Source organism: Carya illinoinensis, chromosome 14 (assembly GCF_018687715.1).
Source record: "Carya illinoinensis cultivar Pawnee chromosome 14, C.illinoinensisPawnee_v1, whole genome shotgun sequence".
Lineage (NCBI taxonomy): Eukaryota > Viridiplantae > Streptophyta > Magnoliopsida > Fagales > Juglandaceae > Carya > Carya illinoinensis.
The window spans coordinates 4,914,765-5,047,710 of NC_056765.1; the positions used below are offsets into that span (position 1 = coordinate 4,914,765).

The 132,946-nt window shown below is 35.7% G+C and overlaps 15 protein-coding genes, 1 long non-coding RNA gene and 3 pseudogenes across 30 annotated transcripts in view; 11 read left to right on the forward strand and 8 right to left on the reverse strand.

The window, feature by feature from the left end:
- Positions 1 to 4,835, forward strand: part of LOC122293281 (cAMP-regulated phosphoprotein 21-like) — a 5,852-nt gene extending 1,017 nt beyond the window's left edge. The window contains exons 2-5 of one of the 5 annotated variants that reach the window (XR_006237230.1): positions 81 to 792; positions 952 to 1,321; positions 2,609 to 2,717; positions 3,854 to 4,835. Coding sequence is in view for 3 of the 5 variants with exons in the window: in XM_043101803.1 (XP_042957737.1) it covers positions 81 to 792; positions 952 to 1,321; positions 4,244 to 4,297 (1,136 nt within the window). In the remaining 2 variants the exon portion in view is untranslated. The remainder of the gene's footprint in view (positions 1 to 80; positions 793 to 951; positions 1,322 to 2,608; positions 2,718 to 3,853) is intronic. The other 4 variants (XR_006237229.1, XM_043101803.1, XM_043101802.1 and 1 more) reach the window with 4 other exon arrangements.
- A 188-nt stretch (positions 4,836 to 5,023) lies between these two features.
- On the reverse strand, positions 5,024 to 10,103 carry LOC122293283 (uncharacterized protein YnbD-like). Its single transcript, XM_043101805.1, has 2 exons — positions 9,130 to 10,103; positions 5,024 to 5,519 (listed from the first exon to the last, which is right to left on the reverse strand). Exons 1-2 carry the CDS (start codon positions 9,671 to 9,673, stop codon positions 5,257 to 5,259), a joined length of 807 nt encoding a protein of 268 aa, XP_042957739.1. The 5' UTR covers positions 9,674 to 10,103; the 3' UTR covers positions 5,024 to 5,256.
- Positions 10,104 to 17,818: 7,715 nt separating this feature from the next.
- Positions 17,819 to 20,994, forward strand: LOC122293345 (L-aminoadipate-semialdehyde dehydrogenase-phosphopantetheinyl transferase-like). The gene is made up of 5 exons (XM_043101901.1): positions 17,819 to 18,197; positions 18,619 to 18,751; positions 18,994 to 19,238; positions 20,118 to 20,289; positions 20,742 to 20,994. The coding sequence occupies exons 1-5, from the start codon at positions 18,082 to 18,084 to the stop codon at positions 20,913 to 20,915; spliced, it is 840 nt and encodes a 279-aa protein (XP_042957835.1). The 5' UTR covers positions 17,819 to 18,081; the 3' UTR covers positions 20,916 to 20,994.
- A 1,814-nt stretch (positions 20,995 to 22,808) lies between these two features.
- On the forward strand, positions 22,809 to 28,578 carry LOC122294984 (ACT domain-containing protein ACR12-like). 4 transcript variants are annotated; one of them, XM_043103978.1, is made up of 10 exons: positions 22,809 to 23,061; positions 24,221 to 24,275; positions 25,421 to 25,552; positions 26,152 to 26,246; positions 26,896 to 26,980; positions 27,129 to 27,188; positions 27,555 to 27,610; positions 27,804 to 27,909; positions 28,039 to 28,107; positions 28,272 to 28,578. In XM_043103978.1, the coding sequence occupies exons 1-10, from the start codon at positions 22,898 to 22,900 to the stop codon at positions 28,332 to 28,334; spliced, it is 885 nt and encodes a 294-aa protein (XP_042959912.1). In that variant the 5' UTR covers positions 22,809 to 22,897; the 3' UTR covers positions 28,335 to 28,578. The 4 variants fall into 4 exon arrangements, with proteins under 4 accessions (XP_042959912.1, XP_042959913.1, XP_042959914.1 ...); XM_043103979.1 differs by having other exon boundaries at positions 25,430 to 25,552; XM_043103980.1 differs by having other exon boundaries at positions 25,514 to 25,552.
- Positions 28,579 to 29,836: 1,258 nt separating this feature from the next.
- On the reverse strand, positions 29,837 to 32,141 carry LOC122294983 (protein trichome birefringence-like 36). The gene is made up of 5 exons (XM_043103977.1): positions 31,605 to 32,141; positions 31,122 to 31,293; positions 30,855 to 31,036; positions 30,562 to 30,720; positions 29,837 to 30,466 (listed from the first exon to the last, which is right to left on the reverse strand). The coding sequence occupies exons 1-5, from the start codon at positions 31,955 to 31,957 to the stop codon at positions 30,163 to 30,165; spliced, it is 1,170 nt and encodes a 389-aa protein (XP_042959911.1). The 5' UTR covers positions 31,958 to 32,141; the 3' UTR covers positions 29,837 to 30,162.
- A 1,007-nt stretch (positions 32,142 to 33,148) lies between these two features.
- Positions 33,149 to 39,318, reverse strand: LOC122294806 (diphosphomevalonate decarboxylase MVD2, peroxisomal-like). 3 transcript variants are annotated; one of them, XM_043103779.1, is made up of 10 exons: positions 38,772 to 39,316; positions 37,759 to 37,957; positions 37,064 to 37,127; positions 36,851 to 36,914; positions 36,672 to 36,752; positions 35,680 to 35,766; positions 34,931 to 35,088; positions 34,784 to 34,824; positions 33,870 to 34,002; positions 33,149 to 33,692 (listed from the first exon to the last, which is right to left on the reverse strand). In XM_043103779.1, exons 1-10 carry the CDS (start codon positions 38,985 to 38,987, stop codon positions 33,470 to 33,472), a joined length of 1,266 nt encoding a protein of 421 aa, XP_042959713.1. In that variant the 5' UTR covers positions 38,988 to 39,316; the 3' UTR covers positions 33,149 to 33,469. The 3 variants fall into 3 exon arrangements, 1 of the variants encoding a protein (XP_042959713.1); XR_006237741.1 differs by having other exon boundaries at positions 33,551 to 33,692; positions 33,870 to 33,994; positions 34,777 to 34,824; positions 36,585 to 36,752; positions 38,772 to 39,318; XR_006237742.1 differs by having other exon boundaries at positions 33,551 to 33,692; positions 33,870 to 33,994; positions 34,777 to 34,824; positions 38,772 to 39,315.
- A 4,836-nt stretch (positions 39,319 to 44,154) lies between these two features.
- On the forward strand, positions 44,155 to 46,352 carry LOC122293378. Its single transcript, XM_043101933.1, has 2 exons — positions 44,155 to 44,401; positions 45,783 to 46,352. The coding sequence occupies exons 1-2, from the start codon at positions 44,227 to 44,229 to the stop codon at positions 46,097 to 46,099; spliced, it is 492 nt and encodes a 163-aa protein (XP_042957867.1). The 5' UTR covers positions 44,155 to 44,226; the 3' UTR covers positions 46,100 to 46,352.
- Positions 46,283 to 50,914, reverse strand: LOC122293377 (annotated as a pseudogene).
- Positions 50,915 to 52,516: 1,602 nt separating this feature from the next.
- LOC122294145 (vesicle-associated membrane protein 727) lies at positions 52,517 to 57,389 on the reverse strand. 2 transcript variants are annotated; one of them, XM_043102638.1, is made up of 6 exons: positions 57,233 to 57,389; positions 56,572 to 56,833; positions 56,287 to 56,485; positions 56,085 to 56,205; positions 52,963 to 53,025; positions 52,517 to 52,867 (listed from the first exon to the last, which is right to left on the reverse strand). In XM_043102638.1, the coding sequence occupies exons 2-6, from the start codon at positions 56,759 to 56,761 to the stop codon at positions 52,724 to 52,726; spliced, it is 717 nt and encodes a 238-aa protein (XP_042958572.1). In that variant the 5' UTR covers positions 56,762 to 56,833; positions 57,233 to 57,389; the 3' UTR covers positions 52,517 to 52,723. The 2 variants fall into 2 exon arrangements, with proteins under 2 accessions (XP_042958572.1, XP_042958573.1); XM_043102639.1 differs by lacking the exon at positions 57,233 to 57,389 and adding an exon at positions 56,931 to 56,963.
- Positions 57,390 to 58,711: 1,322 nt separating this feature from the next.
- LOC122294146 (uncharacterized protein At2g38710-like) lies at positions 58,712 to 63,738 on the reverse strand. Of its 3 annotated transcripts, none has more exons than XM_043102640.1 (5): positions 63,383 to 63,738; positions 61,515 to 61,634; positions 60,699 to 60,813; positions 60,016 to 60,109; positions 58,712 to 59,286 (listed from the first exon to the last, which is right to left on the reverse strand). In XM_043102640.1, exons 1-5 carry the CDS (start codon positions 63,484 to 63,486, stop codon positions 59,024 to 59,026), a joined length of 696 nt encoding a protein of 231 aa, XP_042958574.1. In that variant the 5' UTR covers positions 63,487 to 63,738; the 3' UTR covers positions 58,712 to 59,023. The 3 variants fall into 3 exon arrangements, with proteins under 3 accessions (XP_042958574.1, XP_042958575.1, XP_042958576.1); XM_043102641.1 differs by having other exon boundaries at positions 58,712 to 59,229; positions 63,383 to 63,736; XM_043102642.1 differs by having other exon boundaries at positions 59,090 to 59,229; positions 59,979 to 60,109.
- Positions 63,739 to 64,799: 1,061 nt separating this feature from the next.
- LOC122293479 lies at positions 64,800 to 67,082 on the reverse strand (annotated as a pseudogene).
- A 38-nt stretch (positions 67,083 to 67,120) lies between these two features.
- Positions 67,121 to 69,686, forward strand: LOC122294148 (uncharacterized protein At2g27730, mitochondrial-like). Its single transcript, XM_043102643.1, has 3 exons — positions 67,121 to 67,326; positions 68,090 to 68,173; positions 69,440 to 69,686. The coding sequence occupies exons 1-3, from the start codon at positions 67,180 to 67,182 to the stop codon at positions 69,464 to 69,466; spliced, it is 258 nt and encodes an 85-aa protein (XP_042958577.1). The 5' UTR covers positions 67,121 to 67,179; the 3' UTR covers positions 69,467 to 69,686.
- Positions 69,687 to 70,658: 972 nt separating this feature from the next.
- LOC122294147 lies at positions 70,659 to 74,468 on the reverse strand (annotated as a pseudogene).
- Positions 74,469 to 77,005: 2,537 nt separating this feature from the next.
- Positions 77,006 to 81,034, forward strand: LOC122294149 (cationic amino acid transporter 6, chloroplastic-like). Its single transcript, XM_043102644.1, has 5 exons — positions 77,006 to 77,579; positions 77,687 to 77,906; positions 77,998 to 78,349; positions 78,497 to 78,731; positions 79,969 to 81,034. Exons 1-5 carry the CDS (start codon positions 77,201 to 77,203, stop codon positions 80,535 to 80,537), a joined length of 1,755 nt encoding a protein of 584 aa, XP_042958578.1. The 5' UTR covers positions 77,006 to 77,200; the 3' UTR covers positions 80,538 to 81,034.
- A 7,792-nt stretch (positions 81,035 to 88,826) lies between these two features.
- On the forward strand, positions 88,827 to 90,768 carry LOC122293471. Its single transcript, XR_006237291.1, has 2 exons — positions 88,827 to 89,116; positions 90,121 to 90,768. It is a non-coding gene; the product is annotated as an uncharacterized LOC122293471 (long non-coding RNA).
- A 1,144-nt stretch (positions 90,769 to 91,912) lies between these two features.
- LOC122293184 (pentatricopeptide repeat-containing protein At5g04780, mitochondrial) lies at positions 91,913 to 95,230 on the forward strand. 3 transcript variants are annotated; one of them, XM_043101676.1, is made up of 4 exons: positions 91,913 to 93,034; positions 93,149 to 94,455; positions 94,541 to 94,716; positions 94,890 to 95,230. In XM_043101676.1, the coding sequence occupies exons 1-2, from the start codon at positions 92,359 to 92,361 to the stop codon at positions 94,231 to 94,233; spliced, it is 1,761 nt and encodes a 586-aa protein (XP_042957610.1). In that variant the 5' UTR covers positions 91,913 to 92,358; the 3' UTR covers positions 94,234 to 94,455; positions 94,541 to 94,716; positions 94,890 to 95,230. The 3 variants fall into 3 exon arrangements, with proteins under 3 accessions (XP_042957610.1, XP_042957607.1, XP_042957609.1); XM_043101673.1 differs by having other exon boundaries at positions 91,913 to 94,455; XM_043101675.1 differs by having other exon boundaries at positions 91,913 to 94,455; positions 94,638 to 94,716.
- Positions 95,231 to 97,505: 2,275 nt separating this feature from the next.
- Positions 97,506 to 99,229, forward strand: LOC122295081 (40S ribosomal protein S17-like). Its single transcript, XM_043104114.1, has 2 exons — positions 97,506 to 97,672; positions 98,588 to 99,229. Exon 2 carries the CDS (start codon positions 98,607 to 98,609, stop codon positions 99,033 to 99,035), a length of 429 nt encoding a protein of 142 aa, XP_042960048.1. The 5' UTR covers positions 97,506 to 97,672; positions 98,588 to 98,606; the 3' UTR covers positions 99,036 to 99,229.
- A 12,848-nt stretch (positions 99,230 to 112,077) lies between these two features.
- On the forward strand, positions 112,078 to 114,547 carry LOC122293423 (transcription repressor OFP13-like). The gene is made up of 2 exons (XM_043101996.1): positions 112,078 to 112,952; positions 113,848 to 114,547. Exons 1-2 carry the CDS (start codon positions 112,257 to 112,259, stop codon positions 113,854 to 113,856), a joined length of 705 nt encoding a protein of 234 aa, XP_042957930.1. The 5' UTR covers positions 112,078 to 112,256; the 3' UTR covers positions 113,857 to 114,547.
- An 8,178-nt stretch (positions 114,548 to 122,725) lies between these two features.
- On the forward strand, positions 122,726 to 126,131 carry LOC122295196 (protein SMAX1-LIKE 3-like). The gene is made up of 3 exons (XM_043104306.1): positions 122,726 to 124,213; positions 124,350 to 124,602; positions 124,696 to 126,131. The coding sequence occupies exons 1-3, from the start codon at positions 123,006 to 123,008 to the stop codon at positions 125,848 to 125,850; spliced, it is 2,616 nt and encodes an 871-aa protein (XP_042960240.1). The 5' UTR covers positions 122,726 to 123,005; the 3' UTR covers positions 125,851 to 126,131.
- The last annotated feature ends 6,815 nt before the right edge of the window (positions 126,132 to 132,946 follow it).

Here is a 132,946-nt window from a genome sequence, read left to right on the forward strand (position 1 = left end):
CTTTTCTGTACCTTTTAGATTTGTTGATTTCCAATGACTTGTTCGTACATTGATGGAGAAGCGTAATTTCTTTTGTCCAGTTTTAAGGATGGAGCAAGATGTTGAGAAGTTTATCCGTGATCCTACCCAACACCAACTAGAATTTCAACAGCTGCCTACATCCTATTTACGATTGGCTGCACATCGGGTGGCACAGCATTACTCGCTGCAGTCAATGGTTTTATTGGACAATAGTTTGCCTGATGGTTCAGGTTCCAGAATTATTGTTCGAAAAACTTCAGAGTGTCAGCTTCCTCTGATTCGCCTTGCAGATATTCCTGCAAATATACCATCAGAAGATAATAGTGCCATTAAGGTTGCAATCAAGCAGAGGCCATCGAAACGGTCTCAGATTGTCGGCAATGCAATTTCAAATTCTTCGAAGGCAGGCAATTCCAAAAGCGTAGAGGAGAGAAAAGAGGAGTATAACAGGGCTCGTGCTAGAATATTCAACTCTACTAATAATATTGGTGGTGGAATGAGTGGGAAGCCAGAAAGTGAGGCTAGGCTACAGGATAATCCCCAGCATGGTTCCTTGGGTATTTCAAAGATGGAAGAGAAATCTGTTCCAGGCATTACAGCTGTGAATTCTGGTGGAGGTCTAATTGATTCTTCAACAAGTAGCAGTAGATCAGCTAGAATTAGGACAGAGAAGGAGCCAATTGGTCGGATCAAACCAAATAGTAAGGTGGCTATTTTCAGGGACCGTGAGGTTGATCGCAAGGATCCTGATTATGACAGGAGTTATGACAGGTATGGGACTCTATTATTTACTGTTATTTAGTCTCAAGATCCGCATCCTATGTGGGCTTGCATTATAATGTGCAAGGCTAAGTCGGTGCTTAGCTAAAATATATTGTACTTTTTCCCTGTAAGATAGCCCAAACATCTCTTAAAGTGATGTTTTTTCAGGTATACACAAAGATTCGATCCTGGTTTTGGGTTTAACGGAGGACCATATACCATGCAGCCTATGTACACCCCTGCAGTGAACTACAACACTGAATTTCCACAACTTGGTTCTACTCATAGGCCCCAGATTTCTCCTGAGCACCAACCTCACCCGCTTCCTCAACATCTGCCTGGGGCTTGGGGTGCACCATCAACCCCTACAGGAATTGGGTATGGCCATCCAGAGACCATGATGGCGCCATTCAATCCTAATCATGTTGGTGCTCGCTCCACATCGGCCATATACCTGCATTCCTCTCAGTACCCTTGTCAGCATCCGGGGATGCCTTTCATTCATACTCGTGAACAAGTTCACCAATCATTTTCGCAGGTATTTGGCCTTTAGTGGTTCAGCTTCCCTCCTTTCAGTAACATAGAAATATTGATTTTTTTCTCAAACTGTTGGATGAACGATCCTTTTTCCTTTCTGTCTGCTACCATTTTTAAGAAATGTCTTTCTTCTTGGGCACTGGACACTGCTCCCACATCTTATTAGTAGCTTTGTTTTCTAGTTTCGATCATTTTAGTTGGAATGCAATAGTAGTGGATTAGTGTGCATAACCAGTCCCCCCAACAGAAAAAAAAATCTCTCTGACACAAACACAGAGAAATAAAACAACAATAAAAATGACACCAGGCATGTCTAACCCTTTTTTATTGCCATCCCACAATTTATATTCTTTCTCACTAAACTCTAATGCATGTTGCATGACATTGCAAACTTTTAGTTGATACTAAAACAGAGAGCGTTGTATGATGATGTTTCTTAAAAGGGCGGGTATCCCTTTACCAAATCATCAAATAGCAAAAATATGTCTCTTTTGATACACTGGTGTTTGGGGATAAGCTTATGCTTTGGATTCTGGTGGGGTTCTCTATGTTGTGTCATCAGCCCTTCATTGTAGTCCTTTCTCCCTTCTCCTTTTACCCATTAGAGTTCAGCCTGTCAGCAACTGTCCTTATCTCTGCTGGCAAATTGTGTTTCTTTCTGCTGTGGTGCTGGGATTGGCAGACATTTGGTTTTTTGATGCTCCATTTAATCTTTTGCCACATGCTACATAAATTCATGGTTTGATTAAATATGTTTAATCTCGCTGAATGATGATGTTGAATTTCTTTCACCTACCACATACGAACTGTTACTTTCCTCTCTCTCTCTCTCTCTCTCTCTCTCTCTCTCTCTCTCTCTCTCTCTCTCTCTCTCTCTCTCTCTCAAGATCTATTTAGGAAGGGCAGCACAAAGGCTTTTGTAAAGTACATTTCTGGTCGTCCATAGTCCAGACATTTATACTACTTTTTGGTCCCCTGATGTTTTAATTACAATGGTCTTGCATACCAATTCTCAACATTGCTTCAATTTTACCCTTCTATCCAAATTGGCTAAAAATTAGAATAATGGAAATAGGCACTAGACGCAACCGTCTAAGAACTTACAAGACGACTAATATTGATAATTTTTTTATCAGTAAATAAAGATCTTATTGATGAGGAATAGGCACAGCCAAAACTAAAATTGATGATATGCTTTTCCATTATGTGTATTTGTATTTAATTAAATATCAATGCGAAAATTCATATTTTCATTGTTGTTTTTATTTGTTTTCCCTTAAACCCGAAGCCCAACCCATGAGATTTTGCATTTGTGGAAACCGAAACTTACATGTTCTTTGCCAACCACACCCAACCAAGGTCCACATCATTCCTCCATCCCATTGACTTCTTTGGAGGTATTTCTCTTTGGGGATTCTGGAGCTCTATTTCTTTTGCCTGCATATTACTTTGAGTCTGATTTAAAAAACTACTGATAATTGGTATGACTTTCTCCTCTCTTTTATATTTCCCCGGTTTGGGTCTTTGTGATTGTAGGAAGAGACGGCTTTACTTTGCTGTGGAGCACACTAGTATATGGCATAGTTCTGCAAATACACTTGCTTCTCTTGATCCTGAATGCTTCACAGCTTTCTTTTTTTTGTCTTTGAAACTTAACAGACTGAACTAAATTATGAGAAACAACTAAAAAATTAACCATTATGTGCATATATTTTTTATTGGTAACTATTATGTGTACATATTCCTCTGCTCAGTGTAGAAAGTGAACAGATTGAAGTGATTTAGAGTTACTGGAGTCAAAAGAGAGAAGGGGAAAACAGATTAGTTGAGGCCACATTAGAACCTGTGGGTTGTGCAGGACCTTTACGCTAAGATTTTTTAGCATGATGGTGGAAGCGCTGGTGATGGTGGAATTGGCTTCTTACATGACTAGGGGAAGGACGTTGAAGGGAGAAGAAAAAAATCTATTCACTATTATGTGTCATTAATAAAATTTTAAAATGTCTAGTGAAATGACATCTGGACTACGTGAGATTTCATGACTGAAATATATTAGTTTCATTGGATTTGGACGAATGGAGAAATTGAACTAGACTTAACATTGGAGGGTTACATTGATCAATACTTTCTTTCTCAACATTGTTTTCCTTGGGACTGCATCTATAGACTTTAATGGACTGAACATACATGAATTTTTAGCATCTTTTTCTCTTAGATTCGATTTTGCTTGTATTTTCTGTGTACTTGGGCTGCGCTTTTGTGCTTATCAATTAAAGATTTCTTACATACATAAAAGATTTCATGCATACAAGAAGAACAAGGATCAAATAGAAAGAGCCATGTTACTTATCAAAAAGTAGAAAGATTCATGTAGGTTGGAGGACCAGAACTGTACTTTACCCTTTTTCTTACAAGGTCTAAGGGCCTTATCTTCTTATCTCTGATTGATATCTCTTAGGTATTTTGGTGGTTTTTCCCTGTTCCTTTTTCTATTTGGTTTTAAATCACTATTAATTGTGCTTGCTTGGTGCAGTCTCACCAGCAGCAACCTGATGCAAGTTTTGGATTAGCCCGGCCCCGATGAGGGCATGGGCCATGCCTGCACACTGCCAGTTGGAAGTCAGTCTTGTAGCATGATGAGGGCCTATCACGTTTGTTCATATTATCTTTAGCTGGCAGAAGTGCAGGCATAGAGAACTGAGATGGGCTGGAGTGGATGCATTGTGCACCCCATTCTTTGATTCATTCCACCATCTTGGTCTTGATGGAAGCTTCTTACATCTTTGATGGATGATGAAGCTCACTCGGTTTACGAATTCCATTGATGGAAGCTTCTAGCATCTTTGATGAACGATGAAAAAACTTACTGGTTTTACTGTTACATCATTTAGTTGTGGTCTCTTGAAGCTATGATTTGCCGCAGATGATGATGAACATGGAGAATAGAAGAAGAATTTTATTAGAGCTGGGAAAGTAATGGAGCAGTTTGGATGAAGGTCAACTCTTCAAAACCATCAAGCTCTGTTTTATGTCTTCAATGTTTTATTGACAGAGAACAGACAGGTAAATAAATTTGATTTTTACAGCTTAACTACTCAATTAAGTTCGAGCATCACCAATGTATGGGGTTTCTTTTCGGCAACAACATCGTCAAGAATCGAAGTCAATGCTTTCAAGGAAGATTCAGCCAGTTGGTTGTTTGGCTCATAGGAGAGATTTGGCGTGCATCCCCTGGCTTTTATTTTTTTAAGATCCGATCATCACTTGCTATGCATTCCTGCGACAGTCGTTTTTAGAAAGAAGAAAGCAGATCACATTATGTACCATATCCGCCATTTTGGTCCCTGTAATTATATCTTTTGATCAATATTTTCAATTTCATTGGGCACATATTACTCATATCTGTATTTTTTGCTGATTCTGAAAATGCCGATAGTTGTGACTACCTAAATTTATGGACATAATTAACCTCTCAATGTACTCTAAAAACCGATAACTGGTTCCTTGTTTTTAAACTGCATTATTTGTAGGTCTGAATTGCAGCTTTATTTAGGATTTGCCTCTCAATCAAGTTGCAGTTCTGGTTTTTGCAAGATTTCCCGAGAAAACCCAATTTTGAAACATGAAAAGCATGATAGTTGTAGCTATGATGAGAGTTGAGATGAAAAATAAAAAGGTGTTGGGAAAATGCATGCCTAACGCATAGAAGCAACTGGAAAAATTCGCATAATCAAAATCCTGTTTACAATATCCCCTGATGCATATCCATTAATGTAGTTCAATGCCAACTGAAAAACAAACCTTCATTGAATTAGCATGCTCAGATGGATAATGGAGACGCTCATAATATTTAAACATTCTGAACATAAAAATTCTTCTTGAGATAGACATGAGGAATTAGAACTAATAGGTAACGCACCAAACGGAGCATATCTTTCATTCACTTTTCTTTGCAGTCCTTGTTGATCGTGAGCTTCCATGAGGGTCGGACATAATTACTGAACTTCTATCCATTTCTCTATTCTTCATGGGTGAAGATAACCGGTCTTTTGACCATTCTTCCAGTGCCTTGCGGTGGAGAGAATTCATACGAATATAAGGGCGTCTTTCTCGAATTAACCTCTCGGCATTTTTCCAATCTTCCACCACGCCTACAGCCACTAATAGAGCACACATGACAGCAACACTTCTTCCATGACCTAAAACAAACACGTAAAAAAGGAAGAGGAAAACATCAACCACAGGTCCAACTGGAATATAAATACGTGAAAGAATAGCAGCAGATCTTATCAGCAATATAAATCGCTTCTGACTTCTGATGGCAATGCTTTCATGATTTTAGTATCTACGCCTTTGTTCTCCATTAAACAAAATGCCTCCTTCACTCTCTACTTGGGATGGGGCATTCTTGGTACCCTTACCTATCAATTTCAAACCTCTGCATAAACAAATTGATTCAACTGTAACCTAATTCTCAGAGGAAATCCTACTAATGAAATAGTTTTTCTGATTGGTAAACAAAAATTTTATTGATAATATACACAGGCATAGCCCAAGAGCACGGACCATATACAAGAGCATCCCCTACACGAGTGACTATTGTACAAGAAAGTCAGATTTTGATTTTAACATGGGTCCAATTACTTATTTCCTCTAGCATCCCCTCACCCCTTTAAAATTTTAAAAATATCAGCAATGAAGGGGTTTGGTTTTCTGATAAAGTTCTGATATAGTTGATGGTGAATCACATATTTCATTTTTTTTTTCTTTTTGATAACTTTCATAAATTTTCTGCAATGTCTCCAATTTTCATAATATGCTAAGGGGATGCTTGGAAAATGAGAGTTTTATGAATAGTAGTAAGATGGTTTGTGAATAGTAGTGAGATTGTTAAAAGTATTTATTGGGTTTTGAGAAATGAGAGATAAAAAGTTAAATAAAAAATATTATAATGTTAAAATATTGTTAGAATATAATTTTTTAATATAATTTTTATTTTAGAATTTAAAAAAGTTGAATTATTTTTTGTTTTTGTTTGGAATATGGGAAAATTGTAATGATTAGTTTGAAAAAGTTGTAATGATTAGTTTGAAATTGTTTGTGTTTGAATAATGTTTGGGAAAGAAATAAAATGGGATGTGATGAGATGAAAACAATTTCCAAACATCCCGGAAATCAACCAATAAGTTTTTAAATGATATGTCAGTACTTATGACTACTACCAATATATCACAAGATATCGGCTATATTTTAGTAGCACACGTATCAACCACTTAAAAAAACAAAAGCAGTAGAAATTAGTCATGACCATTTCCTTTTGCTGTGCTCTAGACAGGGAGGTAGGTAACTTTGAGTTGGGTCTATGAAGGGATATATAAAGTCCAAAGGTTTTAAGCCAAGTAGGAGAAAGATGAGTGTATTGAGTCAAGTTTAGTAAAAACAGAATTACAGGTGAGGGGATGAGAACCATGTAGCCTTGATTTGTATGACCATGATATATTGTACAATAAGTCATTCAAAAAGTGGGAGCTTGAGACTTTCACAAAAGATAGCTTCATTTTTTAAATACACATGCTCAAATTTACCAACTTGAAAACTCATAAATGCATAGCCATGTCCCAATGTCTGCCTTCGTGGCATGCAGTCTTCTAAAGGTCATGTCTATGTTGAAACATGATACTTCTGTCTCTATTAAAAAAATATAAAGCAATACCCTTGTAAAGGTAATTGTGGTAAGCACATATATGCATAGATAGTTGTAAGCTTTCCCATCCTCATGGATCTAATACAAAAAAACCTAGGTGACAACAGAAATGCTTATGATGCAAGTGTGGCTAAACTTAATATGTCAAAATAAAACATGACAAAAAAGAGGGATTGATATAGAAATAGAATATTTGCTTATAAAAAAAATACAGAAATACAAGATGCAAAACAAAATTGGAGATAGCTAGGGTCGGATTACGCTTATAAAGAGTACTCTTTCTAACCTTCCAACATATTATCTATCCCTGTTCCCTATTCCAGCAAGGGTGGCACTCCGTATTGAGAAACTACAACGGGACTTCTTGTGGGGTGGAATGGGAGAGGAGTTCAAGTTTCATCTAGTTAGGTGGGAACAGGTTTGTAAGCCCATCTCCAATGGGGGGTTGGGCATTAGAAAGTTGAGAATATTTAATCAGGCGCTACTTGGCAAGTGGTTATGGAGATACCACAGAGAACCAGAAGCTCTCTAGAAGTTAGTGATTGAAAGTAAGTATGGGGAATTATGGGGTGGTTGGTGTTCTAAGGAAATACGAGGGGCACATGGTGTGGGATTGTGGAAACATATTAGACAGGGATGGGAGGTTTTCTCTCACTATACGAAGCTTCGTTTAGGAGAGGGAAACAGGATCAAATTCTGGTATGACACCTGGTGTGGTAATTGTGCGTTTAAGAATTTATTTCCGACATTATTCTTGGTTGCAAGCGACAAAGAGAAATCAATGGCGGAAGTCATGGTGGTTATGGGGGAGCAAATCCAATGGAATATCAGTTTTAGCAGGGCTACTCAAGATTGGGAAATTGACACTTTTGAAGCCTTTTTCAGCCTCTTGTATTCGACTAAACCAAGTAACCAGCTTCTGAATTTGTTGTGGTGGATACCATCGGGTAAAGGATTATTCTCGGTTCGTGCTTTCTACAAGGCCCTAACACAAGGGCAACCCTCTCAGTTTCCATGGAAGAAGCTCTGGAAACACAAGGCGCCTCTCAAAGCGGCTTTCTTTGTGTGGTCCGCTTCACTGGGCAAGATTCTCACAACGAATAATTTGAGAAAACGAAGGGTCATCATCGCAAATTGGTGTTGTATGTGCAGGAAGGGGGGAGAATCTGTTGACCATCTTTTATTACATTGTGAGGTAGCTAGAGGGTTATGGAATGAGGTTTTTTGTAGACTAGACTTGGGTTGGGTTATGCCGGAAACAGTTGTGGCGGTTCTTGCTAGCTGGACAGGTCTGAGGGGTAACAACCAGATTAAGGCAATTTGGAAGATGATCCCGATATGCATTATGTGGTGCGTGTGGCAAGAGCGCAATGAACGGACATTCGAGGATAAAGAGAGATCAATGGAGGAGCTGAAAGTTTTCTTTTTTAGAACTCTCTGTACTTGGGCCACTGCTGTTAGTTTTAATGGCCAAAATTTACATGAGTTTCTTAGTTCTTTTGACCCTACATAGTAAAGGACATTCTTTGTACTGAACGTGGCTTTTTGCCTATTCTTTTTAATATGCTTTATTACTTTTCTCAAAAAAATTGGAGATAGCTAGTTGAAGGCAAGATGTCAGATCAGAACCAAGATCGAGATACCTGGGTCATATGCAACAAAGAAAAATGATAACATCAATTACGAGTGATTGGATTCAAGCTACAATTTCCAAAAGGGAAAGGGAGATATACACAGGTTTTGATTATACAAATACAGAAGACGTGATGGCCTATGACTATTATGCACTGCCAGGATAGAACGTATTCGTTGCTGGCTGTGAGTAAACCACATTGATTTTAATAATTACATCACTGCAAAAAACATAGAAGTCAATTTACTAATATATAGAAACATGGAAACACCATATACAAGAAGCCTTAAATTTGAGAACACTGTTACTTCTCAGTACTCTCACTTAGACCCTAATGCACTCACCATATCGAATCATCAATGTTTTAAAGTAATCTCACTAACGCCAACAATAATCAGTAATATACGCTACAAAGCAAGAACGTTCCACTTCCAATGCATGAAATTTAATAAAATGGCTTAGAGTTCCATACCATATGCACAGTGGATGAACACGGGCCTATTCTGAGCTCTCTTTCGACAAGCCCACTGAACAGCTGATTCGATCTCAGCCGGCTTAGGAGCCCTCGTATCCCAAGTTGGAACGCACAAATAAGCATGCCCCGAGAATTCCAGTTTTCTTGGCAATTCACAAGTACAATCAATGATAGCAGGGTTACCAGGCGGCAATTTATCAGGGGAATAAGGCCATCCGCCAACATAGAAACCTTCGGAAACTTCACTATATGGAGCTTCCCCGCTTCTCAATCTCCGCAATGCCGAAAAAGCTCGAACAAAGTACAAGTACGGACTGAACATAATTATGGACCAAATGGGGAAGCTCCCATCTGAGTTCTTGCCCAAGAGCATCGGAAGATTGATAGATGTGTGTGAAGCGATAGAAACTAACAATGATATCAAAGAGGCATACAAGAAAGGTATCGACAACAACGTGAAACCAAAGCTTTTAAGCGATGCAAAGATCAGGAACATCACTGCAGCCTTCAATCCTATAAGAAATGAGATACCCACACCCATATTTTCTTTACCCAAAACTAAAGTTTTGACACAAAAACAAGAACTTTAAATGCCTGATTGAAATGGGTTACCGGAGATCATAAATTCTTCAGATATATTCTCAATCGACAGACTCAAAACCCAGCTTCTATCTAAAGCTACAATATTAGAACAAAATGAGAAATTCACCAACTCTCCAAATCAAAAGGGTTTCTTCGATACGCGAATGTTTAAAAATTTTTCATCTGGGTTTTTGAGAGCTGTTCTCCTGATCAAGCAGAGAAGCTGAACAAGACAGTGTAAGAGGCTGTGTAACCTAAAAGACTCCGACTTTAAAGACAGCGAGCAAGTTAACTTCGGACATCCTTGCGTGCAGGAGAGAAACGAACTTTCCGATCACTTTCCCGGCGATGGTATTGCAGCCTTTGCTATTTACCCTTTCACGTCGGTTGTCGAGTTTTTAAAGTTTTAATTTAATTTAATTTTTTTTATTTTTTTTTAAATTCACATCCAAATATATACAAAATCACCATAGCCAACTCCTTGGAAAAAAAAAACAAATTTTAGGAAAATTTAAATTTAAATTAACAAATAATGTATGTATTAAGTTAAAAAATGAAGAATTTTGATCTATAATTTTTTTTATAAAAATAAATCATAAATTAACGTGACTTTTTATCATAATAAATCAAATTATAAAGCTATTTTGCTACAAAAAAGATTAAACATATCAAATTTATCAACATCAATTTATAGATTGTACTTTTGTGAAATTTCTTTAACAATTTAACATTTCTCATTGAAAACTAAACACTAAACTAAAGAATGTCATGCCTTTTAATTTGTATTAATAAAGTCTTAAGAACATAAAAAGATTATATAAAAATAAACACATAAATTAATGTGATTTCATATAGAGTTAGATATATTTTATAATAAAAATAACTTTACAATATGATGTGTGATTCTTTAAATCTATTTTATAATCTCATATTACTTTATAATTTTAATTTTATATAATCTCTTTATAATTAAAGTATTTTTCTTTTATAGCCTATATTGTGAGGATGTCTAGAGAAATCAAGTCTTACATCCAATCCTCTTATTAAAAGAAAATCAATGTATTTAGTTTGCTTGATTTGATTGTGATAATGAACTAGATTATATATAGATTGAAAAATTATATTTATTATTTTTACATACCACATATCATATTTTTTTATATTTTTAAATTTTTTTTTAATTTTATTTTTTTAAACTAATTGAATTCTTTTCCTTTTACTTATTATTAATATATTATATATTTAATAAGAAAAAAAAAATAATAATAATAATAAAATGTAGTGCTACAAGATGAATAGCAAAGCTGATGTGGATTATGGCGTACACCCTCATCGGCATGGTCAAGGCTTATGACCTCTCAACTTGGCTTCTGTCCCACACTGTAGGGCGGTGCTACAGAACGGACAATTTGAACCGATGGCAGCCACATCAAGTAATTAAAAAAAAAAAGAGCTAGAAATCTCCCGATACTCATAGCCGAAGGCTGCTCTGCTTATCCCTCGCCCTCCATCCTGTCCCAACCCAGAAATCCTTCATCCCCTCATCCCTCACACCTACAACCCAGAATCATGGATTTATATTTAGTTCCTCTGTTGTGTTTTAAACCAAGTATACAATAATATCCAATAGATCCCAAATATAGAAATCCGAATACGTAATAACATTCAAGACTTCCAAATCTGAGATCCTCCAACAGTATAACAATATATATATATATATGTTTGTACACAGATTCAAAACAGAACATAAATCAGGAATCTCCAAGTGATAAGATACTGATCAACACCGAAACTTAGTTGAGATATACACAGGATATGATAATGATAACAGGATAACAAGAATAATGAGACAAGCTAATAAATCGATAAAAAAGAAACAAGAAATATGCACAGAAACATAAAGAAGAGAAAAGAAGAAGGTGCAAACAGAGATTACGTGGTTCGGCCCTAATGGCCTACATCCACGGCAGGAACAGCCTCAGAGATCACTTTATTGATGAATCTTCAAGGCCAAAATGCCATAGTACAAGATAGAACTACAATGGAGTCGAGAAAAGCCACAAGATCATGACTTTTCACTTTCCCTCTCAAACCCTAGCTCTTTCTCTCTCTCGGACTCACCCAAGCTCTCAGACGGCTACAGTACAAAAATGAATCACTCTAACCCTAACACGATAAGCAGGTATTTATATGAAGCATAGATTACATCAAGGATCAATCGGACGGCTCTTCTTCCCTTCCTCATTAACTTGATACGACACCGTATAGAGGCATGTGCTCTGCACGTGTCTGCATTACTTCATTTAATCATAAATGTTGCTGCTTCATAAGCCACCGAGAACATTTAATTTCTGCATAGATCAGTTAGCAACAGAGTGAAATATAAAAGATTGGCACAAATATCACAATTCTCCACCTTGACAATATTTTATTCACCATACCTATCCTATTCTCATCTTGACTGTTCCTGCAATGCCCCTCTACTAAGTGACCCCAACAGATTTCATATTAATTAAGTTCAAACAGTGTTTGAACTTTGCTAATGGCAAGGACTTGGTCATCATGTCTGAGGGATTTTCCTCTGTTGGAATTTTCTCCACTCCAACTTCCCTAGACTCAATTACATCCCTTACAAAGTGAAGCCTAACATCTATATGTTTAGACCTTTCATGAAATACTTGGTTTTTAGCCAAGTGTATAGAGCTTTGATTATCACAATGTACAGTTATATTTCCTTTGAAAATGCCCAATTCATGTGATATCCCATTCAACCATATAGCTTCCTTTATAGCTTCTGTCAAAGCTATATACTCAGCCTCTGTTGTAGACAAGGCTACAACAGATTGCAAATTAGACTTCCAACTAATAGCCCCCCCAAAAGCAGTAAAAATATATCCTGTTAGAGACTTCCTAGTATCCACACTACCAGCATAATCAGCATCTACAAACCCTTCCAATTCAAACCCCTTTTTAACATTATTCCCATAATTCAAGCCCAAAACAGTAGTTCCTGAAATGTATCTTAATAGCCACTTAATAGCCTGCCAGTGTGCCTTACCAGGGTTACTCATAAACCTACTAACAACACTGACAGCATAGGTAAGATCAGGTCTTGTACAGACCATTGCATACATTACACTTCCTACCATACTAGCATAAGGTATTTGATGCATAAACTCCATTTCAGATTCAGTTTGAGGGGCTTGAGTAGTGGACAACTTGAAATGTTGACCTAGAGGTGTGCTTACAGGTTTAAATTGGTCCATACCAAATCTTTTAAGAATTTTAGATAAGTAGTCTCTTTGAGATAGAAACAGACATCTCTCTGGTCTATTTCTTATAATATCCATACCTAAAATTCTACTAGCTGGTCCTAGTTCCTTCATATCAAACTCAGATTTTAACATGCACTTAGTCTGTTTAATTAAAACAGGATCTTTACATGCTACCAACATATCGTCTACATACAGCAACAAATATATTAGTATTCCATTAACATCCTTATAATAAACACAGCTGTCATAACAGCTTCTTTTAAACTCATTTTCAAGCATGTAAGTATCAAATCTCTTATACCATTGTCTAGGTGATTGTTTTAAACCATATAGAGATTTTTTAAGCAAACACACCTGATCAGAGTTAATGTCTTTTGTAAACCCCTCAGGGGGTTGCATGTAAATTACCTCTTCCAATTCTCCATGTAAAAAAGCAGTTTTTACATCCAATTGTTCTAAGTGCAAATCATTATATGCTATAAAGGATAAAAGCAATCTAATGGAACTATGTTTAACCACAGGAGAGAATATCTCATTAAAATCTATTCCCTCTCTCTGAGTGAAACCTTTAGCCACTAATCTTGCCTTAAACCTAGTCCCTTCTACCCCTGGTATGCCTTCTTTTCTTTTAAAGATCCACTTGGATCCAACCAACTTAACCCCAGCAGGCTTTGTAACTAAATCCCAAGTTTTATTTTTATTTAAAGACTCCATTTCTTCTTGCATAGCAAGTATCCACTTAGTGACATCCTTGCTTGCAATGGCCTCTTTATAAGTCCTTGGTTCTTGATAAATGACCTCATCAGCAACAGTCAAGGCAAAAGCAGTGAGCTCTGCATGACCATACCTAATGGGAGGTTTTATAGTCCTTTTCTTCCTGTCTCTTACTAACATGTAAGAGTCAGGACCTGGTTTATCTAAGTCCTCTGAAATATGATCCTCAGACTTACTGACTTCCCCAGTATTACTAACAGTAGAGGTGTTTCCTCTCTCCACCTCAACCTGTACATTTCCCTCTGTGTTTCCAGGTATTTGTTCTATTTCTGTATTCTGGACCCGAGCCATTTGAGATTCATTAAAGATCACATCCCTGCTAATTATGCATTTATTTCTACCAGGTTTGTCTATCCATAGCTTATACCCCTTCACACCTTCAGGGTATCCCACAAAAATGCATTTTAGTGCCCTAGGGTCTAACTTATCAGTTTTTGAATGTGCATAGGCTGTACATCCAAAAATTCTAAGGTAATCATACCTGGGAGGTTTCCCAGTCCACATTTCTTGTGGTGTTTTAAAGTCTATGGCAGAAGATGGACACCTATTAATTAAATGGACAGCTGTAGCAGCAGCTTCAGCCCAGAATGTTTTAGGTAACCCAGCATTTGACAACATGCATCTTACCCTCTCTAGAATGGTCCTATTCATCCTTTCAGCTAGACCATTCTGTTGAGGTGTTTCCCTAACAGTTTTGTGTCTTAGAATCCCTTCCTTTTGACAGAAATTATTAAACTCTGTTGACAGAAACTCTAACCCATTGTCAGTTCTTAATGTTTTTAATTTTCTGTCTACCTGTTTTTCAACTAAGGATTTCCATTCCTTAAACTTTTCAAAAGTGTCACTCTTATGTTTAAGTATGTAAATCCACACCTTTCTGGAGTAATCATCAATGATGGAGAGAAAATAATTCCCTCCACCATGAGAACTTACTCTAGAAGGTCCCCAAAGGTCAGCATGTACATAATCTAGAGTCTGAGTAGTCAGATGAGTTGCCCTTTTAAAACTAACCCTTTTAGCCTTTCCATAGACACAGTCTTCACAGAAAGGTAGATTGTCCAGGTCTGCCTCTTTCAGCAGACCCTATTTCTTAAGTTCTAAAAGCCCTCTTTGACTAACATGCCCTAGCCTCCTGTGCCATAGCACAGATTTTTTCTCAACTTCATTATGTACAGGGGATGCTTCCCCTATAGTTGTTTTCCCAACTAAGGTGTAAAGGCCATTCTTTATAACCCCTTTCATAATTGTAAGTGAACCTTTAGTAACTCTAAGAACCCCTGATTCAGACTTAAAAGAATAACCTGAGTTATCAAGCATACCAAGAGAAATTAAATTTCTCTTTAGGTCAGGTATAAATCTGACCTCCCTCAAAAGTCTCTCCATCCCAACATGTAGTTTTAGTCTTACACACCCAATACCCATGATTTTACAAGATTTATTATTCCCTAGAATTACATGCCCACCATCCAATTCAGAAAAGTTTTCAAACCAGTCCCTGTTAGGACACATGTGAAAAGAACAACCTGAATCTAATATCCACTCACCTTCATGGCCTATATCAGATATATTTAGTACTTCAGCACTATCATACCCATCTAATACTACTGCTGCATCCCCTTCATCTTTGTTCTTGTATCCTATCTTTGTTTTTCTCTCAGGACAATCTCTCTTGAAATGTCCTTCTTTGTGACACAGAAAACATTTTAACTGTTTTCCTTTAGACTTAGACCTATATTTCTTGTTTTCTGTTTTGCCTTTCTTGCCTCTCTTTTCTGGTCTTCCCCTAACAGACAAACCCTCACCATGTTCTTGTTTGGTATTTTCTTGATTTTGTAATTCTCTAGCATGAAGCACAGATTGCACTTCATCTAGAGATATTGCATCTCTACCATACATCATGGTCTCCTTAAGGTTCTGGTATGAGGAGTCCAAAGAACTCAATAAGAGGATTGCTTGATCCTCATCCTCCACCTTAATATCTATATTAGCTAGGTCTAATATAATCTTATTAAAAGTATCCAGATGTTCTCCTATTGAAGTTCCAGAAGACATCTTAAGAGTATATAACCTAGTCTTTTTATATAGTCTGTTTGCTAGGGATTTAGTCATATAAAGATGTTCAAGCTTTAACCAGATACCAGCAGCAGTTTCTTCACTAGCTACTTCCCTTAAGACCTTGTCTCCTAGGGATAGGATTAGAGCACTATGGGCCTTTTGGAGAATGTCCCTTTGGACCTTCTCATTCCCTTCCTCTTTCAAGGAGGAGCCCATTTTATCACTGGTGAGGGCATCCTGCAAGCCCTGTTGGACTAGCAGAGCCCTCATCTTAATCCTCCACAAACCAAAATCATTTTCACCCGTGAACTTTTCAACATCAAATTTCGTGGTCCCCATAGAACCTGAGCTCGTGATACCACTTGTTGTGTTTTAAACCAAGTATACAATAATATCCAATAGATCCCAAATATAGAAATCCGAATACGTAATAACATTCAAGACTTCCAAATCTGAGATCCTCCAACAGTATAACAATATATATATATGTTTGTACACAGATTCAAAACAGAACATAAATCAGGAATCTCCAAGTGATAAGATACTGATCAACACCGAAACTTAGTTGAGATATACACAGGATATGATAATGATAACAGGATAACAAGAATAATGAGACAAGCTAATAAATCGATAAAAAAGAAACAAGAAATATGCACAGAAACATAAAGAAGAGAAAAGAAGAAGGTGCAAACAGAGATTACGTGGTTCGGCCCTAATGGCCTACATCCACGGCAGGAACAGCCTCAGAGATCACTTTATTGATGAATCTTCAAGGCCAAAATGCCATAGTACAAGATAGAACTACAATGGAGTCGAGAAAAGCCACAAGATCATGACTTTTCACTTTCCCTCTCAAACCCTAGCTCTTTCTCTCTCTCGGACTCACCCAAGCTCTCAGACGGCTATAGTACAAAAATGAATCACTCTAACCCTAACACGATAAGCAGGTATTTATATGAAGCATAGATTACATCAAGGATCAATCGGACGGCTCTTCTTCCCTTCCTCATTAACTTGATACGACACCGTATAGAGGCATGTGCTCTGCACGTGTCTGCATTACTTCATTTAATCATAAATGTTGCTGCTTCATAAGCCACCGAGAACATTTAATTTCTGCATAGATCAGTTAGCAACAGAGTGAAATATAAAAGATTGGCACAAATATCACATCCTCGAATCCGGTACATTTTTTTTTTTTACAAAATCTATCTAATTTGAACCTTGTTGAATCTGTTCTTATGTAAAAAAAATTGTTTCAGAAATTTTTTTTGGCACAATTTCTTCACCTGGATGAATCTATTCTTGTTTTTTAAAAAAAAAATGTTTCAGAAAACAAATTTTTTTAAGGAAAATACTACTGAGACCGATCGAATGAAAACAAATTTTTGAACGTGGATGAAATCTGTTCTTATCTGAACCCTGCACATTTTGCTCCAAAATTTTGTTCTTGTTTAAAAAAATTTAGGACATGAAAAGATAGAAAATGAGTCTCCTGTCTTTATTTGATACTCAGCTACTGAAAAACACCACAACAATCATAATGATTGTCATTGTGACGAAACTCTATTTCGCGTACCTCCTTTTTCAAAGCTGGTTTTATTGACGTTTAGGATGTGAGCATCATTTGTGGAGTAAGCTGGAACTGGAAGGGATGCTCTGTAACCCGTGATTAGGGAGAGAGGCGAGCGGCGACGAGAGGGTTTGGGGTCTTTTTTTTTTTTTTTTTTTTTTTTTTTTTTTTTTTTTTTTTAAACCCCAAACAAAGAGAGGGGAAGAGGGAGGCCTTTAATTTTTATTTTCATTTTTATTCTTTTTTATTTAGAGAAATATTTTTTATAGTCGGCGTACGCTGTCAAAAAGTGAATTAATATGAGACTTATATAAAAAAAAAATTATTTTTATAACTTTTTTTTATTCATGTAGGTCTCATTGAATATAAAAAAAATTTTTATAATTTTTTTATTCATTCCGTACACCGACTGCATTTACCGACTGTACGTAGCAAAGCCCATTTATTTAAGCCTGACACGTCGTATCGGTCCATTTATCGGTTCATTCTATCGGTCTCAATAGCATTTTCCCTCGTAGTAATAGGCGACCGGACTATACAGCGCAGTCTGACGCCATTGCCAAAGTTGGCTCTCTACGTCGGACTCATCAAAGCACAACAGCAATCGACGATCGTTATGTTAGTCCGCAGTTCATCATATGTTTAAAGAGAGGTAGCTAAGCTTTGCTTTTCTGGGCAACAAATTTTATGGAGAGGGGCGTACAGAGATGGGTAGTAGACATATCGAAGTGGGAACCATCTCCCCACGACTTCTCCTCTGCCCTCTCTCTCCTTCCTCAACATGAACACTTCTCCATCACCAGGTTAGCTCTTCTCTCTTTTACTCTCTGTTTGGTTGCCGAGAAACTAGAACAAGAATATACATCAGGCCAAGTCAATTGCAGTTGTGAAATTGTTGAGTGTTCACTGCTTATAGGTGTTCTACGTTCTGCCTTTTCTTAGTGATCAGACGAGTTGTCTTCCAAACTCGTACTTGGCTCAATTTCCGTCCTTCAATCAGAATTTTTGTTCATAATTATGGACTAAAGCTCTGTTTGGTTACTGGGGAAATTTTATTCAAGAAATAATTTTGCATCTTTCCTATTTTTGTCCGCAATCAAACATGTGGGATATATAAATTGCGTGCTTCAATTATCTTCAAGTAAGATTTTCCTATCAGTACAATATAGGGGTCAGGTTTGTTCAGTTATTTCATGACCTTTAAATGTGCCTGCATATTTGTAGATTTATAAGAATGGAGGACAGAAAACGAGCACTTGTGAGCAGATTCCTTCAATATGCTCTTGTACATGAATTGCTGGGAATCCCATTTGATGAAATCACCATAAATCGCACTGCGGAGGGCAAGCCATACCTGGTATAACTAAAGTTAACAAATTTTATTTATTTTTCTTTTCCATTTAATTGGGTGTTTGTGTATGCAAACACGCTCATGCGTGTGTGGTTCTTATCATGTTACCATATTTTGTGATTGATTAGGCATCATTACTTTTCTCCAGGCACACTTCTGGTAGCTCTTTTTATTTGCTTGCACTCCAGCACCATAATTGTATTTACTATCCTATTTATGCTATTCTTCTCTCTTTTTTATTTTTACAGGAATACGATAAAGTTGGCTTGGAATTTCCCAATTTTAATTTCAATGTATCCCATCATGGCGACTTTGTGGCTATAGCATCTGAACCTTTGTGCCTTGTAGGTTTGGATATTGTCTCTTGTGTTATTCCCCTGAAGGAGACAGTTTTAGACTTCATTCAAAACTTCTCCTCATACTTTTCACATTTGGAATGGGATAATATAGTCAATGCTGGCTCATCTGATGATATTTTGGTTGAGTTTTACAGGTATGGTTAGGGTTCTGTTCTATTCTGCAAAGCAACTAGATCAATCATAATGCATGCAATTGAATATATTTTCTTAGCATTTGGTCACTCAAAATAGTTTCCATGAATTTGCCATCAAAACTACTACCTTACACATCTTGTACAACTCCAGTAAAGTGACTAGCCCCAAACTGTGATCAGCTACATCTGTTGTCCGTTCTACTGTAGAGAAAACATATGAAAAGGGAGAAAAAAAATAGCTTCCAATCCTATACAAAAGGACTGTTCCATGTATGTGCATAATTTCCATGTAAAGGCTTTTACCTTTCCTACTTTCTTGGTTACCATGGGAGTAGCCACCAAAATGCTGAAATGGCATACAGTTAGGACCCTACTTAGCCTGTGGCTACAAAACTGAGGTCCCGCTCTTTTCCAAAACAAAATTTGACCAAATTTAATCATTCTATTAATAGCATATCAGTTAGGCCTCTTTGTGTTGAGCTCGGTTCTATTTATGATGACCGAGTTGATGAACCAACCCAACAAGGATCCATTGCATTTTTTGGTGGATTTTCAATGAGCCTTTTTGACCTGGTTGGCTCTTGATCCAACCTGACCTGCTTTTTAGGGTTTACTATATATTGTAGAATACCCTTGTATGGTCCCCACATTGTAGCTTTGATTATCATCTAAAATAAAATCCTCTACAGCTATGTAGATGTAGACACATTGCCAAACTGCCTAAACCTTTGTGTTGTGTGTGATTGATTCCACTTTTGTTTTTCTTTTTCTCTCATCATTCCTAATGGCTCCCTGCCTGATAATATTTGTAACTGTTGAGCAGAAATGTAGGGTGATGCAAGATTTGAACCTCTGATCAGTTTATATTTTCATTTTCAGATATTGGTGTTTGAAAGAAGCATATGTCAAGGCCATAGGGAGCGGACTGGCATATGGGTTGGACAAAGTGGAGTTTCATAACACCATATGGATGAGCATATCCGTTAAAATTAATGGGAAGGATGTGAGGGACTGGAAATTTTGGCTTTTCGAGCTGAGAAAAAGACATTGGGTTAGTTTTCTTTCATGTTTTAGCGTACATCCTTCATTGAAATCTTGGCTCAGTATGCTGTAACAATGCAGTAGTGGGACAATATGACATGAAAAGCTGACATGCATGATAAATTTTCATCAGAGTGAGAGATGCATTCGAAGCTGTATTTATCGAACTTAGGATGGCTCATGTTATTGGCTTCACTTGGTCTGATTACCGCTGTATATATGTCAAAAGAGGCTGAAACTTTGATTTTTGAACTAAAATTCCACATTTGTCATTAAGGATTGAAATTCTGCACACTTGATTATTTCAAGTTCTTACTAGTATGCGTGTCCCACGAAAAGAATGTTGGCTAATGCAGACTAGGGAAGGATGGGATGACCATTTGGATTTTTTTTTTTTTTTTAATCCCCTTGAATAAAAGAGCATGTTTCCTCAGACGATAACAACCTTCAATGGATTCACAGGTATCAATTGCAAGAGGACACCCAAGATCAGCCACTGAGAGTTATAAGAGAACATTAAAGAGGAGTGAGTTTAACAACGAGGATTATCACAAGGGTCTTCATCTTCCAAATGTAGATTTTGTTTTCAGAACTGTAGAAGAACTGATTTTACTCATGAATAGTAAGAGATGCTAATGTTTTAATTCCTAATATTGCTGAGGCAGAAGACAATGGCCATTGGAAAGCCATTGACATCGTTGTTTTCGTGCTTAAAGAGGCTTTCCCACCATATCTCTCAATCATATATAAATCCTGTCTCTAGGATGCCTGTTGCTCCTCAGTCCTCATGTGGAAAATGATACACGTACATTCTTTTTCATAATTCTTTATATAATTCTGTTTTAAATGATGATTATTTTTATTAAATAAAAGAGTTATTTATATTTTTATATATAAAAATTTATTAATCCTCACAATTAGGCAAAGCTCAATTAGGCAAAGCTCAAGTACATAGTCAGTATACAAGAAAGAATTACCTAATTACAAATTACTAGCAAGAAACAGAACATAAAAATCATTCAAGTTGACCCGCCCCCCCCCTTCTAATACAATATTCTTAGCCCAAATTAACAAAGAATAAAAAATAGTCTTAAAGTTGCGTTTGGGTAGTAAAGTGAATTTAGATATTTTACGAATAGTAGTGAAAAAATAATAATAAAATATTAAATAATTATGAATAATAATAAAAAATAATGAAAAGTAAGTAAAAAGTATTGATCAAATAGATATAACTTTTTATGTGCTGTATATAGCATTACTCTTTAAAAATAAAGAATTCCCATTAGAGAATTAGAGACTTATATTTTTCTTTCTTTGTTACTTAGGGCTAAGGGCTAGTGAGGGTATTAAAGTATTATGAGAATATTCAACTAATATTTATTATTTTATCATTATTTTTCACTTATTTTTCGTTATTTTTTATTACTATTCACGATTGTTTAGTATTTTAATTTTGTACAACATATAGTCATTTTTAGATATTCTCTGATCGCTTCATTGATGTGATTGGTTGTATCAATTTTTTTAATATGCAATTAATCAAATTAATAGAATATATAAAATAAATACATAAAAATGACTATATATAAAATTTTTAATTTTGAATAAGCGTCCATCGCTCTCGTTCTATATGCACCATATAAGCACATCTCAATAAGAGATCTTCTTCCAAACGGCCACTACGTTCCGTATTCCATTGCAACAAGCCGAAAGATCCGCCCACTACCTGACGATTTCCGTATTCAATTCCAACAAGCCAAAGATCCGTAATCTTCTTGGACATCATCCAATCATTGTCCACACTCCAGCCTAACAAGTAACAAAGATATCATTCTATTCTTTTTTTTCTTTTTTTTCTTCCTCTTTTACATTGTGGCTATTGTTTTAAAATATTTGTTTGAAATATTTTGTTGAGAACTCCGCTCTCTCTAACATGTATTATTTTTTATTTTAATAAAATTTGGTTTAACCAATGTTGATTACTTTTATATTTTGAACTGTATTACATGATATAATTTAATTTATAAAATTTTAAATTTTAAAATTTATTTTTTAAAATTAAATTATATCACGTAAATGATATGTAAAGATTTATATAAAAATAATAATAATAAGTGTAAGTTTTATGCAATTATTTTTTAAAAAAATATAAAAATATAAAATCTATATGAAAAGAAATTAATTTGTTAATAATAGACCTTATTCTTTTTTAAAATAATTATATAGTATTTGTACACTTTACTATTATAAGTAATATTACATTTATATATTAAAAAAAATAATATTATATACAGTCACTTTTATTTATTTTTTATGTATTTTATTAATATGATTAAATAAATTAATTTTTTTAATATATAATTAATTATATCATTAAAGTGTATAAAAAATATGTAAAAATAATTATATATAAAATTTTTGTGAAAAAAATATAACTAAATAATATTAGTGAAGCATGTAAATAACAATAGAGGACGTAACTGTATATCAACTTTTTGATATATATATATATATATATATATATATAGAACGACACACATACACCGATACACGTACAAAAGCCTACACTGCTTTTGCCGCAATTTTCGCAGCGACGGCACTGCCAGTCCACCATTCGCATGGCTCTCGCTAACACCGCCTTCTTCGCTTCTTCCTCCGGCCTCCGTCGATGTAGGGTATCTGATCTCGATTTCGCTCCACAACTCTCTCCCTACGAGTCACTCACCTTTTTCCCACTTAGCTACAGGAGCACTCAACCTGGACTTGCTTTCTCGAGAAAGAAGTAAGACAAGGCTCCGAATTTTTCATTTGCAAGAAAATGTTCCCTTTATCGATATAAAAAAATCAAAATGAAAGAGAAAATGTTTGATGCACACGAAAAATTGAAATCGGGAACTTTGTCTTTTGGAATTATCGCCATATCTCCCCAGCAAGAGTGAACCTGCATTAAATTACTTCAGATGATAACTTCAGGATTCTGTTTTTAACTTTCTTCAAGTTCTTGGATATCTCTCTTTTCTCGGCAGCGAAACAGGATTATTGTACTCATTTCATGGATCTTCTCTTTTTTGTTGATAAGTTTTAAAAAAAAAAAAAAAAAAAACATGTATCTTGAAGTTTTTTGTTAATCGAGCAATATAAAAGGTCTCTTTATTGTGCTGGATGCTAATTGATTGTCCGTTTATCCACCGAGCAAAATATTTGGGAAAAGAAATTACACAAGGATTTCGAGGTTTGTGTTCTAGTCTTTTCGAGAAGATGGAAGTCTTGAGGCAACTGCCTGCTGGATATTTTGTTTAGTCTTAGGTGAAGTAATTTGTAGGCTACCTATTGGAAAAGAGAAAAAGATTATAGGGACCAGAAGCGTTAACTTTTAAATCTTTGATTTTTACCCCAAGGATGAATTCAAGACTAGCTCCACCGAGCTCATTACTATTACTTCAAACTCACTAGGAAAAATAAATTAATTAATTAATTAAAAAAAAAAATCGTAATGTTTTTGGCTTATGTGTAGACAGCCAATGTTTGTTGACAATTTCTTTTGTGCAGTATAAACTTTGTCTTCTTTTAATTTGTCTTGTTTTCACGCTACTGTTTATTTTCAAGATTAAAAGTGATCACGGAATATGGTACTTACTGGGGCTAATGAGGCAGTTGAAATATTTTTTTTCCCTTTTTTGTGTTTTCCTGCTGAACACTAGGTTATGGGCTACTCTCTTCTCCTCCTGTTACAATCATGTTAACATTCTGGATGGCTAAATATGAAGAAAACTTGTTCATGTCATTTGGTTTATCTTGTTCACTGATCTGTTTTTGTAGTCGTACTTGTGGTTTGTGACTCTGTCAATCATTGAACTAGTTTTTCAATCATTCATTTTAATATTGCTAAGAGGATAACCCTGAATTATTTGTTGTCTAATATTGCTCGTGTTGTTGTGCAGGAACATTTTGCATGCATCTATCAATGGTTTGAATGCTGTTAATTCAACCTCATTGGTCAGTGAAATGATTCTTTCAACCTAATATGATATTTGTTTCCCTTGTTTTTAATACAATTGAGGGTTAACAAAAAACCCATTATCATGAATGTTGTGGTTCTTAACAGCAGTTCCATTGAAGATAGTGAATGCAAATCATTTGGTTTCCATATGTCTACTATTAATGTTGTGGTTACTGTTTGGAAATAGTTGTATTTCCAAACATTAACCATATGTCTGCTATTAATGTCGTGGTTACTGTTTGGTAACCATATGTCTAAAGCACATTTAAAAAGTACTTTTTGAGGTGGAAATGACATAAAAGATCATTTGATTTTTTTAAAGATTTGATTTTTTAATGAAGAGAGGAACACCCGGGAAGTCAGAGTGCAAACCAATTTATGACTGAAGGATATTGTTTTTTAGCGAGGAGTTTTTTTTGGGGGGGGGGGGGGGGGGGGGGAGAAAGGGGGGGCGTTCAAAGAGCGCCAATTGGAGAATGTTGAAATCAAATCTGAGACGGGTTGGGTCTGGGGGGCAACAATTTTCATGTCTTGTGGGAAAAATCGGGTTGGGTCAGTCTGGAAACAGCACCATTTTAGAGACTCAAAGGGAAGAGAGAGGCAGAGAGAAACATGCCAGAGAGAGAGAGGAATAAGACCAAAGGGCAAAGTGGTTATTATCTGAAAATTGTATGGATAGTTTCGTCATTGACAGTTTCCTTTAAAATTGTAACTACATTCCTCATTGTCCAGAAAAGCATGTTTGAGGAAAAGCACAAAACATGTATTTAACATGTAACACCCAAACAACCTAATTTTATCATTAAAGAGCTTTTAAGACTATTTAAGCACTTTTTAAGCCTCCCAACGCAACTCCAAAGGGCTAAATGACAAGTACTTTGGTACGACATGTGCTTATTCCCAATCATTGTTAACATTTAAGCATTTGAAATTGGACTAAATGTTACTTGGAACTGGCTTGTCTGGACCGAAATATTTATAATCTATGATTTTGATTTCTGATCTTTATGCATTCTTTTTATTGCATGCAATTTGTGGGACTTGGATGTTGGTTTGATATTTAAATTGTGAGAAAGGCACGAAATTGGCTAAAGTTTTTCCTTACAAAAAATAAAGTGCCGTAAAATTAATGGGATTACAGCAAATGCAGAAGTCTGATCAAGATGCTGATTATATCCCTATGCCAATAGTTCTGATAGATCAAGTTTCAGATTCTGATGTAACAATTGTACAGCTCAGCTTTGGAGATCGCCTAGGAGCTCTCATTGACACGGTAAAGTGCTAATAGCAAGTTATGGCATTCACCCCTCTGAAGGAGACATTTGTATAGGATTAAATACATCGTGATTTTCTGTATTCTTGTACATTGAACCCTATTTGAGGTACTCCCTTCGAAAAGAAATTTTTCTTAAGCTAAAGTTTTTAGAAAATTTCTAAAAACGTTATGTGATTCTCAATTGATGCTTACAATAGTGTGATTCTCAAATTGGGCCATATATGATTCTAGAGTTCCACAGCTTTATGCGTCGCTAGAATAGGTATACTTCCTTGGAATTATTGGCGAAAACACATCTCTCTGACCACTGATTGCTATTTTTACTGAGTAATTCAGAATCACCAATGGATTCTTTGGATTTTTTTACACTTTAATTTGTAATCTTAGGGGACCCATATTTGTATACTTTTGTTGTCCTTTTCATTCTATTTAGTTATGAACAATTATTTACAGTGGTATTGATTATTAAGGTAAAAAGGCCTTGTGGAAGGTCAGATCTGAGCAATTGGTCTCTATTTTCTGATTATTTTCGTGCTAGTGTATTCTTCAAAAGGATTAAAGCTCGTGACCTGCCTTGGTTTATTATGCTAGGGCAGATGAATGCATTGAAAGATTTGGGACTGGATGTGTCGAAGGGAACTGTTTCCACTGAGGGATCAGTCAATCAAACAAATTTTTTCATCACACTATTGTAAGTAATTCCTTTGGCATCTCCTTAATGGTGCTTTCATAGGGTTCACCTTATACATTAAACTTTTAGTCAAAGTAGACCAGTGTTTTTAGTTTTATGGAAGGAAAATGCTTGAAGTTTAACTAAAAACCATTGAAAAATTGCTCATGTTATTCTTCTCTGAACAATTATTCCAACATGCTTGCTTTCCACTTGGCTTTATATGGCTAAATGACTCCATAATGTCTATGCAAAAATTTTAGGGCAGTGTACGAACCACTGGTTGTTGACAGCAAGATGAGAAACACTTTTTTCACAATAAATTCTTGCCGGACACCTCTCAAGTCTGGTTATAGCTGATTTAGAAGATATAAGCTTCTAAGAAACCCCTTGTATTGAAGCTGATGGTGTTGAAACTAGTTGCAGTCTTGTTGTTTATCTTATAAGACTTTAAGCGAGATGGTTTTTGTTGTGTTTGCATCAACCTAGAAGGAGAATAAAAACTGAAATTTAATAAGTTGCTTTAAATATATTTCTAACCCAATGATGCTTCCAACACTGGATATCAGAATTTTAGAAAATATAGCATCAGCCCAATGTTCTAATTACCAGCTGTCACTTGTTTTACTGCTAGTTTTGAGCATTTACAGATTGACTTTGGTTGTGCTAGAGACACAGGCCGCAAAGTCAAAGATCCTGATATGTTAGAGAGAATTCGACTGACCATCATTAATAATCTTTTGAAGTATCATCCAGTGAGTATGCTGAAGATACTCTATTTAAGTTTTGTTTCAGTTTTTAGGATGCATGTTGGAGAAAGTTTGATCCCATTTATCTTACATTTCTTACAAAGATGATTTTTGTCATCTGCAAATATCATCCTTCCTCCTTAATTTCTTGCAGGAATCTAGCATGCAACTTGCAATGGGCGAGGCTTTTGGAATAAAAGCTCCAGAGAAGAAGGTATGTGCTGAAGCTTCTTTTAGCTTTGTTGTTTCAACTTCATTTCCTTGTTCCACCTGCCTGTGGCCGTCTTGCTCTACATACATGAGTACATATATCTATTCTTAGGTTCTACCAGCCTTTCTCAATAAAGAACCATCTCTGAACAAGTTCATCTGGCATTTGAAATGTCTATAGCACATTACTGGCCTTGATTGAATGATCTCTTCATTTTCCATGTTGTGCCATGGGTAGGATGTAACCAATAATTGAATATTAGTAATAGATTGGGGAGATTTAATGGCTATGTTCTACTTAGTTCAATCCATTTCTTGTGCTATTTGTAAAATTACAGAGTTGAAATGGACTTTGTGATTTTGTACGCAGCTTGATGTTGATATTGCAACTCATATACAAGTGAAGGAAGATGGACCCAAGAGGAGGTTTGCTAGTTGTGATTGACTTGTCTTGTAGCTTAAAATTTATTGCTCATTTTTTATGTTTTTTCTTATGGCAACTACATTTGCACGACCCACCCTGCTGGGAGACTGCAATCTGAGGAGTTTGAAAATATTTGCAAAGAAAGGGTGCATTTATGTGTCATCTTAGTTGTGCATTTTGCTTCACAATTTACAGCTTGCTCTGTATAGAAACAGCAGATAGACCGGGATTACTGGTAGAAGTCATCAAAATTATTGCTGATATTAACATTGAGGTGGAGTCGGCAGAAATTGATACAGAAGTATGTGCTCTCTCTCTCTCTCTCTCTCTCTCTCTCTCTCTCTCTCTCTCACACACACACACACACACACACACACACAGACATGTACACACATTTGTTCTGATCAAGTTCTCGTCTCTCATCTGACAGGGACTGGTAGCCAAAGATAAGTTTCATGTCAGCTACAGAGGGGCAGCGTTAAACAGTTCCTTGTCTCAGGTGAGTTCCCCATCTGATTTAGAGCAAATGCTTGAATCATTGGTCATTTGACTTCCATATATTGTGAAAGACTCTTTGAGGCAGGCCATTTTTAAGGTAATTTTAGCATAACAATCTTTATCAGATAGCTTCGCCTATCTCGTTACATCTTTTTGAATGTGCAGGTGTTGGTGAATTGTCTACGTTATTATCTCCGAAGGCCAGAAACAGATATAGATAGCTATTAATACCTGGAAGTACCAGTGTATGGCCGCAAATGGTTCTTGTATCAAATCATGCATGAGCTATAAAAGTCCCTAAATGTCCCCTGCTTAAGAATCTGGGCTATGGTTCTTTAATCGCATTTTGGGAGGCTTTTTGTTTCAGATGCCAGTGACTCCTGTATACCTTGAATAGGATTCTAAACATTAAAACTAGATATTTCTACTTTCATTTCCATGCCCTGATTAATACATTGCACTTTCTGATAAATAACTAAAACTCTAAATTTGATTAGGATTCTTAATATCGCTAGCAAACATTGTAGGGTAAAGCCTTGTTTTTTTCAATTTTTTCCCAGTTTAAAATCAGAACCACGTCCCAAAAAAGCCTTCTGATTTTCAGTACTTTCTATTATGTTCCCGTTCTTTGTCTGATACTGTGTTGTTTTTACCTAAATTGATTCTCTGGTTTCAATAAAATCTACCAAAATTTCTTCCCTTCATGTTGTTATGTCATTTGCAATCTTTCTCTCTGTTTTGGGACGAATGGGAGTATTTTTTAATAAAATGTATAATAATTATCTCTAAAATAAAATTTTATCTCATGCAAGCACAGCAAGAAAATGTCATATGACTTATGAGTTCTGTTACTTGAGCGATGCTGCTGGAATGACCTATGGGTCCTGAGTCTTGCCGCAAATTCAATTTAATATATATGGATTATGGACCCCAAGTTGGCACAAGTGGTGAAGGCGTTGGTATTTTGGATTTCACTCTCTTCAAGGTCCAAAGTTTAACATCTATGAGTACACAAAATTTTTTGGGGCCACACTCTAATGAAAAGTCAGAAATTTAATCAATTTTGTGTATGGAAACTTTCGAGGGTGCAGTTAGGGGATCGAGATTTACTCTACATGATGGGGTTCCAAGGGCCCTATTTTAGAGAGGTTTCTTATATAAAATATATATATATATATATGGATTATGGTAATAATTGAAGTTTCCTCTGTAGTATTACCTGAAGATTATTTTCTTACACAGCGGGAAAATAAAGGAATGTAATACCAATCACCAGCAGACATCATTTCAGAGCAGGTCATGGCTCTGAAAAGCTCTGCTGATAATCAATTATCTTGAGGTAGTTTTCAAGGGCAAAACATGTGCACGTTCCAAGCCATAACAATCATTCTTGCATGCACTGAGTTAGGTACCTGGAATGTAGGTGATGTATGCAGCAAGCAATGTAAAAAGTGAACGCTGATGATTTTGATTCCAACATGACCCATTGTTAATGGTATATCTATCTCCTTTATTTTTTGTCGAAGTTAGGTAGCTGATATCCTATGCTCCAAACTACCCTCTTTCAATGCCATTCTTAAAGCAATAACCTTGACAAATTTTTATTTTTACCTTAATTTTTTTCTTCTTTTTGTTTCTTTCGGTATGAAACCTTTTCATACAATTATTTATACGACTTTTTAGTACTTTCAAAATAGAGTGTGCATTCATTGGAAAAGTCACTAGATGTATTCTGTTAAAATGTGAACGGATGAGTTCTACTCATTTATTCACCTCAATTGATCTTGTTTGTTCATTTGCATAACAAAACACATCCAGTCATTTTTTCACTGGATGTAAGCCAAACTCCATAAACACAAGATTCAATATCTTTTGGAAATTACACTCGCATCACAGACTAATATGGCATTGTTCCATCTCATAACACACAATGCCATATAAAACATCACAAGACACAGTACCATGATAAACCATGACAGGCTTCTAAGACTACAAAACAAACCCGAATAATGCAGAACAGTGATTCTAACAACTTTACCTAACTTTTCTTACAAGTTCACTGTTTGAGCAGGGCACTCAACATCTCATTCCAGATATCAGGCACCCCAGGGAGACACCAATGGCTGCAATCAGAGGAAAAGTCCCTTGGATGCTGCTTCTCTTCTTGGGCCATTGCCCTTGTGTACACAGAAGGATGTCCATCTCTTCGAAGAGCTGTCGAAGTTGTAATATCTTGCAGATAAACTGGAAATCTCATCCTTCTCAACACCCCTTGTAACACTAGCAACTGTTCAGGAACATGTTGGTGGCTAAAGAAAGCTAGAGGCCGCTTTTGGTTATAGCATTTCCATCCATTTTCTCTGCCAGAAAAAAAGCAGAAATGTCTAATTAAAATGATTTCCAAGAAAAAATGAAAAGAAAGCCAAGTACATTTGCACTCAAAGTTTCATTGTACCTGTTATGTCTAGGTGACATGCTCCGAAAAATGACTCGGGTTTTACGAGGGTCTAGATTTGAATCTACCCATTTAGACCATGTTGTGAGTCCTTTCTGGTATGCAACCATTGGATTCATACTTTTCAATAGATTATTTCCCTCCATGAAATAGTCCCACCTATTTATAACCCTCAGTTAGAATCATGAATTCTTATTTTCCCTAGCAGCCTCACCAACACACATCAATGCAACACATGCAGAAACAGTATTATATAGTGAGAACAGGAAAAAATACTGCAAAACTTGTCTTACGAGCTCCATTTATCAGAATGAGTCCACCAGTGAGCCGAATCAAAAACAAGAATATCAACACCTCTCCAATACTTTGCATTCTCTTGGATCAGATCCAAATGCAAGATTCTCTTGTTTTCTGGACCTTTCTTCAATTCCACTAGGAGTGGTGCCCAAGAAAATTCAATTGATGTCTCAAAATCCTGTATGGGAAGATTATAATTGATTCTAACATATGAGTTATAACTAACTAATTGCTGTCTCAAAAAGGTTGACCTATATAATTACCATAGCATGGAAGGCCATGGAAGGACCACTGTACATCACCCTTTTCCGACCATTTGGAATAACTCCTTGCACCAAGCAAACAAGGGATTCCCATTGATTCCTCATTATAGAATCTCCTACCAGCATTATTCTCTTCTTTCTCATCCTTCCAAGAAAATCCAACGCATCAAACCTGTACCATGGAGGCAAAGCATTAGTACATGTTGTTTAGCAACAGGTTCAACAGGTTCAGACTGCACGTTCTTCAGACAACGATCAACAGCAGCATTAATCTCCAGCATATTTGAAGTTGTTGGTTCAACATCACACTGAACATCAAGATCAAATTAAATACCAGATTCCAATATTGATCTCAAAATTTGTGTATATTACAAAACCTTTCGGATTTCATTCATATCATATAGTAGACACCTGTATGCCTTATACTATATATGAGAACTAGCAAATAAATTTTTTTTTTTTTTTTTTTCAATTTGCATGTACCTTGGAATAGAACAGCCTTGGGGCTTCCACTTCCACTTCTCATAGTCAGAATCCGGCCGTCCATTCTTTTGACAAGTCACAGCAGTACTAAGATATGGGCAGTTTGAGTCGTAGAGAGGATAAGATTGATCATAAACCCATTTGCCAACCAAAAAGTCACATCTTTTTTTCGAATCATGGCTGCTTTGCACCAAAATTACTTCTTCATCTTCCTCATTGAGCCACGGCTCATGATCTTCTAGGCCAAGCTGCAACTGCGATGATGCTTCAACAAGAAAGAAGCATAGCAAGATGCCGAGGAAGAGGAAGATGAACAAGGAGTACTGGGTCAGTTGAAACTTTGGTTTAGCCATTAAACCCAAAGATATTCAGCTTGCAGTGAAGGGTATCAAATGAAGAAGCTAGCATTTTAACTGTAAGTTGAAAGGGCAACTGTTGATCACTAGAAGTGTTCGATTACGGCATGACTGGCGCTGGGATGGGCCATATTTCATGTTCTCTTTACTCATTGCCTTCGTTTCTAGCACCTCATGATATCTATGATCTCTTTTCATCATTGGAACGACCTACTCTCTTGCTATTATTTTATTAATTTGTTCTTATCGTTTTACGTACACAAGAAAAAAAAAGCTCTAGCTCTTTGTATAGTTTGAAAAGTTTGAAGGGAAGATTATAGAGCTAAATGAAGCTTATTAAGCAATGTATTGAGCATGCTCTAACTGAAGACCCACCATGCCTTAGTTAAAATGAAAAATAGAGGAAAGACTCCGGCTAGTTTGGATGTTAAGATAAGTTGAGTTGAATTGTGAATAGTAATATTTTGTGGATCCTGAGATCAATTTAATTTTTTATAGGTTGAGATGAGTTTAACTTTTTAGGTGAAAATGTATAAATTAAGTTGAGATAAGTTTAATTATTTTATAGAAAGTTGAAAAAGTAGTAAATCCCTTCAATAATTTGTTTGAGATGAGTTGATTATGATTTAACAACCAAACAAAACCACGTGTTATTGAGAAAAGAATATGATTTATTTTTTGAACTCTTAGAATTCCAAAATGTCTAGTATTTTTTTAGACCTTTTATAATATTTTAACTTAAATTAAACTCGAGACCATTTAATGCATGGAAAATGATTTATATAGCTTTAGAGTGTGCAAATTCTGCATATTCCATTGGAAAACAAAACAATAGGAAAAATTAAGGCCCACGTAGAAAAACTAACCTTTTCATAATGGACTTCATGTTTTTTTTTTAAAAGAGAATGCATCTAATTTACACTTCATATGACGTCTATTAATGCAGAAGTGGATGACATGGTTCTACAACTCTTGCTTTGAAAGTTATATATGTTATAGATTTGTAAATTATACAGGGTATAGGAAATAAAAAACCTTGATTTTGATAAGAATGAGATGTGCGAAAGAGAGGAGAGGATCGACGAATGGGGGTTCTTGTGGTAATTACGATTGAAGTGGAAATAGAATAGTCTTTCTTTTGATAGCCATTGGAAAAAAAAAAAAAAAAAAAAAAAAAAAAAAGATTAATTAGACAAAATAGTTCTTTTATTCTCTCTTTGCTCCTTTTGATGATACAAAAGCTTTCCAAGTTACAGCTGAAATTCTTACAACGCAATAAACGACTTATTTGTAAACATGTCAAAAGGACTATGAGCACATAAACCCTAGTAAATTTCCCAGAAATGGAGAAAAAATTAAAATTACATGAAAGAAGGGAAACAAAGAACATCTTGGATAGACATTTTACAGTGACCACAGGCACACTCCAATATGTCTGATTGAAAGTGCTCCAGCACATTGAAAAGCAGAAGAGATTAATTAAGCATCAGAATAAAAACCACTCCAAATTTACTTAGGTAGCCCATTTTGGGGATTGAGAAGAGCCTGATTCTTGTCAGAAAGCAAAACTGGACCTCTCCCAGGTCTTGTGCAGATAAAATAACTCACATCCCCCTTGTATTTCTGGGTTGGAATGCTGTCCTTTATTTCTGGTGGTGGTGGCAAACTTTCCACATCAATTATTCCCTCAATCCCAGCATCTTTTAGAATTGACTTATCACCAAGAACATAACTGTAAGATAAGCAAAAGAATAAAGGAGAGAGAAAAAAATACCATCAGAATACTTGCCCTTGGGGCTGCAATACAAAAATGAAAATCTGTAAAATTTGCACTCAGACAGTTCATTGATATCTTACCAATCTGTAAAATACAATGCTATATTGTAGCCTTAACATTAGAACATATTACCTGTTGAAATCCGTAGCTGAACTTGGAGGGAAGTAGAAGAGCAGCCTCTGAAGCAAAAGAGTAGCAACCTTTCTATCACGAGCAATCAGTACTGCATTTGGGCCCGCATCAAAAGTATATGCCACCTGTTTGATTTTCAGACAGTCACATATTCAAAATAACCAATGTGATTAGTAACAGTAACAGGGTCAGAGAGCTGAATCCAACCCCAGGTGTCTTGACTTCAGTGTTTCTTCACCATATGGATGGGTAACTATAATATATATAGAGTCCAATGGTATAAATCATTAAATTAAAAAACAAAAAAAAAGACATACGAGGAACAGCTCAAATGGGTCTTTGGATGGTAAAAAGTCTTAAAATCACATGACATTGTCACTCAAGAAACAATACAACCTTTTTAACCTTCATTGGAATTGCTGGATAAAATGAAGAAAGGCGTAATGCAATCAAGGGCCAAGGCTAAGAAGCAATTTTAACACTCATAAAGGCAAAGCCAAATTCTGTGTTGCGAAGTTGATAGAGGTTTGTGACTCCTTTAGCAAAACAAAAAACAAAAATTTGATTAAAAAAAATAAGGACTTCCATGAGAAATTTCTGTAGAAGACCACATAAAAACAATCAATTCAAGATTTATATTTTTCTTCATACATGGACAATTAATTTAGAAAGGTCTATTAAGAATTGGTTTCAAGTTCTTTGTCTATAGCTCAGGTCAGTCCCCCATGGTCTGTTTTCTATTTTTGTTTTATTTGCTTATTTATTTTTTTCTAGAATTTATTTTTTATCAAATACTAAACAATGACAATTCACAAAGAAATATTCAACCTGGGCATCTTGGTCCAATCTGTTTCTCAATACGAGTACACAAAGGTTTCCAGAAAAGAATAGTAGAAAGAAATCAAACCTGCGGCCCCCTTCCGATCGATTCCATTTTTCGGCAATACTGATTACCCTGAGAAATAACTATTTTCTTAGTATTAAATTCAAGATTTCAATTTCATAGTTCAAGAACAAAAAATTGAGCCCCAAGTTAACCAAAAATCTAAAGCAGAACTTGCCTATGGGACGTGTCATTCATGTAAAATATTGGGGGAGATGTGTCCAGGCAAACAGCATGAAACTGGTTGCTATCAGCACAGGCCAATTGTGCAAAAGATGTAAAATCACGATTTTTTATGGCTTCTTCCATTTGTAGTATGCGTTTTGGTACTATTTCCTGTGACAGTCCAAGAGGAGGCAAATAACAGACCAGAAGTTAAATCCAATTTCAAACAATATGAGATATTTGAATAGATAAAGAAATTTAAAGGACGCCCTTAAGCAAAAGAAGAAAGAGAGGAAGGGGGTGAGGGGGGGTGAGAGGGAGAGACATGACAATTAAAATTAAAAGGAAGTTCTAAAAAAAACCATGCAAGTTTCCCCATATTATTAGATCAAATAATGTAGTGTATAAAGCAAAACTTAGTTGATAATAAAACTGTTCTCTCTATGTTGTACCATAGAAAATGCCAAAACTAGTCCTATCTTATTTTCTATTTCATGAAGTTATGGATATAAAAGAATTGTAACGATGGCTTTTTGCTCTCTTTCTTTTCTCCAGTTTTCCTCCTCCCTTTTCTTTGTTTCTCTCCTCTCTCCCATTCCCTTCCTCTTTTCAGAAATCAAAGTTATCTCAACAATATAATCAGAGTGAGAAAAAAGAGAAGGAGAGAACTCTGTAACGTGTGTGGAGCCCTTGATGGATGGCTAGTTTCAGGAAAGGACTCCAAAAACGAATTGGAAGAGAGGAAAGACGTATAAAAAGTACCTTTGCTCTATGTTTTAGAAGCAAACTTGTTTCGACAGTCTCACGCATTCCAGTTGTGCTACTTGTTTCCTTCTGCCTTGAACTTACCTAAAATCAAGAAAATCAAGATTGAAACAACAACAACAACAAAAAATGGGGAATAGTATGAGCAAGTAAACATCACTTACGAATTGAACCATTTAGTATTCGTGTTATGAAGATGATGACTATAATAATCATTCAGCATGCACACTAGGTTATAAAAAAACTTTCATCATACTTGAAAAATTGTAATTGTTTCTTGTAGAAACAGGACGAGCTAGCAGGCAATAAAACAACATGGGTAGATATTGATTTTACAGATATAATTTCCAAACAGAGGTAACAGAAAAGTTTGTATATTGATCAGTGGTCTGCACTTGAGACATTAGACTTACTATAAGAAAATCATAATCACTTTTTTTTATAAGTAAAATTGGAGGGAAATCAAAATAGTTTCATGAAGTGATCAGAAGGGTCAATCTTCACCATCCAAAGCCTACAACTTTGACCACACACACGGGATCTCAGCACAAACAGGATAGAATCCCATAGATGGACAACTTAGACATGAAGTTAGCAAGCCAAAACTACAAGAATGTACTTTTAGAAACAAATCAGCCGGCATATATATTGAAGGAAAAGAGGGTCCACTGCCCACGATTCAGTTTTTCTTATTGCTACTTTTATTTGGGGTTTCCCCTTTGTATACCTCCTGCATGCATGACTTGGCCCTCAATTATTTTTTAATAAGTAAAAGCTTTTTTTATTGAAACAAGTAAACAAGCATTGAACAAGTTCACACGGAATATACAAAAGAGAACAACCTATTACAAGTTTAAAAAATTGGCAAGTCTTTTAAAAAAATAAAATTTAAACTTACATACATTAATGTACGTGTGATTACTGTTCAATTGACCAGGAAACTCAATCATATCACAACGCCAGGGGGGGTGTAAAGGGGCAAAACATACCACAGCAATAATAATAAAAAGATCATCCCAGTGCTTCTCATCTGCAAGTTGAACTGCAAGACTGTCCCTTCCATCTTCATCCTTAACAGATTCAGTTACAAAGAATCAGAACTAAATGGCCACAGCAATAGGCTTTCTTGACAGCAAGCACCTAGATGAACATGAAAAAATAAACTCACCCTTCCCATGATCCACTTGACAAAACCACCAAATAAACTGCGACAAGCACTGCCTGAGCCTTGCCTGTATTAATTAAAAACAAAAACCAAAAGAAACATCATCGCTTACTACAACAGTCATTCTCGGATGCCCACAACTAAAGGTACTAGAAATTGGTCCACCAACTAAAAAAATCCTTATAATTGGATATGCATTATCAAGGAAAGAGATACCTCGCAATAGCAGAGAGCTTGCTTTGATCTTCTTTCACATTCATTAGCTTTGCAAGGGAAAAAACTGCAAATAAAAAAGAATATACACTTGGAATCAGCAATATTTACTCTAATCTATGCTTACTAACATGAAAGAATGCAGTTAATTTAAAGCTTAAACACCCAAAGAATTGATTTCTCCAAGCAGATACAGAATATGCTCCCTTTGTAATACAAATAAGTAATCTATCCTCTAATCGGAGACAATTATCTACTATAAGTGACCCACTTTTTTATGACAAGGAATCCCAGAGACTGTGCAAACGCAACATATCTTTACTCTGTTAAACCCATCCACAGTATGTGTTTGTTTTCATTAATGAGATGTGGCTCCTATAAATTGTTTGCACCAAAGGTTCTAACCTTAAACCTGGAGAGAGAATACCACCAAGACCAAGGCCCTTACCACTTGAGCCAAAAACAAACACATCCACAGTATGCTTGTAGTTTCATTGGTTGATGCATGCAAAAAAATTTAAGGGTGAGGAGGAATTACATATAGAACGGAGAGGTCAATTGCGACAATCTGCCTGTTTTTTTAAGTTCATTGCAGGGATGAGACAGATGACTGCTCAAAATTAGAGGCCTGAACTACTAATGTATTTCAAGGAAACAGGACAAGTGTGAAAAGAAAATTGGGTGATTAGATCGTTTACCAAGACAAGCAAACCCAGCCGCTGAGGAGGCCAACCCAGCAGCAGTAGGGAAATTGTTGTATGAAGCAATATGTAAATGCAATTTGTCCCAATCCTTCTTAGGAATTTTGATACCATTTTCCTCATCCTCAACATCACTAGCACGGCTGCGAATTTCCCTCAGGCAATTTTGATACCTGCCTCCAGAAAGGGAAATCTCCTACGCTAACCAACAAAAACAAAAGGCACCATAACTTAATTACAGAAGTAGGAGGATCATAATATTCGTAAAATAATAAGAACGATTATTAAAAAAAGAAAAAAAAACTAATTCTATATTCTTGCTGAAAAAAGTAAAGGTCTTTGTTTCACATTTGAAGTAGTGATGGGTTAGGTGCTTCAATTAGGTTCAGTTGTCCAAAGAAGTTAGTTTACTCAGCAAAAGAATACTGAAAACTACGATTTATTTTCCCCCTATATATCATCAACCACCATTGACTGAATATCCACCTTCGTCAAAGTTAAATAGTATTATTATCATCTCTCTCTCTCCTTCATTTCTTTCGTTCTGTCCTTCATGATTACTACTTTAATATTCAAAATTTCAACTTCTTTCCTTTCCCAGCACTTTCTTGGCAGCCAAACGGATGAGAAAGAGTCACCAAGAAATATCATCTATGTTTCCGTGAAGCCAAATCTGATTTTTCTTTCCTAGAAGCTAATCAATTACATCGAACCAGATCTAGTCAACTCCAATATTCATCGAATCCCAAATCATTATTAGTATGGACCAAATAATGCAGCCATTCAAATCTCCTCGCCTACCTCACACTTTCTTAGTGGACAACACATCCGCTTTTATCCCCAAATTAAGGATCCTTTATGGTATGAAACAACGCAATTTGATCAAAGAAACAAAATTTTCCCTTTATACTTTCCATCCATTCTCTCGGCAGTCAAACAAAACTTAGTTTCGAGTGAATTAAGAAAGGGGAGAAAAGCACGACAAATACTTTCTTTCCAATTTGATTTACCTTGCCATTGAGCCACATGCGGTCGCGCTCAAAGGAGGGGCTAACGGCTACGGTGGTGGTGGTACAGAGGTGATCAGGATCAAGCGTGACACTGATGCTATCGTTGACGGGGAGAATTAGGGACTCGTCCCTCTTGCCCCAGTACTTGATCACCGCTATGTTCGTTGGCGTCTGAGCCGTCACCATCATCACCCATTTCTCAGCTCCACCCACCATTTTCCCAACTTCTTTTCCGAGTCCGAGACTCTGAGAGCAATGAGAGACAGTGGTGAGAGGGATTCCGTTGCTTTATATAAAATAGATAATAGAGTCTCTCTCTCAACCTGTCATGGTTGACTCTTTTGAAGTAGGAAATTTGAGGAAGTCGGGGCCAAGCGCCATGTTTGAATATCCCTTTTTTAATGCTCGAGGAGATCCGCCGGAACCACCATTTATGGAGGGTGGAGCTCTGCAGAAAAGGTCGTCCCGAGTCTCCATATATCCAACGTACCAAGTGGCATATTGTACATGCCTATATTGCCGATTCTTCTTGAGTTTCAGGGTTGACCCTATGTTTTTCGATCATTCCGAGGTTTTAAGTTTAGAGTTTTTCTATATATAAATACAGTTATGTATTAATATGTGTATTAATACTAATTTATTCATATTTAAAATTTAAATTAATATTATTTTTAATAAAATTTACCTTTTAACCAATTACATCATATTAATATACAGATTAGTATATAATTATACTTATAATTATATTTTTCCTTAAGTTTATAACTCCCAAAATATTATTTTATCCAATAGATTTGTGATTTTTAGGAGGGGGCAAAAATGCTTTACCCTCAAGTAGTTGATGAACACGATATTCGTAGGAAAGAAGATAAAAAAAAAAAAAAAAAAAAGGGGGTGATATAGTTCCATATCTTGAAACTCCAAACGGTTTTATAATCTGATGATTCTGATTAAAGAAAGTGTCTAAATATTAAGGCACAGATTGAATATAGGAAGTGTTCGTCTCAACTTATTATTATAATTTTTATTTAAATTTTTTAAATTTTAAAATAATAATAATATTAAAAAAATATTTTATTTAACTTCTAATTTTTATCTTAACTCATCTCTTCTTAATTTACTATCTACACGGCATCTAAATCTTAATGCTTTAATAGAAATGATAAATACATAATTCTTTATGCAACTATATATTATATGAAAGATAATTGTAAAATGATTTATAAAATATTTTAATTCTGTAAAACTATCTCGATTTTGATTATATGATCGTGTAAAAAAGTTGCGTGTTTATTATTATTATTATTTATACTCTAATATTAGGCTGACTCATAATAACAAAAGAGAAGGTGAAGTCATGAGATATAACTTATACCATGGTTACTGGTTTGGACACTTAAATTTAAATTATTTTATTTCATTTCATCTCATTTAATTATTATAAATTTTTAAATAAAATATAATAAACAATCTAACTTTTTCAAATCTTAAAACAAAACTAATATTAAAAAAATATATTGTAAAAATATTTTATTCAACTTTTAACAAAACATTTCATTTCATATTATTTATACTGCGTAACCAAACGAGGCAATGGCAATAATAATAAACTTATCATTAGACTCCATTTGAATAGTAAAAGTATTTCATCTCATCTCATTTTATCTCATCTTATTATTTTTCTTAAATTCACATATAAAATATAATAAAAAAATTAAACTTTTTCTTATAGCTTAGGGAATTTAGTATAGAAGAAATCGTAAGTTATATGAAGGGAAGAATCTTCATCCTAATCAATTTGTGGATTATACTTTATCTTTATACAAAGCATAGAAGGGTCCAACAAAGTCCCAACCTTCCTATTGTTGCTGGTTACCATCCTCTGCTGGAGCTGTGAAGCTGAATGTTGATGGAGCAATTGGCACTGACCAATGCAAAGCATGAGTTGGGATTATTCTGAGAGATAATAGAGGTAAGGTTTTACAGGCTACGAGTAAGAAGAAATCTAAGGTGAATGATCGCATGAATATCAAGCTGCTAGCCATTTTAAGGAGAGTAAAGTTATGTTTTCCTTTGGGATTACAGGATCTTGTGATGGAAATTGACTCACTTCTTATTGTTAATGAACTACAGCTTACTGCTGGATAGAATCTGTCTTTATTTGAGAATCTAATCTATGATATTCAGGAATTGATGAGGAAGATACCAAGTTGTGGATTATACTTTCTCTTTATACAAAGAACACAATGAGGCATAGAAGGGTAAGGGTCCAACAAAGTCCCAACCTGCCTATTGTTGCTGGTTACCACCCTCTGCTGGAGCTGTGAAGCTGAATGTTGATGGAGCAATTTTCACTGACCAATGCAAAGCATGAGTTGGGATTATTCTTAGTGATGACAGAGGCAAGGTTTTAAAGGCTGCGAGTAAGAAGAAATCTGAGGTGAATGATCGCATGAATATCAAGATGCTAGCCACTTTAAGGAGATTAAAGTTATGTTTTCCTTTGGGATTACATGATCTTGTGGTGGAAATTGACTCACTTCTTATTGTTAATGAACTATAGCTTATTGCTGGATAGAATCTGTCTTTATTTGAGAATCTAATCTATGATATTCAGGAATTGATGAGGAAGATACCAAGATGCTCAGTTCAGCATACAGGTCGTATGGCTAATGAGGCTACACACAAATTAGCTAAGCATGCATAGAGTCTAGAAGACATTTCAATTTGGTGGAATTTAGTTCCAACTTGAATTTCACAATTGTTTTGTCTGATTCTATGATGTAATTGAGATTTCTATTTTGAATAAAGTTTCCTTTTCCTATATATATATATATATAAAACTATATCATCATATATCACAATCCAAACCGTACCTTAATTAAAAGAAAATATATTGTAAGATCCGAGTAAAAGCTCACATATTATTTAATTTCCCACCATCTTTTGTTCGATAAAAGAGAGTATCATTTTCTATTTGGTGTTTGTCTCCATGTAAAAAGAAATAAAGGATGGTTGGGACTTTTGAGAGATTTGCTTTAAATAATGGACATTTGGCACCATCTGCCGAAAACAATAAACTCTATTTGTTGAAATTTAAATACATTTTTCCTCTAAATAAGGTTAGAGTAAAATAAAAAAAGAGAAAGCTCTTCAAACCAATTTTATTCATTCAAGTTTCTTGAGTATATTTTTTTAATTAACAAGCTTAATTATATGAACTTAATGTCCCTTAAGCATATCACAAACACATGTTTTTTGAATATTTAAAGATTTGATCTTTAGTTAATCTCAAGATGAATGAGCTATAATTTTCTTGAATGGAGCTAATTGTTTCTTTTCAGTTCACTAATTATATATGAGTCTATAATTTGAATCATCAAGATATACCTTATTAACGCATTTTTCAGGTTTTTTTTTTTTTTTCCCATGGAATTTCTTATTACTTGACATGTGAGATTGAGGAATACCAAAACCTATTCAACAATACAGTCAATGCGCATTTGTTAAGACATAAATATAAATAATAAAATATACATCTTCCTATTAGTTTAAGAGAAATAATATTTGTAGTTATAGAATACATAAACGTTGCACACTTCTTTTGAAAAGAGTGAGTAAATATGAGATTCACATAAAAAAAATAATTTTCTAACAGTGGAATCCACTATTTTTAAAAAAGAGTGCTTGCATAATTTACCTATATCTAGCATTATTCATAATATCTACACCCTCGTAATGGGGCTATGACGAGGTTTCTTTATTTTATATTGACTCTAGACTTCACATTAATATATTCCATTGGAAGAGAGATAAATATATAATATGAATACCCTAATATCAAGTAATATTTGAGTCAAAAAATTGTTGAAAATTATAATGTAATAGCTTTCACATCATTTAACCAAATTCATATATTTTTAGCTAATAAAAGGAAAACTTTGTCCTTTGGGTAAGGTGTGAGGAAAACAAAACAAGTAAACTAATACCCTTCAGTGAGGCCATTGGATCAAATTAGGCATATAAAATCATGGAAATTTTAAGTTAATTCACAGAGAAACAATGACATAAATCTACAATGACCATTTGATCATTTAAGGTATTTTTGGTAGAACCAGCAAAGCTCGTGATCATTTAATGCGATCAAGCAACATTGGAAGATTCACAATTGGAAGAACCAGCTAGCTCGCCTCTCTTTCAATGAGTTTTGACACATTTTTTCATATTCAAGCTATACCTTAATTGTCTCCTAAATAGAGGCTTGATTTAGGTCCAAGTCCAATTGAAACCTCATCAATTCATTGAGATAAGATCACTTCTTACTACAAAAGATATATAATTAATGAAACTAATCATGTATTTATTTCTTCTATTTGAGTTCTTCAAATTCAGATAAAAATTTGAGAGAATCTTAATCTATAATTTCGTTAATTAAAACTAACCAAAGTAAGCTATGTGTGAATCAGAAACATTGAGTTCATCGAGCGCTTTCTTTTTTAATTTCGGTGAGCGAATATTAATGTCTTTGATTTTCTCAGATTCACAATGAGTTTTGACACCTTTTTCAAGATTCAAGCTACACCTTAATTAATTGACTCCTAAATAGGGACTTGCTTTATGTCCAATTCCAATTGAAAAATGAACTTGTTGAGATACGTTCACTTACGAAAAAAGACATATAATTAATGAAACTAATCGTGTATTTGTCTCTTCTATTTGAGATCTTTAAATTCAAATAAAAATTTGAGAGAATCTTAATCTATAATTTCGTTAATCAAAACTAATCAAAGTAAGCTACAGATCAAGCAAAAGCATTGAATTCATCGAGCACTTTCTCTCTTAATTTCAGTGAGCGAATAAGGTTATTAATTTTAATAAGAAAATTATGAAAAGAATTTGTCATCACTTAATCGTACTGAAACCTTAATATCGAAGATACATACATCAGATGGACATAAACCGATAAAAGGCTATAGAGACATCAGTTAAAAAGCATAACAAGACTGCTCTTTGAGGGGACAAAGAAAAGAAAGGCTAGTGGGTTAAACTTTCAACCACAATAAGTAGCTAATCTTTGTCAAGAGATTCCAGTCCTTTTTTTTTATTACGATTATTGGGCATACGACAATCTTGTTTTGTCATCCATATTTTCACTTAGGAGATCAAGAGTCCGCCCGTTTAAACGTCAAAAACATCTCATCTTATCATTATAATTTTATTAAATTTCTATATAAAACATTTATTCAATTTTTTCAAATTTTAAAACAATAATAATATTAAAAATAATATTATAATATTATTTTATTTAATTTTCATCTAAAATCATCTTATCTAATCTCATCTTAGTATTCAGACGAACTCTAAAAGATAAAAGAGTACCCCCATCATCTTCTCTACTGTCCCTCTGAAGCTCTACTTAAAGGGTGGAACTGCAATCTAAAATATATATATATGAATGCAATCTACAAAAGAGAGGGGGGGTTTGAAGATGCAGTTTTGGAGCTCTATGCATGGATTGCTAGTGGGAAGGAAGATGGGAAGTATAGATACTGTCGCGATTCTCATATTCTTCTCTTACCTTTGTATCATTACAACTTCCTCACCTCTTCAGAAATATTTCCCTTCTTCAGGTACTCATGATCTCCTTTATATTTGTTATATGTTTCTTCTCTTACATTTCTGTTTTTTCATCTGCATCAAATCTTCAGTAGGCGGTACACCCTTGTCTCTTTTGTTATATTTCTAAAGATAGTTTGAGCTAGAAACTCATGTCTCCCCTTTAAGAGCTATATTTTGGGTCTCATATTAGACGGAGGTAATTCAACCAGGAATTCTTCATATCTTTAGTTCTCAGGACAGTACTTTCAGAATTATAAGATCTTTACTGTCTTATAACATAGTCCTTTTGCTGCAATCCCATCATGTTCAAGTAAGAACAAGAACGGATTAATGTTGGAGATGATAGCAAAGACTTGATACCCAAAACAAGAAACTATACAAATTTGGGTAAAAGCTGCTAGCTTAGATGTGATTGATTTAAGAGAAATAGACATACTTAAACGTAAGATAATCAAAGCCTTTAGTTTATCCTTTTTGAAAATTCAAGGTTCGAGGGAATAGGTAGAAAACAGTCCACACTTATTGTCAAAAGGCGATTCCTATAAGACAGATTTGTTTCTTTTTCTTGCATGGTGATGCCAAATATATATTACCTTTGATACATTGGCAGTTGGAAATGAGTCGTTTACAAGTGCCCTTCAAAATCAAAGGCACTTTAACAATATTTTCAGGAGTTAAGATTCCAATATCTAACAAAAACTGATTACATGCATGTCATTTTGGTACACTAACAAATACTTTAGTGTTTTGTCAAAAAGGCTCAAGGGTATCCAAACAAAATTTATTCCTCGGACTCAAAGAAAAGTGAAAGTTTGAATCACTCAAATCAACATATTCCTCTCTCCACATTGAAATATATATATATATATATATATATATATATATATATATATAAAGTTTTGCAGAAAATTCATAGTACAACAGGGAATCAAATATTTTACTTGGAACTATGCAATAGGGATAATAAGCTTGGAGGTCACTTCCATTGGCTTGTTATCACTTGGTTCTTTTTTGGTTCTTCATATCTTAAGTTAAATTCATTAGAGAGACATGGTGACCGAATTGGTTTCGTTCTATTGGAAGAGTTCTCCAAATCGAGCATGCGCAAGATTTGATTGCTCAATCCAGTAAAATATGGAATTAAAGCTCCAACTCGACTTAAGAGTTTAAGTTGATTCGAAGAGTAAAACTTAATCATTTAATTAGATTCTTACATTGAGAAATTGGTGGGCAAGAACCATGTTTTAAGCTTCGGCCCTCCACCATAGATACTAGAAACCAGTCAACCGAGGGGAACTCCATTGGACCTTTTCCACATGTCTGCGCCAAGTATTTCTTAATGTTGCATTTGCAGATTCTTTGGAGGAAACCACTCACAAGCAATGTTTACAGGTGGGCATGTCAACAGCTCTGATGGTGATGGTGGTACAGCTACAGCACGTGGCCGCAGGATTGAAGGTGTATATGGTCAAGAAGCTGCTATGGTTGGTGGTTCCACTGGCAGTGGTGACAGTGGAAACAATGGTGGGTCCAGAACACCTTCTGGACAAGGAGGCGGAGCTTTAATCCCAGTATATGTAGCCGGTGCCGCAAATAACCGACATCACAAACATCACCGTGGGTCTGCCAACCGCAACCGGAACTCCATTGGACTGTCCACCTTGGTTGTAGCCACCTTGGCCTCTCTCCTTGCAGATTTATATCACTGATACGAGGAAACCAATATGGTCATAGTGTTTGTGAGGGCTGTCTGTTGTGAGCCTACTTATAAGATAAATGTTTTGATGCGTATATCCGCTACCCCTGTATTAGGTGTTGGAAGACTAAAGCTATCAGTGTGCTTTGTTTGCTTTTACCTTGTTTAGATTAATCCATGTTGAATGCCAAAGTGAGGATGTTTAAAAGAAAAATCTTAAATATATGAATGCATGGAAGTCCACTCCATTGATGTACATCTAGCAACCATGGAATCCCATCAGCTATCTTTATGCATACCACCAGTGAAATTCCGTGGGAAGGAATAATCTAAGAACATAGATTACTGAAACTAATGAAAAATGTGACACGCTAGAAGTGTGCGAGTTTCTCAAGTTAGCAAGCCTGAAAAAACTTGCAGCGTCCCTTTCCGCTTGATTCAATTTCTTTGCTCTTCCTCCTCGATGTTGTGAAATCAACATTGCTTAATTTCAATTGCCGCTTGCCATGGGTACTTCTGGAACCATCTTCCATTTCATCAGATTCCCTAGAAGAAAGTCACAAAGCCAAAATCAATAATAATGACATAAAGGTTTATGGGCGGGGAAAGGGATTTAGGAATTGGTTGGTGATAAAGTGCACAGGCATAACATCAGCCATAATTAACATGTTCACAGCATCATACTAATATAAGGACAAACAGGAATGTTTGTGTGCGGGTCATACTATTCCCCTAGTGAAATCCCCAGCACCCAAAAGAGTACTAAAGATTACAAAGCTCCCTTGTACGCGTTATGAACCACCTGACTAAGGTAACTTCTTCTCAATGTAGAGTTTTTTTGTTACTGTGACCCCTTCTCAATAGGAGTAACTTTCTTTTCACTGCCAATAAATCACAGCAATATCAAAACACCACTTCAAACAGCATAAAGTGAATATTTACTTCTACCCAGCCTGAGAAGTTGAGCATAAAAGCCAAACAGGACAGAATTGGAGTGAAGATATCAACAACGCAATAACAAAATTCATCATTCAGTTGAAAGTATCAGATAAAAATTCCAACACTCGCAAGGTAATATTGTCCGCCAACAGATGCAGAGATTGCTGCCTAAAACAAATATTCCCCTGAACGTGCCTCTAGTTTGGTTCAACTTAATAAAGGCAAATCTGAATTTTAGTATTTTACTCATTTCTGAGCATGGCCAGAGGAAAATTAACAGAGGTGTTTCTTTAACGTATTCACATTCTCCATGCAAATGAAAGATACGAAAAGCTTAGAAAAAAAATAAAAATAAAAGATACAAAAAGTTAGAAATACAGAGGTCTGTATTAGATCCTTTAATAACAGATCTTCTGGGAGATAGTTACAATTAAAAAGCATTAAGACAGGCCATCATGCAGTTATAGAATTTTTTGATAGGTAAAAGAGGTTTTATTGGCAAAGCCTAAGTACACAAAAAGAGCCTAATTACAAACTATGTGCCACGGAGAGTGGCATAAAAGTCATTAAAACTCGTTCCATTCAAAACAATAGAAGAGGCCAAAAGCACGTATGCCTATGGACATTGACAAATAGACTATATATGCAAGGCACAAGTCACAAGATGAGCTAATACCAAAACTTGAAATAGGATTTGCCAACAGAAAGCGCAAAGAGGACTCACCATAGGACTTCAACAATGTCCTTGAAGTAGGGAGTGCATGTACACCAGCTAAAACGGACCAATGATGGGAATCCAAAAACCCAAGTGTTTGTGATCTTTCAACCAGGCCTTGGTGTCAGGATCTACACAAATGAAAACAAAACCAGATGCATTAAAATATAATAACCATCCAATATTTACTAACTTCAAACGTGTAAAAAGAGAATAAAACAATTTTAATCTCCAGAGTATCCCGATCCGAAGTTCCCATGCAAGTTATCTGCTGTTTCATCAAACACCCATTCCCACAAGGCTCTATCTCTTGTGACCTGCATGGTTGAAGTAAAGATAAACTTACAAGGGATGTAAATATTTTTAAATAGGAGCCAACTCGTAGGTGCCATTAACCTTCGCAACTATACTCGCTCCACTCACAACTGGATAGAGACTATCAGCCTTTGCAACCACAAATTTGATACCGGGAAATCTTTCAGACATTCTGTACTTCTCAGCATCACCCACAATATCCAGATAAACCTGAAATAGACATTAGTAAATATTTCCTCTTTTGTCATAGCATCTTAACTATTTTGAGCTCCCATAAAGATCACAAATGAGTGTGTTGGCAAAGCGTCCTGTTTTTTTTTTTTTTTTTTTTCAGGTGCTATACATGTTAGGGAATTTTTATTTTTGCTGAGTGTCCAGTTCAAAGTTACATAAAGAAACAACAAAAGGTGCTCTTCAGGTCCTAAGCCAGCCAAAAGGAAGGACTCCAACCAATAGCAGTTTGTTTTAAACAATCTGCCAGATAAGAAAGCACGAGGACCATTCCCAAGATACAGTTACATAATTCATTTGATGGGGTTGTGAAGATTAATTTCGTGGAAAGGTCTAAGATGTTGATAATGATAATGACAATCACTTCTTTTCCTTTTTATAATGGTGATGGTTGGTGCTAGTATTTTTTATCTTTTGATTTAAAGCAAATCCATTTCTTTCATTCACTTATCACCACCTTGAGGAACACATTAATGAAAATGTCCAAGTTAACGCTAGAATCTAGATCAATCAAAAACAATTTACAGCAGGCGCACTGCTCCCTGGGTCTTTGGTTTTTTCATATCTCATAAAATGGATTTCGGCCCATTCTACATAATTCTTGGATTGTATTCTAATTCTCAAATTGCAAACTCCTTTATAAAGTTATGCATTATGCAGATGGCATTCAAAAGAATAATATCTTCCTTTTAAGGTAGCATCCAATAGAATAACGCTAACGATGAATCTCATCAAATTTGAAAAGCCTTTTACTTCTGCCAAGAGAACTCCCATGACAAGGCCAATCGCAGAGTCATGGGATATTTTATAAAGATTTAAAGTTATACATTATGCAGACAGCAACTCGTAATACTGACAATGGAGCTCACATAATTTGCAAAGACTTCTACCTCAGTTAGGAGAAATCCCATGTTTAGTACCCTATTGACGAGGCCAATTGCAGAGTCGTGAAATTTCATTAAGATTTGTCTTATTCCTGTTAACAACCAAACAGGGGATATCAGTAGAAAGTAGAAACAGCAAACTACAAAAAACAGCAAATCACAGATTCTCATATTGTTTACTAACTTCTTTAACATTTTGGCTGAGAGCTCCTTCGTATCTATGATGTCCACAGCCCAACCAATTGATTCATCAGCCCTTTAAATTTTCAAATAATTCCACCCTCTTTTCTTCTTTTAGTGTCCTTGAATCTGCAGAGAACAAAACAGAACACCTAATGTTGAGTGAAAAAAAAAATAAAAAAAAATAAAAAAAATTAATTAAACAGAAAAGCAGCTTATAGTAGCCAATGTCATTTTTTTTATTAGCATTGGGTGTCCGGAACATTGTCTCGACTAATTCCAAGGGTGCACAGGCTCTCGACAAGGAATTTTTCGTAAATGTAGATCGGATAATTCAAAGAAAAATCCTCCAGTCAGAAACTACAATGGTCCCTAGACTTTGTTTGCACCCAAAGAAATTTAAATTTTAGACATAAGGGAGCCTAAGCCCAAGGCTTTTGCCCTTTTTTATTTTTTTATTTTTAAAGAGAGGCTTTTACTACTTGAGCCAACCCTGGGAGTTAGCAGCCAGTGTCAATTAAATTCATCCTTTGACGAAACAAAGGTAAAAGTAAGAAATTCGCAGTCTTTCTCCCCTCTAAGGTAGCACCACCAGCAGCTGCCAGCAAGGCACAGCAAAACACTAATTTTCTCTATTCATATAAAAGTTTTTATTTTCTTTTTAAGTAATTTTGTTCGAAGCGATTAAGAACAAAATCTGCACGAACACATTTGCTTTGTTTCATTTTCTTAAAAAAAATATCAGCTTAATGCAATGACAAATGAAGGCAAATGAAAAACCGATTAAACATTGCATGTTCCCAATCACAAGTTAGCATTGACCCATAAAATGTTAAAAGGAAGAAGGACAAATGAAAATAAAAATAAAAATCAGAACCTTATCACAAATTGAAAGGAAACCCATATGAGACAAAACTTAGAAATGAATAAAGTAAAGGGATTTGATCCTGCACAGTTAAGGAGGAAAGAGTTTTCTGATAGGAGCGAGCGCAGTATAAGCAGCCGTAGGCCATTGGTCCTGCAAAATAAAATAAAATAAAATAAAATAAAAAAGCGAGGACGATGACACGACGACGACGACATCCTATAACAGGGCCTCGTCCAACTTCATCAATGCCCGTAATGCAAGGCTTTGACACCCATTTGGGAAGGGGAGCCACTCACTCTCAAAGACGGAATTTTCGGTTTCCCTCCAGAAAAGCAGCTATCGTTTAAGTTTTGATAAAATAAAATAAAAAAGCGAGGACGATGACACGACGACGACGACATCCTACAACAGGGCCTCGTCCAACTTCATCAGTGCCCGTAATGCAAGGCTTTGACACCCATTTGGGAAGGGGAGCCACTCACTCTCAAAGACGGAATTTTCGGTTTCCCTCCAGAAAAGCAGCTATCGTTTAAGTTTTGATGCTGTTGGGTGGAGCTTCCTCGTGAATGTTAAAAGGACTATTGGATTACAGCTTTGATACGAAAGTGGGTATCCCAGAACAAAAATGGGTGACTATAAAATTGAATTTTACGGCTCATGAGTATGAGATCGTAGACAAGCCAGTCAAGGAAGATACGCTTCGTATGGGGCAAGTTATCATTGATTTTTTTCCTTTTTATTAAACGAAAGGAGGACGACACCTCCGGTTAGGACTCTAATCGAGCCGAGTCGGCTCGATACAAAATATTTAAATTTGAAATTTTTTTTAATTCTTTGTTCTAGCTCGACTCGATAAACTAAAATCTCAACTCGAGCTCGTCTTTCAATCGAGTTCAAATCGAGCCCGTCTTACAAACGAATTCGAGTCGAGCCGAGCTCGATTTCGAGCTTGAGTTTGAATTATTTTTTTTAATAAGATTTAATAATTTATAAATTAAATAAATAAATAAATAAGAACTAATATTGAATTTGTACAACTAACAAATAGAACCTCTATTAAATTATAAAATTGTAAAAAATTTATAAATAATTAATATCTAACTAGTTGATATTTATCCAAAATAACAATATATTATATACCTATATATATTATTAATACATACACTTAATATAATAGAATATATCTATTTCAAATATGGTTCCCACATACTAGTATATGAAATTTTTTAATTTTATCAACTAATTATTATACAAATTATAAAATATACCTATGAAGTATATTTACTATATAGACATAAATAATTAGAATGTATATTATATATTTAATTATAAAAGTAGTATGTTTATATTATTAGTTAATATATATACATGCATAGGTGTATGTATATATTTATCAATATATGAATAAGGTTTAATCAAGCCGAGCTAACGAGTCGACTCGAGCATAAACAAGCGAGCCTAAACAAGCCTTAGTCGAGTTTTGTCGAGTATGTATCATTTATAAATCGAGCGAGCATCTGCTTTAACGAACGAGCTTTTTTTTTTTTTTTCACGAGTTAAGTTAGATTCGAGTTTAACCGAGCGAATTATCGAACAGACTGGTTCATTTACGGCCCTACCTCCAATCCTCCATCTCCACATTAGTTATCATTTAATTTGATTTCTACGAGCGTACAAACGCAAACCCAAAAATTCCAGCATAATCAAGTGCACAGATGGAAAGAAGTTGCTCGGGTAGCAAGAGATTAGGCTGCTTTGAGACATTTAGCTGAGCCAAGTTGAATAGTAATGAGCCGAGTTAATTAAATGAGTTATATGAAACTCATTTAAAATAAATTAAATAAATTTTGTATTTTAATGTTAAGATTAGTTTATTACTTTTTATGAGATTGAAAAAAATTATAAACCTCTCTTATAAAAATGTGTTGAATTGAAAAAAATTATAATTCTCACATATAAAAAAATTTTGACTTGAAATGAATTTAATAATTTAAAAATTTGGTATTTAAATATTATACTCAACTTAAAATTAGACACAACAGAATTGAACTTGAGTTCAACAACCAAGCCTCGAGTACAAAATTCTATCCCCTATCAGTGACTCCTCTTTCCTACCTGACTGCCCCAAATCCTCTGAAAAGCAGAGAAATACCTTAATGGATTCCAACAAAAAAGGAGTAAAGTAATGGATCTTAACTCATGAGAAACATGTACATATCTATTGCTTATACTAGAATATATTGGTACCAGAACATACACCAAACGGTTGTAAACGGGTGTGAAAAACTAACAAGCAAGTTCTCAATAGACTTGTCCGTCTCTAGATTAGGAACTAATTAATAAAACAATCAAGAAGTACAGAGGTTTAATTACAAGGTCAAACACGCAGTAAAGTTTTCCAACACCAAAGGTCTCCCATATACAGGAATAATGAAAATTTGAACACCAAATAACACAAAAACGACAGCCTAGGTGCTACTGAAGACTCCATTTTGCTATTAGCCATCAGCATTTGAAACCTCCACAGGCAATAAGCCACAGTATGACAATCACGAAGAAGATCGCCCCTCCTACCATCAGCTTCATTTGGAGATTCTGCAGCCACATCTTTCTTCTAAGTTGCCTGCCTTGCCTCTGAAAGCTGTCAGCCTGGATTCAGAACAAAAATGTCGATGAGCAAATGAATCCGAAATGCATCAAAATACTTGTCAGGTTTGTGAAACTGAATGATAGACGTCAAGTACCTGGAACTGTAAATTTTCCGTTTTATCAACCAAAAGCTCAATCCTCTCCCCACGATCCAGAACCTGAATTGCAGCAAGTACCAAAAAGGAAGACGTAGTCAAGAAAGGGTTTTTAATTTCATAATAAGCTCCCCTATAGGATTGGATGCAACCAAAGCAATAAAAGCATTGGACAATGAGATAGCTGAAAATATTCTCAGGATCCACATCCCTGTGAAACGCCCAGTAGAGACGAACCAACATGGTTCCCAGAGCGGAGCAGAAAAAAAGAGTGTACCATCAAGATGGCCTACAGGACAGATCAACAGAACTGCTTCCAGAACCCTAGTGCACTCAAACACAATGAGTGGAAGCAGCTCTGGAGGGCACACATCCATGAACATCTTAGATTGCCGATTTGGAAGGTTGCATGGAAGCTGTTGCCAGTCAGAAATAGGCCAGATTTATACCTATTAATGAAGATCATTATGTATTGTTCCCTTTAGGTAATTCAGAAACACACATGAACACCAATTCCTCGAGTGCCATTTTTTCATGGGTGCTCTGGAAAGAGTCCATTTTGCCCATAAATGTCCACCAATTTGCTGCAACTTCGCCCATTTTCACACAGCCAAATTATATCTGACCCCCACTCCTATTCTCACATGATCTACCATCACATTCTATTTCAAATGGTTGTCCAAGAAGTAAGGCCCATTCATAAGGTTCAAAACGACCCCACACAGCCAATACTGGGAATACTCCGGCACCCTTTACATGGAGCATTGCATACAAATGCTGCGAAAAAACTCCACTCCAATCAATTTAAAGTATCACATATCCCCCACCGTTACTTTACCAAATCCACAACTGAAGATCCATCAGCACAATATTCAAGCAATCAAGGAATTGAAGCTTTATATAAGCACTACTGAACCATATATTTAACCAAAATGATTACCAAAAGCCATCTCCGACCACAAAGAAAACCACTTATGGCTGTTCTAAACACTTCAAGATACACTTGCATATACAGAACCTCATAACTTTCAAGACCACCTTACAATTTCTCCCCACATACTGCCACTTTATGCACCAAGCCTCCTACCAATAAACACTTCCATTATTTTTACCCACTTGTCAAGTGCCCAAACCACCAACATCAAGAGATAGGCACCCTTCCTATTACATTGAGAGAAAATTCTAGCACTTTTAAGCACTACAGTCGAGGGAGAGATCCAAAATAGAAGCCATTCCTTCAAAATAAAATGAATCTCACTAATGTATTTCAATGGCCGTGCTAAGATACCATAAGAAGAGAGGAAGACACTTCCAACTAGAATTGAATTAAAAAAAAACCAGTAATGACATCAGAAAAGAGCTATGCATGCATAGACCAGAAGTATTATAAACCATTTTATAAGAGGGTGGATACAACAAGAATTTGGTAATGGGAAAGAAAATGTGCGACACGATCTCAGAGACAAATACACAAGAACATGCAATGCATAGCATGCTTCAATTATATGACTGGAACATAAATTTTTTTTTTATATATATATATATATATTTTTATAAGTAATAAGAAATTTTATTAATAAGCATAGTCCAGGTACAGTGGAAGTATAAATGTGAATACACCTATTTAGGATCTAGTAACTGATACAAGGAAATCTTGGAAACTGAGACCATTCAGCTCTAGAGCGATGGCCCACATAGATATAATTACTAGAACATGACAATTAGAAGCAGGAGGTTACAATTAGAGTTAAACATGATAGAAAAAGCGTTAAGTCAGCACCAACAAGTCACAGTCATTGGCCTCTACAAAACAAAGCAACCATCAAGATGGGAGAATAAAAATAAAAATAAAAGGGGACAAGGTAAGTATGATGAAAACACCAATAAAAGATGAGGTAGGTAATACTTGAAAAACCCATATCAGATAATATCTGTGAAATTCACAAGCTTGCTCAGAACAAGGATAGATTAGACAGTGAACAAAATAACAAGTTCAAAAACAAAATTGCATAAACGCAATGCATATTTTTCTTTTTGATGGCAAAGTGAAGCAACCATCAATAATGAAAAAAGCAACCATCAATAATGAAAAAAACCTAAAAAGCTATCCTCACTGGGCACATCTAAGGAACTCGAACATTATCTCATCCCAAACATTAAATGAAACTTGTAAAATTCATCGTAGAAGCTTCACAACCTGATTTAGTAATAAACACAGAGCATTTAGCTTCTGGGAACCCACACCGCACATTCTATCTAAACTATCATAAATTATAATTGTTACAAAGATTCACAAAATGTTATACATAGCAGAACACAGCATGGTCACATATTTGTTTTAGAAATCTAAGACAATCTCAAAATAAAAAAGGTATCAAGCAAGGTTTCTCAATTATTATCACTAAAATTTTTTGGGAGATGGGATGGTTTAATCTCATCTCATCTCATTGCATTTCCTTCACAAACATCATTCAAACACAAATACTATTCAATTTCAAATCTTCAACTTTTTCATATATCATTACCTAATCATTACAACTTTCCCAAACTTCCAAATAAAACACAAAAGCAATTCAACTTTTCAGATCCCAAAACCAAAATAATATTAAAAATATATATTCTAACAATATTTTAACTTCATAATATTTTTATTCAACTTTTTCTCTCTCATTTCCCAAAACCAAATAAAACATCAAAACTCAAACCATTTCACTATTATTCACAAACCATTTCACTACTATTTCACAAACCATTTCTCATCTCATCTCATTCCCCAAACACCCCCCAAACCATTTTTCTTGTTTCTGACAATTTCTCCTCCGACCCAGCCCAAATCTGCATGTCATAATATCCTGCCCCCGCCCTGCTGGGGGAAAAAGCAAATAAGCAAGTCCAAACAAAAAAAAAGCAGTACCTTTCTCAAAGAACCAGGATAAAAGTCTACAGCAATAATGGAACAACAGCAATAACGGAACAGCTACCATTGTAGAGATATATAAGTTATACGCATTTGCCAATAATGACTAGAAGAAAAAAACACTAATAAATATATATATGTGATCTACCACAACCCAGCAATTTTTTTAATCAATGTAACATGACACAGGCAAGTCAATGTGCACCTTCTCGATATTGTCCATCATAATCCCCTTGACCTCAGATATTTGAGCCTTCAATTTGGCAAGCTTGGTCATTTCTTCTGGGTGGTTCATACAGTATTCCATGTGCTCCTTGAGCCTTGGCCTGGAAAAAGGAAGCATGAACTTACCAGCTAATACAAAAAGATGCCAAAGAACAACTAAATACTATCAAGCAAATACACACCCAAACTCTCTGTCCAGATTGTATGCAATACTAAATCTGTCCTCGAACAGATCGTCGTCGTCATCATCATCTGCAAGTGGGTGTGGACCCTCATCTTTGATACTTGGACCATAACGCTGCTTAAAATCATCCTTCACCCGTTCTAGAAACACAAAAGGCACGCTCCTTCCAACCGATTCATCCGCAACAACAAGAAAAACTGAAAACCAAAAGAAGCATATTCAACCACGCATGTTGCCATCTGAACTAAGATCAAACTGACTATATCTATTAACATATCAATACCAAATCCACTGTCGATGAGGAAATTAAATGTGTGCCCATCACACGAATATGTGTACTTGCTGCTATTCGACGGCAACTTCTGTAAGCACTGAACAGCAATGGTACTAAAGTTCCCCGAGTACGAAGTGTGCTCTGCTAAAACAACGGTTCCCTTCGCAGCAAAGCTGTATATTAAGCCTCTCTGACTCATTTCAGAGTTATAGCTTCAAACTTACTAAAGATCCACAAAGATTTTTCGCTGCTCCCTTATTCCAGCAGCAACCTAAACAGATAAAAAGAACGCATAAATTAACCAAATCCCCAATTCGTAAAACTGGAACACCAAGATCCATCAAAATCCAGTCTTTAATTTAGCTTACACTTATGAATTACCACGTAATTGCAGACTTGCAGTAATTCATGCAACAAGATAAGCAACCAATTAGAACAAGCAAAGCAATTGATCGCCAATGCCAGAAAATTAACGTAAGGCTTCGTCAGGTTTCAACTCCTAAGAATATCATCGAACCAAATAAATTAACATTTTTGAAGCCTAGGCAATCCAAATAGTCCAGCCAAATGAGCCTAACACATCCATTTCGGCGTGCGTGAGATGGGTTTTCAATTTTATCAGCAATTAAAAGAATAGGGGTAAAATTTCAACTTGAATCACGAGAAGAACCTGAAGAGGTTGGAAATGAAGGAAGAATCGCTTCGCGTGTTAAGACTTGGGGGAAGTCTGAACGTTGGAATGGAACTCAACTGACGCGACGTGCACGAGATGCTTCGTAGAAAGAGGAGTCGGTCTGCTTTAAATGTAATTGGTTGCTAATGAAAAATTGTTCTCATCATCTTCCCGTTTCATTCTATACATAATTTTTTAATTTTTAATTTAGTTTTTTTAATTTTTAATTTTTAATTTTTCTTACTTCTATTTAAGGTTGTAAAAAAAATGATAAATTGATAAATCGGACCAAACAGGTGGGATCAGTTCGGTCTCGAGTTTGGTTCAGTCCGATATTTTATTTTTCTTAAAATTAATCAAAATCAATCCGATTTTAATTTTTCTTTTTCTAAAACCGGACCGAACCGATTTATATATATTTTAATTTTTTATATTGTATATAATATTTCTATATAATATATAATTATATATAAAATAGTTTTATATTATATGATAAATTATAAATTAATATAATATTAAATTTTAAAATCTTATATCATTTTATTTATTATATTAATAGTTATATTAATATTATATAGTGCATATTAATATTTATACTAATACTACATCACTATATATTATAATATACTATAATATATCATTATATTCTATATTATAATATATTATTATAGTCTATAATACAATTAAAATATATATTATAATATACTACAATATATTATCACTATAGTATTATATACTATAATATACTATATTATATAATATATAATATAGTACATTAAAATAGGTAAAATCAGACTAAAAATCGGTAAAACTAGAATACTGGTTTAAGAGGGTAACCAGTGCTTAATCGATTTTGAAAAATATTAAACCGGTACATACGTTTCGGTCTTAAATTTTGTCCAAAACCGGACCGAACCAGATCGGTTACACCCTTACTTCTATTTAATGAGATTAAACAAAATAAAATATGATTCATTAGAATTATTTTACAATTTTATGTATTATATCAAATCATATTGATAAATTTATTTTTATATTATTTTTTCGTAATTATAAAATATTTATCGTATTTCATGTTAACAAGAAAAAGCAATAGATTTTCTAAATATCTTTCTTGTAAACGGTTCATTAAAAGTTAACCTAGTTTTATAGGGGAAAAAATAAAGCTTTTAAAAGTTTAAAAATCTAATTTGAAATTTAAAAAATAGTATTCTCCATTCCATCTAATTTTAAATAGGCAAGAAACAGAATCAGTTGTGACAGTTAATGAATTAATTTGTTGGAAAATGTATGGAAATAAATTCCTCCTATATATCTGTAAATGCCAGGGCCATACAAGGACACCTTCTTCACTGAATAACAAGACATGATTTTGTGCTAGCTAATGTGACAAGCGATCACATTAACGATATGCTATGTTTTGTGTTAATTCTCAGCTTAGATACTGAAAATGGAGCTGAACATTGAACACAAAGATAATCAGATGAAACACTCAGGAATGACTAATTTTAAGTCACAAACTGTGAAGTTTTTCACCAGCAATGCTTTCCCCAAAAAGCAGGTGAACTTGAATGTTGGATATTAAAATCGAGGAAACCTGTTCTTTCTGGTTTCTTTCTCCAAAATCAAATGAATTTGAAGAATAATATGGACAGGCACAGCAATAACTTAGGGTGTCTGAGATGGAAGACAAACATATCCATCCCCACCCAGTTCTTTCTTCTTTAAAATAAATTTTGTCTAGACCAAACTAGCTTTGTGCTCTTAAGCAAAAGCTATTTGAAAGAATCAATGATTTCCTGGCTTAGCCCCAACAATAGACAGAGCGACACCTCTGGTTGTCTTGACATAGGAAAGATATTCACTGTAATGCATTGTGAACAGCGTGCTCTGATAACGTGTCAGCAGTATACGCTTTCGGAGGGACTCAGTAATGGTGCCATTGTACCCGGCTTTTCGCATCAGTGAATCTATTGCCTCTGTTTTTGTCCAAGCTAAACCAAAGTGTACACATGAAAATAAAACTTGAGTAACTGAACAAAACCTCACTTCTGCACACAAATCTAACACTCCGTTAGAAGGATAAGAAGGGGGAGGGGGGAATCAAATGCACTTTCAAGAATCAAGGGTATTCTTTGAATAAACATCCTATTCTTCTTTGACATATAAACCTAGCAAATAATGTAGCTCTACTTCCCAAAAAACGAATATATAGGATAACCATCTTGTCACCTGGCTTTCCATCTGAAAACGTGACAGAAAGAGGCACATACTGAGTTTTTTACTCTGTTTTACACATACAATTTTAATTTAGAATTACTAAAGCATGAGAGTAACAATGAGAACTTGAAACAGTATTCATAGTGAAACTGACCAATATATGACCCAGTAAAAGAAAAAACCGACACATGAGATTGAACAGTTGGGATGACTAAGCATGGGCTATAGAGAAACTGGATGAAGACAAAAACTATCAAACAGGGATACAAGACCTATGGTTCATCCACTTAAAATCAAATTTGACACAATGCCCGTAATATATTGCAAGAAGATTATATTACAATTCTGCAGCTCGAAGAACTGTATGTGCATGTGGGACAAGCATGCTTGGATATGTAATATGGTATTCCTCAGCCACAAGTGAGGGCTTTAATATAATTTAAGGGGACTTGACCTCTTAAAAGAATAAATAAAAGATCACAGAATTTCAACCTATATGTTAATGAGCTAAAAAAAAGTTTACCCAATTGATTGGCATGTACTGTAGCGAGGATTGTTACCTTCTTGGGCAGCCACCTCAGGCAAATATGTGGCACTTCGCCTTGTATTATTGTCTGGATCAGTAAACTCAATAATTATCCCATGCTTTCCAACCTGCAGTAAGAACACACTAAGCCCACAAAGTGGGAAAAGGCAAAAATAAACATATACCACAATAACTCAGCAAGTAAAACAGAAGTTATCCCATTGTGAATCCTGACTATGCGACTCCTATGTATTATTAGATTCAGCATTTGATCATCAACCTCCACCATGGTAAGAGAATTACAGATTCAAATATTTAACCAAACAATCCCATGCACTAACCAATGTGCTGAATGGTCCAATCACCACAAGAAGGTTCATGGCAATCAACCAATCTGAAACTCCATCCATCAAATCATTGTGGATACATTTGAAAGAAGCTACATGATAAACCAATATTCCACAAGAACATCTACCATCAACTTCATACAATTACAGGTTTAGCAACTTCAGTCAATCTTACTGTTAAAATCATTCCTAAACAGAGTCACAACAACAATATACAAAAAGTCAGAATCAACCAACAAGGCATTCTTGGGGCAGAAAATGCTATCAGATTTTATGAGCATGCAATGGACCATAACAGAAGATAAATTAAATGTCTATACATTGTAACCTAAAGTACCACCAAACTCAAAACAAGTGAACAGGCAGATACCTCCCAATCAAGATAGTGGTTAGCAGTTTCATAATCAGTCAGAATGGAAACTGTGCACTCCAGAAAGGGTAATTCTTTAGCCTGTATGGGGGGAAACCTGCGGTCCCTCAAAGCACTGTGATGCATTACAGATAAAAAGGAAAGAGATTCAGAGGCATGCAATAGGACTAACAACAAAATAAGGATTACAACAGCCAAAAAACAAAAAAAAAAAAAACAAAAAAACAGAAAACAATAGCAAATTATCCTTGTTCTCCAGGCCAGACAAGCTCTAGACGAGACAACAACAACCCAGTTTAACCCCAGGCCTAAAACTGGGCCGACCTCAACAGGGGTAACAAAAGAAGCAGCAATATCTTCAGGGGTGACCAACTACAGAAAAGACCCAACATTAATCTTTTGACAGAATAAAACTTCCCAAGCCACAGATATAAGAAGCTTCACCATCCAATAAATCGTAACTACTTCTGCAATTATAAGTGATTTTGTGTGACCTATTTATAGTTGTGATTGCTATTTTTTTCTGCCAACTGCCAATTAGTAAGTATCAAAAGCACACGCTATAACGCATCATGTGTTCCATACAGCTGGTCTGTACACACATATCATTAATCACTATCATAGATGCTGTTGAAGCTTACTCCGAATATAAGGCGAAAAAATAGAAGAGAATACAGTAAGTATAAAGGTCCATGAGTGGGAAGTATATGCAGCAAAATATTTTTTGTTTTGTTTACTTAAAAAAAAAAAGTATATGCAGCAAAATATACAATCCTTGAATAGTTAAGATGCAAAGGACATGCTTTCCAAATATACCTGGTTAGAGCATAGTCCTTGAATCCATTAATCAACCAACGAGCTTCTAGAGTTCCAATGCATCCACGTAAACGAGGCTCCCCTCCATTCACCACTTTCTTCCAAGTAACAAATAATGGACTGGGACAAGAGTATGGAAAATGATCAACTCACACCTCTTTTACAACTATTGTACAACTCTATATGAAATGGAAGGTAGTTTTCTAAGACTGAAATACATTTTTAATGAAGTGCCATGATTGCATTGGTTGATTGTAAAATGGGTTGTAAAATAATTTTAAAAGAGTTCTGTGTATCATTATCCTAAGAGTAGTATTTGTGTGAGAGAAGAATATCAAGCAATACAAAGTCTGGTGTGCAAAGCATAAGGTAATACATCTCTTACTTCATAGCATTCTTTAAGCTATACATATTCGAGCCCTATCAAACTCACTTGGGTCTGATTTGTATACATCTATTAAGCTATATATATACTAGTCGGTGTCTATAAATTATAGTTTTGCATAATTCAAATGTCCATATTTGTTTTTTCTTTTATATAAGTAAAATAAAATTTTATTGAAAGAATGTAATAAGCGAAGCCCATGTACACAAGAGGTATACAAAAGAAAACACCTAGTTACATTCTATAAGGAAGAAGAAGAAGAAGAAGAAGAAAAGAAAACAGAAGATCATGAGCAGAAGCTCCATCAAGTCCTATAGCAGAAAACCATTGTAATAAAGTAAATACAAAGACTTTCCAGTGTGCGCTCCTTATTGTTATCAAATGTCCATATAATCGGGTCACATATAAAAAACAGGTTGTACAGGCATGCATTTCATTCTCAGGCTTGAGAAACCCAAAAATGACTATCTAAGTTTTCACATATGTAAACGCCAGAAGAGAAGATCAAATCAAATGTCAACATTACGTTTTTTCTAGTCCTCTAATTTAACCCCCACCCTCCCTTTCTCCTTCCAAGAAAAAACAAAAGAACAGAACAGGTTCAGAATGCTCACCATAAGATGGTGGAGTTAGCAACCCATGCTAAGTCACAAAGTCGGTGAGTACCAACTTTCAATGCTGCCGATGTAAATATCAATCATGCAATGTTATATTTAACACAATGCAAAATTGATAAATTAGTTATCAACATTTTGTGTTGAAAAACAAACTACAGTATACCTTGGAAACGCCAATACTAATATTTGGATGAAAAGTTAATACTATGATATATGAATGTACTCAACAGTCTGTCCCCAGCTTGACCCTATCACAGATTAACCAACCCACTTTAGAATTGAATTCATCTTACAGGAGCTATAATTAGCCTCAAAGCAGCTCTCCATTTAGTATAGACACCCTCCATTTATACATATCCATAAAGCTCACATGAATTCTAAAACCGATAAAAAGGAAATTCAGAATCCTGGGTCATCCGTTATGCCATTTTTTATTTTATTTTTTTTATTTTTTATTCCAACAAAAAAAACCAAAAAAATCTAATCAATAACTAAAATAACTTTAGATAACAATCCCAATCAGCAACACCTGAACGAGAGAGAACCAAAAAAAAAAACTTTGCTTTCTCTCATAAATGAAAACCTGAAGAAAAACAAATGGTAGTAATAACAACTAAACCGTTAGTAACTTCGGGACCAAAACAAACTCTATTGGCAAAATTAAACTGAGCGCAAAAAAAAAAAAAAAAAAAAAAGGAATAAAAAACTATGAAAATGAAGAACATAACAATCGATGAAACCCAAGGAGCCATATCGCATCCAATACATCAAAACACATCCATCAGCCCCGCCTACAAGTACATGCATACATATATAAGATAAGTAGAGAGAGAGAGAGAGAGAGAGAGAGAGAGAGAGAGAGATACTGGTGACCCTCATCGAAGGCGGGGGGAGGAGAATCTTCGCTGTTGTAGTGAGAGACGAGGGTGTCGAAGCAGTAGACCACCATCTCACGGTTCGCCGACACCATTTTCTCAAACAAAGAGAAAAGGAAAAAACAAGGAACGTCCTAAAGTAGATACGATCCTACTGTGATCAGATTTCTTGGGAGCGGATGTCGTAACTATATACTTGCTATGTTAACGGAGAAAAAGGGAGAGAGATTGGTGCCTGAAATAATTGCGGATCATGGAAGAGCGAGAAAGCACATACATATGCGAGCACACCTCTCTCTCTCTCTCTCCCCGTCTCTCTCTCTTCTTGTGTTCCTACTTCATCAAGACAAATTAATGAAAAATAAAAAAACTAAAGAAAATACAGGGTATTTAGATTCCTATAATACCCTTGACTATCCCATTAATAACGGAATAACCTCTGTCACTCACAGCCGCTGAGCTTTTTAGTTTTTGCTTTATGACTTCAGGGCTGTCGTTTTTTTGGAAAGATTCCCTCAGCAGACTTCACTTGCACTGCAGCTTTGAAACTCGAATAGATATTTAAACTAAAAATGCCTCCTTACATGCAGAATTTTTTGTTTTTTTTTTTATAAATATATTTTAATTTATTTTAATATTTAAATATATCTAAATTCATATTAAATAGATCTTATAAAATTCACTATATTGTTTCAATGCATTAAAATTTATAAAAAATTTAATTCATCTTAACTCAATTCAACATTTAGACAAACAATTATTAATGATATCCAAGCAAATTATTAATGTTATTAGTCGTCTTTTCTAATCTTTTTCAGCGCTTTATCCGGAAAAAGGGCATGGATGCATACCCTACGAATATTATTATCAAAACAGGATGTTTCCTTAATCCACACTTTTCACAACATTTTATACAATTATTTATAAAATAAAATATATTTTTATAAAATAACTAATAAAAATATCATCACTTTATAAAAATACTTTTATTTTAAAACATGTGTTGTGAAATGTATTCCGTGTATATCATTATTCTAAAAACATTAGTTGATGCAAAGAAGAAGGATTCATGCAAGTCTAAAATGTTCAAATCTTATACAAAACTCTATTCATTTTTTCACTTAAAAACAAGACTATTTGAGTTACTCTCCAAATTCTCACCTCAAAAGTGAATTTACTCCCAATTGTGCCTAACAGGTTTATGGGATTTGTATCTCAACAACCCAAATTACATACAAACAGGGTAGCTCAATTGGTCAGGCCTTGGGTTTGCTCCCCAATGGTCACTAGTTCGAGTCCCCTCAAAGCCACTAGAGGTTTACCTGGCCGTTAACTTCAGGGCCTCTTGAGATTAGTCGAGGTGCGCGTAAGCTGGCTCAGACACCCAAGGATATCAAAAAAATAATAATTACATGCAAACGATCTTCATTTGAAATTACAGATTATGTAAACTTTGATTTCAGAAATAAAAAAAACTTCACAAATTATGTAGTGAACATAGAAGAATAAACCAAGACTTCAGAATTTTATAAACATGTTAATCATGCCTCCTTTTCTCCTTGTCTTTCCTGCATTTCCTCTTGTCATCCGAATCACGAAAATGCCGCTTCTCATGCCTTTCCTGCTTCTCTTTTTTACACTCTTCGCGCCTTCTTTCCTTTTGACCACTTACATCCTCGGATTCCTTTTCTCTGGTGTTACTTGGTGACTGATCAGGCATAACCACCTTCTCCTCCTCAGCTGAAACATCCTCCACTGAGGGTTCAATAGAGCTCGTTGCTTCCCCAGGGCGAGGTGCTCTGCAGTTTGTAGAGGAATTCATGCAAGGGAGAAAAGGAAAAAAACAATGAAAAGAAACAGAAGGAAGTGGCAACAGTTAGTACAAATGCCGTTGCCAAGATTAACATTTACACTCGATGCATCTATGTAAAATAAAAAATAAAGAACCAAAAGGTACTCAAAATCACCAAATTAGAGTTACAGAATATTTGAAGAACTTTTTCAAAAGGTTTTTGCAGGTGATAAACATCATGAGAGATCATAAATCCAAACATAAAATTCCAAATTTGACGAATATCATAAGGGCAGGACCTAATCCACTTTGGTTTTGTTTTTCACATATGCCTTGAGAAACCAAGACCGTGAACCTGAGCAGCTTCAGCATGGCCTGCACCCAAGTCCACTGCAGTAGACCCTCGTTTCACAAGCTCAGAAAACTCATGCTTATCAAGCCGATTACATTGAGGTCGGCTAGCATGTTTAGGAGCTAAGCCAAGGGCCTCCCTCATGGCCTGCTCCCCCTGTTCCTTAATTCTTTTACTTCCTCCTTTGCAGCTTCCATTTCTGAATCCCAAGCTTTTTTGCCCCTGGTATACCAGTGTAGATCTTTCCCTGTCACATTAATAAACAGGGAAATTCAGAAATTCTTTAACAAAGAATGGCCTTATCTCAGAAGCGCACGAAAGATAACACAAAGCTATATTTATAAATCCAAGAAACAAATCCTGTACAAAACTCTGTAACAAAACAACTTTTCTGGCTGTCCAAAAAGAGAACCAAATTTTATTCAGGTCACTAGCCTAATACTTGAAACTTAAAGGACTCTCAGGTATTCCACCAAACCTCCTACCGTCCTGGTCTTACAACTAACAAAATATCATCCACAAAACACAAACATCACACAACCCCACCATGAACTAGAGGCAAAATCTCTATAACATAGAATATAGATGTCACTGACAACCAATATAACAGTGTTTGTTACCTTTCTGCCATCTTCCAACAGAAGCCTTGATACTGTGACCAAGGTAATTCTCTCGATGCTTATCAACCTTTACTTCCTCCCAGCTAAATTCTGTGCATCACAAGCAAAGCACAGTTAACAAAAGATTCAAACGAGTAGTTCTGAATGAACAAGCAAAAATTTGCAAGAAAACTATGTCTAATAATCTCAGATATCATCTGTAAAGTACTTTGCAAGTTAGTAACATCCTATCAAAACCATATATCATGGCCATCCCACTAGAGAAAAAGAAACCCATACGACAGATCGTTTGTTTCAATTCATTTTATAGACTTCTAACAATACCCATGCACTTCTCCAGAAAAATAAAATGCATTAATTTCTTAACAAGCGACCAAATCAACCAAGATATATATCTCTTATATCCACAATTTCAAGCTTTTCAATCCCATTTAAAGCTTATCCTATTCATTTCCAATTTCAACCAACGAGACAACTAGGGTTTGTTCATGATTACTGAAGCATAACAGAAACCTGCAATAGAATTCCTATCCGCCTAATTTCAAATTTCAATAAAAATAAGAATATATATTACCAAACACCTCAGATTTCAATAATTTTCGGGAAAGAAAAATCCGTAAAATCAAATTACATTGCTTACTTGAATACAGGGAGAGAGAGAGAGAGAGAGAGAGAGAGAGAGAGAGAGAGAGAGAGAGAGAGAGAGAGAGAGAGAGATTACGAGATACCCCCAACGCAACCTCTGGTAGGATGATACACCTTCGCCTATCGATGCTTCGATTTCTATCGGTGAGTCGGATGAGTCAGTTTCCGAGTTAATCTAATAGAAGCAGGATTTAAGAGGGATGCATATTTCTTGACGAATCTAAACCGTTCAAACAAGATAGACGGTTTGAGTTGTGCCACGCCAATATAGGTAGCGGCCATGTCAAATGTCACTAAACCAGCACTATAAATACGGAAACTTCTAGTGCCCTTTGACTGCGACTTCGGACTCTAAAGGAAATACCCAGCTCGTTGACAAATGGCCATGAGATCCGCGCTGAGTCGAGTATCGGTGAGTGTGTCTCGTTCCATGGAGTCGACTCGGGGTGCGACTCGCTACTTCAGTGACGACAAGGGCCGGGTTCTGGGCGAGGAGGAGCGCGCTGCCGAAAACATCTACATTAAGGTCTTCTATTTCTCTATTATTATTTCATGCCCTGTGTATTTGCTCAGAAAATGATAGAAAACGTATGAAAAGGAAACTTCCGTTATTTTGGGAGCTAAGAAAAAGTGAATGAGATTGATCACGAAAAAGACAGAGTAGAGCTGTAGAAATTTTGATCTTGGGGAGTAGAGTGCTACTGATTGGCTCGGCTGATCACGAAAAAAGACGGGAGATTAGTAGAAATTTTGATCTAGGTTAGCTTGAGACTTGAGAGTGCTACTGTTTGGCTCGGTCGGGGTGAGAAGCCGTCTTTTAATAATGGATTTTGTTAGAAAATATTTTCTCCATGGGTTTCTCAGCAACCATGTAAAGCAAGGCTCAGTTTGGTTGCCGAGGTAAAAAGTAGGAGAAGAAATGATTTTGGATATATGCTTCTTCTTTTTTCTACTTTTTAACTAACACGATTCTTGAACATCAGTTTTTATTTATGTATTCGTTTTCTACGCATCAAAAAATTTATGTATTCATTTTCTTAGCCAGTAAATGATTCGCCTTTTTTGTTCTTTTGTTATCTATTCTCTCCTTCACTGGGAAACTACATTAAACTGCGGGTTCATCGTTTTGCATTATTATTGTCTTATCTTTTCCTTTGACTCAGCTTTCTCATCAAACAAACAGTTTCAATCAATTCATTTTTGTTACGTAATCACTTTCGCTTATTGTTTAGCCTCTTCTTCCCTGGTCCTTGGGCTTATATCGACAAATTTGTTGATTTTTGTGAAAGAAAATGGAGAAGGAAAGGTTGGAGAAGCTGAAGCAAAAGGCAGAGAAAGAAAAGGCGGCGAAAGCAAAAGAGAATGGGGACAAGGTATGTACCCTTAGCATGTTGTTAGCTACAAACTATTAATTATTGGGCGCTATGTTATTGTTTTGTTGTTCAATGTTGTTTGATTTGACTAAGGTATTATAAGAACACATTATGAAGTATGAGTTGTTCCATTTGTATTAATCAGTCAGAAATTCAGCACTTTCATGGATAAGGGAGAGACTCATAACTTGTTTTCACAAGGATTCCCTCGTAACAAGGACTGTCAAAGAATTAGACTTGACTTAAGGGTCTTGTTTGATAGGATGGCTTATTGAAACATATATCCCAATTTGCAAGCCAAAATTTTAAGGCCACTCAACAAGGATTGAGTGGGGATATCTGGAATTTCTTTATGTCTCCTCTCTTTCAGTGGTTTTCTGCTATTGTACTAGAGGGAGGGAAATGGTCATGAGTTTTTGTTTTCTTTTCAGCTTTCTAGAATGTAATTAGGTGTCTCATTTTGTATATTTCCTACGTACATGGGCTTTGCCTAGTTTCATTCGTTTCAATAAAGTTTCTTACTTCAAAAAAAAAAAAAAAATTTTAAGGCCACTCAACCAATCTGATGTTCTTGTATAGGTAAAATTAACTTTATTAATGAGAATGAAATATGCATTGCCCAAGTACACTAGGGGTATACAAAAGAAAACACCGACTACATTCTAAGAACCAGAAAAAAAGAATAAGAAAACTGATGTGGTTTTTAGTGCTTGATTTAAAAATGCATTACAAGGAATAGAGCTTGGCTAAGTTTCGTAAGTTCCAGAAAACTTCAATTAGATACTTCCTATTTAGTCAAGGTTATGCCTTCCTCCTCCACCACCCATCCCAATAATAATTTTAGGTCAAATGACGTAGGGTCTTTATTTAGATAATAGATGTTGTAGCGGTACAATCATACATGTATGTGCTGTAGCTGTAGATTTTGGTTTCATATATGTGACAACATAGGATTACAAAGCCATTTTTCCCTCAAGTAATGGACTTAGAACTGGTTTTCGTAGTTAGTGAATTTGGTGTCCAATTGTGAGTTGCAACAATGTGTCAGTTTTAGGATATAGGGCATTTAAGCTGAAAAGATGAATTTATGTTAGATGTGTATCAACAATGGTCCATTCCCCAATCCTATGTTTATTGAGTGGAAGCAGGTTTTAGTGTGGTCATGATGTATTCTGGTGGCCTTTCAATAATTTATCTGGAAAGCTTATGTCTTGCATTATTTTGATTTCATATCCAATTGTTAACTTGTGATTTTATTGTTTTCAGAAAACCGAGGGGACCCATCAGGATTGAAATGTTCAACTGCACTAGCAGATAGCTTCTTGCTTTGGAGATGAGGAAAAATAAAATGTAGCCAACTTTTAACTCTCGACCTGATCTGGTCTTTGTACAAAAGTACGTTTCGTGTTATCATCTCTTAAACAGTAATTTACATGGGGCCTGTTTGTATGCAGGTTCTTAATTTGTTCAGGCGTTTCTGTTAATGATCGTTGTGCTTCTGCATTTGTTTTTATGGGCTTCTGTCTTTGCATTTATGATATGATCACTTATCAGCTCTTATTAATATTGAGGTCTTTCCCGTCCCTGGCCATTAAACCTTGACATTTTAGTTCAGTAAGAAATAGATTTAGGTTGTGCTACAGCTGAAACAAGGTTCCTTCACTCAATTTTTTAAATCAATTTCTCCTGCAGCTTATGAAGTTTATGCAGTCTGCTATTGAGATTGAAAGACTCCATGTCTGTTATTCAATGATGTAGGGCAAGATTCTTGAATGAATGACTGAAATTTAGAAATGGGATTCCCGAACACTTAACTTTTTCTAGTTAGCATTTGCTGGTGTGGCTTGGAAGGGCCTGCACACTGAAATGATGTTAAGAAGTTCCAAATCAACGGCTTTCAAGTTTTCTGGGATCTTATTATGATTGTATGTGGTGATGTCTGAACCAATAATATTAATCTTTACTACCATCAAAGGAAAATGAAATTGATGGATTCAAGATTCTGGTATGATATTGTTTCGATTGCTTCAACTAGAAAACAACAAAGTTGTATGTTTGATAATTAATGACAGGTTTGGTTATACAGATGAGATGAAAGTTGAATAAAATCTTGTTAGAATATAATTTTTTAATATTAGTTTTGTTTTGGGATTTGAAAATGTTGAAGTGTTTATTGTATTTGTGTGGGTGTAGGTGTTTGGGGAAATTGTAATAATTAGATGAAATGCAATGAGATAATTTGTGTTGTATAACCAAACCAGGCATATATTTCATCGTTTTTCTTCCAGGAAACTGGCTTCAAATACAAGAGCCTTTGTCTCGTAATAATGTGTCGTTTACCAGTAGGATAATGAGGCGGCATATAATACTTTTTTCACATAATAGCTACAATAATTTACGAAATTTGCACAGTTCACTTTTCCATGAACGAGGGCGTAGTGATTGTGGAATTTCATCAAATTCATGGCCGTGATCCTGAAAAATATTAAGCACCGAGGTATGAATTCATTGCATGTCAACCACAAGAAACTATGAACACGAGACAATCTGGCCTTGACAAAAAGGAGTAGTTCACTATTTCATTACCATTTCAGTTTAACATTGAATGTAATTACTCTTTACCTCCCACAAAAATTTCTGAGAATCAACAAACAGTCTGTTGGTGTTTTATTAAGTTGGCCCTTTCTTTCTCAGGCCTTGGGGGCAAGTCCTGCCTTGAGTTTGTGAATGGTAGCAACATCAGTCTTGAAAGACTTTGCCAAGATCGCATCATCAATGCCGGTAGTGAGAATACACTCCCAAATGCAGAGATTGCCAAGGCAGAACTATTTGCATCACTATTGAACTCGTAGTGAACAAGTCCCATTGGAAATACAAACAAGTCACCAGTTTGGAGTACCTGAGTGAAGAGCTTATTAGTAGTATCAATAAACCCAACTTCCAGGGCACCACCAAGGAGAAACAAGAGCTCCGCGGTGCGAGAATGGGTGTGAGGTGGATTGATAGAGCCAGCGGGGTATTGGAGAATCGCATAGAAACACTTCGGCCAGCGAGGGCCGGGAATTCAGCAAGGCTTGCTTTCGAGACCTTGAAAATTGTGGGCAGAGGTGCCCCGACAACAGCTCTCAAGTTGGTAAATGTGAAGTAGCTGTCATCGGGTGTGAAGTTTGTTGGGACTACAAAATCTGAGATGATATCTTCATCTCCAGCAGTCACTATGCGGATTGTAGCGAAGGCAAACACGAGTGCAAAGCAGAACAAGCTCTTGGAAGTGCTGAAGGCCATGGACATGCTACCTGAAGGCAGAACTTGATTTGATATGTAGAAATATAAAGCTGACTTGCTGCAATATGGTAATAGATAGGGGGGGCAGGATGCAAGTGTAAAGGAATGAGTGCTAATTGCAGGCCATAGGGCGGCAATTTTAGTTGGAAACTGCAATGTCTTTTTTTTTTTTTTTTTTTTTTTTTTTTTTTTTTAAGATAAATTTTCAAGTGGAAACTACAATGTGGAGATTCCTTGTCCTCTAGTGTAGTTTTAGCCAAAGGTAAAAGAAAACAAACGAACCAATAGTATGTGACCTTCAGCCATAGCCTGCCATTGAAGCAGAAAGTTGTGGTGAGTTGGGGGGCAAACTGCCTCAAGATTTGTGAAAGTTGAGCGCAAGTCAAATATGTAACACTGTTGAAACGTTTTAGTGCAGATAGCGAAAAATAAATAAATAAACAAACTTATGAGGCTAATTATGAAAGCTGATTTAAGAATTAGGGTTCTTTTATATAGATATGTTATACATCAGTCACTATTTATTCCTACACCCCACAGTTGATGTCACTATTTTTTTTCTTTTTTCATATCAGATCCATAGTCACCAAATCCATCTCCCTCATCTACCTCTCTCTCTTCGACCCCTCTGTCTCTCCTACAGCTCTCTCTCATCAATCGCCCCCTCTCTCTCCTAAAGCTCTCTCTCATCAATCTCTCTCTCTCTCTCTTCGACCCCTCTCTCTCTCAAAACTATTGTACTTTCTGTCTCCCTCCTCTCCCCATTGCTCTTCTTCCTCCTCAAATCCCCATCTTACCCATATCCTTTTTATCAATGATTGGATTTAATTACCACGTAAGGTGTGAGGTGTAAAATGAGATTAGGGGCTAATGAGAATAATAATTCTTTCTTATAATTTTCAGAAATTTATGAATAGACCAGATAAAAGGCCCTAGGCTCCGTTGGGCCTAAATGACTTGCCTAATCTACTAATTTTACAATTTGACATCAAGTCCCTCTATTTCAAGTGTTCTCAATATTAATGACACAACAAGATTTGATTTGCATTGTTGTCTCCCATTACTAGAAACATAAGCTAAAAGAACTGTTTATTTTAAACTAGAAAAGAAAGCTAAAAACATGTAAATGTACTCTGCTTTTTTAGATCAGTTGGTACTTAATAATAAAGGCTAAGTTGGTTTTGGAAGTCTGATCCAACCATGTTTGCCTTGCTTGCATAAGCTCAAAAGGCTTTACCTTCCACCATGTTTAAGATACCTAAGCATGATTAACATTTTAAAACAAGCTGCTAGAAAAAACCCATTGCCTTTTTTTATCTTTTTTTATGGTTTGACTTTGACTGGACCACCACCTTAGGGAGGGAGGCATAAAATTTCTTTGGGCTGAGAACCTAATGGGGGTGGGAATCGTGCTTCAAAAGATAATGTCCGAGAGCCAATGCAGGATACTGTTCATACGTTCTGGACAGTCCACTCCACTTCGCTCCACTCTCTGCATTGAATAATGGAGTGATATAGGAAGGATGGTCAAAGGGGTTGTGAAAAATCTTGAGAATATTTAGGTTAGATTTTATTGTGCATGATGATCTCAGAGCGATGGAGAGACCATTTGCAGGTAAATGGTAGATGAGCAATTGAAATTGACATTCAAGCCGAAGCAAGTTAGGTAGGTTTTTGTAGTGACATCTGGTTTCTGGTGCATCAAGCCTAGCAAAGCAGCATCTGTGCTTGTCTTGTTCATAGTTTCACAATTACAATCCAAAATTCATACCTTTTGGGCTCTGGGATATGTACAGTTATCATTTCCTCACCAAAGTATGAAAAGCCTATCCAGCACTAACAGTGTAGTACTCTTATCTTTTTGTAAGATGAAAAACCCATTTCAATCTTAATTAGAGCAATTGAAAAGGCTGAGTACAGAGCTCTGACCACTCTTAATAAAGAAAAGTAAATAACAGAAGAAAAGGAAATGGAGTTCGAGTTTTCAGCAACTGCAAAAGAGGAAGGCAGCAGCATTGCTTAGCTTTGGGAGGGGCTTAAGAGAACCCCATTAATGATTCGGCGGAACCATCTGCATGTTGGGAGCTGTTCTGACACAAAGACGATTCTAAATAAAGGAGGGATGAAATTTAACGTGGTTCGGTAATTGCTTACGTCCATAGCTACTGTTATTTCACTATGAAATGAATTTTACAGAAAAACTCTCTCTGCTCACCCACTCTTTTCTCTCTTCTTTTTCTCTCACACACTGTCTGCACACACGCAGCACACACTCTCTGTTTTCTCTCTACACTTCTCTGCTGCACTCTCCACACACTTAAGCTCTCCTATTTATAGGAGAGCAGATCACTACATTGCAGCAATTTGCTACATGATGCTTGAGGAGGTGCCTAACAATACAAAAGAATAAACGGTGCAACGATGCATTCGGTATCTTTTGGTGCATATTTTACTATTTATTATTTTTATCTCCACCTGCAACACTGCAGGGCAAAAACTTTTTTTTTTTTTTAAGCAAACAAATTATCATTAAATAAAGGAAAATAGGATATACATGAAGAGGGTGAAGTTCTTATAAACACGTCATTACCAGTTTACAACTATTACAGTGCAAAAATAAGAAAAAAACAAAAGAAAAAACGAATTTTAAGAACAAGTATTTGAGCCCACCCATACCTTACAAAGAAGAGACCCTTTTACGGTTCGCATGTGAATCACGAGGCGATAGAAGTCGGAAGTGCACTGCTATTTGTTGCGATGAGATGTCTATTCGGGGCCAAGAACTTGATGGGACAAAGAGATAAGATTTCTATTCTTTTTAACCACTCTATTAGGCATAGCCTTTCTACAGGCCTGATCTGAGTCTGATAGCAACGGCTCACGGTGGTTTTGCAGACAAAATTATCCATTTCAGATACAACTGGTCTGCATTCTCAGAAAGCGTGAGAGAGAGAGAGAGAGAGAGAGAGGGGGTAAGGAGATGAGAATTCATTAGCATGGAGTTGAATGATGAAAACTAAAGTACATGAAGGAGCAACGACACGTAAAGCGCGGTCGAGGTGCTGTGGACAGAATGTTGTCATTTGGGCCCCCAAGCATAACAAACAGAACTTAATAATAATAATAATAATTAGAGTGATTTGATATATAATTATAAATTACGTAAAAATTATGTAATTATTTAAAAAAAATAAGATTTATTATTAAAAAATTATTTTTTTATTTAAATTTCATATTTTATTTATTTTTTTAAAAATAATTACGTGATAATTATACAATTTACAATTATAAATATTTTTTATCTAATAATAATAATAATAAATAATAATATGAATATCAAATATCTCCATTAAATATCTTCGTTTATATATATATATATTATTTTTTTAATAACTAAGAAAATAATTATTATTAAATTTATATTTTTTTATTTTTCAATGATTAAGATAGTTAAAAAAATTAAAAATTAAAAAAAAATTATTTATACTAATATACATATTTAATAAACATATCTAATAATCACTTTAGTATTTGTCCATAATAATAATAAGATCAGTTCTACGCATCACCCCGCTGTTCCTTCTACACTGCAAACCTTCTTGACATGTATATTTTTTTTAAAACTTTACTATTCATTATCTCTATGCATCACTTTTTTTATTTTTTTATTTAATTCTTTTAAATTATTTAAATTAATTTATTTATCATTTATATATTATATATTTAATAAAAAAATAATATATAATATATAATGTAGAAGATGATGAGTACAACTTATCTAATAATAATGATAGTAGCATGGATGGAAATGCGCGGTTGGCTCAGTGTGCCTTTCGCATAGATATTGACGCTTCCCCACGCGGAACGCCCCCATCAAAAGATAGAGGGCTTTGCTACACGCAGTCGGGAAACGCAGTCGGCATGCAGTCGGCTGTACGGAATGAATAAAAAAAAATTATAAAAAAATTATTTTATATTCAGGGGGACCTGCATGAATTATAAAAAGCTATAAAAATAATTTTTTTTTTTCATATAAGTCCTGTATTAATTTTTTTTATACAGCCGACTGCATGCCGACTGCATTTCCCGACTGCACAAATCATTTCTGAAAGATAAAAAGAGTCCCCCCCATACCTTCTTTTTCCTAAAACGCCGCCGCCTGCCTCTATGCACCAATATCCGTGCTTCATAAACTTTTTTGTCTAGCTACTGACTATATATCAACAACAGAAAATATGAAAAAAAAAATTAAAAAATATATATAATAAATATCATATTTTTAAGACACATTTTATAATAATATTAAAATATACAAATATTTTAAAATTATATTATTTTTATAAAGATATTTTATAAAATTACTCATTATTTAAAATATAATTATATAAATATGAGTACTGTTACGTCTATAAAAAAATTATATAAAAATAATTTTATAAATTAATATAATTTTATTTAATATATTAGATTTATTTTATAATAAATATAATTTTATAATATGATGAATTATATGAAATTATATTAATTTATAAAATTATTTTTATATAATCAAATATTTGCATATAAATATTAAATGTAAAACAGAACGTACCGCTCTAAAGTGGTTCTGTTTTCAAAAACAAGAAAGTCACCATTAGGGGTAGGCAGCCTCCAAAAGTAGCCATAGCCGATCACCCTTTGGACGGCTGTGATTTGGAAATAACCTCAACGGGATCCGGACACAGGTGGCTTTTATTTATTTATTATATTTTTTAACATTGTTTTGAAATTGTTTTTTAGTTTCTTTTACATTGTTTTAATTTAAGATTATTTTACATTTTTTTAATTTTAATATAGATATATCATGTGTTAATTTTAATAATATATTATATTTAATTTATAATTAAAAATTTATATTATCAACTCGATGTATAGATTCTAGAGCTCATATAATAAAATAATAATATGGTATAATTTGATTTGAAAGAATAAAAATTTTAAAATTTAAATCTTATAAATTAAATATTATAATTTAAGTGATGTAGATTATATATTTTATAATTTCACATATCTTAATATTAATTTATAAATTTGATTTTTATAAAATATCTTAAATAGAATTATCTAATTCTATAACAAATCTTTGTGTGTAATACTATATATTCTATTTTCATTCAATTATATATAATATGATAAATATAAGATATTTATATGATGTATAAAATTTTATTCGTTAACTCATCTTTATAAAAATAAAGGATTATTTAAATTGAGAAAATATTTAAATTCATCTCATTTTATTATTATAATTTTTTTAAATTCATATATAAAATATAATCAATAATTTAAATTTTTTAAATTAAAAATAAAAATAATATTAAAATATAATATTTTAATAATATTTTATTTTATTTTCCTTTCATCTTATCAAATTCTAAAATAAATACTCCCCCTGAAACTATAATTAATCCTTAAAAAGACGTTAACCTGTAGACAACAGTGAACCAGCCAGCTTAATTGTGGGCCCCCCACTCTCACGGAAACGGATGGTATCTGCGGCTCGGCTTCTCCAGTCTCCCATACAAAGCCATTACTGATCCTTCACGCCGTCCATTGTCAGACAGCCCTTCCGTTTTCACGGAACTTCCATGTCCTCTGCTCAACCTTTATAAACCCCCTTCACCCGCTCTTACCTTCTCACCGGTACACGGACTTACTGAGTCAGAGTGAGAGTCCGAGTTATATACCAGAGAGAGGTACTCAATGGAGAGCCATGGCTCGTCGTTCTCGAGCCTCCAAGCCTACTTTCGGGCACTGTCTCAGACCCCCACCCGCCTTTCCCGCCGTGCCGGCTCCGTTTCCACCTCCTTCGACGAGGTCAGCCGGGTCCGGGCTCGTTCAGGTCCCTATATGCAGCGGACGCTCCGATGGTTCGACCTCGTCGGATTCGGCGTCGGCGGCATGGTCGGTGCCGGCGTCTTCGTCAGCACAGGCCGGGGCGCTCTCTGTGCCGGCCCTGCTCTCGTCCTCTCCTACGCCATTGCCGGCCTCTGTGCCCTGCTTTCCGCCTTCTGCTATACCGAGTTCGCCGTCGATATGCCCGTCGCTGGTGGTGCCTTCAGCTACCTCCGCGTCACTTTTGGTTAGTTCGTGACCGCCACCCTAACCCACTTTGTTTTTATTAAAATTTTCTTCTTAGCGCATATATCACCACCACCGTCACTAATATTCCTCATTGAGTTTGCGCAGGCGAGTTCGCCGCATTTTTGACCGGTGCGAACCTCGTGATGGACTACGTGATGTCAAACGCCGCCGTTGCAAGGAGCTTCACTGCCTATCTGGGCACAGCTATTGGAGTCTCCACCGATAAATGGAGACTCACTGTCCCTTCACTCCCAGACGGTTTCAACCAAATCGATATTGTCGCAGTCCTCGTCGTTTTAATCATCACCCTCATCATCTGCTACAGGTCCGAGTCCACGAAAATCATACCTATCCTCACTTTCTGGTTCGCATTCCAAGTTTTTCAATCTCACTTCACCTTTCATTGGTTCTTTCAGTACGAGGGAGAGCTCGGTGGTGAACATGGTGTTGACGGCGCTACACATTTTGTTCATAGCGTTCGTGATACTGGTGGGATTCTGGCAAGGAGACTGGACGAACTTCACCAAACCCGGAGACCCGGAACACCACCCATCCGGGTTCTTTCCGTTCGGGGCTTCGGGCGTTTTCGAAGGGGCAGCTATGGTCTACCTCAGCTATATAGGATACGACGCTGTTTCCACCATGGCCGAAGAAGCCCGGGATCCCGTCAAGGACATCCCTATCGGTGTCTCGGGCTCCGTCATACTCGTCACCATTCTCTACTGCCTCATGGCCGCTTCAATGTCCAAGCTCCTTCCATACGATATGGTAAATTGGAAATTCATTAGCCGTATATTTTATTTTAATTTTAATTTTCTCGACAATTTATTCGTTTTTTTATACTTCTACTTTATCCAAATCCAATTTTGGTGGAGTGCGTTCGAAATGACGGACATGTCCTTAACCGTCATGCAGTTCAACGCCGAGACGCCGTTTGTGGCGGCGTTCAGAGGGAAATCAGACGGCTGGGGATGGGTTTCGAACGTGATCGGAGTGGGAGCCAGCTTCGGGATTCTAACATCCTTGTTGGTGGCGATGCTGGGGCAGGCTCGGTACATGTGCGTGATCGGACGGTCCAGCGTTGTCCCTGCCTGGTTCGCCAGGGTCCACCCCAAGACATCCACACCCGTCAACGCCTCCGCTTTTCTGGGTACGTTACACTTTTTTGCCCTTTCAAACCCCAAACGACAACCTTTTCGGACAATTTTAACTGTCTTTTACTACTGTTTATAATGGTGTGTACTGTGTGGCCATTTGGACTGCTTGGCTGCGCCCGAATCTGAACTGTTGTAATAGTTTGGCTGGGGATGGGTCCCGACTCCCAACTACACGAACGATTCGGTTTTGGAGGGCTAGTTCTGAGTTTGGGAAAATGATAAAGTTTACTCTTTTATTTCAAATAGAAGATAGTCTAGTAAATTTGAAATTAGTTTTAATAAAGTGGCACCGTAGCATTTAGCTGGATTTAAATAGAGTTGTTAAATAATTGTAGGCCTTCTGAGTTTGTTTGCGTTATTTACTTTTTTATAAGATAGCTCTTGTGAAACCGGACAATGAGGGCTTCCTCGTATTGACACACTAACCAAGGATTCAAAGCTCTGATTATCTCAAAATTTGATGAATTTGTTTTAAGCGAGTTATTTAAGGGGCGATGGAGGAATTTTGCCAATGATTAGTTTTTTTGATCAAGCATACCTTTGGCGTGTTGGCACCTCCATGGATACCGTAGGTCATAACCAGGGGTTTGATTCCCATGCGTTGGGACCTTGCGCCATTGATTTTAGTCCTTTTGTGAGATGTAGGCACGGTTGCGGTAGCGCTTCTTAGTTCACGATGAATATAGTGTCATGTGGTGCAAGTGAGATTATAGGAGCATAAGGTAGAGAGAAAAAGATTTACTTGCTGAATATCGAGTGGGAGAGAGATAAATACATAAAGTGGGTCTTATGACAATAACAACTGCTAGCGACTGAGTTCATATACTTGACACCAGTGCATTGCACTCGTAGCACAGTATAATTTTGCTTTAAAATAAATGGGGTGGTTGATTTGTCTTGGTCCCTTCCACACCAAATGACCATATTTGAATTTGAAGTCTCTCCCCATTTCTGTGAGAAAGTCCACCATTTACAGATAATAAGTGTGGTCACTGTCACACATGATCAAATAATGTTGAAAGCAACTGAATGGATCTTATTGAAGAATAATCTATCCATGTCCTATCATAGTAGGAAAGTTATCTCCGTGGGACCTTTGGACTTTTCCCTTGAAATGTATTGTTATCCTAAATGATGAGAATTCCGTTTTGGATGAAAACATTGGAAGTGAAACTACGAAAGTCATTTTGTGCTATATCTTTCTCACGCATACGTATCATATCCTTGCAGGAGTCTTCACTGCAGCCATTGCCCTTTTCACTGAGCTGAGAGTCCTGGTCGACCTTGTTTCCATTGGCACACTTTTTGTCTTCTACATGGTGGCAAATGCTGTGATCTACAGACGTTATGTTGCACAGGGGACAACAGATCCGCGACCGACCGTGTTTTTCTTGTGCTCATTTACCCTTACCTCCACCATATTCACCCTCACTTGGAAATTTGCACCACCGGGACAGCCTAAAGGCTTCATGCTCAGTGCCTGCGGTGTAATTGCACTGGCATTAATGCAGATTTTCCATTGTATGGTTCCACAAGCTAGGAAGCCCGAGTTCTGGGGTGTCCCTTTGATGCCATGGATACCTTCCATATCAATATTCTTGAACATATTCTTGCTGGGTTCTCTAAATGGGCCATCCTATGTGCAGTTTGGATTATTTTCAGCTCTTGTTGTGCTCGTATATGTCTTCTACAGTGTTCATGCTAGTTTTGATGCTGAAGAAGATGAATTTTTTGGTCAAAAGAATGGTGAAAGTCATATGGAATCAAAAGAAATTGAGGACCTTGGTCTTAAAGTGTAGAATCCCTTTTGCTCAACTTTTTGTTGTTTCTTCTCAGGAGTTAAAAAACCTCTTTGTGGATTGATGGGTACTTGAAAAAGGTGCTTAAAGTAAAGGAGAAGATCAGAATAGAATATGGTAGCTTGGCTGCAAATTTTGCACAAATGGAAAATTGTACAGTCGGAGTTAGGCTTATGTTGTGAGCTCTTTGTACATCAGGTCAATTAATCCTTCAACTTTGCAAAGTTGTATATGTGACCTTGACAGTTAATGAAAGAAAAGGATGATGTAAAACAGAGGGCAAGAAGCTAATTGTTATGAAGCCATTGGCCTCTTGTTTTTATTGTAAAGTTGTGAATCTCTATGGGATTCTCAAGGAACTTTTATGATCTCTGTGACCAAAATCCTGAGGCAAGAAAAATATTTTGATGATTGAAGTGATGCATGAGATTGTATTCTTACTAAAATGAATTGATGTGTCTCTGTCCAGACTGCAGATGGTGGATTGAAAAAGTTAATTTCTGGTATCCATGGAGATTATTGATGTGGTCTATGGAGATTATTGATGTAATTGAGAATTAAAATGCTGTAATTGAATGACTAGAGGATGTGTTCCATCAACTTTTCCTCTCCCTTTCTTTTATGCAGTGGACAGCAATATTAGCCCAACATTTCTATAATACAATTTTTGTTTTTCTTGCACTTTTAGATGGTGGATTGAAAAAGTTAATTTCTTCTCATATGCCCTTCATTCCTTCTACTTTGTACTTAATGATATCTCTTACCCTCCCCCACAAAAATTAAAGGAAAAAAAAAAGGTACATCCCCCCTTGGTAAATTGGGTACATGATGTCTTAGAAGAGGATTGTGGCCAACTTATATTTTCACACTATACAAACCTGCAGCATCTTTGAATTTCTGCAAGAAAATGCCATCATTTTTTGGTCAGCATAACCGTAAAGAACTATTAAACAAAACACCAAAATTTTCTTTCAGGATATGCCATAGTTTAATGGTGAAATCAATGATCCAAATATGTGTGTATGCCAGTATGTGTGTGTATTTATATATATATATATATATATAGAGAGAGAGAGAGAGAGAGAGAGAGAGAGAGAGAGAGAGAGAGAGAGAGAGAGAAGAACAGAAAATCAAAAGCGCATTAAAACAGCAATTCCATGTCTTATCTATTTTTCCAGTTCAGAGATGCTGATCTCTTATCGACAAAAATAGATGAATATAGAGACACAGAACCCTGGGGCCATCATGTTGGTTCAATGTTTGCTTCCATATCGTAATTAAATCCTTTTTGTCTTCTCCAACAGTCAATTGGCCATTATCATGTTTTTGGTGTCTCAACCAATTTTTCGTCCTATTCGTACCTTGTTTGGTAGTTGAGGTATTATGCAAGAGAAATACTTTAAATATAAAATAATTATAAAAAAATAAATTTATAAATTAACATAATTCGATACTGTACGTTCGATTGTAAAGTTATTTTTATCTTAAAATAAATTTAACAGATTACATGAAGTTACATTATTTTACAAGTTTATTTTTATATAATCCTTTTATATCTGTAACAAAATAGTTACATTTCATTTTCTACTTAATTGTAGTAAAAGTAGTGGAAGGCAAATATTCCACCACTACTCTGTAATTGAATTTTGGAGTGTAAAGGGAAAATTCTATCTTTTGATTCGTCAATTTCCATATATTTAGGGAATCTTGACCTTCTCTTTTATACTTCTTTTTTTGAAAAGAAGAACCTCAATTCATATTCATCTTAAAGCATTGAAGCTTGGATACACGAGGGGAGTCCCTCCAATACAATGCTCTCCTCAGAGAGTTTAAGTGCATCTTTAGCTAGCAAATGAGCTATAACATTACTGGACCTTGGGGTAAACTGCACAGTACACTGTTCCATCGACTTAATCTTATGCTTAATGTCCTGGATAATCATGCCTCCTGAGTTCCACTTCTCTATGTCACAGTTAATATCATCCACCACTGTCTTAGCATCACCCTCTAGTATTACTCTATTGATATGTAACTGTTGACACAGAGAAATTGCTTTTAAAGCTCCTAGTGTCTCTGCTATAACAGGGTCTGGAAATGAAGCCCTTTGACATCTGAGTGTAGCCACAACCCTACCCCTCCAGTCTCTGATAATCACTCCTATTCCTATTCTGCATTTGGCCCTGTCCACCGATGCATCCCAATTTGCCTTATGAAACTGGTCAGGAGGAGCAAACCAGTAAGACTGGACCTGAGTTGCGTCTGTTCTTACTGCCCCTTCTTTCTGGTTTGCCTCTCTATATGCACTAACTTTTTGATTGGCAGCCTTTACAATAGCAATGGGGTCCAAGAACTCACCTTCAAACACATAAATGTTCCTTCTCCTCCATAGCATATATGCAGTTGCAGCAAAGACTGCAAGACTATGCTCATCTAGCCCCTCAAGCAATCCTGTAACCAGCTCCTTAAAGGGAATGTCCACCACCTTTTGCTTATGTGAACCATTAATATGAAACCCCCATACATCCTGGGCAGATCAGTAGGACCAAAGTGCATGAGTTGTAGTCTCTAATTCAAAAGTACAGATTGGGCACAAAGGGGATAAAACAATTTTCCTCTTCACTAGTTGCTGGTTGGTAGGCAGTGAATCATGACAGGCTCTCCATAAGAGCATACGTGTGGCACTTGGAACCTTTATCTTCCAGAGTCTAGTCCATATGTCACTCTTCTGTCCCACCTAAGAGGATTGTCCTTTGTGAACTGCTGCCATTTCTCCTGCCAGGTAGTAAGCACTCCTAACCGAGAATTTACCATCCCTGGAACACCTCCATATCAGCTTGTCCTGAGCTCTACACACACTGATGGGAATTCTGCTCACCAAATCCACTTCCTCCTCCATGAAGACCTTTTTAAGAGTTACCATATTCCATTCCCCTGATACTGGGTCAATCAATGCAGACACCCTACTATTAACAAATTCAACTTGTAAAGGGGACCGTACTTTATAGGAAGAGGGACTCGGGAGCCACCTATCCTCCCAAATATTCACTGAAGCACCATTTCCTATTCTCCATATAAGGCCCTCTTGCAGGACTGGTCTAGCCTCCATAAAGCTTCTCCATAAAAAAGAGGCATTACTCCCCACCTTGGCCTTTAGGAAATCTGTTCTAAAGAAGTACTTAGCTTTGAGCACTCTTGCTGCTAGGGAAGAGGGGTGTTGAATGATCCTCCACCCCTGCTTTGCTAGAAGAGCCAGATTAAATTCTTCAAAGTCCCTATAACCCAACCCTCCCTCCTTTTTTGATTTACCCATTTGTTTCCATGGGATCCATTGAGTCTTGGTCCTTTCTTCTCTGCTACCCCACCAGAACTTTTTCATTAACTTGTTAATTGCATTGAGCACTGCCCTAGGGAGTTTAAAAATGCTCATGCAGTATGTTGGAATTGCTTGGACTATAGACTTCATCAGAACTTCCTTGCCTGCCTGTGAAAGGAATTTAACCTTCCAATTGTTCATCCTATTTCTTATGGACTCCAGAATAGGTCTGAAGGCTGCCACTTTGTGTCTACCAACGTATGAAGGGAGGCCAAGGTATTTCTCATATGATCTTGCTTCACTCAGATTAGCTCCAGCCAATATAGCTTCCTTGGTTTCTGTTCGTGTGTTCTTGCTGAAAAACAGTGCAGTTTTCTCCATGTTTTCTCCATCTTGCTTCTCTTTTATACTTCTGTGGTATAATTCTTTTGGTGAAAGATTTTTGTCGTACTTATGAAAAGTTTTGCGTTTGTTCTTTTCTAATTTTTTTTTTTTTAAATTTACATATATATAGCATCTACAATCGCTTCTCCACCTGCCGAAAATGCAATGCAATACCTCTTTCTATCGTTCTATCGTTACAAAAAGGAAAAATGATATTTATAATTATAAAGTATGTAAAGATTGTATATTTATTTTTAAAAAATAAGTAAATATAAGATCTATATAAAAAAATTAATTTTTTAATAATAGATCTTTTATAAAAAGAACACACGATCCCTATACAGTACATAATTATATCTAATATTATTTTATCCAAAAGAGAGGATGTTGATGGAGATGTTAGAATCAATAGTTGAGTTGTAGTTCAACCAATTCTTTCTAAATATCAAAATTACCTATCAATCAAAATTTCTTTATGCAATAAAATTAATTTTATGTCTATTTTATAATAAAAATAAATTTATAATGTAACGTACCGCATCAAATCATATCAATTTATAGATTTATTTTTTTGTAATCACTTTATAGCTAAATTATTTCTCTTCTTTTTATGTCATTACTTTCATTATTTGTTTTGTAATTTCTGCAATAAAACAATGTTGCCTGAATAATTCTTGAAGATCGTTATCATTTTTTTTTTTTTCAATTGAATGATAATGATGCTCCAAAAGCATCTGGGAGATGAGGCTCCAAAAAAAAAAAACAAAAAGTAAATTAGAAATGTGGATTCTCTGCAAGTGGACTTGCAATTGGTGGTTCCACTACTTGGATTCTTAAGTCAAAAGGATGGAAAAGGCAATATGAAGACCAATGCAAAAAATCTAAATTCAAAGATAATAATATTCCTTAGGAATCCAATTTGATCAACCAAATTTTATTCCATAAAGTAAAATTTAAAAAAAAAAAATCTAATTTTTTTCTCTCTCTTTTCAATCTTCATGTGGCTTTAAGAAAAGTTAGATGTTTTTATATGTTAGTTATATCTATCAGATTGAAAATTTGTCTTATTCGTATTGTCAAAATTAAAGCGAATTGAATTTAGACCTGATTTGGTTACACATAATTAAACTATATTATCTCATCTCATTTCATATAATTATTATAATTTTTTCAAATTTTTACACAAAATATAATAAACAATTCAATTTTTTCAAATCTTAAAAAAAAAAAAAATTATATTATAACAATATTTTATTCAACTTTTAACAAAATATCTTATCTCATATCATCTGAACCGCATAACCAAACGACAACTTCATCAGTAATAATACCCACGCAACTGTATTTTAAAATAATGGTATTTTTATAAAGTGATATTACATCTCTCATTTGACAACATAGTTATATAAAGTATTGTGAAAAGTATTACATATTATCCTTTTTCCTTATCAAATCTGTTGAAGCACTTGAGAGGAGGATCTTTAAAGCTACATATTCGAAATCCTATTGCTTCTTTGCATAGATTGAGTAATGATATGTTACAATTATTTCGAAATTTGTTTTATATCCGGCCAATATGATGATGCCACGTCATAAAAAATACCAATCTTTCTCATTTTTCAGGTTCAAATTTTAAATAAATAGGTAGAACCATAAAAAAGAATTATAAAAAAAATGAATTATAGAAATTATTATCCTATCAATCTTTGTACAATTTCAAAACCCTTTGGAAGGTCCTCGTATGGTTCTTAATTGGTAATTTGGTAACGTGTTTCAGCTTCACGAATCATGAAAGTGATGTAAGATCAAATCCCACCTTTACTTAGAATCTATGGATTATTAATGGGAGGAGGGCTAAGCTTCCACTTTGTACCCAAATCTTATTATTTATTGAGTACCAAAAAAATGTTAAAACAAAAATTATAATAAAAACCAATTTGCCTTCATATCCACAATGCTTTCTAAGCCATATGGAAGCTTTTCATTTTTTTTTTTTTTTTTAGTTTGATGCCATTGGAAGACACCATTGGATATCGTTTCACCCAACATCTTTTGGACAATATAAAATGGAAAATACTTGTATGCCGCTTGAATTTACCCTCTCATTTTCGCCGTTATGTATTTTTATATATATTTTTAAAATATTTAAATATGTTAAAAAATATAAAATAAAAAAATAAAAAGAGAAGTTTGTGCTAGCGGGCATGCCTATAGATCAAAGCTGGGCAGCACAGTAGCACTATTCATATAAAATGAACCAATTGATAGGAATATATTTTCACTTTTTTTTTTAAAAAATTTGTTTTTGGGGGTGGGGGGTCTAATGGGATTTATTTTTTGAGGTAGTATGGGAAGTGAAAACAACTTCATCAAGCTGAAGTAGGAGCAAAGCAAGTGGTATATATTCTCATCAAACCGACCACGAAAGTGATTTAGATACATTTACACTACCACAACTTGCCATTCATGCATTTGAGTTGACCTATGAATAAATGGGCAATGAAAGCTACATCCCAAAAAGAAATATACTGTAAAAAGGGATGAGATGACGGGGATATCATGCTATCAAGGTTGGGTTGGGTATCTATCTTTCTTCCCTTTTATTTGGGTTAAAGATATGCTTGATCTTATGGAAAAGACTTGAATATAAATAACTCAAACCAACTAGGGTTTGTACTCATCGCAAAGGAGAATTTTAGGTCCACTCCAAATTTGTAAGCATGCAAATCTTTAATGCTTTGCCTCAATTTCTGTCCCAACTATGCCTCCTAGGGTTGGTTCCATGTCCATCTCTCGTTTTTGTTATGTCCATTTAGTGCATTCAATTCACTAAATAAGAAGTAAATCTACTCTGAAAAATAGACAATATATGGACCATATGACAATGACAACTTTGTGTTGATTATGTTGTCGATTGAGTATATCAATTTCACGTAACATCAAATTAGGAAAATAAAATATCTTACGGACCTACACCAGTCTTTTCATTTTTATCATTCTATTTTGATAGATTATTATCAATCAATCGTTAGATTTTTTTTTTTTTTTTAAAAGCAAAGTTAATCTAATGATGAAAATACCAGAAACAATGACACATCGACACAACGTGACCGTCTACCATGATAAGAAAATCCTAACTAAGCAATTATGCTAACAAAAATGATACACCAACTACTTGTTAACAACTTGTCTACAATCCTGAATTAAAATAATATATTTTTTAAAATTTTAGTTTGATTTTTAGTTTAATGTAATGTTTTTAAATATTTTAAAAAAAATCTTATTTTATTAAAATTTGTAAATGAATTATGATTGAGTTGTAACGTATCCCTACTCTTATTCTAAACATTCCCCAACTAAAGTTCACAAACTTCATTATCGTCATCGTCATCGTCATCAACGTCATCCGTTTCATCTGTTTTTATGCGTTTTGCCCTGACCCATAACCTAAACTAACTATTCGTTCTTTGTTTTTGGGCCTCACAATCACATTCCATGCATTCGAAAGTGTGGTGATGTTCTTTGAATCCTTTAAATGGTTAAGGCCCTCAAATGATTACAACATTTTTCGGATTTAGGTTGTATATGAAAAATAATACATTTTCTATAAGCTTTAGAGAATATATATATATATATATATATAATTTGTGAATCTCACTACGATAAATACTTTAAATTTATATGCTGTGTTCATTTATCTTAATTATAAAAAATATAAAAAGTAAATCATGCAATATAAAATGTTAAATCAAACGTTAAATAAATGAGACTGTTATATATATAAAGAAATTATATAAAAATAAATTTATAAACTGACGTAATTTTATATGATATGTTAGATTTATTTTATATTAAAAATAATTTTATAATTTAATTTATTATATCAAAATATATTAATTTATAAATTTATTTTTACGTAATTATTTTATAATTAAAGTATTTATACTAGCCAATATAAGACATATTTTACTTTTTCTATAAGCCTCAGAGAGCATAGCCTTTCAAGTTTTCAACGGCTATTTTTCATTTATGGATGGTTTGGTTAATAAAAATAAACAATCTCATCTTATATAATTATTTTAATTTTTTAAATTTTATATAAAATCTAATAAATAATTTAATTTTTTCAAATCTTATAACAAAATTAATATTATAAAATTATATTATAACATTTTATTTAACTTTTAACAAAACATATTATCTATTCTGTATAATCAAACGAGATATTATTTAATATTAATTCTATTATATACAATTATTTTTACATATTTTTTATACACTTTATTAATATGATTGACCGAAATAGTTATTTTAAAAAAATGATAGTTATAATTATGAGTGTACAAGTACTACATAATTACTTTGCAAAAAAATAAATAAATAAATACCATACCTATATAAAAAATTAATTTTTTTAATTATGAATATTACCTTTTTTTCAAAATTACTATATAATCTGTATATCATGGTATATTTTATAACTATATCTAATATCACTATTTATTTTAAATTAAAAAATAATATAATTAATCAAGTGCATAAAAAATAGGTAAAATTCATTCACATAGAATTTATGACTAGTTAAAAAAACGAGGAGCCGAGGAGGGGTATACCGTACTGTTTCTCCATTCCCGTTCCCAGATTTGGTTGAACGTCGTCCCCCCCCCCCCCCCCCCAGGCGGCGGGGAACCCCAACAAAAAAAGCGTTTTAGGCATTTTGCACCCCATTTCGCAGGCCATTTTCACGTTCCTCGTTCCTCAGCAACCCACGTCTCTCTGAGAGATAGTGTTTATCAGCTGCACTGCACTCCTCCGCCACTCACGTGAACTACGTCATCAGATTTTTCGGAGAGAAGTTCTCCAGTCGTCGGCGTCGTCTGTGGTAAGTGGTTTTACTTACCCAATTTTCATGAAAGCTCATGTGTTAGAAGAAACATTCACTTCAAATTTTCAGATATATATTGTTGATACTTTGGTCTCTGTTGTGTAATCTGTGGATTTAACTCCCAAGTCAAAATTCGATTTTGATTCTGCCCTCTGTTGCCCTCTGTTTTTCACATTATGGTGTGCATAATTCACGTCTCCAGTTTAGTTTAATGGGATTTATTTATTTGGGAAAGATCTGTGGTGGGTCTGGGTCCAACAACTCTACATGAAATCTTGCTGATTTTGTTTATTGATTTTGTGTTGAGTGCTGAATATTTTGGGGGCAGATGGAAGGGTTGTGAAGCTTAAGCTTGAGCAGGGAAAAAATACAGCTTCGCGAGATGGTCTTATGCATATGCTTTACATAAACTAATGGTGATATAGGGGTTTAGTGGCATGCAGTAATCTTATTAGGATGCAGAGTAAGAGTTTTGAGTTCCTTATTATAGTTGCTGCAATTTATAAATGATGTTTATGCTCTTAATATTGAATTGATTTGATGCGTGATGCTTGTTTATCTTTGATCTTCTTTTACATAACATTATTTTTCCAATCATGTGGAATATTTTTGAACTTCTTGAACAAAAAGACATTCTGAACTTTAAAATGCTACTTGGTGAAAAAAATATGGCATGCCAACGCCTAGTATTAACCCTCCATCCAAATTCCCAAGCACCAATATGTTAAGAGGACCCAAAATACACACACACATGACATTTTTTATCTAGAGAATTTATTCATGACACCTTATGTAGGGCTTTAGTTTTCTTGAGTTAGCTAGATATGGGTATATAATATTAAAGCATATTTCAGGAAACAGAGGACCTGAAGAAGAAATAGTAGATAATGAAATAGAAAAAATTGACCCTTTCCGCAGAATGCCATCTTGTAAATATACTTCCATTTGCTCTTTTTTGTTTTTGAACGAGTCATTGTTCTTGTTGATTTTGCTGTTTGCAGACCGAAGAGGAACTGCCTACTGATTCTGAGCCATCAAGAATGAAGGAGACAAGGAAAAACTTATTTAGTAGTGGAAGTGATGAGCAGCACAATGATATGAAGTTATCAATTTGTAGGGACTTCGGAAATGGATCCAATCGAGCAGGGAAAAAGAAGATTTCATGGCAAGACCATGTGGCTTTTTGAGAGTTTGAGATCTTGGTTGGTTCAATTGGTGTTGAAGATCCTCTATAGTGGCTGGGGGCAAAAATTGATTAGTTGTTCAGTATGTATTTTATCTCACGCCATTAAATTGTACTGTTTTGATGTGAGAGGGATTGTGCGAGAGAGCGGCTGAATGGAGGGGGGAGACGGGCTGGGGATTGAAACTCATTGTATTCATGTGAAGAGGCTAGGGGTGGGTTTGGGTGTTGATAAGTGTTGAAGAGAGTTGTGAATAGTAATAAAAAGTAGGTAAAAAATAATGAATAGTAGTAAAAGTATGTGAAAAGTAATAATAAAATAATAAATAGTAGTGAAAAGTGTTGAGGAGAGTTAAGGTACTCTTAGTACTGTAACACACCCTAAATCTCCATCAAAGTATAGATGAGAGCAAAGAAAATGTATTGATATAAAGAGGAATTGAATATCTGTTGCACATTTGTCCAACCTCAAATTTTATCTTATATGCTTTTCATGGTTGTTCCTCCGCCACAATGAGGGTATTTAAAATAAAAGGGTTATTAAAAAAAATCTTATATGCTTGCGACATGTTAGGACCTTTTTGCCTTTCCAGAAAAATAATCCACAATGATACAAAATTTTTAGTCGTCAATATTATTTCTGGCGTGCTTATTGTGACCATCATACGGGTTAGTTTGGATATTAGAGTATTTTGAGAATACTTCATTATTATTAATTATTTTATTATTACTTTTTACGTATTTTTTATTTTATTTTTATTACTATTTACTACTATTTAATATTTTATTATTAATTTTTTACTACCATTTATAGAATATTTGAGATCATTTCACCACTCAAATGTAAACAAATATATGAGATTATCTCACCACCCAAATGCAAACAAAGTAACATATGGTGAGATAGTAGCACTAGCAGTAACATATGAAGAAATGGACAATAGTTTTGACCTCTTGCTAATGTATTTACACTGGTGATAAAACATGGCCAATAGCTGTTGTAATTCATACAGATGACAAACATGGCTATTTTCATAGACAAAATGCTACTTTATGTGGAAAATAACACTTTTAAAGAAGTAGAAGTTGAAGAATTAAACTTCACATAACATACAAAGAAAAGAAAAAAAAATCAAAGGCACATATTCATATATGAGGAACCAATAGAAACAGAAAGAAAAAAATTAACACACAACTTTCATTCATCATAAAATAAAAGAAATAATACTTATAATTATGTGTATGTATATGCGAGCGTTGTATAATCATTTAAAAAAAATAAATAAATACAGAATTTATATAAAAAAAATTAATTTTTTAATAATAAATTCTATTATTTTTTAAAGCAACTTCACAATACTAATATATTTTATAGCTGTAAATAACATTACTCATAACATAATCACTCGTAAAGATAATTAGCACACAAAATTTGCGCGGAAATTCTGCACAACTAACATCTCATCACTACGAAAGTAATATATACAACAAAAAAAAAAAAAAAAAAAAAAAGAGAGAAAAAAAAGAAAAAGAAAAAAAAAAAAATCTGCAAATGATCTATTTTTTGTCAGAAACCAATAAAATACATTCCCATGCCAGTTGGTATACAAACCAATGAAGATTCCTCCAAAGTACAGAGAATGACAATATAGTCTTGTCTCCAAAACCATCATCCAAAATCCAGTATAAGAAACTGCGGATGGCATGCCGGAGGGAAAGTGGAGCTGTTCCTTAAGGCTACACCTGAGAGCTTCCGAAAAGGCATGGATATGGCAGTGGTCTATCCTGGGCAGCAGCAGATCACCTGCATCTTGAACGATGTAGTCTTGGTCTTTGCCTGCGAGCGATATGGCTGCAGACATGTATGTAAAGAGGGTCCCTTTATACGTTCCTGCACGAAATTTCTCCTCTCCCGCCCAGACGCATCCCTCATGTAAACGCACCGTATCAATTTCCAGCTGGCTGGCCACGCCAGGTCTTCTTCGTGCGCAAGGGTGTGCGCGCACTCTCCTGTATCCAGCTTTTTCCCTTTTGTTATGATGTCGTAAAGAATGATATGAAAAACCTGAGGAGATACAGGGGACTCCAGGTTGATTTTGGTCTCCATTATAGGTACTTTTCAGTGTCAGCCAATGTCAGAGCTCAGAGCCCAAATGCAGAACCGGAAGACCTTGTTCATGAGGGTACAAGTGATACTACCCATGTTTCGGGGTTGCATAAACTCTTGCAGTTATTTGCAAGAACAAGGGCACCTATTGAAGGGAAGGCTTGCCATGCAAAGATTATTCATGTTGGTTTGCAAGCAGACACATTAACGTCGAACATGCTCATTAATATGTATTCTAAATGTGGTTTAGTTGACTGCGCTCGTGCTGTGTTTGACGAAATGGCTGAGAGAAGCTTGGTTTCATGGAATACGATGATTGGGTCACTTGCTCAGAATGGTGAGGAGCAGGAAGCTCTTTGTCTTTTTGTTGAGATGCAAAGGAAAGGAACCCCATCTAGCGAGTTCACTCTTTCGAGTGTTCTTTGTGCTTGTGCTGCGAAATGTGCTGTTTTTGAGTGTAAACAGTTACATGCTTTTGCTATTAAGGCCGCGATGGACTCCAATGTGTTTGTGGGAACCGCTTTGCTTGACGTTTACGCCAAGTGCAGTATGATAAAGGATGCAAGCTTTGTTTTTGAGTGCATGCCAGAGAGGAGTGACGTTACATGGAGTTCGATGATGGCAGGTTATGTGCAAAATGACCTTCATGAGGAGGCTTTGGTGTTGTTTCACAGAACTCAAATGTCTGGGCTGGAGTACAACCAGTTTACGATTTCGTCTACTATTTGTGCTTGTGCAGGTTTGGCAGCTCTGATTGAAGGGAAACAGGTGCATGGCGTGTTATGTAAAGCTGGATTTGAATCTAATATATATGTTGTTTCCTCTCTTATAGACATGTATGCCAAATGTGGCTGCATTAGAGAAGCTTACATCGTGTTTCAAGGTGTGGACGAGAGGAGCATTGTTTTATGGAATGCGATGATTGCTGGGTTTGCTAGGCATGCTCATTCCATGGAGGCAATGATTTTATTTGAAAAAATGCAGCAGATGGATATTTCTCCAAATGAAGTCACATACATTGCTGTATTAAATGCATGCAGCCATATGGGTTTAGTTGAGAAAGGACATAAATATTTCCATCTTATGATGAGGGAGCACAAGGTGTCCCCCAATGTGTTTCATTATTCATGCATGGTTGATATTTTTGGTCGGGCAGGGCTGCTTCGTGAAGCTTATAATATGATAGAGAAGATGCCGTTTGATGTGACTGCTTCAATGTGGGGTTCACTTTTATCTTCTTGTAGGATCCATAGAAATCTTGACTTGGCTGAAGTTGCAGCTAAGCATTTGTTTGAGATGGAACCTAATAATGCAGGAAATCATGTTTTGCTTTCAAACATATATGCAGTGAATAAAAAGTGGGAAGAAGTCGCATTAGCAAGGAAGCTTCTTAAGGAAAGTTACGTGAAGAAGGAGAGAGGTAAGAGTTGGATTGAAATCAAGGACAAAGTTCATTCATTTATGGTTGGTGAGAGAAATCATCCTCAAATTGCTGAGATTTACTCAAAGTTGGATGATTTGATTGCCAAGTTGGAGAAAATGGATTACAAGGCTGAGACCGAACATGACCTTCATTTTGTGGAAGAGAGCAGAAAGCAACAACTCTTGAGACACCACAGTGAGAAGCTTGCTCTTATTTTTGGGCTTATGTGCTTACCTCAGAATGTGCCTATCAGGATTATGAAAAATCTCAGAATCTGTGGGGATTGTCATTCTTTTATGAAGCTTACATCAAATATTACAGAGAGGGAGATCATTGTTCGAGATACAAACCGTTTTCACCATTTTAAGGATGGATATTGTTCTTGTGGAGATTTTTGGTGAAATGCTGGTTATTTCACTGTCTTGTCCATGTGATTTGTAGCGAGTTTGAGTGGTTTATGCATTCTGTCTGCTTTGAGATGGGTCCGAGTGTTAGAAAGTGAAGGGTTTGAATATCAAGTTGAGTGACTGTCAACCCCAGTTTTCAAGATGTCACGTATAATTTTTGGTATATTACACTGATCCATCATCAAAATCAGTTTCAACCGTGTAAGCAACGGCCAGGTAATTTGAATTAATTTGAATTACAAGTTTGAGTGATGGATTCCTAGTAGCTATAGTAACCTTAAAGATTTCCGCTTTATGACAGGTAGAGTAGGGGCAGGCATGAGAGGTTGTCTGATATTGTGCCCAATGAATAATTTCCCTAGATAAAGCTGTTTATAAGAATTTGCTTCGGTATGCAGTTCTTACGGCACCTATCTTGTAATTCTTTTCCGTTGCAATACTTGGGTTATCACCTAAAATCGGAGCCAGCAAATGCAGGTATGCTCTGACCTTTTATTCTCAAAACTAGATTGTTAGACTCTACAGTCAATTATCTGTGTCATAGTGTCAGTTGCCTATCATCTCAATCTTTTTGCACTTAAATGGAGACATGGAATGTGTTGAAGTTCTTGATGTGTGTGTAATTGTTGTGATTAAAATTTGAAAAACAGGTATACATGAAGGAGATAGTGCATGTATTCTTCCAATCCATGCTCCCTTGTGGAACTTGCGATCCTGTGTAAATCAATAAAGAGGACATATGTGATATGGTAAGGAGACTCGGTGCTTTAGGTCACCCCTTACATTCCGTTCCATGAGCTTGTGGAGGGCAACAAAAGTGGTCGAAGACCTAGGTCATGTTGGCTAGATTTGGTGCAAAGTGCAAACCATGGAAAAGGCTTTTTGTCTATTTTGTTGGGATAAAATATAGGAAAATGATGCATCCCAATAAAAGCTACCGATTCCCCTATTTTTTTTTTTACTTAAGTGTTAAGGAAATGTTTTTAAATGAGTTTGTGATTCTTTTTTAATGTTTAAAGTGATCTAAAAAATGCTTAAAAAAAATACGCAAAATAAAAAAGTGCGTTTTGCACTTCTCGGTAGAAACTCTTGGCACCACCTCTCGGTTACCCTAGCAGTACCTTAAAATATATTTATATTCAATCCCATCCTGTTTATACTCCTATCTATCAAGCTGGTGAATGCACCTCAGAACATTGTACCATCACTCACTCTTTTAGGCACATATTTGTATCACTCACTCTTTCAGGCACATATTTGTATCACTCACTCTTTTAGGCACAGATTTGTATTGCAATATTGGTAAGGCTCTAAAGTGATTGGTTCGCCCTTGGGATAGTAGTTATGGCTCAAACCAAATATTCTACACTGGAGAGGGGCTCCTATGGTCACACTCAGGGAGGGTTGTTATGCTGGTCGCCCCGCCTCCCATTTTCTTAGGAAATAAAAAAAAGGCTCCAAAAATACTTTCTGTTGGCGATTGCAGTTTCACTAGACAGACTGGGATGTGCAAAAAGGCTTCACAGTATGCTTGATAAGAACTGGAAACAGGGTAAAGCATAATTCAAGAGGAAAAGATGTACTTTTGTACATCGGTAATGATAAACTCTCTACTTAAGAAATGGGTTATGAGCAAAATAAGTGAACAGTTAAGTGCCAATTGTCCTAGAAATGAAAACAAATCCCGTTTTCTTTGCAAACCAGTAGAACAAGCACTTGATGTACCTGCGCCCAAACTCGGTATTAATATCAGGCTAGTCTCTTGCAAAAATAGATACAACAAATCTGATCAAGTTCAGCCTGAGCTCAGGTTTCCCCCCATCTTTCCCACTGGATAACGGACTTGGCTTGGATCCAATTACATAAAAAGTTAGATTCAAGTTAAATCTCTTTGAAATAGAATTAGTTTACATGGGGGGTGAAACTAGATATATTCTTTACAAACAAAGATATAAAAAGATCTTGTCCATTAATTTTTTTTATGTAACTAAAAGTCCAAGGTGCTATTTGGATAATGAGTTGAGATGAAATGAGTCAAGATGAATATTGAATAAAATATTGTTAGAATATTATTTTTTTGAACAATGCTACGCAAAGTTTAAAAATCCGTTCCGGAAACCATTCCCGTTGAGGCACTGGAACGGAATATTTCGATACCGGTACGTTTCGGTGTACCGTTTCGGGATTAATTATATATTATATATGAATATTTATATGTATATATAAACTAACAATTAATAAAATAAATACATATATATATATATATATATAAGTGTGTATCATGTATATGTGTATATATATAGAAGAATTAAAGATTTATAAAATGAATATATATTGAAAAATATCACAAACTTGAGTTGAGACACAAAAATAAAGGAAAAAATTAAAGAATAGACAGATTATTAAAAATAATAATACTTTTAGTGCATGGAGAGGGGTATTTGAATTTTAAAAGTACAATTTTATCTATTATTTTTCAACTTATTTACAAGAGAGTCATTTTTTTAATTTGAATTTTAGTTTCAGGCCGAAATTGACCGGAAAGGCTGAAATTTGACCGAAACGATAGGAATTTGACCCAAAATGGAATAAATACCTACCCCATTCCGGTCACTGTTTTGACACGAAAAATTTTGGCCATTCCGGCCAGAACGGAACGGTTTTTAAAACTTTGATACTACATACAATTCTCATTTGGGAACTGCAGTGTACGGCTAGGCAATTTTATTTTTAAATTTTTTTAAAATTACAAAAATATCTCTCTTAAAATAATGATTTTTCTCATTTAATAAAGGGCTTGCACATGCAATCCCTAAGTGGGGAATGCAAATGGAATTTTTCTATTTTTTAATATTATTATTTTAAAATTTTTAAAAAAATGAATTAATTATTATATTTTGTGTGAGAATTTAGAAAAATTATAATAATTAAATAAAAAGAAATGAGTTAAGATCAACTTTGAATTCAAACGAAGCCGTCCTTGTAATAAATATTATGTAAACTAAGTCCTTGACAATAATTATTAGGTGGTTTGGAGTACAGATATATGGTGCTTTCATTAGATGTTATGCTATTAAAATCATTATTTTTATAAATAATCTTAATAATATATAATTTTATATGAAAATATTACCGTAAATTATATTTCGAACCTAATACTTTATTTATTTATTTTTTAACAAGACTCGAGGCTGAGTCGGACTGTTTATAGTCCATTTGAGGCTCCCAACTTCCAAGCCCTTATTGAGGGCACGAACGAAGTAAGGCCCAAAGGGCAATTCCACCAAATAAAAATCTAGTCTGAAACCCTAATTCTCGCAGCCTCAAGCTTATATCAGAACCTTTTCCTCCTATAAACCTTTCCACCACCTCTCTGTAGCCACCGAGTAGTGCCTCACCGAGTCTCCTCGCGCGGCTTCCTCGCCCTCACCGAGTAAGTTATCCTCTACATTCGGCCTTCGTTAGATGTTTGCTTCCCTTTATGTTTTCCTTGAACGGAACAAGAACGGAAAAGTTCAACTCAACTGGAAGATGCTATGTTGTTGTTTTAGTCGCACCCAGATCATAAAACAGTTAATAGTTTAGATTCATGATGGGATATTTCCTTTTCTTGAATTTTCAGGGCAACCCAATATAGGATAGCTGTTGTGCCTTCACTTATTTGTTTAAAAAAAGATATATTTTTTTAAATGTTTTCTTAATCTAAGATTAATGAGTATTTTCCTTTCGTTTAATTTCTCACATTCATCGAGCAAACGAGGAGATCGCGTTGTATTGTATTTTAAATAAGCCAGCCCTTAGTAAATATTGTAAGTGTGAGAATAAAGAGGAGAATCGTGTCTAATAAAATGGGAACTTATGGGTGTCGAATTGATAATGTTAAGGAGTTTGAATGTGAATTAGGTTTAAATAGTTTGAGGGCTCACTTGGATTTTGAATATCTACTGTCTTGAATTTTCTCTCTCTCTCTCTTTTTTTGTTTTTGCCGTATATCTGCTTGACACGTCCTCTTTTTGCCAAGCCAAAAGACTGTTTAGGATCTGTTATATGGGCATTTAGCTATCCTTTTGGAATGTGTAATTGGCTATCTACAGTCTATAGTTATTGTTTCTACTTTCTACACATCTTCCGTTAAGCATATAATGTTTATTTCTACCGATCCGCTCGTTGCCATCTTTATTTCCAAAGTATTTTACAAAGCTTGACTGAGCTGTTTGTTTATGTTGACCTTGTAAATCTGCATTGGTTATTCGAATCTAAATTCCTTTTTCCTGTTTTTCAAGTAGTGTCTCTGAGAAGAGTAACAAGTGAGATCTTTTATCTTCCATCCTTGTCTGTATCCTTTCAGGAAAAGTTAATTCTCTGAAATGGGTCGTGTTCGAACCAAGACTGTGAAGAAGTCTTCACGCCAGGTGATTGAGAGGTACTACTCTAAGATGACCTTGGACTTCCACACCAACAAGAAGATCTTGGAGGAGGTTGCCATCATCCCCTCAAAGAGGCTCCGCAACAAGATTGCTGGCTTCTCTACCCACCTGATGAAGCGGATTCAGAAGGGTCCAGTGCGTGGCATCTCACTGAAGCTGCAAGAAGAAGAGCGGGAGCGTCGTATGGACTTTGTTCCAGATGAGTCTGCAATTAAAACTGATGAAATTAAGGTTGATAAGGAGACCCTTGATATGCTTGCTGCTCTTGGTATGTCTGATATCCCTGGGCTTGTTGAAGCGGAGCTACAGCCTGTTGTTCCTGCACAGGTGTTTGGTCGTGGTGCAGGTGGTGCTCCTCGGAGGTACTGAGATGGTTGAGTCTCTGTTCTTTTAAGAATCAATCTCTTTAACTTTTATTGAAGTACTGGATTCTTTTTGGTTAGTTTTGATGTTTTGTTATAGTGGCAAGGTATTCAGATTGTTAGTTTTGATCATAACCGAGTGTTTAGATGTTTTTGAACTTGGAAGATGGTGCCCCCTAATATAATTACTTGAGATCCTAAGGCCTTTCTCGTTATGTTACATGGTTAAATGCTAAAGCTTTTGGTTTACTATCAATGGGTTTCATCTTGTGGATGTGCGTGCATTTGAGAGTTAATTGGTGTTTGTTAAGGGATTCCTGAGGTCTTTCTCGTTATGGTGCTTGTTAGCAGTAACATTGTGTAGGTATACATTATAAGCTCACACCTACCTATCATTTTCCCAACAAAACTGCTACAGGTACCCGGGGTTGGGTACCTTTGGCGTAATCGGCTGATGTAGCCGATATATAAAAAATAAAAAAAATAAAATGAGTCTCTCAAGAAACCCAGTGGAATCTGCACCCAAGAAGAAAAGAAGCAAAACATCTACAGTCTCTCAAGAAACCCAGTCGAATCTGCGCCCAAGAAAATTTCTTATCTGACTTTTATCCCAACTCCTGTACACCAGAAGAAAATTTATCATCTCTTAAAAAATTCCTTCACTTTCATCATTTTTCCCCGATTTTCAGGTAACCAAACATATAATAGTGAACCCTTTACAGAAATTTCAAGGAGAAAAAATAAAAGAGAAAAAATATTTTACTGTTATTTTATTACCGATCATGTTGAACTTTGAAGATAGGACGAGAATTTGTGTAACAGCTTCGGCCAGTTTAGAGGAACATCGGGTGTAAGGAAATGACAGCAGAAAATGAAGTGAAAAGGGAACCCTAACTAAGGGAAGCTGACGCCGACAGAGAAGAGAAGAAGAAGTGAAGGGGGTTCGGTGTTAAGTCAGAAGCAAGTACACGGGTGTCTTAGTGAACCGGGTTGTCTAGCACGTGGGCTCAAGCTAGATGGGCTTAAGTCTGGGCGTTGTGGGCTTCCTATGTTACTGCTTTAATTAATTGTTGAGTCTGTGTCAAAGGGCCGTTCGGCCGAGTCTAGCATTTCTTTTGTAGTCCTTATGTAAGGCCCCTGTGGCCCAATATAGAGTCTCTCTTATGTGGGTAACCTGGAAGAAAAAGGATTGAACATTTTTTATCCAAAAAAAAAACCCTGTTTCTTCATCCCTGGCTTCTGGAGGCGCTTTCCCTCGAAGAAAGCTTTGCTATTCCTTTCCTTGTTTCCACGGTTTTACTCATTTTACTCACAGTAGTGTTACAAGTGGTATCCAGAGACACCGATTCTCTATTTCTCAAACAATACACAGAAAAATAAACTATTACAACATGGCTGAAGGCACACGACTAAGTCTATTACAAGAGGGTCTTAATGCTGTACAACAAAAAACTGAAGGGCTGGGAACCGAAGTATCAACCATCAAAAGACAGCTTGAGGCGGTCATTCAGCAGCTAGCAATTATGCATGCTGAAATGCAGCAGCGGCGGAAGGCAGGTGGAGATTCTTCCTCCATGGTGGAGAGTCATGAACTAGTGGACCCACATCGGCCACATGGTGAGGTCCAAGCTCGCACCATTAGACTTGACTTCCCTGTGTTTCATGGAGAGGATCCTGCAAGTTGGATTTACAAGGTGCATCAGTTCTTTTCTTTTCATAATACACAACCACAACACAAACTTAAGCTGGTGTCATTTCACATGGAGGGTACAGCCCTCACTTGGTTCCAAGGAATGGAAGAATCTGGTAAGATTCCAGATTGGGAAACATTTACTAAGGCATTACTAGTAAGATTTGGCCCTAGTGTGTATGATGACCCCATGGAGGCCTTGACAAAATTGAGACAAAATGGAACCGTAGAGGACTATCAGGCAAGGTTTGAATCCTTAGCTAACAGACTCAAAGCATTGACAGATCCCGACAAGTTAAGTTGCTTTGTTAGTGGACTAAGTGATGACATCCGTTTAACCGTGAAAATGTTCAACCCCTCCGACTTAACCTCAGCCTACGCCTTAGCCAGAATACAAGAAGAGAAAAACAACCTCACCAAGAAAAACCCAACCAGATTTAACCATAACTACTCCCCAGGCCAAGGCATTCTCAAAACCCCCAACCAACCACCCTTCTCCCACCCAAGAAACCCACCATATGCCAACAAACCCTTTTCAAAACCATCATTTCCCATACAGAAAATCAACCAACAGCAAATGCAAGAGAGAAGAGAGAAAGGCCTATGTTATTACTGTGATTCAAAATGGCAACCAGGGCACAAGTGCGAAAGGCCTAAGCTGTATGTCTTGGAGGAGGTGTTGCTGGAAGTTGATTTAGCGATGGCTGCATGTGAGGAAGGGTCCGGGGAACAGGTCCTAAATGAAGAAACAAACCCAGCCCACGGTGTTGAAGCCAAAACCAGCCCCGAAATCTCACTTCATGCGCTCACCGGGTCCCACGGCCCAAGAACCATGCGTGTGAAAGGAAAAATTGGCAACCAATGGGTTACCATCTTGGTGGACACAGGGTCTACTCACAGTTTTTTGGACCCAGCAGTGATAAGTAAAAATAAATTTTCTCTCGACACCAACGAGAGGGTGAAGGTGAGAGTGGCAAATGGTGAAGTGCTCCCTAGTGAAGGCAAATGCAATGGGGTCAAGGTATTAATCCAAGGAACTATTTTCACAGTGGATGTTCATGTTCTTGTCCTAGCGGGATGCGACATGGTGTTGGGAATTAATTGGCTGAGAGACTTAGGGTCAATTTTATGGAACTTTGAGAAGTTGGTTATGCAATTTCAGTACCTTGGAAGATCGGTGTTCATCCACGGGTTGGCAGGGGTGAAAATGATAGAGGAAGGAACTCTTAAGAGGCCCGATGGATTGGAAAAGAAAGGCATTATCTTGCAAGTGATGGAAGGAGTGAAAGCCACCAGTTCAGCAACGGTAGAGGAAGTTCCAGCAGTGATTCAACCACTGTTACAACAGTTTGCTGATGTGTTTTCCGAACCTAATGGACTACCTCCATCTAGAACTCATGACCATGCCATCAACTTAATACCTGGAACCAAACCCATTTCCCTAAGACCATACCGTTACCCATACTACCAAAAGGAAGAGATCGAAAAAATAGTGAGGGAACTTCTCTCTACAGGGGTTATACGACCCAGTCAAAGTCCCTACTCATCCCCGGTGTTGCTGGTCCGTAAGGCAGATGGCACATGGAGGCTATGCGTTGACTACCGTGGCCTCAATAAGGCCACCATCAAGGATAAATATCCTATTCCTGTGGTGGAGGAGCTTATGGATGAATTGTATGGAGCAAAAATTTTTTCCAAGCTAGATTTGAGGTCGGGCTATCACCAGATTTTGGTCAAATCAGAAGATATATCCAAGACAGCGTTTAGGACGCATGAGGGCCACTATGAATTCTTGGTGATGCCCTTTGGGCTGACCAACGCACCATCCACTTTCCAAAGCCTCATGAACGAGGTATTTAGGCCCTATTTGAGGAAGTTTATACTTGTTTTTTTTGATGATATTCTTGTGTACAGCAAAACAATGGAGGAACATGTCCAGCACCTCCAAGTGACCTTTGACACTCTACGACAACATAGGCTGTACGCCAAGAGATCCAAATGCCACTTTGGATGCAAGGAAGTGGGCTACTTGGGTCATCTAATCTCAGCAGAAGGAGTTCGGGCAGATCCCGAGAAGCTACTGGCCATGAAGGATTGGCCACTACCTAACTCTCTTAAGGGCTTGAGAGGCTTTTTGGGCCTAACGGGTTACTACCGTCGGTTCATAAAGGGATATGGCGGGATTGCCTCTCCCTTAACCCAAATGACGAGAAAAGATGCCTTCAAGTGGAATGAGGAAGCACGGCTGGCATTTCACAAGCTCAAAGAGGCCGTCACCCAACCACCGGTTTTAACACTTCCGGATTTCTCAAAACCGTTCACTATTGAGTGTGACGCATCGGGCAATGCCATTGGGGCTGTGTTAATGCAGCAGGGTAAACCCATAGCTTTTTTCAGTCAAGCATTAAAGGGAAGGGCCCTTATGATGTCTACCTATGAGAAGGAATTATTTGCTCTAGTTTCTTCTGTTCTTAAGTGGCGACACTACCTACTTGGTCAAGCTTTTGTGGTACGTACTGACCAGCAGAGTCTCAAGCACCTTTTGGACCAAAATGTGGGCACTCCAATGCAACAACGCTGGATTACTAAACTACTAGGGTATGACTTTGTGGTGGAGTACAAAAGAGGGGTGGAGAATAGGGTTGCCGACGCCCTGTCAAGGAAGGAGACGGATGGGACAGCAGAGCTAATGCTCATTTCATTTCCTAATGTGCAATGGCTAGAAGAATTAAAGTCAGCGGGAGAAGGGGATGCCCAAATGCAGAGTCTTGTTAAACTACTCACAGAGGGCAAGCTAGGTCCTAAATACTCCATGAGGGAGGGCCTCTTGCTGTACAAAGGCAGAATGTATGTTCCCAAACACGAAGGGTTCAAGAATAAGCTGCTGGAATTGTTGCATAGCAGCCCCTGGGGAGGGCACTCAGGGTATGACAAAACCATTCACAGAACACGAAGAGATTTCTATTGGGAAGGCCTTAAGAAGGACGTCAAAGCTTTTATTCGGAATTGTGATTTGTATCAAAGGGTTAAGGTCGACAACACCCTGCCAAGTGGGCTCTTACAGCCCCTACCAGTGCCAACAAAACCATGGGCCCACATAACCATGGATTTTGTGGAAGGGTTACCCAACTCCCAAGGGTTCAACGCCTTGTGGGTAGTGGTTGATAGGCTAACCAAATACAGCCATTTCACCCCTATCAAGCATCCCTATACAGCTAGGGATATTGCTAACCTGTTTTTTACACAAATCTTCAAGCTCCATGGGCTGCCACAGTCCATTATTTCTGACCGTGACAGCACCTTTACAAGCCAATTCTGGCAAGAAATCTTTTCCTTGCAAGGGGTTCAACTCTCTATGAGCACGGCATACCACCCACAAACGGACGGTCAGACGGAGGTGGTGAACAAAACCTTGGAGAATTGTCTCCGATGTTTCAGTGGTGACAGGCCCAAGGACTGGGCGAAGTGGATTCCCCTGGCTGAGTGGTGGTACAATTCCACTCAGCACTCATCCACACGGATGACCCCCTATGAGGCCCTCTACGGCCAACCACCACCTAGGCTAATGGATTACGTGCCAGGAACTACATCCCATGAAACCGTAGACACTACTCTAAGGACACGGGACCAAATCTCAAAGGTGCTCAAACAGAATCTACTCAGTGCACAAAATCGAATGAAAAAATACTCAGATCTCAGGCGTAAAGAGCAACAATTCAGTGAAGGAGATGAAGTATACCTGCGGCTACAGCCCTATAGACAGAGCACGGTGGAACAGCGGCGTAACCTGAAGCTGTCACCCCGTTTCTTCGGTCCGTTTCGTATCACCAAGAAAATCGGGCAGGTGGCTTACAAGCTCAATCTCCCATCAACCTCACGGATTCACCCCACCTTCCACGTTTCCCAACTTAAACGGAAACTGGGATCCAAAGTCACCGCACTGCCCACGCTACCACCCGTAGATGAGGAGGGGCTTATTTGACCAGAGCCTATACAGATCCTAGACCGACGCATGGTAAAGGCTGGGAATCAGGCTCGGGCGGAGCTTCTCGTCCAGTGGCAAGGTCAGGCCGTGGCCGACGCAACGTGGGAAGGCTATCAGAAACTTAAGGAGGACTTCCCTCACCTTGTGGGCAAGGTGTTTTGAACAGGGGGGATGTGTAACAGCTCCGGCCAGTTTAGAGGAACATCGGGTGTAAGGAAATGACAGCAGAAAATGAAGTGAAAAGGGAACCCTAACTAAGGGAAGCTGACGCCGACAGAGAAGAGAAGAAGAAGTGAAGGGGGTTCGGTGTTAAGTCAGAAGCAAGTACACGGGTGTCTTAGTGAACCGGGTTGTCTAGCACGTGGGCTCAAGCTAGATGGGCTTAAGTCTGGGCGTTGTGGGCTTCCTATGTTACTGCTTTAATTAATTGTTGAGTCTGTGTCAAAGGGCCGTTCGGCCGAGTCTAGCATTTCTTTTGTAGTCCTTATGTAAGGCCCCTGTGGCCCAATATAGAGTCTCTCTTATGTGGGTAACCTGGAAGAAAAAGGATTGAACATTTTTTATCCAAAAAAACCCTATTTCTTCATCCCTGGCTTCTGGAGGCGCTTTCCCTCGAAGAAAGCTTTGCTATTCCTTTCCTTGTTTCCACGGTTTTACTCATTTTACTCACAGTAGTGTTACAATTTGCAATATAAAATACTCACTCGTGGTAGTAGGGAAGGCGAACCACGATCTCACCGAAGGGAAAAGAAATAATCTTCAGATAGATACAGAGAGAATTAACGAAAGCTTGGGGAAGGAGATAATAAAGCTTGATCTTATAGAGAGAGAGAGAGAGAAGCTTTGGTGAGAGAAGTAGTTATTATGTGAAAAATCAGGCTTGGGTTTTGTAATAAGGAGATGCAAATGAATAATAAGGCTGAATTCTTGGAGAAGATTTAGCAGTTCAATATGATGTATCTGAATAATTACTTCAAGCTTTGATAGGTCATTATGTCTTGGAGAGAATGGAGATTCGAAGCTATGAGAAGTAGATTATTGTCTTGTTTGCTCTCTGTGTGACAAAAGGAAGGGAGGAAGAACTGGTGTACACAAAACACGCCGTTTCATTTGTACATGTGACGGGACGTGTAAGCGGGGGGTTCTATTGCCGAGTGCAAATAAGACTTTTTCTTTTCCCAAACACTTTTGAGTTGCTCGAATCCCTCGCTCACCTATTTCTTTATGTATGCCTGCGTTATCTTTCCCCGTTTACACATCAACTTAATCACAAGCCTTATATGGGTGAAAGATCCAAATCACTTAATACCCTTTGTCCACCTCGTCGTCTGAATTTGCTTCATGGCTTCGTGACTTCGTCACAAGCCGATTGATCTTGGAAAGGATTTTCAACATTTTCTCAACAGCGTCGATATCCAACCCGTCATCCTCCATCAAGTTCCAAACCTTTGAAGCCTCAACTAATTACCCTTCGCAGAAACCTATCTAACGCTTGTAAGTAGCTGCACTTGACTTTATCCATTGTTTCGAATTGGTCACAACAGACTTGTCTTATTCTAAGTCTCCATGCTATGCTTGTGACCACAAGCATTCATAAAGTTGAAAAATGAAATGATATCTCAAATAAGAGAAGTTCCATCTCCTGGAGAACTGCCATAACAGCTCTCCCTCTCTCTCTAACGTCACTTTCCTAAACAATGTTTAGGTAACTAGCATCGGTGTGGGCTGGGGAGCGCATAAGATGAGCCCCGCCTACAGTATGGACTTGGCCCTTTCGTTCAGCGACCTCTTCAATCCAAGTGTTCTTTTGGCTATACACACGAACCATAAGAGCATCAGATTATTTGTTGAAAGAGAGTCTTCATGGCATTCCATACCTTGTTTTCCATGATTCCAATTTGCAAGTCAAGACTTGTGCTCTATAATAAAAATCTCACTTGTCCAAAAAGAAAGACAGGGTTGCTTTAAAACATTTCAAAAAGAGGGAAGTACTCAACATGTCACATTGGAGAAGAAATATCTAGTGCAAACTTTGCATGAATTCCTTTATAACCCAAAAAAAAAAAGAAAAAAAAAGGACCTTTTTCACATTCCTAAAACTCAACCAATTTTCTAATTCCTAATCTTATTTCAAATCAATTGAAATCCCTATTTCCAACTGAAAAAGTCTAGTTGCAAGTACGCTTGTGCACTAATATGTGCATCAATTTATTGTGATTGGTCAAAAAGTAGATTTTATTGAAAACAATGCTAATTTAAATTTGAAGTATGAAAGAATTAATATTAGTACGCAAATTAGTACGCGACTTTGCTTGTATATAGCAAAACTCTTTCCAACTTTGTAGTGTTTCCAATTTTCGTTTGGTATATGTGTATAAGCACATTCAATCCAATCATTGTTTCCTCAAAGATTCCTCGATTTCCCTTCTAGCAGTGCATTGGGCCGATTCAATGATCCCTAAACCAGACTGAATGGAAAAGCTTATCCTTATGAAGTTTATGTAATCAGATGATTTGTGATGGGTTTCTTCCTTTTGTGCTTTTTCTTTAGTTTGAAGTACAAGGCAATCAACGAGACTGTGCAATAGAGGTTCGCATTGTTTATGCGATTGAAATCACTATGCTGATTTTAGGTTGGCATTATTTTTTGCAAGCAATTAACTTTACAAACTTGTTCCCTAACGAATCATCAAACTTATACATAATAGCCAACCAGAGGACACGACAACAAAGACAGACAGAGAGAGAGTTCTCCAACGCATGTGTCCTCTTCCACAGACGTGTCGAAGCTGCTTCTATGATTCATATTTGGCTTATTCTAAGTTTTCATCATCTTCCAAATGCATAAAAATAATCCAAACAAAACAGTGAACATTCTATGCGACATCCTTGTCCTCCTTGTTCTTCCCATCATGTGGAGCTTTAAGATATGCCAAAAAGAGTACAATGCGCATGCTAATATTAAATGGTACTGCTGTTTAATCCACATGGCTATAGTATATTATCTTGCTGGCCTGGATTGTTTTGCTGAGGCTGACTACATATCATTAAATGAGTTAGTCTTATATATATATATATTTTATGAAGATAACGATATTTCAATTTTATTGATAGTTCTTATTTATGGTAGAGGAATACTGTGGTTACAATTAGAATATTTAGAGGTTACATATAATCGTAAAATCCAAACCTAGGTATAAGAACATAATTATTATTACCGAAAATATTAAATAAAGATTTGAACTATCTGTACTAATAACAAAATAAGAAAACCGAAAAATATACCTGCATAAAAGTCAATCAATATTTCGGTTAATTAAAGCCATATGCGTTGAATAACATGTAATCTAACTTGGTCCATTCGAAAGGAGCCCAAAATGTCTTTCAGGAGACCATGGTTATTAGCAAAGAAAAGATTATTACCATTAGATTCCAACTTGGCTAATCTGTCAACTACGTGATTCCTTTAATCTTAATTCATTCTGTTTAATTAAACAAATTACATATTTCAATCTCAGCCCACTAATTTCGTGTTGAATTCACGTAAAGTTTGCAGTTTGTGACAAAAATTATCAGTGTATGAATTAACCTTAATCCATCCTTGGCTAGATGAGTAGGTCATGATTGATATTTTTTGTTAATTTCTTTAACAAAATAGAAACTCTGCATCTTCTGATTCTTCCATGTTCATTACCAGAAAGTGATCTTTCCAGTCATGACAGTACGTGTAGAGGCTGTCTTACATAATTGAACTCTGCAGAAAACACTCTTTCCCAAACCAAGCCGACAATCACAAAAGGGTCAACGGAGCATGTGCATCCATTCATGCTTGGATGCTCTGAGCCAATCATGAATTTGTTAGGAAGGAGACAAACCACTTCAGTTTCCAACCATTTCTGCACAAAGAAACCCATAATTCCAAAGACATTATATCAATCTAGAGATTCCAACACCAGAATCTCTTCATTGTACAAGCATGCATGAGATTTATACATTTCTAAAGAAATTAAATATAAAGTAGGCTGGATAAGGATTGAAGGCTGTTTGTGAAGCTTGAAATTGAATGGAGGTTTCCAACCACGTACTAACAGCTCAAATAATCAACTACCTTTGCAAAAAATCAAATGATATCTTCCTGAGTAGATGCAAGATTTTTCTACAGATCTTCACAGAAGTGCATTAATCTCATGAATATCAGATGTGGATTTACAGTGAGCACATGGGTTTGTCCATAAACAGAGAGGGCTCGTCCTCTGACATTTTGCTTCCATGTGATCTACAAGCTTTGTCAGTTACCAATATTGACAAATTATCTGTCATGGCTAACTGTCTCTGAAATAAAGAGTGGCTCCACCATTTTTTGGCATTCTCCAAGAGCTTCTGCATGATTTGATCATGATCAGTTAACAAAAGCAGACATTTGATGATCCTTTTCTTTCTTTTTTGGCGCGATTGCTGTATTACACTGAAATAGAAGAAATTTGGGCTGTTTCAGTTTACGTTAGATCAATCTCAGATTTCTAGCTTCCTAGAGTACGTACCGTGCAGTAAATCCATACTTGGCATCTACTTGACACTTTTTAACTCGAGAAATGCTACGTAAAGTCGTGGAGTGAGTAAATACTACATAATTATTTTAAAAAAGAGTACAATTTACTATTAAATATTTTTTTTCTCCACGTGAGTTCCGTGTTTATTCATTTTTTTTTCAAAATCAATTCTCTTAACTATCATCAATGGCAAGACCCTCCCTCCAAATTGGCCAACTTGCATCAATTTTTGTTTGAAAAATAATATTTGCAGTCATATGATATGTAAGTCTCGTGCACAAAATATGTTAATCTTAAATCCATATCAAAAATTCATTTTTTTTAACGATGAATCTCACTTTATCAAGATGAGTAGGTAGGGATAAAACTTGCACAATCTAAGACTGTACTTGATTTATTCTTTGGATTTACACTTTACCCCGACATTAATTTGCTGAGCTTTTCTTTTTTCTTATCTTTACAATTTATTACTTGTGAACGAAATAATCTCATAAGAGCAAGTTGAATTTGAGGAAGAGTTGGCATAATTTTCTTTTTATCTTTTTAAAAAATTCTGTTTTATTGTAAGACTAGTGCTGTATCCCTACAGATGCATATGTTAGAAAGCATGTGTTATAATAGAATTCAAATATTTATTTATTTTTTTAACAAACATTGATTTAACATAATATTATAGTAAGATTTCTAAATTCATATCCTTTTTCTTAGTAATTTAAGAGCACCTAAGATGTGAATGGCTAAAGAGAAAAGGAGGTAAAGGTATGTGTTCTTACTACCATGTACGATAAGGTAGATCAGAAAATAAATGAGAGGCCTCTCCCTTGGGGTCTCAATCTTCAGTCCTCATAAATTCAAGGGCAAGGATAATTAATGTGAGTGATTCATACTTTCCCTCTTAAATAACTCACATGAACTTTGCCTCTTTATCATTTTTCCTTTATTCTGACTGTTTGTCTATGCACACACCTATCGTGTATTATTAATTAATAATTAGGTCTTCTTTCTTCTTTGCAACATCAACTAGGAAATCCAGCCAATTCAGCTTGTGTCTTTTTTCAATTTCTTAACAGATATGTTTGATTTGAATAGTGAGTTAAGATGAGATAAGATAAAAAGTGAAAAGTTGAATAAAATATTATTTTTAATATTATTTTTATTTTAAGATTTGAGAAATTGAAATTGTTTATTGTATTTTATTTAAAAATTTAAAAAAATTATAATGATTAGATGAGATAAGATGAATTGAAGTCGTTTATATTTGATTTACACATAAATTTTATTAGGTAACATTTATATACTAACATGATGTAATTTAATGTAATCCATCAAATTATAAATTTTTTTAATTATAAAATATGTATAACATATTAAATTAAATCACTTCAAGAGGTAAACATTTTTACATAACATTTGTGTCATTTTCGTCCAATGTAAAGCCATATGGAACTGGGAACTAAAGCGACTGAACAAGTTTTCTAGGGAGAAGGTCACAACTCACAAGATCCCTTGGTACAGCCTTCACATATTGACATATTTGATGGGTTAAACAAAATAACGGGTCCCAATATTTGGACAGTAGAAGTATTTTCATCTTATCATTAAAATTTCTTTAAATTTTTATATAAAATATAATAAATAATTCAACATATTTCAAATCTCAAAACAATAATAATATTAAAAAATAATATTTTAATAATATTTTATTTAAATTTTAACTTTTATCTAAAATAATCTCATCTTATCTCACCATCCAAACCGCACCTATGTCTTTATCAATTGAACTACATAATTATTGATTTTTCTCACTTAATTTTGTAATGTTGTAAGCATATCTTTTTGATTGATATAATTTCAAATGATATATTAGATTTATTTTATAATAAAAATAATTTTATAATCTAATCTAACATATCAAACTACTACAATTTATAAATTTGCCTTTATAAAATTTCTTTGTGGCCATATATCTATATAATAATTTCTTTCAATATTTTTTTAAAAAAATAATATATACAATTTTAAAGTGTGCAATATCAGACACTCATTTTTAAAAATAAATGAACAAGTAGGAGACCTATGTGAAAAGTTTATTTTGTTAATAATAGATCCTACATTTTTTTAAATAGAGTGCACAAAATATACGCATATTAGAACTTATTCCGTTACTCTTCGAGGTTGTTTGGAAATAATCTTCATTTCATTCCATGTAATTTCCTTTCCAAATATCACATAAACAAAATTACTTTCAAATTAATGATTGTAACTTTTTTAAACTTCTAAATAAAATACAAAAAACAAATCAACTTTATCAAATCTTAGTCCTCTTAGCTCTTAGAGTTTAATTTTTCTCGTATTTGTGACTTTGTTTCCTTTGTCCCTTCATAAGATTGTTATAGATTGCTTTCTTGGTTGCGGGTTTGATGAGTTTTTCCATGAGCCATTCTTATTACCATGGTATTCATCTACTATAAGTGAGGATTTTATTAATAAATTTGGAAGGATGTTACTATTAGACATGTGACTTATTGTTCTTCTTTAAAAAAAAAAAAACTTTATCAAATCTTAAAACAATAATTATATTACAAAATTATATCATAATAATAATTTAATTTAATATTATTTTTTTAATTTTTTCTCTCTTATTTTTTAAAACTCAATAAATACTTTATTCAAATTATTTCACTCATATATATAAATATTTTATTGATTTCATTTTATCTTATTTTATTTTTAAAAATAAAAAATAAAGTTGACGAAGTACGGTTGTTTTCAGTTGGTGAGAGAGTGCATTGAAGAACATTAAATTCTTCGAACCCTACAAACAAAGCCAGCCTCGACCAGTCCCATTGATCTCTCCATCTTCCCTCACTTCCTATCTATCCCATCTCCTTTAAATATCACTCCTCCTCTGATCCCATAATTTCATATTAATGAACATTTACAATCCCAAGACTCAATTACCAATATTCAAAGCCCACTTCTCTGCAAGCAGTTCCAGATCCAATGGGCAAGAAGATGATGAAGAAGCTGCCTTCTTTGTTCAAAAACAGATCAGAAACAAAGCTGCAGCCATGGCAATGGCCCTTGTGCAAGCATCCCAGGACCTATTCATTCCGAGCTGGGGATCATGACATGTTCAAGACAGTGAACTCTGTTTTCTTTGATCCCATCATCATCGATGGAGTCGAAACACCCGAGTCAGCTTGGTTCTCAAATTCTTCCGAATCCGCAAGCAACTCAACCGAGTCCGAGTTCGACTTTGATGGGGAATCCCTGGAAATGGTTGTGCGTAGTGTGAGGTCCGAGAGGCTGTTTTACGAGCCAGGTGACACAAGCTCGATCTTAGAGAAGGCGAAAGATGGAGGTCTACCATTTAAAGAGAGCGTAGTTTTGGCCATGGAGTCGGAGGACCCATACCTTGATTTCAGGACGTCAATGGAGGAAATGGTGGAGTGTCATGGGCTGAAAGATTGGGAGTGCTTAGAGGAGTTGCTGGGATGGTATTTGAAGATGAATGGGAAGAAGAATCATGGGTTTATTGTTGGAGCCTTTGTGGATCTGCTTTTTGGTCTTGCTGCTGCTGCTGCTGCAGCTGGTTCCAATTGCTTTGATTTTACTACTTGTTCTTCTTGTATTTCTTCCTCTCCAATATTCTGTTCACCTGAGGATCAGAACGAGATTAATGAGGTCGAAAAAATGGTAATGTCTTAGCTTTTTAATGCATCAATCAGTTTTTGTGGAGAAATGCTACACAACCTTCCAACACACCACACTCTACTTTTTTTTAATTTTTTAATTTTTTTTAATATTTTTTTTTTGAATTTATTCTTTTTAAATTAATTTAATTCTTTTATTTATTATTTATATATTAAATATTTAATAAAAAATAAAATAATAAAAATTAAAAAAAATATAGAGTGTGGTGTGTTGAGAGGTTGTGAAGATTTTTTCTCTTGACATTGTCCCTGACAAGTAGCTGAAGCCATGAGATTGTTAGGTCGAAAGGTATGCCTTTACAAAGTGATATAATCACAAACATTAAAGGAATATTTAGATATATAAATTCATACCTTAAATTTATTTTATATTAAAAATAATTTTAAAATATAATTATTATATTAAATAATATCAGTTTATAAATTTATTTTTATAAAATCTATTCCTAAGTAAAATATTTATCAAAAAAATAATATTAATCCTAATTTTTTTCTGAGAAAAACAATAAAAATGGAAAATATCAATGCTCTTCTTTTTTTTCTTTCTTTCTCTCAAGGCTGCAACTGTGATAATCTGTATGGAAACATGTTATATATGTTTAATGAAAATTTGCCAACCTTAGTTGGTGTAAGAAAAGGAGAAGAAGATGTTACAGAAAAATAAACTACACACGGTTTCAATGGAAATACCACCGCACATTTCATTGAGTGTTGAATAAAATATATACAAGGACAGACTCTGTTTTAGGCAACTAATACATCTGTATATTTGCTATAATTCTGCAAGAATGTAATTTACAATAAATGAGAAGATACGTAACAGCTAGTATGCTAAACATGGAAAGTAGGCAGTTGACTGGGCAGAATTGATACTGCAGAGATGCTAGGCAGATTTTATGCAATCTTCCGTAATACGCCCCCGCAAGATAGGACTTCCATCGGTAAGACCAATCTTGGATCTAAGAATTTCAGTACGTTGGCGAGACAGAGGTTTTGTTAGCAGATCCGCAAGCTGGTCCTTGGTATGAACATGCTTGACATTTAGAGTGCCCTTTTGAACCAAGTCACGGACAAAATGGAGGTCAATTTGAATGTGCTTCATGCGAGAATGATGAACAGGATTGAAGCTGAGATGAGTGGCTCCAAGGTTGTCACATAGCAGGGAAGGTGGAGCTTTGAGTGGAAATCCAAGTTCATTGAGAAGACTAAGTAACCACATGGTTTCAGAGGCGGCATTAGTAAGGGATCTGTATTCAGCTTCTATAGAGGAGCGTGCAACAGCCCGTTGTTTCTTTGAGCTCCATGAGATAGGATTATGACCGAGAAAACTGATATAGGCTGAAGTGGAGGTACGATCATCAGCATTCCCAGCCCAATCAACATCAGAATATGTTGTTAGATGCCAAGGGGTATCTTTTTTGAGTTGAATACCATGAAATATGGTTTGCTTCAAGTAACGAAGTAGCCTTTTAATTGCTGTCCAGTGTGTGTGCGTGGGCTTGTGCATAAATTGAGACAACTTGTTAACAGTAAAGGAAATATCAGGACGAGTAAGTGAAAGATATTGAAGACTCCCAATTACACGTCTAAATTCAGTGCTATCAAATGAAGCAGTACCATCAACAAGTTGTAAGGATGTAGTAGTAGATAAAGGAGTTGAAACATCCTTGGCACCAACCATGTTTGTTTTGGATAGCAAGTCACTAATATATTTATGCTGTGACAAGAATAAACCTGCACGAGTTGGGATAACTTCCACTCCCAAAAAATAGTGAAGATTCCCCATATCTTTCAAGGAAAATTTGGCCCCAAGTTGTTGAATGATAAATTGCACAAATCGTGAATCATTCCCAGTAAGCACAAGATCATCCACATATACCAAAAAATAACAAATAATGGAGCCACTTCGATAAATAAATAAGGAGGAGTCAGCCTTGGAGTTATGAAAGCCAAGATTAATAAGAGCATCCTTAAGAGTTGAATACCATGCCCGAGGGGCCTGTTTAAGCCCATAGATGGCTTTACGTAATCGACACACATGGTTTGGTTTGGACATATCCTTAAACCCTGGACGCTGACTCATATAAACATCCTCAGTAAGCACACCATGCAGAAATGCATTATTAACATCCATTTGCCGTAAAATCCAACCTTGCATGACAGCAACAGTGAGTACAGACCGAATGGTTGCTGGTTTTACAACGGGACTGAATGTGTCTGTGTAATCGATCCCAGGTCGTTGGTGATACCCTTTGGCCACAAGTCGAGCTTTAAAGCGATCGATTGAGCCATTAGCTTTTCTCTTAACACGAAAGACCCACTTACAGCTCACGGGATTACAACCCGGTGGGGATGGAACCAAATCCCAAGTGCCATGTCTCATAAGAGCAGTGAGCTCATCAGACATGGCTTCACGCCACGGTGGCATGGATAAGGCCTGGGTTACACATGTTGGCTCAAGACTTTGAGGAACAGGATGTTTAGTAGCAAGATTGAGCTGTTTGGGTTTGAAAATATTGTTCATGGACCGGGTTGTCATGGAATGAGTTCAGCGATTTGGGGATGGAGGGAGGACAATCGGACCGAACGATGAGGTAGGAGGAGGGGAAGGGGCAGAGTCACAATTATTTTCAACCACACATGGATCCAACGGAGATAAATTATTGAAATGATTTAAAGAATCTGAAAAAATCGGAGAAGAAGTGGACGAAAAATTACCTGGAGGAGATGGATCGGCGGCGATAACAGGTTCCGAAACCACTGGAGCAGCAGGAGGTGGAGCCACTGGAACAAAAACAGCCGGGGTAGTGTTCGAAGAAGAGGAAGGGAACTCGATGGAGGCTAGGGTTTTTCCTTCATCAAAGAGCACATGCCGAGAGAGATAAACTCGGTTTGTTGTGGGCTCAAGGCAGCGGTAGGCATTTTGGGTTAGAGAATACCCAATGAAGATGCACGGAGTGGATTTGGGCTGGATTTTGTGTGTGTTATACGGCCTGGTTAAGGGATAACAAATACACCCAAAAGTTTTTAATTTGAGGTAGTTGGGTTTTTGTCCAAAAAGGGCCTCAAAGGGTGATTTATTTTGAAGAAGAGGAGTGGGTTGACGGTTGATTAGATATGTTGCAGTGTGAAAAGCATGGGGCCAATATAAGAGAGGGAGATTTGCATCGTGAAGTAAGGTAAGACCAGTTTCAACTAAGTGACGATGATGACGTTCAGAGACGCCATTTTGTTGAGGTGTGTGAGGGGCAGTGGTGTAGTGACTAATGCCATGAAGAGAGAGAAACGGTTTGAGACTGATATATTCGCCACCATTGTCAGAATAAAGGCTTTTAATTTTTGCTTGAAACCTTTTCTCAACAAGATTTTTGAATTGAGGAAAAATGCTCTTGACGCATGATTTTGCATTAATCGGATAAAACCACATATATTTTGTGAAATGGTCAATAAAAATTAAATAGTAGCGAGAACCATCTAAACCAATGCAATGTGCGGGGCCCCATACATCAGTATAGATAATATCAAGGGGAGCATGACTTTCAAAACTCGTGGGCCGAAAGGGAAGTTGATGGGCTTTATTAATGCAACAAGATGAACACATAGAATTAAATTTATTGTTCACAATAGGAAGAGAAAAATGATTGACAAGACGTTGGACAAGTTTGAAAGAAGGATGGCCAAGACGCTTGTGCCACCCATCAACCGAGGTTCGTTCATGCACATTTGCAACAATTTGAGTAGAGGAGCCCACCAGTGAGTTCGGAAAGTGATAAACGCCGCCTTCACATGCACCTCTTAGTAAGGTCGCCCCCGTGGTCCGATCCTTCACAAGAAAATAAGAGGGATGAAACTCAAGAAAAACGTTATTTTGAGATGTGAAATGATAAACAGAAATTAAATTTTTGCTAATATGGGGAACACAAAGGGTATCACGAAGAATAAATGTCCGTGTTGGTGATTTTAAAGTCAAAGAACCAATATGTGAAACTGCCAAACCTGACCCATCACCGATAACAACTTCATCGGTGCCATCATACTCAGAATGAATAGATAAATTCGCCAAGTCACCAGTTATATTATGCGAAGCAGCCGAGTCAAGAAGCCATTTTTGATTTTGTGGACTGGATGTGGTTGCACAATTAGCCGTGGCCTCTGATGAATGTAGCTGTGGGCAGGACTTGGCGGTATGACCGATGGTGTCACAAAGTTGACATTTTGGTTGATAACGTTTCTGAGTGGACCGATTTGAGGAGGACTTGCGATTATCCTTGGATGGGCCTTGAGTAGTTTTAGTTGGTCCTGAAAAACGTGTGGACCCATTAGTCTTATAGGAGCCCTTCGGATGAGACCCATTGGAAGAACCAGAGTATTGCTGGTGACGCTGGGAGTAATTCGCAGAGGCCACAAGTTCCTGGGTTGACAGCTCCAAACGCCGCAGGTAACTCTCATGCCCCACAAGGATATCGTGAAGCTCTTCGAAGGCCAGAGATGTTTCCCGTGCGCGAATGGGTGCAACAATTTCCCTGAAATCAGAACCCAATCCGTTAAGAATATAAATAGTTAAATCATCATCAGATATTGGATGATCGATGAGTGCGATCTCATCGGCAAGGGCTTTCACCGCATGCAAATACTCAGGAACGGAACGATTCCCTCGCCGAATCAAGGTAAGTTCTTCCTTGAGTTGCATGGCTCGGGTTCTAGATTTACTGGCATACATGTGATGTAATTTTTTCCAAGCCTCATGAGAGGTTTTGGCAGTTGCGATGAGGGGAGTAATGGTGGTTGAGGTGGAAGCCAGTATTGCGCTAAGGATTAGTTTATCCTGGCGAACCCAGTGAGTTTTATTCAACTCGGTAGGGGAAGTGCCAACAGGGGAAGGGCACTGGGAAATTCCATGAACGTAGTCAAGGAGATTATAGCCTATAAGAAGAGCTTCAAATTGTGCTCTCCATTGAGGAAAGGTGGATGGCGTCAGTTTTTCATTGATTTGTGTAGTAATGTTGAGAGCGATGAGAGCACTTTCGGTGGGAGAAATGGGATGAGTGTTTGGGTGGGGTTCGGAGGTTTGATCTGCAGAAGACGACATTTTTAGAAAAAAGGATCTGTTTGCTCGTAGGAGACTGGCTCTACTGATACCATACAGAAAAATAAACTACACACGGTTTCAATGGAAATACCACCGCACATTTCATTGAGTGTTGAATAAAATATATACAAGGACAGACTCTGTTTTAGGCAACTAATACATCTGTATATTTGCTATAATTATGCAAGAATGTAATTTACAATAAATGAGAAGATACGTAACAGCTAGTATGCTAAACATGGAAAGTAGGCAGTTGACTGGGCAGAATTGATACTGCAGAGATGCTAGGCAGATTTTATGCAATCTTCCGTAATAGATGTCGTTCAGGTTAGACTTAAAACAGTTTCAGGTTAGACTTAAAACAGTTTCAAAGCTCTCACACAAGGCTGTTTCTTTTTGCAGTGTGGTTACTGTATGTAGAAGTAATAGATCTCATGTATTATTGAACTACAAAGCCTCTCATGTCCAGTTAATGTGATGCCTTGTTTTTTTTTTTTTTTAAATGAAATGTTTAACTTCCGATTTTTTATTTTATAAAATTAAAATTATATAATATAATATGTTGTCATGTATCATATTATAAAATTCATTTTAGTATGTAACATATCACATTTAACCATATAGTTTTCTACCTTTAAGATCTTTTCGTGAATCTCCTATTTTTTTCCTCTTTTAACAAGGCCAAATTTGCAGTATGTGGGTACAAAAGGCTTGGATTGAAGGTAGTACCAAGGCCTTCTATTCATCCGCTTACACCACGTTAATAACAGTTTTGCTATATACAAGTACAGTCGTGCACTAATCTGTATACCAATACTGATTTATTCATACTTAAAATTTAAATTAACACTATTTTTAATAAAATCTACTTTTTGACCAATCACATCATATTGGTGCACAGATTAGTGCACAATTGTGCTTGCAACTATATTTTTCCCGTGAATAATGCTATGCGTCCCGATGAATGCTACTGACAGTAGATCCTGATTTATTTATTTATTTTTTTACTTAGTGAGTAAGATAATGTTTTTTAATAATGTTATGATTTAAAAAAAATTAAGAAAAAAACAAAAAATTTATAAAAAAGAGACCAAATGACTTACTTTGAGGATCTCTCAAAGAAAAACCCCCCCAAAAAAAAAAAAAAAATTTCTACTCTAAGTAGTATTAACTTTCCGAGTTCTTCTGTTACATACAATCACTTTTATATATTTTTTACGTATTTTACTGATGTGATTGATCGAAATAGTTATTTTATATTAAAAAAACGATACAACTAATTATATTAATAAAGTGTATAAAAAATACGTAAAACTAACTATAAGTAAGAATTTGATAACTTTTCATTCTTCCATAATGTGTGATGGACATAGCATGCATGGGTTGTGTACATCCAAACAAGGAAATTACAGTGGCAAATAGATACATTCACAAAACCTCAGTCACTCCATAGCAAATTCCTTCACCAATGAATGGAATGAAAGGACAATGAAAGAGCAGCGACGGTAGTTTAATTCATTTTCTGCCTTCATCAATAGCCCATCACTCAATCTGATCAAAAATTAATTGTGATCGGATCCAAGAAATACATCTGGCCCACCAGCAACGAAACTGGTCTCCCAAATTCTCTGTGCCTAGATATAGACTTGGCATGCCCATAACTGAGTTTTTCCTGGAAAAAAAAAAAAACAGGTATAATTTTCCATAAAAGACAGTCACATGACTCACATATATCCAGCTCAAAAGAAACTGAAAGAAAGTGCTGCAAATGAAACAAGTGAAGCTAAAAAATGGTTGAGGTTGTTGCCAAATTAAGATGATCAAAGCAAGCCAAGCAAAATAAAAACAATTCTTTTGAGTAGAATTGGAGTGTTGATTCAAAACAATAGACATTTGGTCTAGGTGTTATTCTCATTATTAGATGATCCCGAAGGGCCGAAAGCAATCGGAGTATATTTCCGGTCAGTAATTATTAGATAATCTCAAAATACGGATATGTGTTACTCTTATTCTATCATGATTAGTCATTTTTTTAAAGAGTAGTAATTCATATTTGATGATACAATCAGAATACTTACCTACCTTACAATTTTTATTTCCAATGGTACTATTGTTCTAACCTTCATGTAATGTCACCAATATATTCAAACATCTATCTAATTCAAGCAACACAAGACTGCATCCATAATTCATGATCTCCCCAAGTTTCTTTCATAGAGAAGACTGTTTATTTTGTCAATATGCAACATTAGAAAAATCTAAAAGTTTGAAAATGGTATGTGAAAATTTGTAGATCAGACCATGGGAATCCATTTTCAATCTGGGCCTGAAGCCCATTAAATCTTATTTTCGAACTCCGCTCAATCCTAATAACTAGCGAGTTGACCCAAACCCAATGGTAATTAAATAAGCATTATGAATTCTGCAAACTCAGAAGTTAAAAAAAAAAAAAAAGAGACAAAAAAAAAAACGAAAAAAAAGAAAAAAAGCGCCTAATAACACCAAATCACATTAATCAATAAATCATTTCATTAATCAATGGGGCCCGTACGGTACAGAGATTTTGTTTATTTTTCATATCTAAGTTTTGAAAATATTCATTGAAATAAACAGTAAGTAAAATAGTGCAAAACCATAAAAAAGGTATAAAATTGACAATTAACACAGTAAATGAATAATGTAAAACTGACAAAAATAATAATTGAACAGTGTGTAACAATAAATGAATAGTGAAAAAGTGATAGAACCTGATAGTGAACAATGCAAAAGTTGATACTTTCCAAACCGTAGGACCCACATATTTTTTTAAAGAGTTTTGTTACATACAAGCACAGTCGCACACTAATATGTGTATCAATACTGATTTATTCATACTTAAAATTTAAATTAACATTATTTTCAATCAAATCTACTTTTTGACCAATCACATCATATTGGTGTACAGATTAGTGCATAATTATGCTTGCAACTATATTTTTCCTTTTTCAAATCCCGTAAAAACTATATCATCTCATCTCACTTTATTATCCAAATATATATTTTTTTATAAATTATTTCATCTCATCTTAACTTAAAAATCTCACTACCATTCAAAATATATAATCTCATTTCACCTGAACTGCATAACGAAACGAGAGGCCTTAGTTTTTTTTTTTTTTTCCCTAGCTTGCCTATAATGGCTACAAAACGTTGACAATTAACATGACAAAACAGTAAATGAACAGTGTAAAACTGAAAAAAATAATAATTGAATAGTGCAAAATAATAAATGAATAGTGAAAAACTAACAGTGAACAGTGCAAAATCTAGTACTCTCCAACCTGTGGGACCCACATATTTTTCAAATCACAAAAAGTAAAAAGTATATCATCTTATCTCACTTTACTATCCAAATATATATTTTTTATAAACTATTTCATCTCATCTTAACTCAAAAATCTCATTACCATTTAAAATATTTCATCTCATCTTACCTTAATTGCACAACCAAACGAAAGACCTTAGTTTTTTTTTTCCCTAGCTTGTCTATAATGGCTACAAAATGTTGACAATTAAAAGTGCAAAACAGTAAATGAACAGTGTAAAAGTAAAAAAAATAACTGAATAGTGTGAAACAATAAATGAATATTGAAAAATTGACAGAAACTGACAATGAATAGCGCAAAATCTAGTATTCTCCAAACTGTGGGACCCGCACATTTTTCAAATCTCAAAAAGTAAAAACTATATCATCTCATCTCACTTCACTATTCAAATATATTTTTTTATAAACTATTTTATCTCATCTTAACTCAAAAATCTCATTACCATTTAAAATATTTCATCTCATCTCATCTAAACTGCGTAACCAAACGAAAGGCCTTAGTTTTTTTTTCCTAGCTTGCCTATAATGATTACAAAATGTTAAAAAACACAAGTTTATTTTCAGAAAAAATATATAATCTTGAAAAATACCGTATACGTCTACATTCTCATATAATTCATATCTTCTCGTGTTAATGTAGCACTATCCATTAACTATAGAATTTGTTATATATTTTAAAAAATAAGAGTAATTGATTTTGTGTTCAATGAATAATATATATGGCATCAACATATTGCATGAAAGTGAGATAAGAATATAATATATATCTTGTTAAGATAATACTGGATTTCCTAATCGAATTGTAACAAATAGAAATCCATGATTCAAAATAAAGCTGGTGCCTCAAAGCCAACTTTGTCGATTGCACAGAGAGAGAGAGAGAGAGAGAGGATAGTTTCATTATTCATATTGGTTTCATGCAATCTGTGATTGAGTTTGGTAACTCAATCAATCATCAAAGGTATAATTCTTGCTCTTGGAGGACATAAAAGGCAAACTACAGTTCCCAATTCCTCCAAACAGACAGCCAGTCCTCCTTATCCTTTTCTCAGGGTCTCGTTATTGGTGGACGACTCTCCCTTTTCTGCTTTCTCCTTTTCCACCTTTTCTCTTTCTCTTTTCATCATATAGTTTCGAGCTTATTCTTAACAAAAGCCATTATTCCATTCCTAATGTCTAAAGTTCAGTGCTTTAAGATATATTTTATGGTTCGCACAATACTGTAAGACCGGCTTTTAATCATCCACATTCCTTTATGCCATGAAGAGAGAGAGAGAAAGAGGCAAAGTTGCATATCACATGCAATCCACTTTCACATACAAAGCCAAAATTTCCCTCACTCACAAGAAAAGCATAAGCACACATCCCAATTCCCATAAACCAAATTAATATAAACCAGAAGGCTAGTTCCTCACATATTGGTGCCTTCATTAGTTTTCTCCCCTAACAATGTTCTAATTTTCTCTCCCAGCTCCAAACTTATAAACCCATTAAGACCAGATCACTTACAGTCAGTTTCCTTTCTTTTATATATCTAGGATTGCAGTAATAGTAGTACTGAATATTCAGTACAAAGTAAGAAGATGAGATCGGGTCTTTGCAGTATACCGCAGGGCCTAACTGCTGAGGCAACAAGCATGGTGAAACAAGCGGTTAGCTTTGCTAAACGCCGGGGCCATGCCCAAGTGACTCCTCTCCATGTTGCCAGCGCTATGCTTGCATCCTCTGCTGGTCTTCTGCGAAGGGCTTGCCTTCAATCCCATTCTCACCCCCTTCAATGCAAGGCCCTAGAGCTTTGCTTCAATGTTGCGCTCAACCGACTTCCTGCCTCCGCTCCAAGCCCCCTTTTAAGCCATCACTACCTCAACCCTGCCCTCTCCAATGCCTTGGTTGCAGCATTTAAGCGTGCCCAGGCTCACCAACGTCGTGGCTCTATTGAAAACCAGCAACAACCTATTTTAGCTCTTAAGATAGAGTTGGAACAGCTCATAATTTCTATTTTAGATGACCCAAGTGTTAGCAGAGTCATGCGAGAGGCTGGTTTTTCGAGCACCCAAGTGAAAAATAGGGTAGAACAAGCTGTTTCTTTGGAGATATGTTCTCAAAAGCAAAGCCCTTCTATTAGTACTAGCCAGTCCAAGGAAAGCAACATGCCTCTAGTTCTTGGTACTAATGTGCATGTGTCCCCGTATGATTTTAGTCAGTTCAAAGTGCCACTAGGTAAATCCTTCGATCAAGGTAGGAGTGAAGAAGTCATGAGTGTCTTGAATGAATTGTCAAACAAAAGAAAAAGAAACACTGTTATTGTAGGAGAGTGTCTGGCTACAGCTGAGGGCGTGTTTAGGGGAGTGATGGACAAGTTTGAAAGAGGAAATGTTCCCGGGGAGTTAAGCTTTGCGAAATTCATTAGTCTTCCTCTCTTCTCTCTGAGGAACTCCTCCAAGGAGGACGTCGAGCAGAAGCTAGCGGAGCTAGGTTGCCTTGTGAAGACCTATATTAATAGAGGGGTTCTCTTGTACTTGGGAGATCTCAAATGTATTGCTGAGTTTTGGTCAACTTCTGGCGAAGAAAGGAGAAACTACTACTGTCCTTTGGAGCACATAATCATGGGGCTTAAAGAATTGGTGTGTGGAATTGGGGAAACTCATGGAAAATTGCGGCTCTTTGCGATTGCCACTTTTCAGACTTACATGAGATGTAAAACAGGTTACCCTTCTCTAGAGACTATTTGGGAGCTTCATCCTCTTAGCATCCCGGTTGGAAGCTTGAGCTTAACTCTCAGCCTTCAAAGGTATATAAATTTGATGAAGCAATTACCACACTCTTGCTTTTTTCTTTCAAGCTTTCTACTTGCTTTGTTTCCTACTTTTTACTTTTTTACATTTGGGACGTTTTTTATATTAACACTATATATGTTACTTTCTCAGTAATTTGGAAGTTGATCAGTTCAGAAGCAAGGTATCCAACAATGCGCCCGGTTTGCAACTGCCTGAAACTGGATTCGATAAGCGACTAAGCTGCTGTACGGATTGCGTGGACAAGTTCAAGAGAGAAGCTCAAAGCATAGCAAGTGAATTTTGTAACACGAAGACCACCACCATTTCCACCAGCTCAAGCTTGCCTTCATGGCTCCAACAGGATAAGGAAGACAGGAGAAAAGACACTTCGAATCATGATCAGGTTTTTTATGTTATCCTTTCTTTGTCATCGTGAATATCTTCCACCTCCACAAAAATTCACAACTAACATGCTTTTGTATTTTATCTAATGCAGGAATGTGTCACCGTTAGGGATCTGTGCAAGAAATGGAACCAGTTCTGCAGTTCAGGCCATAAGAATCCCGGTTTTCCTGACAAAACCCTCACTTTTACTTCCTCGCTTCCTTCCTCCACATCAGTCTCTTCATACGAGCGCAACCCTGACTTGTATCAGACCCACTTGAATTGGCCTATCACCTTCGAACCTAAACAGAGTCCAAAAGAACAGCAGTTTTGGATATCTGAAACCAGTGATGGAGGCGATGAAAGCAGTTTGAGAGTGTTCATGCCAGGGAGAAATGACCCTAAACCAGAGCTTCTGTCTAATCCAAATTCTAGCCCTAACTCAGCTTCTTCGAGTGAGGTAATGGAAGATATGGTTGGCCTTCATATGTTAAGAGAACTTAATGCCGAGAACTTGAAGATACTATGCGATGCACTGGAGAAAAAAGCATGTTGGCAGAAAGACATTATTCCTGAGATTGCAACAACTATCCTTCAGTGCAGGTCTGGAATGAGAATGAGGAAAGACAATTTGCAGTACAGATCAAAGAGGAAAGAAGAAACTTGGCTATGCTTTTCAGGTGTTGATAATGATGGCAAGGAAAAGGTTGCAAGAGAGCTAGCTAAACTTGTTTTTGGTTCTCAAAGCAACTTTGTTTCAATTTGCTTCAGCAGCTTCTCTTCAACAAGGGCTGATTCAACTGAAGAACCCAAAAGGAAAAGAATGAGAGACGATCTTAGTTCCAGCTATCTTGAGAAATTTGGCGAAGCGGTGAATGAGAATCCTCACCGTGTGTTCTTCATGGAAGACATAGAGCAAATTGATTACTGTTCTCAAAAGGGTATAAAGCAAGCAATTGAAAGTGGAAGAATTACTCTTCCTAGCGGCGATACTGTTCCTCTCATGGACGCCATTATCATATTCAGTTGTGAAAGTTTCAGTTCTGAGTCCAGAGTCTGTTCTCCTCCTAAAAGGCAAAAACATGCCGATAATAATGAAAAAAACAATGAAGATGACATGCAGGAGAAAAGCCAATGTCTCCCACTCGATCTGAATATTGCCATTACAGAAGACATGAATGGAGACAATGATGGATATCCAGTTTGTGGCATTGGGATTCTGGAATCTGTGGATAGGCATGTTACTTTCAGAATTCAACAGTTGTGATCGTGTTGATCAAATAGGAGGGAACGATTGATGATCTTCCGTGTAAGATGATACATTTTTCTTTTTTAGTTTTTCCTTTTCATATAGAATTTTGGGGAGGGATAAACGAAGGAATTAAATGGGAAAAAAATATAGATTTACGAGGATTTTCCGTTATTGGTAATGGTAGGATTCAGCCATATATGTAAAGCTATGTGTAAATTGGTGTAGGTTTGATTTTCTTACTGCATCATGTAATAGGTTTCAGCAGCACTGCGAAATATAAATTTTCTTTCCTTTGAGATTTCTGACTTCAAAGTTTCAAACTACGGCCATTTAATTTACTTAAGTTATCAGCTTTCTTCTTCCTCTTGAATTTTCCTCATTTTTCAATGAGGATAGTATGATTTCTGGTACGATGCTCATCATGTTCTGCATAATGTCCATTTAAATTCTTTAAGAAACCAGGCCTTCTAGTCTTCTAGATTATGGTTTAAGAAATGATATTTATAATCTCAGTGTCTCACGATAATTTGCAAATCCTGACACTATTTAAAAAAAAAATGAATAAATTTGAGATGTACAAAAAAATTTATTTTTTTTAATATTGGATCTGACTTTTTTTTGACGAACACTATATCTAACATTTATTGTACATAAATAGTACTATGTGTTGTGTCCACGCATTTTACATGAGGAGGCATGCAAGATTGCTAGAGTGCCCACTTCTCAGCTTCGTTGGTCCTGCATTTGAACTTATGAACCAGGCAATGGTACTTCAATTGGTACTAGCACATGCCATGACTTGCATGCATTAGTAATTTATAGGATTTTAGAAGCTTTTGATAATGATTGCACAATGTTCTAAAGTTTCTAATAATTCATATGCATGCACTTTCTTTGCACCTTATTCTCTAATTGATTTGCTACTTATGGTGCTGATCAGGGAATTAATATATATATTGACACAAATTAAGCAGTGATGACAACATTTAATTTGAACAAATATAGATCGATTTGGAATAAATTAAATTAACGTTTATATATATGCAATATTAGAAAATTAATCCTTCCCAGAAATTAAATTAAATTTATATAATATAATATTAAAAAAAAATTAATTAATGGGCACCCGAAATGAAGAAACAAGTAGTAGTAGAGTAATTCTCATGCATGCACACCTTGATCATCATTCATTGTTATGTAAAGGTAGGGCTACTTTATAAAGAGAAAAGGAAAATCTTCCACAAACTTATAATAAATTAAAAAGCATATAATTTATCACTTTTGGCTTTTCTTTTTTTCTTTTTTTGTTTGTCATTATGCTAGCTGCTGTTGTTGGTATTAACACCTAACATTCTCATGATCATCTTTGAAAAGTATCGGCGCCGAAGATCAATATATATAAAGAGAACTAAGGGATCGACCATCATCACATAATTTGAAACTAGCTTTAGATTAATCACGTACAACTACTATATATATGCAAAAATTCATTTGAAATCTCCTTTATTGGCAATGCTAACACACCATTGATATTATATATAGAAACTTTCACACTTTGATAATAAAAAATATTGATCATATTTTCATTGTTTATATAAATGTAATGGGTTTCACAATAATGGCATGATGTGTTTAAACAACGATTTGTAAGTAACAAAGCTCGTATTATTCAAAAAGGTTGGAAATAGATCATTTTTTAATTGAGTACTGGTGTCTTTTTTTAATCTCATCACGAGAAGTGCTATAACCATAAAAGAATTATACAAAAATGAATTTATCCATCAATTAATGTGACCTGATTTTATACATGATTAGATCTATTTTATAATAAAAGTAATTTTATAATCTGACGTACTACGTCAAACCACATCAACTTATAAATTTATTTTCATATGATTCTTTTATAACCAAAGCGTGCATATGATCTGATCACAAAATAAGTCCTTATTATAATTAGTTGCTCACCACACTAGGGCATATATACTTTATTTACTTTTATTTTGTTCTTGTTTTACTTTGGTGAGCACGCCTATGAATTTGTTTTATGTCAGTTTTAAATCTTATGATGTTTTGACGGATAGATAAGTCTCTTTCGAACATCTTTAATGTTTTTTGAAATATTCTGAAGTACTCATGTTCAAGCATTTCACATTTCTTTGGTGCCGACTTGAATATATGTCTTCTCCAATAAGCATGTCTGTGCTTTCAAGTCTCAGATTCCTCAAGTGTCATGACGTTGTTTAGTGATCGTATATCTATTAACTTGGCAACTGGCTTTCGGATTAGCTAGGGCTAGCTCTTCCTTTATGGTCAAGCTATACTTTTAACACCCCGGCATGCATGCTGCAGTATCCATCTTTAGACCAAAGATTATCATTTTTCTTTCTCCATCATGGAGGAAAATAGTTATCACAATAATATTCAAGCCTGCCACTGCTAGCTAGCGAGCAGCTCTTGTCAATATTTGTCCGGTTGGGATCGATTGTGCTCTTGGTGTTGTCTTGTGGTGTATGTCTTAATTAGTTGGCTGTGTTTGGAAAGGAACAGTTTCACTACTATTAACAAATAGATTATCTGAAATCACCTTAGTATCCAAATATTATTGGCAGCAAAAGCAATATTTATGTTGTTACTTGTATTTTGATTGCTATAAAATCAAGTACTACTAGATCTACAGACAAATCTTATAAAAGCAAATTTATAAACTGACATATTTTGATATGATACAATAATATTATATCTTCTCTACAGTTAAGAGATCAGCTCTATAATCTGGCATACATACCAAATCAAATCATGTCAATCTGTAATTAATGAGTTTACTTATATGAAATTTCTCAATGAGTGAATTTTTTTCTTTTGCTAGATCCTGTATCTTTGTTGCTATATATGATGCAATTAATAGTAGTAGTACTTTTGGATATTCTTAATTAAAAAAGAAAAAGAAAAAAATTATCTTAACTTCTAAACAATTTCATAAGAAAATTTGCATCAAAATGTGATCTCCTCATTTGACATATATATATATATATATAGGTTTAATTATTTAGCCACCCTCGTAAATTTAAAGCTAGCTGCATGCATGCACTAACCATATATTAATTTTTAATCCGCCGCTGGGAAAATATTCATGATATATATTATACATATAGGAAGCTAATATATATTAATGTATATATTATATATATATATATATATATATATATATATATATGCCAATGTTTAAGGCTTCTATACATCTTGGAAGACATTAATAATTCCTCGAGCTTTGCTCCAGCAGTACGTAAGCATATACACTACTGTCACTGGAAATATTTAAGAATCATGATTACAAAAAATAGCCAAAAAAAGAGGCATAGAGTAGTGCTGATGGTGTTTAATTAGTGATAAACCTCCATCAATCGAAAGCCACTCCGCAGTACAAGAAAAATAGGAGGATATTGATACTTATTTTTGTGAAAATGATTTTTTTTATTAAAATGAATCTATTTTAATAAAAAATAATCATTTTTATAATAAATAAATATTAATAATTATTCATTTTTCTTGCAATACCTGGAGGTGATATACCTAACTAAGGCCAACATTAATTAAGTAGTATGAGTAATTTTATTTAAAAGTCTTTATATACACAATATATTATTTATGTGGTATAATTAATTTAGAAGATAAATTTTAAAATTTAAATTTTATAAATCAGATTATGTCATTGAGATAATACGTGACGTAAAGGCATTCATGAAGAACTATACACAATGCTTATCATCGATCTTATCCTATTATGAATGTTAGAAGGATGAAAATACTGTTTAATTTCTGTGTATATTATTTGGAGATCGTGAAAATAGGAAGATGATCATGATATCCAATCCTCTAGCCTTATCCTGCTTTGCAATAATGCCCAAGAGATGGGACTGGTTGAAACCGTAAACGTACAAGGACAAAAAAGGGGGGCCGTTGATAATTTGTTTGGTGCAAAGGAACAAAAATTGGGTTTGATCGTTGGTTTGAATTCAAATACGAGATGAGGTAGTTTTAAATAAAAAATAAAAATTAAATAAAATATTATTATAATATTATTTTTTAATATTATTATTATTATTCTAAAATTTGAAAAAATTAAATTATTTATTATATTTTATGTAAAAATTTAAAAAAATTATAATAATAAGATAAGATGAGATAAAATATTTTTCGAATCCCAATAATAGACTGTTTTTGTCTTATATAAATTAGCTAGCTATCATTGAGCTATATGGTATCGTCCCAATGCCATAAAGGTTCTCTAATTACTGATTAAGAATAGATCATGCATTAGCAGATTTTGACATAGATTATTATTAAATACAATCTTAGAGTATGTAAGTTATATACATTCGCTTTGAAAAAAAAAAAAGATCTCATAAAAAATAATAAGAATGCATAAGATTTACATATCTAAAATTATAAATATCATTTCTCTTTCATATATACATGCATGCTTATAAGAATGTTGTAATCTAGAAATTATGACTACATTTAAGAGAAAAAAAAAAAAAAAAAAAAAAAAAAGAAGGTAAAGAGAGTTGATCAAAAGCAAGAAGCCGAGGCCAATCGAATTCTTTTAATTAGGATTATTGCTTTAAAGTAATCAAAATGTATGTACTTTTGAGATAGGCAACATCATCTTTCCTTTCCTTTATAACTAGGCACTAGTACTGTCTCACCCAAGACAAGCTTCCACACGTCAAACGTCGTTACGTACACAGAGAGAGAGAGAGAGAGAGAGAGAGAGAGAGAGAGAGAGAGAGAGAGAGAGTTGCCATTGGAAATTAAAGGATTGGTGGAGAGACAAAGTTTCCACAGCTTGAGGTTTAGTACTCTTTAGGAAAAGAAAGCAGGAGGGAGGAGCTAGAAGGATGGGATTGAAACGGCTGTTGTTTTCCGTATATATGGAAGGCCACACCAACTTTTTAAAGCTCGCTCCTCTCATCTCTTTCGATCCGTTGCAAGTAAATTTTTACGTGGAAGTAAGGGACGCCTCGGATCTCCAACTCTATTAACAATCAATCTACATAAAACGGAATCATCTCTGATTTTGATTTCGTATTCGATTGATCATAGATGCATAAAGCACCAAACTTTGTGTTCATAAGAAAGAGAGACAATGTAGCCCTGGTTCGAAAACATACATATATATATATATATATATGTATATAGATGTATGCAGAAGATCATGACCAGTCAAAAAGAAGTCTTGGCCTGTGGCGTGAAAAAGGTTTAGAGTTTGTGAAGGAGATTCTTTGATTGGTATCTGCCTGGAAGAACGGGAAAAAAAAAAGGAGATTCCATGCTAGTGCCTTCTAATGATTATTTACTAGGCTCCCGGCAGTACGGTACATATAGATGCACATAGATCGGTAATGTTCGGTACAAGTTTCTAATAGACAAGCTCCAAATACATGTACTTAGGGCTGCAAACATGCTCGCATATACCCAATATATACTAGAGAAATGCTTTAGGTAAAAGATATCTATAAAAATAAATCTACAAACTAATATTGCTTCATATATATATATATATATATATATATATGATACGTTAGATTGTAAAGTGACATTGCAAAATAGATCTAACGCATAGCATATGAAATTATATCAATTTGTGAATTTGCGTTTGTAAAATTTATTTATGACGGTAACACTTCTCTTTATATTGCATTGATCATGAATACTATGCTCGACATATATACGCAAGCAGCTGGTCTTTAGAACAAAATCTAGAAATCATTGCAAGTGAAAAAAGTAAAGGAAAAGAGAAATGGAAAAGTAAGATCGATCCCACTAATTGTATTCTTTTTAGGGGTCATTAAGGCTTTAAATTATTCAAAATGTACATACTTTTGAAGGCAACGTAACTTTCCCTCCATTGCAAAAGGATTGCTAATGGGGACAATGTTTCCACAGCCCGAGCTTTTGCAGTCTTTAGGAAAAGAAAAGAGGCTGCAAGGACCGGACCCTTCTCTATAAAGGCACGAACTTTTTAAAGCTGATCCTTCTCTTACAAGTGAGTTTTACAGGAAAGCAAGGGACTTCTTGGATCTCCAACTCCCAATTATCAGTACTGTATAATTCAATCATCTCTCTCTCTCTCTCTCTCTCTCTCTCTCTCTCTCTCTCTCTCTCTCTCTCTCTCTCTCTCTCTCTCTCTCTCTCTCTCTCTGTGGTAAATAACAATAAACCTAATAAAATGGAACGAAAATATAGTAGTACTTCGTTGTTCTCACATTTGTTTTTTTTTTTAAATTGAACGATCAGAGGTGTAAAGGCAGGGATGAACCTAGAGCCAACCAACCATGGTTGGGGGCTGCAAATTTTAAAATCCCAAAATTTTAGTTTTTTTTTTCCTAAGCAAGCATTTCATAGATAAAGAAAAGAGTTACAAGATACAAGATTTAATGGGGTGGGAGAATCCCCAACAATCATCCCAAAACCAGCAAATATAACACAACTAAAATAATAATAATAAAAAAAAGAGGGCTATAGAGCCAAAAATTTGGCTCTCACCCATTTTCCACGAGGGGAAACCACTTGAAGCGGTTTTAATATAGTCTGATAGACAGACTATAAGACTATGGCTAGAAGTCGTAGTGAAATGTGTGCTGCATTTTCCTGGGCTAGACTAGTTGAAATAGACTTCCACGATCACTTTATCTTGATTCTTGGTTAGGGAAAATAGGAACATAAAAAAGTAGTAACTGGAAAATGAGTTGAATCATCGGCGAAGGACTATCATTGGCTGTGGAGGCGTGTAGCTCACGCACCACCGTTGGTAGTAAAGTAAAGGTTGGATCTAAGAGATCTGAGGCCGTTGACCCCGATGGCGCCTTGCATGGTGGCAACAGACCTCCCTTAGCGCAGCGATGTGTGAATCTCACTGGCGGTATGAACCACTATTTTAAAACTTTTCATAAGATAAATTTTATAAAAATTAATATCTGCACCCCATTTTGTACAGTTTGGCCCCCTACGCTGAAGTTTTTGCAGGATCCGCTCTTATATGAGGGTATGCTCTCCACAGCAGTTTACCAATAAAATGACTCTTAAAATTTTGGACAAGTGACAATATTCT

Bases quoted from the DNA above. Each gene is read 5' to 3' on its own strand.
- LOC122294146 (XM_043102640.1), bottom strand. From the start codon at position 63,486: ATGGTGTCGGCGAACCGTGAGATGGTGGTCTACTGCTTCGACACCCTC. The intron at 61,635-63,382 runs GTATCTCTCTCT...CTCTTGTCCCAG, and splicing joins GCCTTCGATGAGGGTCACCA to TCCATTATTTGTTACTTGGA. The intron at 59,287-60,015 runs GTAACAATCCTC...ATTTGTGTGCAG, and splicing joins TGAGGTGGCTGCCCAAGAAG to AAGTGAGGTTTTGTTCAGTT.
- LOC122294806 (XM_043103779.1), bottom strand. From the start codon at position 38,987: ATGGTGGGTGGAGCTGAGAAATGGGTGATGATGGTGACGGCTCAGACG. The intron at 36,915-37,063 runs GTATCTCTTTCC...TAATTAATACAG, and splicing joins AAGCTCTCTGCTATTGCGAG to GCAAGGCTCAGGCAGTGCTT. The intron at 36,753-36,850 runs GTGAGTTTATTT...GAATCTGTTAAG, and splicing joins TCAAGTGGATCATGGGAAGG to GATGAAGATGGAAGGGACAG.
- LOC122293378 (XM_043101933.1), top strand. From the start codon at position 44,227: ATGCAATCTACAAAAGAGAGGGGGGGTTTGAAGATGCAGTTTTGGAGC. The intron at 44,402-45,782 runs GTACTCATGATC...CAATGTTTACAG, and splicing joins GAAATATTTCCCTTCTTCAG to GTGGGCATGTCAACAGCTCT.
- LOC122294983 (XM_043103977.1), bottom strand. From the start codon at position 31,957: ATGGCTAAACCAAAGTTTCAACTGACCCAGTACTCCTTGTTCATCTTC. The intron at 31,294-31,604 runs GTACATGCAAAT...TCCATGGTACAG, and splicing joins CAAGGCTGTTCTATTCCAAG to GTTTGATGCGTTGGATTTTC. The intron at 30,721-30,854 runs GTAAGACAAGTT...GGTTATAAATAG, and splicing joins CATTCTGATAAATGGAGCTC to GTGGGACTATTTCATGGAGG.
- LOC122295196 (XM_043104306.1), top strand. From the start codon at position 123,006: ATGAGATCGGGTCTTTGCAGTATACCGCAGGGCCTAACTGCTGAGGCA. The intron at 124,214-124,349 runs GTATATAAATTT...TTACTTTCTCAG, and splicing joins TTAACTCTCAGCCTTCAAAG to TAATTTGGAAGTTGATCAGT. The intron at 124,603-124,695 runs GTTTTTTATGTT...TATCTAATGCAG, and splicing joins ACACTTCGAATCATGATCAG to GAATGTGTCACCGTTAGGGA.
- LOC122294149 (XM_043102644.1), top strand. From the start codon at position 77,201: ATGGAGAGCCATGGCTCGTCGTTCTCGAGCCTCCAAGCCTACTTTCGG. The intron at 77,907-77,997 runs GTCCGAGTCCAC...TGGTTCTTTCAG, and splicing joins ACCCTCATCATCTGCTACAG to TACGAGGGAGAGCTCGGTGG. The intron at 78,732-79,968 runs GTACGTTACACT...ATATCCTTGCAG, and splicing joins CAACGCCTCCGCTTTTCTGG to GAGTCTTCACTGCAGCCATT.
- LOC122295081 (XM_043104114.1), top strand. From the start codon at position 98,607: ATGGGTCGTGTTCGAACCAAGACTGTGAAGAAGTCTTCACGCCAGGTG.
- LOC122293184 (XM_043101673.1), top strand. From the start codon at position 92,359: ATGAAAAACCTGAGGAGATACAGGGGACTCCAGGTTGATTTTGGTCTC.
- LOC122293345 (XM_043101901.1), top strand. From the start codon at position 18,082: ATGGAGAGGGGCGTACAGAGATGGGTAGTAGACATATCGAAGTGGGAA. The intron at 18,752-18,993 runs GTATAACTAAAG...TTATTTTTACAG, and splicing joins CGGAGGGCAAGCCATACCTG to GAATACGATAAAGTTGGCTT. The intron at 19,239-20,117 runs GTATGGTTAGGG...TTTCATTTTCAG, and splicing joins ATTTTGGTTGAGTTTTACAG to ATATTGGTGTTTGAAAGAAG.
- LOC122293283 (XM_043101805.1), bottom strand. From the start codon at position 9,673: ATGGGTGTGGGTATCTCATTTCTTATAGGATTGAAGGCTGCAGTGATG. The intron at 5,520-9,129 runs GTATGGAACTCT...TGTTTGTTTTAG, and splicing joins GTTCATCCACTGTGCATATG to GTCATGGAAGAAGTGTTGCT.
- LOC122294148 (XM_043102643.1), top strand. From the start codon at position 67,180: ATGGCCATGAGATCCGCGCTGAGTCGAGTATCGGTGAGTGTGTCTCGT. The intron at 67,327-68,089 runs GTCTTCTATTTC...TTTTTGTGAAAG, and splicing joins CCGAAAACATCTACATTAAG to AAAATGGAGAAGGAAAGGTT. The intron at 68,174-69,439 runs GTATGTACCCTT...TATTGTTTTCAG, and splicing joins CAAAAGAGAATGGGGACAAG to AAAACCGAGGGGACCCATCA.
- LOC122294984 (XM_043103978.1), top strand. From the start codon at position 22,898: ATGGCTCTCGCTAACACCGCCTTCTTCGCTTCTTCCTCCGGCCTCCGT. The intron at 23,062-24,220 runs GTAAGACAAGGC...GTTGTTGTGCAG, and splicing joins CTTGCTTTCTCGAGAAAGAA to GAACATTTTGCATGCATCTA. The intron at 25,553-26,151 runs GTAAAGTGCTAA...ATGCTAGGGCAG, and splicing joins TAGGAGCTCTCATTGACACG to ATGAATGCATTGAAAGATTT.
- LOC122293423 (XM_043101996.1), top strand. From the start codon at position 112,257: ATGGGCAAGAAGATGATGAAGAAGCTGCCTTCTTTGTTCAAAAACAGA.
- LOC122294145 (XM_043102638.1), bottom strand. From the start codon at position 56,761: ATGAGTCAGAGAGGCTTAATATACAGCTTTGCTGCGAAGGGAACCGTT. The intron at 56,486-56,571 runs GTATTGATATGT...TTTGGTTTTCAG, and splicing joins CCTCATCGACAGTGGATTTG to TTTTTCTTGTTGTTGCGGAT. The intron at 56,206-56,286 runs GTGTGTATTTGC...TCCTTTTTCCAG, and splicing joins AATCTGGACAGAGAGTTTGG to GCCAAGGCTCAAGGAGCACA.